Genomic DNA, 144,179 nt, shown 5'->3' on the forward strand with positions numbered 1-144,179 from the left:
TTCAATTATTTTTCTGCTCATTTTAACATCTTTGGCAGTTCTGGGTCAAGTTTAATTCAGTGAATTATTTTCTCTCTCTGAATTGTATTCTCCTGTCTCTTTGAAAGTCTAGTGATTTTTTATTTGATGATAGATACTGTGTGTTTTATCTTGCTGAGCACTGGATTTTTTTCCACCAGTCTCCAGCTGTTGGCCCATTTAGGGTCCACCTTAACTCAACAAAAATAGGAAGACTTTCAGCAATAAGGCACATTCACAAAGCTATTGACTTTGGAAAGAGAAGATTTCTTTAAAAAAGAGAAAAAAAAGGAAATGAAATTATGTATTTAATGAATGGACATCTACAATTTCACTTTCTGTTGGTTACTTTTTATTGGATAAGTCTATAAGTGAATTTCACTGATGGTCATATTCCATGTATGTATTTTTATTTCAGTCCCAGCCTTGTTTTCTTTTACTTTGGAGCTAATGCCAAGTTTTGCATGCAGGAAAATAGAATCAGCGCATCACACTTATTTTTCATGTTTTTCCTGTATTGTGTTTGTTTCTGTAGCAATGAAGTGAGGATGTCAACTCTTCCTATATATTGCCCTTTTGCTGGAAACTGTATGTTGAATCAGATTTTAAAAAAAAAATTAGAGTGAGAGAGTCACCTAACATAAAGGTACACCCACATGCCATGACTAATAAAGGTGGAGTTACAAAGATTGCTCATTCAACCCAGTTCAGCACAGTTACAGTGGATCACATTTGCTCCAAAGCTCCCATAGGTTGGCCAATGCTGGTGATGTGTCTGTACCACAAGTTTTTCCTCTATCAAATCCTTTTTGTTTTCTTTTTTTTCAAAGTGGTCTCCCTACCACCTTCCCTTTTGACCTAACCTCTTCCCCTACCTTTTTAACCTCAGAAATCTCACTGATTTATTAGTGTCCACTAGTTTTTCTAGGTATTTTGCTTTATGGATTCTCCATTATAATTCCTTGCTTTAGTTTATATATATTATATATATATAACTATAATTATAGTTATAATTATAGTTACATATACTTATATATATGTCAACATCCAATATTTTTCTTTGTTCTTCTGACTTTATTACACATGATTCCCTCTATTTCCTTCCATTTTGCTGTGATTAGTAACACGTTATTTTTTTTATAGTTGAATAGGATTCCACTGTGTATATATACCGCTACTTCTTAATGCAATCCTCCATGAGTGAGCACTAATATTGCTTCCATTTTCTAGCTATTGTAAATAATATTGTGAAAAATATTTTAAAGCATATAATTTTTTTTACTGAGGGTTTCATGTTCTTCAGATATATGTCCAAAAATGCAATTGTTGGGTGATAATAGGATTTCAGTTTTTGAAGGTTACTCCAGATCACTTTACAAAATGACTGTACCAGTTCACCTTCTACCAATTATGTATTAAGGAACCACTTTCTCCACATCTTCTTTCATACTTGTTGTTGGGTTTTTTCTTAAAATGTGCCCTTATGTGGGTGTGAAATGATATTTCATTGTAGTTTTGACCTACATCTCCTTATAAAAGAAGTATTGAACATATGTAATAACATATCCTCTTTGGTGAATTGTCCATTCAGATCTGGTGCTGATTTATTAATTGGGTTTCTGGCTCTTTGTCATTAAATTGAATAAAATTTTTGTATATGTTCAATATTAACCCTTTGTCAATTACATAATGTGAACATTTTCTCCCAAAATCATAGGATGCCTTTTTAACAAACTTAATTTTTCTTTTACTATATAGGAGCTTTTTAATTTGAGGTAATCCCAATTGTTTGTTTTTTATTTTATTTCCCTTGCTGTAGATCATTTCTCTAAAAACAACATTATTACTGACATCATGAAACATACCACCAGTGTTTTCTTTCATGTATTTTATTGCTGTGGGTCTAATATCTAAGACTTTAATTCATTTTGAGGTTTGTTTTTTTGTGCATGGAATTAGAGTGATCCAACTTTATTCTCATATACAGAGCAGTCCAGCACCATTTGTTAAAGGTACTCTGCTCTCTCCATTGTGTGACTGTGGTCATTTATCATAAGTATTGATACATGCATAGATATATTTCTGGGATTTTGATTTTGTTCTTTTGACTTATATGTCATTTTTCTTCCAGTACCATATTGTTTTCATTACTGTTGTTTTATAGTAATAAGTCTGGTAAAATGATGACTTTTCTTTGTTCTCAGAATTGCTTTACCTATTTAGAACCTGTTATGGTTCCATATAAATTCTAATATTTTTCTTCAATTTGTAATGTTTTTGTTCTAAATTTGTTCTGTTTCCTTAAAGAATATCATTGGGATTTTAATGGCAATTGCAAATGCTCATATTTGATTCTTCCTTCCATGAGCATAGAATAGCTTTCTATCCCTTTCTGTCTTGTTCTAATTCTAGGCATTTGATTCTTCTTAGCTGTTGTAAATGGCATTATCTTTGAAATTTCTTTTTCCTCTCATTCATTATTTACATATAAAAGTTCAACTGATTTTTGTATGTTGATTTTGTAACCTGCCACTTTGCTATATTCATTTATTTTTTTCAAATACCTTTTTGGTAGAGTATAGGGTTTTCTATATGGGTTATAATATCATTTGCAAATAATGATAGTCTTACTTCTTTTCCAATCTGGATTCCTTTTATCTCTTCTTGTTATCTGATTGCTCTAGCTAAAACCCCTAATATTAACTTAAACAGAAGTTGTGACAGTGGGCATTCATTTTTTATTCTTGATCTTAAAATGAAAGCTTTCAGTTTTTCAACATTAAGTATTCTATTAACCGTAGGTTTTTGCCATATGGACTTTATTGTGCTGAGGTAGGGTCCTTTCATTCCCATTTTGTTAAGTTTTTATCATAAATGGGTGCTGTATTTTGTCTACTTCTTTCTCTGCCTCTAGTGACGTTATCATATGATTTTAGCCTTTCTTTTTTTCATAGAATGTGTTATATTAATTGACATGTATGTTAAGCCATCATTGAATCCCTGAGATAAATCCCACTTGGTCATGATGTAAGATCCTTATAATATGTTAAATTATATACATATATATACACATTATATATATATAAGTATAGTGTATGTGTGTATATATATATACACACATATATATATTTCACATCAAATACACACACACACGAACACTTGGTGTATAGTTTCTTTTCTTGTACCTTCCTTGTCTTATAGCCTCAGACTCTCTGCTCAAGTGTGCCCACTTACACATGCCCACACACCAAACTCCAGGTGTCCACAGTCAGGCATGCATATCCCAAGCCCACACTCCCAAGCGTAAAAGCCTTACCATCTATTTACTCTACAGCATATTATTCCTCTTTAAATTGTTCTAACGAGCTCTTACAAATTTTTATTCTTTTTCTTTTTGTTGTTGTATTTATGTGTTGTCCACCATTGTGCATTCAAGTTCACTGATTCTAACCATTACTTCTGATTGCCTACTGTCAAGACCCTCATCATATTTTTAATTCAGTTATAGTATTTTTAGTTCCATTAATTCTATTTGTAGCAAACCTCATATTTTATCTTTATTGTGTTCCTGCTTTTTATCATCCATTATTTTAAAGAATGGCTATAACTGTTACTTTAAACTCTTCCTCAGGTGTCATCTACAGTTCTGTTGGACTGAAACTTCCCTCAGGTTTTTGTTTATTTTTGCTTCAGCACTTCAGTATGTTCTTCATTCTCTTAATTTTGGTTTTTATGGGCTGTGATAAGCTTCCCTTTTTTGCTTAATACATTGGCTTTATACTTGGTCTTTATGTTACTGGGTATAACCCTACATTTTTTTTATTCAGGATCTTTATGTGTCTATTACTTCATGGACTGGAGCCTCTGCACTTGTTCAAATGGCCAGGGCAGATGCTGGTAGAGGATAATATGGAGGGGGCATAAGTGGACTGAAAGTTCCCTCCAGTGAGCACGTAGAGTTCATATTTCTGGAAGTGCTGTGGGTACCCAAGCTTGGTGGTGGGGCGCCACATGACCCTCTCCCTTAGGCCAACTCCTCCGCCTAAGTGTCTGGAACAAATTCATGCCAGCGTCAGCCTCTAAGTTGTGGTTGAATAATAGTTGTAGTACCAGGAGGGGAGCGGATTATAGTTGAAGACAATGTCTCAGACCAGGATTTGGTGTCTTTGCCTTTCTAGTTATAGAGACTTACCCTCCCCTGCTTGCTTAGATTAAGATCCAGGTGCTTTAAACTCTAGTTAATGATAATATGCCATTTGTTTGTTATCTTGGCTTTGGCCTTGTGTTGGGATAGACAGATGTTTTGCATAACACAGCCTCAGGCTGCAATAACCTTTTTTTGTAAGGAAACACAGGTTATCTAATGTAGCCCTTCCCCACCAAGTCAGACTCCAATTGTTGCTAGTTGGGAGCCACAGGCTTAAGCCAACAGTCACAACTCTGCACCCTTACCCCTGTAGTTTTCTGGTGGTTCACTGTCCATCCTGCACACCAACTCTGTGCACTCCCTTTTACATTAGTCCCCTGGTTTTGAAGGCCCCAATGTGAGAGCCATTGAGTTAACAACAGTGAAAAGGCTCTGCATTGCAGTAGCCCCTCTCTCTCATGGGTTATACTGCCCCAATATTACTCCAAATACAGTTTAATTAAAGTTTTCCCTACCCCTTCACACCATGCCATTGCTCTTGTTGTATACGATTGTCATCCATTTGTCATTCAGAGGACGTCATTTTTGTTTAGGTACAATTTGGTTATAAATATATGGAGGAGGCAAACCCAGCATCTTCACTCTGCTGCTGCCTTGCCAGACTCCCTCGATATTTTTTATTTACATACATATTATTGAATTTTGTCCTGGTACGAAGTTAACTGAAAATAGTTTGATGCGCTTTGGTACTGCTTTTTAAATATGTTAGCTAGGATTAGAACAGTGTTCAGCCTAAAGCTAATTATTCTCCACAACTGCTGCAAGATCTTTCTATGCACTCTACCTAATGCTCTGTGAACATTGAGAGTTTTTAGTTTGTCTGGTAGGAAGAGTCATTTTTTCCTGACCCTTTTTGTTTGTTTGTTTTTTAATTTTTTTTAATTTTTATTTATTTATACAAGCACTGGGTACAGTCAGAAGCATGGGAGGGTGAAAGAACTCACCAGAGCCAGAGCAGAGAGCAGAACAGGCAGACCAACAAAGTACACTGCTGAGGGGAGCAGCGGGCTGGCGGCAGGAGAGGTCTGCACGCCATTTGGGACCCCTGCCAAAGGCCAGGGATTGAACTGGCACTGCAGAGGCTGTGGGCAGCTTCACAACCCAGCACTCAACCACTGTGCCACCAGGGGAGGCCCTGACCCTTTTTTTTGGAAACTCCAAGTGCTGTTACCTCTCACCTTTTTAGGTGGCTTTGTCCCTATCCTCATGCAGTTTCCTTATACTCATTTACTAACCGGTACACAGTCCCCTTTTAGAGGGCAGTACATAATCAAAGTATTTATAAACCATTCATACATTTATCACATACTCCTTAATATAGTTACTTGAGTACTCAAAACCGTTGGGTGTGGTTCCCAAATAAGATAGCCTCATGACAAGTCATCACATGTTTCTGAGATAAAAACAGTCACACAGGAATTTTGAAACTTAACTGCTGCTCTGAACTAAAAATATAGGTTAATGATTGTAAAACATGCCCAAAAGAATGCTAAATTACATCATTTAGACTTTATGCATGTGTGATTTTTCAGAGACACTTTTCAATTCAAAATTAAACCAAAAGGAATTCCTTTGGGAACCAAAAGAAGACCTACGACTGGCAGAATTCCATTATTTAAAGCAGGTACTGTAAAGTACCTGTACAGTACCTGCTTTAAATAATGTTACTCTGCTTTAAGCCACATCCAAGTCCTCTTCTCCAGAAAGAAGTGGTATTTTGTATGAGGGAGAAGATAAGAAAATCTTATGACAATTAGTTCATTTCCACAAGGGGTAGGCATAAGTCAAATGGGTCAATATATATTTACATTGTATATGGAAATAAATCTTAACAATTCTACTTCATAATGGAGAATATATCAATAATTGCTTACTAAATAAATTAATGAGTTTCAATTCAATTTTTTTTCACTTAAGTTTGGTCAGGTCTAAACCATCCACTGGGCATTGTGGACATTTTGAAAAATCATGAGTTTACTCAAAATTCAATATTTAACCAATTTCTAAGACTTTGCTTTTTTAAAAAAGACACCAAATATGATCCATGGCTACAAAAAAAAAAATTTCATTTGCCCAAACCGCAATATATTTATTATTTCTATTTTAGTTTTAGTTTTCCTATTTTAGTTTTCTGTGATTTGAAAAAGTCTTATGACCCACGTGTCTACAGCAATCATTGAGTTAGAACATAAGACAACTCATTTGAGATGCAAATTGCCCATTTCAAGGTACTGATGCATTTGAAAACATATTTAGCACCACATGGAACCCAGAATGGAGCCATGGCTCATGTATATGAACTAGGTAAAATTAGACTGTATTTTCAGGAAGGTTAATCCATTAATTCAATGGCAATCATTGTTAATGAACTCTTCTGCTTAATAATCTATATATTTAAATAAATACGCATTTTATATCAGGAACCAAATGAAAATCCTGAAGTAAGAATAGCAAAATTTAACCATCTTGCATATAAATATGACAGATGGAAGAAACAAGCATATGTATAGGTACCCTGGATACAACACAAAATTTAAAGTTGTTTCTTTGAAGCATATCATCGAAAGAAATATTTCGATTTCTAATTGTGTGCCCACTTACCAAAAAGTCATTCATAACGCAATTTTATCTAGAGATGGCACATGAGTCCCTGGGTAAATGACAACATCATGGAAATGTTCTACCCTTAGGTTTTATCCATCCCAGTACAGTCAGTGAATCTTCTGAAGGATGGAGAGTTTCTTATCTCATCAATATGCCCTAGTGCTTTAGTTCAATTAGTACTCATTTCTTATGGCAAATTTATGACCATAAAACTCTCTGGAGAAATTCTGTAAATGATTTGTCACATTTGGTCAGTAATATTCTGTAACATGCACCTAAACATGTCTGCCCTTTAAATGTGTGATAGGGAGAGAATACCCAAGAAAGTTGGAAGTCATACTACCACTATAACTGGAAAACAAAATCAAAGCAAGTCACGTGAAACCCAGAAGCTGAATAACCACAGATTTGTAATTCTGGTGAAAACAAAATGAAAAGTTTTATTCCTCTAATCAAGAAGTATAATTTCATTTGTCTGGTTTTAGGACTATACTCACATGCACATTTATATTTCAATGAGGTAGGATCTATGGGAAATTGGTGTTTTCCAAAGTTTCCTTAATTATTTTCTTAGCTTCTCCAAGTTTTGAGACCCTTAAAATAACTCATAAATCTCGACAAATTCTCAGAATTCCATTGCCTTTTGTCGTAGCTCTTCTCAAGGAGGGAAAATTGGGCTAGTCGCTATTCTCATTTTCAAAGGAAACTTATTTACCACCAAGAAAGATCTCATCTACTGAAAGAACCTCTATTATAAAATTTGAGGACACTTTTTAAATTGCGATCCTACTTAAAACAACAAAATTTAATGGGGCTGCTTCTAACTGAATTCTTAGATATTAATATAAATTGAATACATAGCTGTAAATAGATTAAATTCATGGGAAATTGCCAACATTGACCTAATTGCCTTAAATGTGGGAATACCCATGCTACAGTATCTTAAGCAGGTACTGCATGTTTATATAATCATTGGCATAAAACCCAGCCCAGTATTTAAGTAACAAGATCAGAATATATCCATATTTTTCTCTAATATGTCTTCATATTGTCCCATGTGGCATAGCAATTGTTCAAACATTTTGTTGAAAGAATGAAGTCAATATTTTAAATATTGTTATAGTTTCACCTTTTATTACCCTATATTTCTTCATTGCTATTATATTGTGGATTTCCCTGTGACATAAGGTAAATGTGAGAGGGAAAGTTAGAGTGATATTGACAAAAATTAATGGTGTCACCTCCTCTGGATAGAAACCAAGAATAAACATGAGCACGCTGACTCAGTAAGTGCGGGGCAAAGAGCTGGACTGACTCAAAGACTGGTTCTGCCTATCACCAAGAACCAGTGCCCCTCCACACTGGGCAGGATTCTCAAGACTTCTGTCAGCCTATCCACCAGCACTTCTGACAGCCGCAGGCACAGGAATGGCCATCCAGGAAACAGCAAAAGGAAAGAGGAGCCCAAATTCTCCAAGCACAAATTCTCTTCTGACACATTTAGAACACCAGAGGCTAGAGCTCTCATCCTGTGCACTTCACCTTAGCTATAGGGCCCTCATAGTCTGCACTGGACATATTTTATGTCCCACAGGCACCAATCCCCTCCTATTACAGTGTTCATGATATACCCAAATGTCTGTTTGTTTAAACTCTGTGTGTGCCATCCACACAATAATATGATGAAAGGAGGGAGAGTGAGGCAAAGAAAAATAGGAATAGATGGAGGGAAAGAAAGAGGGGATTTGGTCAACACTAGAATAAAGAGACATTTGGAGTATCACTTCCTTCTGAAAAGGCAGTTATAATTTTAATATTTTCACAAACTAGGAAAAGCCCTTTCTTATTAGTCAGAAACAGAAATCTCAACAAACCTGTCATTTACCAGCCCTGTACATATGCATACACTAGAAGCCAGAGGCAACAGCCAGGTGGAGCTTGCAGAATGTTTTGCAACATCCCACAAAATGGTTAGGGAAAAGCCTGCATTAGTGCTTTTAAAAATAATTTTTCCAAACTGGGCCATGAACATTGTAGATAATGCCCTTCCCCACTTGGAGGATGGCAGAACCAGTTGTTCAGCTCCAAATGTCCCCTTTACACTTTTTAACTCCTTAGTTCCTGGTATTAAGTGTTCCTAGCTAAGCCCACTAATAAAAATGGGAATCATTTTTAAACCGCAAACATAATTAGAGGGATCCTCAAAAGGGAACAGGAAAAAGAGCCAGAGCCAGTTACACGCACAGCTTGCCAAGAGCTATTGAGATATTTGGTATGCTTACAAATTCTTTTAATTAAAATTAAGCTTCAAAGATGTTTTGCTAAGATATAAGCTGAAATAATGAGAAGTCTAAGTAAGATTTTTTTCTTTTGCTATTAATCTAAATAGCAAAGGAACTTCTCGATGTTTTATATGCCGCCTTCGTGGTCATCACAATAACCATCCAGCCTCCAAGCAGATGTCTGTCAACCTGACAACTGCTACAGAAGCATGAAGAAGAAAATACATTCAGAAAATAATTTCACTTTCTTCTCAAAGAATATTATAGAAGCTCTTTCTTTTTCTACATGTCTCTCCCTTGGTAAAGAAAAGTGACCTTCAAAAATTCTTGTAGACTTAAGGGGGCAATCCCCAAGGCTCACTGAACATAAAATGTAGAAATCACACTCCAAGCCACTGTTTGTACCTTTTTTTACCATATCTGACCCAGCCACTCTACAAAACTGAACCCAGGGTTGTGGGCTATATACTAAAGGAGGTAGTCAGAGTTTATTGTTATATATCTGGCCCCATTCCACTTTTAACAATAAAGTGTTGGTTTTAAAATGTGAAATGGCCATGGATACATATGGGTATTATATGGTGTATATAACATACATACACAACATAATCTTGCAAGGGGCTTGGTGGCTAACATCTTTCTAATTCATATGGCAGCTTACCTCACCCCCTCCATTTCATTTTTTTTTTCTACAAGTGACCACAGACAGTAAATCCAAAGTTGGCACATTTGAAGGTCAAGTGATGCAGCAAACAGAATTTGACCTCAAATTATATACTTTTGTCCATTTACCCATCCACGAAAATATGCACATACACCATGTTTTGCTGGCTGCAAGTCCATAAATCTTTATCCCAAAAGATTACTTCCTTTTTTATCTCATACTGAAAAGAAAGGACATTGAGATGTATTGTTCCTCCTTCTCCATCCCCCACAACCCCTTATCCCCCCAACACACACGCAACAGCTGTAAGAGTGGAGAGCATGTTTTTAAAATTCCATTGGTTCATGTAGGCACATAATCTGAAGCAGCTCCAAAATGGACATGAAGTAAAAAATACCAGTTTTCAAAAGTCTGTAATTATGTATTTACACAAATTACATGATCCTGTATGTATTTACATACAATTACAGATTATCAAGTAAATAAAACAATGTTGTAGTGTTAACGAGATGAAATAGAATAAAAACAACCATAAACTGAAGCCAGTCATTTATCTACAAAACAGGACCTGGCAGGGACAGGTTCCCCAACACTGACCTGGCGTGTCCATAGACACGGCCTGGGGACATTCACATGATGATGGGAAGGTGGTTCAGTCCATGCCTGTTAAGTCTTTGACCAAGGTGCAAGTGAGTGGTTTGGCTGTCGAGCATCTGTCATTCCATGGTGGCTCAGGGTCGCCATCCAATGGGCTTTGGGTCTCTTATGGCAAAAATCAGATTCATACCAATGAGTTGGGGACAATCGCTCTACTGCCCAATAGGACAATGCCCACACTGAAACCCTGAGCCATCTACTTTCCCAGGACACTTATTTACATAAATTGCATAAGTCAATTATTTATTTACAGACCATTACAATTTATTGTATCAGTTGCCAAAAACATATAACATTCTGTTTTTTGCTTTTTCAAATAAAAGTTACCGGAACAAAGTAACTCCAAAAGTAGATGTTAAAGTAGCATTTCCTAGAAATGAATGGAGAATCTTTTTCACAAATTGTTTGCTTTCTTTTAGGCTGATCATTTAGCATCTCGCTACTTTAAGATTACTTTTGGCTAGCTCCTAAAATCAGTTTCTTCAGTGCTAAATATTGTACCTATGACATCCTAGAAAATTGATTCTTCCCTGTGGTTTAGATGTTTAATATTTTTCAGCCAAAATTATTAAATGCCTTTTGGAAAAACTAAAGCCTGAATATGTGCACATTTTAGCAGCAGCAAAGGGTTAAATAATAAATAAGAATAGTACATCTTGGAATTAAATGTAGTTTCTGTTTAGAAAGCTTTTTAAAATCCAAGAAAATAAATGAAGAGGACGTTCTGACCTTTATCATAAATCAACTATTTTACATTGCTTCTGTCCCCTCCCCCCCAAGTATTTCTTAATTCGAAATGCTAAACTTATTTTTTCCATAATGCACATCAGCAGGAAGATTCTGCTACATTCTCCAAGTTGGACCATAGAAGGGCCACGTGTGCTCACAGCAAGAAGTCATGCACTTCCACTTCAAACGTTTTAACTCACCAGTGACATACTTTTATTTTTCATAGAGAATGTGCATCAGAGCAAAACAAAGTTGGAGTATTAAATTTTAAAATTAGTTACATAAATCCCAACACATTTTTTAACTGTCACTTTCAATTTCCCAACATAACTGGCTAGAGTTATATGTGGTATGAGAATTTGTTATAAATTCCTTTTTTTAAATATTGCTTTAAGAATTTGGCTCTTTTCTCCTTAATATATAATAAGAAATAGTCTCCCTTGCCCAAGGGCAAGTTCCAAAATTATTGCTACTAAAGAAATAAGTATTCTGCTTGTCCGCATAAAATATTATAAAAGCTTTGTAAAAGATATTCTATATAGTAACCCCCCCTAAAAAAATTGAGCTCTTGAGAAGACCATTTTAAAAAACAAAACACAGTCAACAAATATAATGCTTTCCCCCTCATTGTCATTGTTGATGAAGATTTACTGGTTTCACTTTGCAAGTTTTTCTTGAAGGGTGCTAATACCATGTATTATGACAATTCACACCAAAAGCAATTTTCTATAAAAAATGTTGTAGTGACCCTTATGGTACTTGTATAACTTCATATTTGATAGACAAGGGCACAAAAAGTTTTCCAGAATGATCCTATTAATCTGATTCTTGTCCTTTAAAAAAAAAAAAAAATCTGTGCTTATGTAAGTTTCTTTCTTCCTTTTTGAGAATTCTAAATCAGTACAATGTTTGATGTTAGTCCTATTGTTCTGGCGATCAGCTAAAATAAAAGCACAGTTATTTTTGAGCTTTGGTATATTCTGCAGTGAATTTAAACAAGTAGGATATATACCAACCCTTATACTTTCCAACAGTGAAGTTACAATGATGGAGTAAGTCACTATGAGAGAGGAAATATAACAGACACAGAATAAAAGTTTGAGACCCAGTTTATCTTTAATCCTCTGGGATAAGCTATGAAACAAGCAGTCTGAAGAGTGAATACTCAGTGTCATGAATGATGTGCATAAGTTTACAATAATACGGGCACAAAAGAGATTGTCACCTTTAGTACATTAGGGTCATTAGAATTTCTCATATCCATGCACCGTTATATTTTCTTGCATGAATTTACCACAGGTTCATAGCAGACTTTGCCATTTAATGCTTACAGAGCCTAAAGCTTCCAAAATGCCTATCTGGCCTGTACATATTTCATTAAAAATAAACTCTATATAATAAATAAATATATAAAATAAATAAAATGTTGCCTTTGGAATTTCTATAAATAAATTTAACTTTTTCTTTTACTAAGAGGTCTTTGCTTTAAATTCACTGGGATGACACCAGCAAGAATTAACTGAAAAAGTCTTTTAAGTAAGACTGCACCCTCCATGCCGTTGAAAATGCAGCGTGCCCTTGAGCAGGCCACCAGCCAGATCCTGATGAGTCGAAGTATGGCAGCTGTGCTGTATAGGATGAAGTACAACTGATCAAAAATGTAAAAGCGTGTCTATTTCCCAGCATGCATCAGGCCGTAGTCCTCTCTGCTTTTGCTGCTCTCCACTCTCCCCTGCTACCCATCCACTCGCACACTCACACGCTCTCGGTCTCCCCCTGCTCTTCTCACAATTAATCAAGCCTGTGGGCCTCAGCAGGCCTCCAGGAGGTCAAGCCTCTAAGTGCAGAACAAAATCAGCATGTTCCCATTCAAGCCTCCATCTCGTACATTATGCATGCGACAAAGTTTGGCAACAGTGGAGCTGATGTGATGACACTGCTAATCAATAAGAACCCACCGCATGAAACCTTTATAGTGGTTACTTTTTTAAGGGCTCAAGTGAAGAAATTGTCTTTGTCAACTTTGGCTTAGAATATCCTTATATAGTTCGGGTACTTTGTCGGGGTCCACCGGTCTAGGTAAAAAATGTGTGAATTTCTGGTGCCGTTTAGTCCTCGTTCCTTCTCTTGGGGTCCCGTCTTTATTTAAGGCTACATAGTATCGCCTTCCAGTGTCCACGTGTTTGTATAGATTGGATGAGTAGGTATTATACCAGTTTTCTTCAAACTGTTCTCTGAATACACACTCTTGGGTTAGTTTTTCCTGTTAAAAAAAAATAAAGCAAGTAAGTATTTTTTACAAAATTACCCTTTTTCTGTGTTTAAAGCAATATTTAATATCTACACAATATAGCTGGTGAGAAAATACCTATTTTAACTCATGTTGACCCATTTTGTAAAAACTGCTTAACTCTATAAAGTTAACTACATTCTGATTTTTTATTCATAATGATCAGAGCATAAAAGATTCTAAATGTTCTCCACTTGATCTTTTCCACATGCCAATTATTTGAATGAGTCACACAGGCGAAGGAGAACTAATAGAATGAGTTGTTCTCATTTTTACTACAGCAATTAGGATAGTGCCCTTCCTGAGAGGGACAGTCTTTGCAGAAGCTGAAGGTTCAACTAATCACTTCATCTTTAACCTAATTTTTATAAAGTGCTTCTGTGTTGGGTACTATCTGCCCTTTTAAGCTGGGGGGAGGGGTTATTTTTCTGTAAAATATGCTCAAATTTAGGTGTGCAGAAGACTCACGTAGGAAACTTTTTTTAATGTGGATTTGCAGTCTCCAACCCTTTAAAATCCTGATCCAGAATGTCTGGAAATGTTTTGTTTTTTTTTGTTTTTTTAACAGACCTGGGGGGGTGGGGAAGGTTTGCATGAATATAATTCTCAATCCTCATTTTAAGATGAAATGCTTGTATGAAGCCTGAGTGAGTCTTCCTGAGAACAAAGATGTAAAAACAAATAGTCTAGCGCTCCTAATGCCTTGTATCTAAATAGAAGAAACATCCCTCTCCAATTTAAAATGCAACATTCTCAGGCACACAGCCACAAGAGAGCAGCAGTATTTATTACCATATTCCCAAGGCAACAAAGGTCCACATTTCCATACATGTGCTCCACTTCTCCCTCCACCTGAGCCTCAGGAACCTGGGTTCCATGCTAACCCCACACCCTGGGGCTCCTAGAGATGTATGTCTCTAAGCAGTAATGACCAGGAACAAGGTCCACATCACATCTGAAAATCACAAACACACTCTAAGCCCCAGCACATGCTTCTAAGTGGCCCCTGGAGAGACAGGACAACGGGATTTAATGGCCTTTCCACTCTGTGAAACTTTTCAAATCATTACCTTCCTGGATAGCACTTGTAAAAAAAAAAATAAATAAACACTTAAATGATTTTAAAATATTCCCTTTTCTTGCCCACCTGATACTTCACATAAATAAGCACACACTAATACATTTCCATGCATTGTGTTAAAGCAGGAGAATAGCTTAAGGGCATCTGGTGTTCCACCATTCTGCCACTCAAACCCAGGGGACAGACAACTAACTACACATCACCAAAATAGAGGCGTCCTTTTTACATGCACACACTTGAGAACACAAGGTAACACACTGAATTCATACATATCAACTGGCAGAATCCATCATCTCCAAATGCTGTGGAATAAGTCAGGAGAGCAGAGGAGGAGAGACGGGAGAGAATTTGACAAAATCAATAGTCCAATGAAAGCCAGCTCCTCTACATCTCTTCTTTAATGAACTGAAGGCTCAATCCCACTCAACAGAGCACAAAGGTGCTCACTTCCTAAAAGGTACTCTTCAGGGTGATCAAGAAACACTGTAATAAAATATTATCTCATTGAACAACTTTTTGCTAAATGGGTTGAACGAAAGAAAAGCCAATGCAATTCAGCCATGATGGGCAAACTCAAAACTGCTCATGCAGATTTTATAGGACACAATGAAATGCAGGAAGCAAGATGTTATCCATGGCTTCCCACTCAACTACACTGCTCCCATTTGGGGTGCTCTCCCTTGAAGAAGGAAGTGAAGAGTCATCCCTTCACCCCTTCACCTCCCTCTACATGTAAACCTAGAGGTCCATTCTTCTGAGGAAACACAACCCCTACATTTCTTTGCACTGGGAGATGAGGCTGATGCAATTTTGCTTTTGCTTTCATCTCTATTAAAACTGACCAAATGGAAAGTGTGTGTTGAAGACATTAATGGCTATTTTAGTCATTACTTCTATCTGTATAATAAATACATTCCTCTCAGATTAGATAATTTCTAGCTAAAAATGTCTAGTTGGGTCTGCTGTTATTAAATAAGTTTTCTCAACAAATTACATTAATTTCTTTTTAATAAAATGGACCAAGCTAAAGAATTGTATTGTATACTGAGTCCTTTATCCTTTAGTTATACAAGAGACATGGAAAATTAACTCAGATTAAGCTTTCTTTTTCTCAGCAGGAAATCATATCACCAGACATACTTTAAAACAAGAATATTTCCTCCTTCTTTTGGATCTATGAGTTATCCACCAGTTTATATTTGCTTTGTATACAAATCGTATATATAGCCTAGTGGCCTTTTTTGGATTGAAAATGTATACAAGGGAGTCTCAGCAGAAAATAGCCCTTTTACGTGGGGTGAAAATCATGCTTTGGAGGAAAAGGCCAGTACACACTCTAGCTTTGCTCCTCATTCCATGGAAATCATTTACAATTACTTATATAATTTCTCCAAGTCTGTTAAACACAGGTAGTAATAAATATCTTGAGACAGGACTATTACAAATATGCAATGAGAGAATAGAGCGCAGCATAGAGGAAGCCCTCAATAAACAGGGGTGGCTATTGACATTAGGTCAACATCATAACCTCACAGAATGGGAACAAATCGAGTGCCACCTTTCCTAGGATAGTGAGGCCCAGATGTGAAATGATCTGCCCCTAGTCTATGCCACAGGACCTTATTATTACCATAATGAAGCCACTAGAGCAAGAGGTTTCCTACTGGAGACACAGCACCCCCGAGACTGGCCTATTCCGTTTTTTTTTCACTTTTCACTAAGCAGTGTGAGTCCTCCAGACCATCTTATCCAATGAGACTTTAATGATGTCCTTTCTAAAGGGCCAGGTACTTGGGAGGGTCACACCAGGAAAGGGCTAGGACTTACACCCTATGTCCAGGAATTCAGGGCAGTCACTCTTTTCCTTGAAGTCCTTTGTGCTTCCTTTCTTCTTTACCTCTAAATGATTTTTTTTTTTAAACACACTATTCATTTTGTAGGAGTGGGTGAACAGGAAAAGAAAACAGCATGAACAAAATAATACAGGGGGGGCCTCCCTGGTGGCGCAGGTGGTTGAATGCCACACTGTGAAGCTGTCCGCAGTCTCTGCAGCGTGGGTTTGATCCCGGCCAGCCTGTGAGAATCCCACATGGTGCAGCAGACCTCTCCTGTCTCGCCCACTGCTCCCTCAGCAGTGTATTTCATCAGTCTGCCTGTTCTGTTCCCTGCTCTGTCTCTGGTGAATCCTCTCACCCTCCTGCACATCTGGCCTGTACCCCAGTTCTTGTATAAATGAATAAATCTTTAAAAAAATAATAATACAGGGGTAGGGATATTACACCCTAAAAATGGAAGACTAATTTATTTTCAGTATTTAAGAGGAGAATCTCATTTTACATGCTTTGGATTAGGGTTTGTTTTTGTTATATAAAATAAAAAAAAAACTTTTAAAATATTGAATAAACTACTGAACTGGCCTTTTCACTGCCAAGTGAACATCGTTCACTCCCCTGGCAGGCTGTTAGGGCTCTGCATATACACACATAACACAACTTTCTAGGCAACCCAGAAAATAAAGTGAATTATTCCATTAAAAACAGTATAACTGGGCCTCCCCAGGTTGAGCACAGCACTGCGAAGCTGTCTGCAGACTCTGCAGCACAGGTTTGATTCCTGGCCGGCCAGGGATTCCCACATGGCACAGCAGACCTCTCCTCTCTTGCCCGCTGCCCCCCTCAGCAGTGCTTTTTGTCTGTCTGCCTGTTCTGCTCCCCACTCTGTCTCTGGTGAATCCTCTCACCCTCCCAGGCCTCTGGGCTGTACCCCAGCTATTGCGTAAATAAAAAATAAATATTAAAAAAATGATGATAAAAATTCACTTTAAAAATCAATAAATAAAATAAAAACAGTATAACCTACAGCCAGGCTTCTTTTTGATGGTTAAGCATTTAATTGTCCCATACATAGGAGAGTTGTACAACTTGAGGGAACAAGTTAAATGAGATTGTGAAGACACACAGGGCAGTCACTGGTATATTTTAGCTTCTGTAATTATTACACAGTTGGTAAAACAAAGCTCTCATAAACTACATGCTTTAAAAATTAAAGACCCTATTAATTATCTCTACCATGCTTTCAGATAATGTCTTCCTCTTATATGGGATTATGCTAATGTGTGATTTTTATTTTAGAGATAAAGTAGCAAGATTTATAGAATTAATAACTATGTTCATACTTTTGTACTTAATGATTAAACTATTTACTTGAGTATACTTGCTATGTATTTGTGCTCTAAGTTGATTTTACTAAATCAAAAATAAGTAAATGAATGCAAATTGGGACTGTAAAAAATACACTAGCCAGTATTCTCACATATATGCAGAGGAAGGAAAAAAATGTTTCTACTTTCATAAACTATACACTTAAGAATTATAGAACTCAGACATTTTAAAACTTACCACATGTTTCCAATGCAGACAGTTTATAGAGTATTCCACTATAAAGTGATCAATTCTTATTTTATTGTATTTCCATGTTTTAATTTTTTTTTAGATTATTTAACTATAGCTGTTTATGGCATACCTATCTTTGAACTGTTGGATTATATCACTAGGCTTGGATGGAGAATGTGGATTTAATTCAAAAGTCTACTAAAGCCTATGCTTTGGAACAAAATCTGGTGAATGTTAGCAACTATGGAAACCTCTTTTCATTTTATATCATCAAATTCTGAGCAGTGGGAAAAACTGAAATTAAAACTTCAAAACGTTTACTAATCCTATTAAGCCAAAGAATGAGATAACAATGTGAAAATTATAGTACACCCCAGAGAATGTTTAGAAATATTATAAGACATAAATTTATAGAGACAGTAATTTAAAATATTTGACAGTTGGAAAATGTATAATCCACATGGGCATTATTATATCCAATTTGTACCTATACCCATTTAAAAACTGAAATCAGAATTTTCCAAAATTCCAGATGCAACAATTTTCATTGAAAACACATACTTATGTCATCCTGCTATTCTCAAACTTTATTTCCATGTTTATATGTATATAAACATATACAGTATAGCTTTAACTACACTACCAAAATGATTGTATTTATTTAGTTTAATGGGTTGCTCAAGCTACTTACATAAACTACCACAACACAGAGAGTGAAGGTCAGTGACTATACAGAAACTGACTTGAGTGTAGAGTTCCGAAACATTTTATAAGTTAATGATTTGATGCAATCACTCATTCTCAAATCTACTGTTTATTATAGTCATGGTATTTAAAACCTCCCCTAACCACAATTACTCATACAGATGTACTCTTCCTCATTAATAATCTAGCAGTAAAGTCTTAATGGGAGTTGTTGCAAGGATTGGGGTGATTAAATATAATGACTAAAGGACCATTAATAAGAAGCCAGTTCTTTTAACTCTTCTCTCCTGGGAGAAGTCCCCAAATAGATAGAAAGCAACAAACACAGAGAGAACCAGAATGAGGACACTACTTATTTTATTAGAAGTCCAATTCAGACTCAAACCTCTCAGTATGCCACACCTTAGGTCTATTTCTCAAAATTTTTAAAGCCTCCCCACCCTTGTTCCAGATGGGTCTGCTTTTATACCTATGATTCTGATCATCAAAATTGCCACTCGAATTGAGAAAACAATTGAATCAATGGTGTCTAGTCAATGTAAATAAAATGAAGCAAAAGGGCACCGTTTCAAATTAAGCATGCCTACAATTTCTCCGCTTCTGCTGCTCCAAAAACAAAAAACAGAAGACACCTTCTCTCCACAAGCTATTTACTCGGGTATTCAGAGACACATAGGTGAGAGTCCCAGTCCTAATGTAGGGGCACAAATAGACATCTCCCATCCTGCGTGCTCTTCCAAAATGTGGCACCAACCATACTCCCAAGGACAGCAGCACTTGCCAAATGTACTACAGGAAATATTAGACAATGTAGATGTCTACGGATATGGACATTTGTACATTAGCTCATAAACTCTCAATATATTTTCAGAGACACAGTGCCACAGGGAAAGAAAATCTTGCTCAAGGAATAACAGAATTCAAATTTGGGAAATTCAAAATTGATTATGAGAACTATTTTCATTTGTGTAAATGTGTGGCCAATGAACATTTAATTCTTTCATAAAGAACCCTACAGGAAGAATTCACAAAATGTCTTTTAGGGTCTTAGAACACAAAATTAAAAAGAAATCAAATGTGACATTTCTTACCATAGACAATTATCTGATAAGAGTAGTATATCCTTAGAAGACCACTTAAAATGCACATTAAAGATATGCAAAGAAGGATGAAACTTCAAACTAAATTTTATTCTCTGTATAAAGTGAGAATAGAATGCCCCTGAAGAATGCAGACTGATAATGGAAAAAAGTGTAGAAAGCTAAGAGGCTGGGAGGTGAAATTAAGGAAATAAGGGATTCAGAAATGATAGCACACAAAAACAACTGCATCCAGCTGCTTTGTTTTATAATCATTGGATATACTACAGGGAAAGAACAGAAAAAGAAAGATGTACCAAAAATTTTCTATGGTAAAGAAAACAGGTTAAATTCAGTACTTGCTTAATAGAAATAAAATTAGAAAAACTGAAAGATTAACAAATCTAGTAAGTCCAAAGACAATTTTTGAAGAACTAAGAGATTCACAGAATTTCTTTTGGTACATGAATGCCAGCCTTCCACAAATAGACGCAACAAAAGGTGGCAACTGTGGGTGGATTGACTGACCACTTGGGCCTCGATTTCCATATATTATGGGGAGTTGAGTCACCTTAGAATTCTAATGAGTCAGACTTGGGACATGAAAATATGGAGAGCAGAACTATCCATAACAACTCTGGAAGGACATACTGATCAGACAACGGAAAAAGAAAGCAGCAGGATTGGGAAATAGGAAAGAAAATCAAGTAAAATGTACTATATCAGATGCCACTGGAGAGGGGGCAGGGCCACAGAAATGCAGCCAGAAATAATGCTCAGAAGCAGCCAAGGAAATGAGGTTGCTCTTTCAAGGAGACAGAACTGGGGAGAAGACAGCCACTTCGGCACAAGGATCCACTTCTTTCCCTTTCCTGATAAAGGACAGGGACAATGCCCTCTTAAGTGTGACTTACCCATAATTCCTTGCACTTGGGGACTGGCACCATTCTCTTCCCAATGTTGGCCTCAATAAGCATGGCTCATTATCAAATGTCTGCCTGACCAACAAACCCAACACCATAATCTGCCCTAGGAGAAAACTTCCCGATATGTGACACCAAATTTCATAAGAAAACAAAATGTTAACAATGTCATTGTGCTCAAACCTGAAGGGAAAACCAGACTTGCACACAAGGAAAATAAAAAACAACTCTAAAATGAAATAGTAACAGCCTCTTGGACTTCTCAAACACCACCCTCCCCCAGCCAAAGATCATGTCTCCTCTGCAGCCCCATCCCCACCCACAGAGAAGTGTCAAGCGCATCACAAGGCAGAGGAAGCTTGTGTCTGCATCCTCCCCATTCCTTGGGTTCCCACTTCTTAGCTCCAGATGGTATACCAATGTCAGCCCTGATTTCTCTAAAATCAAAATCTCTCAGTCCCCAGATTGTGTATAGAAATGCCCTTGCTCTCTTAGAAGGAGGCAGTTGCTACCATCCCTCTGTCTCTGTAACACTTACATGATACAAGACTGTGCTTGATTCTCTCAGGACCCCTCTCTGCTAGAGCACTGACAGCCCACTCCAGTACTGAGAGGGCTCATGACAACACTTAATTAGTCATTCCCCCAAGACACCAAATTCATATGCTGACATGGACCTTTTCTCAAAGGAGCACCCAAACCTTGAAAAGGCAGATCTGACTGCAGACATTCTGGTGCTGTGACATCCCAGTGAGTTCATGGATATGTGAACATTAAAAATCAGCAGCAGCAGCAGCAGCAGCGGCATCATCATCACCATGAAAGAAACTAAATCCCTGATAAATTCTATTAACATGGTGGATAAAATAACGAGTAAATGAAACTAGTTTGATAAGTTTACAAAGCTTAAGGCTTATAGTTAATAGTTTAAAGAAGAATTCGAGGGATGCCATATTTTGATCTGAAGATTTTTATTTCCTTTCATAGTCGATGTTATCAATCTTAATTTCAGATTTCAAACTTGCAGGTAACACAATTTCCATGCATCTCCCATTCAACCTTTCCACATTGCCATGCTCATCCACGAAGACTGCTAAGAGAATAAGCCGAACTAAGCAGCCAGCGTAAACCAAGCATTGTGCTGATTGCTTTATAGGCATCATCTCCTCAAATCCTCCCGGCAATGCTATGCTGCGGCTTTCGATAGCCTTGTGTCAGAATTACAGCGCAGTAAGTTTCAGAATCCACAGAGCTGTGTTCCCTGTGTCCCCACCACTCCATGCTTCTTCTCCAAGTTCAAACTATTCAGAATTGCAAGTCTTGAATATTCCATCAAAATATAGATACTGAAAATCAACTTGAAAGATAGACATAGTGCCGGAGCTGTGAGTTCATGTTAATGAATCAACAGTATTTTCACACACAAGGAGGAAACAGTATTTTCACTCACAAGGAGGAAAGAATGAGAGAGGAAGGCAGAGAGGAGAACAGAAAGATATAGAAAGCCGAGAGTAGACCATAATTATGTGAGAAGGTAGAATGCCGTGTGGCAGTTAAAGAGGCAAAAATCATTCCATGCTTCAGCAAAGGAAACACATTATGCACCTTAGGGAAAGAGACGTCTTTGGCCTGACCTTGGCAGATCTATTCTTAGAATACTGCATTGAGCTTTAGGCACTTCATTGCAAAGGAAAAGCAAACCACAACAGATTTCAATGAAGAATTATAAGAACAACAACAACCAAAAAAAAAAGATTAAGAAGGGAAGGCGCCAGCTTATGTCAGGATGTTAAGCATTTATACCAAGGATGAAGGAAGACAGCTCTCTGTCTCTACACTTAACGCTATAACCTTTCAATCCTTAGGGGGAGCCCTCTGCAGCAGGGGTGTTGAGAATGCAGACATTTTTTCTCAGCTGCCTATCAGGATGCTGCTGAGGTGCACCAGGTCAACAGCCTGATAAATGATGTCTTTGCACCTACAAGTCAGTCCTAGGCATGGGAGGAGGCAGGAGGAAAGAGGCAGCCAGACCACTGCTGGCGTACTCCCCAGGGCAGTGGCTTCTACCCGGCTCCAGCGATGCTGGCATTCTTTGTGAGGCTCAAGTAATACCAAACCACTCTGCAGCAACATCTCTTAGTAGCTAATGATGCTGACAGGGGAGGACCCTCCAAATGTCAACAATATATCAATACTTCTGGCATCAGCTGGGAGAAACCTAAGCAGAGACAGGGCTTCCACAAGGGTGGAAATAAAAATAACAACATGGGGATACATCCAGCAGCCTCAGTGTTTCCAAACCCTGTAGCAAAGTTGCCTTCACAAGATAGTTGGCTGAGATCACCTGCCTATTTTTCTCCATCTCCTCTGTGAATTATCCTGACATTCTCTCCTACCCCTGCAATTAAGTTCCCTCCTCCAAACTCTCTGAGCCTTTTTTTGTACATAATTCTATTATAACATTAATCACAGCAAATTATAATTCTTGGTTTGCAGGTCTCACTCCGCCAACAAAGTTGCAAGTTCTTCTTGAATAGTTCTAAGATTACCCAGGAAAGGAAGTACTATTTGCATTTGTGTGAACTGTCCATTCTCAGTAGTTCTGTTCTACCTATAGAGTAGCTGTGAACATTGAATTAGCAATACTGAACCACTGCTCCTCAGGGACAAGCAGGGTTAGGTTCCTATGAGGCTCTCCTTCTAGTATTTTTGTCAAATGATCACAATATAACCTGTTTGGGTGTATTTCTTTGTGTGTGTGTGAAAATACTGTTGATTCATTAACGTGAACTCACAGCCTCCAGCACTATAACTCACACCTGAACAAAGCTCGCCCTAACACATGTACTTTTCTCCTTAAGGCACATCACAGCTTTCTTTGCATTGAGAAATACCAGCACTGTGGTTGGGGTTTAAACAGCAAAATCACCAATAATAATATGACACTGAATAGATCCCCAAAAGAACATCTGTTTACACTGCGAGCCGAGACCTGAAGAGCGGTGTTGTCTGTTGGGCCTCTTTCGGGAACATGCCCACCAGGTAACTGACATTTTTTGCTTCTCTATGCACATCTGCAAATGACCACAAGAGTGCCATGAGGAATGGTTCTGAGGTTAAAAGCAAATTTTAGCCAGTAGGCCAACTTCACGAGTACACAATCTGCAAATAATGAGGACTGCCTGGATTTTCATCATGTACTACACACAGATCAGTTGTAGATGGCACCAATAATGTTTGTTCACTTTGTAAAGGCAAAACTGTGTGTGAGTGAACAGAGAGTGAGTGAGTGTGCCAGTAGTAGTAGGTGGAAGACCAAAGAAGGGAGCAAGCAAGGGAAAGAGGGGAAGGCGTGAGCAGCAGACCAACAGAATACTCCCTAATTCTACATATTCTGAACTGGGCGGCCACAGACATTAACTGAAGGAACTCAGGGAGACTGATATTCTTCAAAGAGAAGCAGGAAGCTTGGAAACTCAAAAATAAATTAAGAAAGAGACATCAGCTGGAGGAGCTCAGGTTGTACAGGACTAACAATATATTCTGAAAAAAAAAAAGAGGCAACACTGGAAAGGGGGGAATAAAGGACAGGAGGGAGGAAGAGAGAGCCCAAGAGCCCAGGGGCTTGGAATGGAGAGCGAATAAGAGCCTGGACAGCTCGGAGGCATAGTGTGTTTGTGCGTTCGCTGTCACTCAGGTTGCCTCCTGCTGGCTGTCCTCACAACCCCCAACTTACAAGCTAATGTGTCTAGCAAGGCTCAGAACTAGGAACCAGCATTGTCAGTTAACTTCACAAATGAAATATTCACCACAAAGACATGCTGCTCTTTTCAAATGTACATATGAACAGATCCATCCTAAATTCTCAATAAAATCCAGGACTTTTTGTCATAATGTATTTTTTCATTCAAAAGAAACAAATGTGATTACTATCATGTGGGCTTTATAAGTTTTTACCAAAAAGGTAGCTTTATATTCAAAATGAGCAAGAACAACTCTGGTCTAAATGTCAACTCTCTAAATGTCAATTCCTACTTATAAATTAGAAGCTCATAAGCCAGGATCTGCATGGTCTTCTTTTTTTTTGGTGGGGGGGGGCAGGAGGGAAAGGGAGAAGAAGGGGAGGAGAAGGAGAAGAAGAAGAGAAAGAGAATGAAAGGGAGAAGAGAAGGTAAAAAGGAAGGAAAAGACAAAGAGAAGAAAGGAAGAAATAGGTGACTAGGTGATCTGGGATGTCACTGACAATGCTTCACACACAATACTTACCTAGCACAGTGCACTAGGACACCTTCTAAGGACTGGCAGTACTAAGGGAAACTAAGTCACTAGTCCCTGCCTTCATAGAACTGACCCTTAAGAAAGGGAATTCCATTCAAGACACTGAAGAACAAGGTGCAAGGGGAGGGTCTACCACAGACACGGCTTTATTAAGCCCCTGACTTGTGACTTCCCAAAACCATCTCTCAAGCTTTCATCATACTACTGCCATAAGGAGATTTCAGAAAGTGCAGCAATGCAGACCAGGGAAACAGGAAAACCCAGGGTAGGAAAGAAGAGCTGGCATGGCGTGTAAAAGCTGCACCTGTCATGAGGAAGATTCTTGAGCCTAAAGAAACACCATCCCTGAGCCTGTTACCAGTAGCTGGAGTCATCTTCCTTCCTCCTCTCATCCCAGATGAGAGGGAATGTGGTTACTGAGCAGTTAATGATTAAAACTAAATCCCTTCCAAAACTGTAGATTCTCCATGCCTGTGTTCTGGGGTGTTTTAAACATGCCTCAGACAATTAGTAAATGTAGCTACCCTTCCAAACAACATAAATTAATGATAAATAAAAAGATGAAGTTTTTTTTTCCTATGGATACACGACCTAATTCAGAAAAAAATCCCAACTTCTACCCATGTCATTGAGATGCATTTCTAATAAAATTTATGTTTTATTTTAAAAAAAGATGGAGTTTTTAAAGATGATTTACCACTCAAAAATGAATAGCAGTATAGATGCTAAGGAACCAAATGAATCACTAAACAAAAACTAGGCTACTAGAAAGAAATGTTCAAAAGTATGTTCCAAAATCGTATCATTGAAAAATATGCTAAAATTCTGGTCTAATATCTGGTTAACTCCGATTAGAAGGTATATGTATATTTCTTATTCATAAAAATAGATGGTCATTCTTATGTATAGTATCAGCAAGATTTATTAATTCCTCTACATTTAAATTGGATTTGTCATTTACTATCTATATGACCTTAGGTAAGTCATTAAGCCACTAAAATATCACTCTTCTGTCTCTAAAACAAGGATGAAGTAAGTCAAATAATATAGAAGATTCTCTTCTAAGACACTGCCCTCTCCACCACCAAAGAATTATTACTTGAGTCTTTGAAAATTGGCACACATGTACACATGCTATAGAAGGCAATGCTCTATCCCCAAATATCTGTTTAAAACCATCCACTTGTAGATCGTGCCTGCTATCAAGTAGATAACTAAATAAATGACCATGTTCATTCCTTTTATATGAATTATTCTTTGGAGATTCGATATATAGAAAATGTCTGAATGTCTACCATCAAAGTAACCTGAGCTGACACATCACAATTACAAAACACTAAGTTTAGCAGTTCCTGCTATTTGGTATGGTATTTTGTTCCACAATCACACAAGTTCATGCTACTCACAAGTCAAAAGTTCCTCACAATTGCCATTAAAAAATGCCCAATGGAGAGAAGGAGGCCTCTAATATACTGCCAGGACCAAAGTACCTCTCCAATGCAGCCTGACCCTCCTGGCCAGGACTTCACACTGACCATGATATTTTCAAAACTGGTAACTGGGTATGCCTGGAAAACAAAGAAGCTGGGGGGTGGGGGGGAGCAGGGGGCAGGCAATAAAAACATTTTTACTTTGTCTTTTTGTGAAAATGTAAAGGAATCCTTTTAAGGCTAATCTAGATCCTCTGGATGACCATCTATAACCAAGAATACATTTGTGCATAAAACACTTTCAGGGCTAACAGGAAAACAAAAAAAAAAAAGATGTACCTGGAACACCAGTGAAGACCAGATAACATCATCTGGTTTCCCAATAATTAGGAAAGGAAGATGGGGAACTGTTTCCCAAGCTGCTCTGAAGAGCAAGTGTGCTGAGCAAAGCTGAGCCACAGTCTTGGGGCCACACTCACAGAGAAGCAGTATTTTTGCCTCTGAGGAGCACTTCATTCATGATGTTACATCGATCATGCCAATTTGGATGTTATTTGTCTTATAGTTGAGTGTTAATTTTAATATAGTAGGGTTTGAATTGCAGTTGCCAAGAAGTATAGTGTGTTTATACATATCCACATAACACAATAAAAATAATTTATGTTAATATGGTGTTCCAAGAATCTGAGTTACTTTATTTTCTTTTTATTTTTTTTTATTGTATGTGTATTTTTAGGGAGTAATACACTATGGATAATTTTAAAATCCCTTTATCTTTTATTTTTTACATCATTTTTCATTTTTAAATAATATTTGCTTCCCCCCACCCCCTCAGGTGTAATCCCCATAGAGTTTCCTTCACCAATGCACCCGTGCACCATCATGCACCATCACCTTAGTCCCCTGTCCTCCTCCCTCCCTCCCTCTGATCCCTCTCCCTCCTCCTCCCCTGCAGTATGTCTCTGATTTATAATTGTCTGTTTTTGCTTTGTTTTCTTTTTAAAGAAACATTTAAAGAAAACATTTTTAAAGAAAACTTGTCTGTTTTCTTTTTAAAGAGGTTGATATATTGATTCTGGGACAGGTGATCTACAAGACCTCCCCCACGTAGCCCAGGCAAGGATATGCTCTGGCTCACTCAGCACAGCTCTACCTAGCAGGGACAACCCAACCAATGTGTTTAATCTTAAGTTTATTAAAAATATAATCAAAATCCATCCTATCTTGGTTATTGACTACACTGATACACACAAAGCATTCATATGCCTGCTGCCCTATATACCCTGCTGGGCCCTTAAGAGCAGAAAGAAATTAAGACAGAGACTCTATTTCAAAAAAGAAAAAAACTAATGGGAAAGATCAACAGAAATTAAAGTTCTGGGCAAAATAAAGTACTAAAAGAAAGAGTACAGACCAAACACTGTGTAATCCTTTCATGTCATTTTTGCAGATTCCATGAACTACTTTCCTGTATCATTATAATTTTAGTAATTCTACCTTTTTTAATGAAAAGGTCAAGTATCTTTAGTTAAATGCAAGCTTCTTATAAAGGAGATTATTTTTTCATGGCATTCTTTTTTAATGAGATGAATATAATCATCAATTATACTTGGTATTCTAAAGTATTTTAATTATATTCAAATAATTTAGATTAACAATCAAAAAGGAAATGAGTCTTACCTCTACACTCTTCGATAAGAACAAAAATGACAAATGTAAACTAATACTCAAATTCTCTAGCCAAGTGTGTATGTGGGCGGGTGCAGGAAGAAGGAAGGGAGGAGGGGAGGGAGAGAGACCTGACATACTCTATATTTCACCCAGGCAGTATATTCCAATCTTTACATTTAAAGTTTTATGTGTCCTAACTTATCTGTCCTTCCTTTTCTGAGCTCCTGCTCATCCCTCAAGACACAGTTTAAATTTTACCACCCAATTTTGTCAACAGTCATTAAACCAGTTTTCTGGGCCTCCAAGATATTTCTGTGTTCTTCTAAAATACTGCATTTCACACTGCATTGGATAACTGTATTTCTCCTACCAGATTTTTAAATATGTGTGCATTGTAATGCGCTGAACATGGTGCTAGGCACATAGTAGGTATAAATGTTTGTGAATAAGCAAATGAATGAATGTATGCATAGATGAATTAACACATGAATACAATAAGCATACTCTACTCCAGAGTCAGAATAATTCAGGCTTTCCTTAAATTAAATCATGATACACATTATCAATATAGTGTTTTCTATATTCTAATAGGTATCAGAATCATATTTTTTTCTAAAGAAATAATACCACATTTAGCCCCAACCTTTTAGATCTACTCCCAAGATAAACTTAGAAACAAAAAATCTGCATAGATGAAAAGCCAAAAGTAATGCCAAAATAGCAATACACACTTTAAATTAATTTTCCTACATTTACACACTCATTTATCTTGTGATTACTATGCCCGAATCTTCTATTTACTTTCTTTCATGATGAGATGTCTTTTCAATACTCCCCTTGAATATATTAAATTTTCCCAATATTTTGAAATAAAACCACCACTTTCTTTTCTTAGGACTTTATTTTTATTACTCAAGAGAACAGACTGACATTAGGGTCAAGGGAAAGACTTGAAGCTTATATGAGGATTTCTCATTTTTCAACCTACGTGACCAAAGTGTAGGAGGTAGTTTACTGAGTTTTACACAATTTCACACAGATAAAAGTTCTTTAAGTTACAATTTGTCACATGTTGAATAATAGATTCATTAACTTTTTCTTTTCTTTCCTTTTCTCAGTCTCCTTACAACAAAAATGTCCTATTTCTGTCACTCCTTATTCCTGTTGCCATGCCAAGTCTGAGAACCATAACCCCAATGGAAAATGAGATTCCTAGACAGCGGGGGTCACAGATCCCACCCTCACCTTCTTTCCAGCTGTGTGAGGTGAGGACCAAAGAGAAAACAATCTGTCTAGTTAGTTTCTTTCTATTTCACTAAACAAGAAGCAAAGAGATCTCGCTGCATATACATTTTGTGTGCACATAGAGAATATCATGGATTGGGCAGACAAGACTCAAGAGTAAAGCCTAAAAAACCCAAACCATAAATTCTCGCAATCCAGAATAGGAAGAGAACTTCCAGATATCTAAGTTCAAGCTCTTGATTTTGTAGATAAATAGAAGAGCCTGGCTCCTCACTGATAGCAGAGGCATAAGCAGAGTTCTAGTCTCCTGACCCCTGACCTTGCTCTTGTCATTATACAGTCTTGTTCTCCAGTCACAGCCACATGCCTCTGGGACTGGATACACAGAGCAACACATCATACACAGTTCAATTCAACATGGGAATGTAAGATAAAAATTCTCTCCAGTAGATTCCTAAGTATATACTGATCGCACCAGCAGTAGTTTCACACTGATATGATCAATGAGCATAAAAATAAATGTTTCATTCATTTCAGTTCATCAAGCATTCATTGAGCACTTACATTGTGCAAGGACCACTGCTATGTGTTAGGCATCATTAAATAGACATACGCAGTTCATACCCTTTAATGCAATAATGAATACAGAAATACAATTAACTGTACTATAAATTGCATGGTTATTTGTATAATGGTGGATATATAAACAAAGCATTACCAGGATGCAGAGGAAAACACAAGTAATATGAATCAGAATAACCAGGGTTCAAGTTAGGAGTGCAGTGAAGGTTTTGCAGAAGAGGCAATACTGTCTCTCATTGAATCACTGAATTCATTGAAGAAAGAACACTGCTTCACCAGATAGAGAGGGATAGAACAGCATGCCAGACAGAGGGACTAACTTGCCCACATAGATAAGTCGGACTGCACGTTTAGAGAACACAAGTAGATGAACTAGAATTACACAGGAAAGAAGCCATAGATGATACTGACTAACCAGATCCAAGCAAAGTGGTCTATAAAAAGTATCAAATGCTCTGCTAAAGAATGCAGGAATTAGCCTTCAAAGGCACGCATTTGAAGGGATCTTAGCTGAGATGGGACACTCATATCTGGGTTTTGAAAGGTAATTCTCCCATCAGTGTGGAGAATGGATTGGAGACGGGAGAAGCAGGATGCAGAGAAGCCGCTTGAGATATTTTCCCACAAAGGAACTCACAATATGGAAACGCATTCCTTGTCCTACTTTCTTCCAAGTAGTTTACAAGTCAGAGAATACTCTTCACTGGAGCAGGTATACATTTCTCAAGCACAGAAGGTAGAAGAGTTTTGAAGAGCTATTTTTGCCTTTTCTCATATTTTTTCCTTGTGTCTGGCTAGGGTTCTGTGACTGGAATGTCAGTTAGCTGTGGACCAGTGCAAGGGAGATGTCTGCTCTTAGTCATAAGAGTGTGTATGTGTGTGTATTCAAAAAGCCCTGAAAGAGGCAAACAGGATTCATAGAAAACATCCCAAAATTGTCTGGCTTTCCAAAAAACATACCAAGATGGGTTTCTCTGACACTCAGCTGCTCTGGCTACCAATTCAGGCAGTACTGTCCCTGGTGCTCCCTGGGTCTACATTTAGGGCCCCTCCTGAGCCACCATGCTGCCCCCAGTCTGTGTTACAGACCAGGGAAGATAAAGGCTGGAAGGCATCCGGAGTAGAGGAGTGGTAAGGAAGCACTGAAAGAATCCAAATGGAAAGACAAGGCTCAGCTGGAACAATAAAAGTAAAGCCACTTTGCTGAACACAAAATTCCACCTGCTCTCCCTGTCAGCCAGTAAACCTGAGGAAGCTGCCATTCAGGGACTTCATCTGAAGGTCTGGCCATAGCTCCACCAGGAGGGCACTTGGAAGGTCAAGGAGCAAGGAACAAACAGCATAGGCTCTACTTGTATTTACTCATTCATCAAATCCTTTCAGAATTTTAACTTTAATACATATCTCAAAAAATAAAATAACAAACTATATTTTGGATATACAATTAAAATAATTTAATATGTATAGTTGATATCCACATTCAAAAAATGTTTTGCTTTGGTGGTGGTATGTGCTTAAAAAAAGCTTGAAGATGACTGCAATAAACAATGACCATTCTAGGTCACACGCTGCCCTGCACACAAGATACATTTTATTTAGTTAAACTGCAATCAATTTAATTAAATCCATAATACAGAACTGAAAGTGAAAAAAAGTTGAAAACCTGATAAAAAAAGAAAATCACTTTATATTTGTAAATTTAAATGCATCCTTACATCTTGGATCTTTGTACATTAAGGAGTTGACAAAAATAATTTCAGAAGAAAGTAACTTCACCTAAATCAAGAACTGTGCTTAAAATACTAAGCTCAATTCCATGGTTAAAAACTTTTCTCAAGGAGGGACTTTTTAAAAAAGACTTAAATATCTAACCAAGTCACCCAATCTAGAGCAAGTTTTACCAAGACATAATTATGTAAGAAATATATATATAAAAATAAAATAAAATAAAAAATGGTGTGTGTGTACCATATTCAAATTTCATGGGCTGTAAGCAATTGTCACCTGGAATTCTAAGTAAAACATTGATACTACTTCCAGCCCTTGTATATGTGTATGTGCATGTATTTACTAGTACAAAAATAGCAGAGGTGTACAGTTAGAAAAAATTCTCTCCTGATTCTATACGAAGGTAACCTTCACTCTAGATTCTAACCAAACTTATGATTTACAAATTACAATTAACATAGATAAATTCTTGTTGGAGCCCACTATTTGCAATGAAAAACTAAATGTTAACTTCACTCCAAGTTTTTTGTGGGAAACTCAAGTTAGTATATAGCAATTACTGACCTATTATTCATTCTCAAATTTCTAGCAAAAATGTGTGAGGTTCTTACTGTGTCTTAGAAACTGCTCGCACTGATGAGTGATACAAAAATATTAAGTCAGTCCCCACCTCCCAAAGCAGAAGCAAGGACTTTGTCTCATTCATTGCTGTTCCTGAGCACCAAAAACAATGCCTGGCACCTAGCAGACAGCAATAAACATTTCTTCCCTGCCTCCCCCTAGAAGCTTACAATCCAGTGGAGAAGGGAAGTGAGACAAGGAAAAAGGAGAAACTCATAGTACTTACAAATAATTATACGAATTCACATATAAAACTATCTGACAATAATTTCCATCTCCCTTATTTCTGTGCACAAAGAAAACCTTATGTAGTGCAGAGAAAGGATTTATACTCACTGGATGGTCTATTTCTAGTTTTAATTACAATGCTTGGCAAAGCTTAAGAGAAGATAATTTCATTTCAAAAATAACTCCCATTCAATACAAGATAGAATTTTTCACACTTGTGAATTTATTTACTTGATAATGAAAATGGTTTGGCATATAAATAAAGCATGTTCTTAGTCACTGTGGGCTAGTATCCAGGGCTAGTATCTATTAATAAAAAGGAAATGATTTTCCTCAAAAAAGTAAAAACTTACACTTTCCTTCCAAATAGACTCAGCTCATGCTGAGCTATTTATAATCTAGAGAAAATGCAGTTGGAATCAGAGATGAAACAGAAAGATTGGCACAGGTGCTCATGGCACTTACTGATCCATACAGCTCCCCCTTCTCATTCATCCCGAGGTAGAGTCCACTGTCCACGCCTCGAATGCTGACCAGGCCCACTGCTATACTGATAAATTCCAGAATGCCTGTGAGACAAAGGAAGAAGGCAAGGACAGGTTAGACAGCAGAGTATTCACTAGAGCTCAGCATCCCTAGGAGCTTTGGAGAGGATGCTCAGTCCCAAGTCGGATAATTTCACATTAAAGAAGTATCTTCTCTTTTAAAGCTACTGCCTAAAAGAAGTGATCTTGCACCTATCTTGTAATAGCATAAAAATACTTATGAACATAATACAAAACAAACATTTTTGAAATGGCTAGTATTTACCCCAATATGCTAAAAAGTGACATAAACTAATATACATATTCTCATTAACCTAAAAGAGTTTAACTTAAGGGAAATCTTTTTTTTTTTTTTTAAGATTTATGCATACAAGAGCTGGGGATACAGGCCAGAGGTGCAGGGGGGTGAGAGGATTCACCAGAGACAGAGTGGGGAGCAGAACAGGCAGACTAACTCAAATACACTGCTGAGGGGTGCAGCAGGCCGAGTCAGGAGAGGTCTGCTGCACCATGTGGGTTGCTCCCTGGCCGGGATCGAACTCATGCTTCAACCAGGGAATCAGACTCCTGCTGCAGAGGCTGCGGATTGCTTCATAGTGCTGTGCTTAACCCCTTGTACCACCAGGGAGGACCTAACTTAAGGGAAATCTTAATTCTACTTTATAAATGAAAAATTAAGTATTCACGTGTATGGGCAGGTCAGAAAAAAGATCCATGCAGAGAATAATCTTATGTCCTTCAAAATAAGAGTAGGCGGTGCTAACCAAAGTCCTTGATTGGTTTATACAGATAATTATCCAGATCTCTATTATATAACTTTATTGTGCTCCATCTGGAAAACTAAAATAGCCTACACACATCCCAAATATTTCTGCTTAAGCAAAATGTTGATTTTTGCTGTACCTATCTAAGCCTCAAAGAAATGTTAAGCAATAACGGTAAGATCATATTCTGGAGGACAAATGTTGATTCTAAAAATGTCCTTTATTTAAAACAAACATGGAATATTATATCCCAAAATCAAATCAAAATGATCCTCTTTTATTTTCTTCTTTACCATAACTTACCTCACAAAGAATAACAATACCTAAACTGGGAATAATCCAGAATTTTATGGCCACACAGAAGCAACTTCAATTTCTCGAACTACTGTTGTTTTAAAATGATAATCAAATAATATGTTTGGGACAATACTAATATTATTGTGCTCAGTTATTTTCTCATTATGTTATACACTTTGTGTAGGCTTTGTATTAGCACATAGCAAATATTGAGCTTCTTTTTAAATATCTTCAAAAATTAAGAGTTTAGAACAAAACTAAGGCTAATAGAGTGCTATACAAGTCTCACGTAACTAATCCAAAAACAGCTACATGGATTTTTAAACAATTAATTTTCCAACTCTCACGAAGCAGACTGTGCTGCAATTAAAAGAAGACAAGAGCTATATACATCTAATAAAACAAAAGCTTCATAAAAGGGGTATTCCTAACTCTTTTGTAAGCATAAAATGTAACAAATATCTCATGTTCAGGGGTTACAAAATATCTATTTGGAACAACAACTCTATTTATTTTAGTAGAATGTGAATTGGTGAATGGAAAAAATAGAAAAGAAATTACAACTTATATTATGAATCTGATCATCTGTGACTCCACAATAATACAGCTAAGATAAGCCAATTTATTACTGGCCTTTCCCACCTCACAAAGCACATGGAAAGATAAACAAGCAATATTTCCATGAGCTTCATTTCACAGGCGATGCACTCCCTTATTGATGTAATCTCTTCATTTCATTACATTATTCCTAATTCTTACAATTAAAAATAATCAAACTTCTAGCATTTTATTACTATTAGGAGGTATATGCATGTATATCTCTTTTAGTTACCTGGAAACACACTATAATAGAGGTCATTTCTTAGAATTAGTGTAAGGAATTCATTAGTCCAATTTTCACTATAAAATGAGACAGTAAAATTTCATCTTCTCTGAGGTCTGAATAATCTAATTTACCATGATATAGATGGGTTTAATCATGAAACTAAAAGATACTTGCATCTACTTGCCCTTAAGAGGGCCTCTGACGATCTATTTTCCCTAAACATGGCAGCTCTGAAAACCAATAATGAGTATTAGCCAATATTGTCCACCAAGCCCAACAAAAAATGGGTAATTTGTGAGGTCACAAAGTCATTTGACTGGTCTGCAGAATAGAGTCCTTGAAGATTTCATCCATGCCAAATGAGAGGCCTTCATTCATGTAATCCTCAGAATAATTCTAGGCATTACATTATTTCATTTATTTTTTTCATTACTGAAGTACCCTCATTTTATGTCTTTGTAAATTTTTTGCATTACAATATTTTAATCACCAGTTTATAAGTGGGGAAACTGAGGCTTACGGATGTTAAATAATTTGCCCCAAACAGACTCCAAAACCTACATCATAACTATTATGCACATCTTACCATTGATTTTACCTCTTTTCATAAAACCATGAGTTCTGTACTGTTTTTATATAGTTATGCCCTTACTGGTAACTAGAAAATGTCATATAAATTAGACCCCACAGATCCAGTGGGTAGGACTAGAGGCAGCAGAGGAAATGAAAACCAGGGTGAGCTTGGTGAGTTCACATTATGTGGGACTTAGAAAGGTGGGCATCTCCTCTACATATAGACATACTTGCTGATAACAAATATAGCTTTGTAAATCCCTTTTAGTTACCTGGAAACACACTATAATAGAGGTTATATTCTAGAATTAGTGTAAGGAATTCATTAGTGTGCACATATGAATAACATATAGCTGTGTGGAGAGCCCTCAAACTGCTAAAAATGGAGCTACCATATGACCCAACAATTCCACTCCTAGTAATCTACCTACAGGACACAAAAGCATTAATTCAAAAGGAAACCTGAATGCCTATGTTTATTGCACCACTACTTCTAATAGCTAGATATGGAAACAACATAAATGCCCCAAAACAGATAACTAGATCAAGAAGATGTGGCATACATACACAATAAAATATTATTCACCAATCAAAAAAGATAAACTCATGCCATTTGCAGCCACATGGATGGAACTGGAAGGGATTAGGCCCAGTGAAATAAGTCAGAAGAAAAGAGAAAAATATCAGATGGTTTCACTTATAGGAGGAATAAAGGGGATCCAAACAAGGGATCAGGAAAGAAAAAAATGTCTAGCAGGCAGACTATCAACTTGAAACATTCATCACCGGAGGGGAAGGGAGAGGGATCAAAACAGAGGAGGGAAGAGCACGAGAGACTATGATGACAGTTCATGGGTGACTTGGTGGTGGGAATTTTGTGGAGATTACACCTAAGAGGAGAAATCAAACATTGTACAAAAATGAACAACACAGAAATATATATACATATATATGTATGTATTTAAAAAACACACACATAGTTTTTTCTGTTAAAAGTTTGAGTTAAGAGTTTGACTTAAAAGTTGAAAATGATTATCATATGTTTTGGAAATAGAAGTATTAAGATATGTATCTTGCTTCTTTTTCTGGCATCAAAAAATTAGCTCTAACTCACATGCCTTGACTAATTAAATCAATAGATGATTGCTGAGTGACTATTATAACCTAAGTACCATGTGCCGAATATATAAAGTTAAAATACAACCTAAGCCCTATAACCTCAAAGAGTTCAATGAAAGAGAAACATTCAATGAAAGAGTAGAATGAAAGAGAAACAAACAGATAAAGTATGTAGTGAATACTGTGAGTGGGAGATGTTCAGGGTATCGTGATTGTTCAAAGATTGGTGGGGGGTGGTCACTCAGGTCTGGGAAGAGAAGTGAGAGCAGGTTTCCTGAATGAAAATAATTATGTAGTGACCCAGGTGGAAAAATTTTCTCATCTCAAACCATCATCCATATCTCTGCGACCCTTTGAAGAGGAGTACCTCAAAACAATCACCATACCTTTTATAAGGTTACATCAATGATCTGAGGGCAAATAGAACCTCCAAAAGTTTAAGTCAGAGCTATTCCCCCAAGTGCAGAGGATGTCAATATTGTAGGGCCAGAAAAACATGACAACCTGCCAACAAGATGCCACCCCACCCAAGTTAGAATCCATATCATTCCTGGTACCATCCTGCCAACAATGAACTCTAACTTCAACCAGGTCAACTAACTTCTTTCTGTACCAGAGTTGGCACCAACAAGGGCTTCCAACTGTACTCACTTGAGTCTGGCCCACTACTTTTGTCTTCTATCCATTTCCATGTGTGTGCAGCACAGAAGGGTGCTGGATCAGTAATAGCCCAGGAAAAGGCTTCTGTGTATACAAACATTTAAATGTTTAATAATCAATGGGAAAAGAGAAAGAAGGAAAAAACAAGGAAGGAAGGAAGGAAGGAAGGAAGGAAATGAAAAGCAGAGAGGGAATGTTGGGTTGTAAATTAAAACTGTGGCCTCACATGTGTGTCATGGTAGCCGGTCTCTCTTCTTGAACAGACACACCCTGAGCATCCTCAATCAGGAAGGCCCACAGTAATTCAGTAACATGGGTGTCCTGGAGTCAGTGACTAGTATCATTGGGCTTTGCACTTTCACAGCAACCTACAGTTTCTAACAAGAATGTGTTTCCTGGGGCCTGCAGCATATGATAAATTTCAGGGTCTTCCCTGGTTCACTAGAGGCCAGGTCAGTTCCTGGGACCACTTCAGGAAAATGTTCCAAACTCACCAGGTATGAGTGTTCAGCCCTAGAGCTCTGTTCAAATGAACCACTCACCCAAAGCTGGTCAATCTCTTAAGAGCCCTTCTGTATTAGGCCTCATGTCCAATACCATAACAAGGTCAGCCATGGAAAGTAGGAGGGCAAAGCTGTGCTACTCCTATCCATGTTAAACAACCCTTTAGCTTAAAAGCCCCCAACACTTAACAGAGCTGCATTCTTCAGAAGACAAGGATGTGTGCAGACTGTGGAGTGAGGCATGTCATGAGACATTCTAAAATAGATTAACCGCCCCCCCAACAGAGGGCCCTGCTTACCCAAAGGATCCCACCCCAGGGATGACAAATCAATCATCTCAGAGTCTGCATCTGAGTTAAATGCCAGTCTAGAGCAACTCAAGCAAATCTGCGTTCACTTAGGAAATGACTAACTAAATGAGAGTTATAAGCCCAGCGATTTTTCAAGAATCTGAACCAATTTTAAAAACAGCTCCTTACACAGCTCCTTTCCCTTAGTGAGATATTGAAAAGCCAGATACACACAACAGATTATTTTGTGGAAAAAAAGACTTCTGAACTTCCATTTAAAAAAATCATATTATCTATCAAATTTCTCCCCTCTAGTACAACTTCCCCCTAACATCTAGCCCCGATGAATGGACACCCAGTCTGGGTGCAAATCTGGGATCCCGTTGAAGTCCTGCCCTTCAGATACACGACCCCAGGCCTAAAGGCACGCCAGCGGAGAAGTACTTCATCTTCCACCAAGCCCAGAGCCAATCCCTTAGTTTTCCCCATGCCAAGTTAAACAGCAGATCAGGCCCAATGTTCACTTTTTTACTATTCTATATTACCATTTCCTCAATTGATCTTCTGTTCTATTTTCCCATGTAGCTAGTGCTTCAAAGAGAAAAAAATATGAACGAAACATCTCGCTTCTCCAGTCTATTATCCAGAGACACTACTCCCAGTTCCATACTGAATCTTACCTCCACACTACCACCCCCAAAGGGAAAAACAAAGGGCTCCCTGAAGGTCCCACCGAAGTTGCCATCACTGCAGCTCCTGCTGGAACGCTGAGGCTCCCCCACCCCCCAGGTCCCCTGCACTGCCGCTGCTTTGTCACCGCCAAGCTTGCCAGCAGCTGCAGTCACCTGCGGCTGCATGGGGGCGGCAAGAATCATTTTTCCAGCACATTTCCTTGTGCCCTTTCATGTCAGGTAGAAATTTCACCTTCATTTTGCATCAAGGTGTAAACCCCTCCCACCCCCTACCCACAGCTACTCTTTTCTAGAGACTCGGAAGAGAACCCAAGGATGTACTCGGAATCTCCAGAGAGGAGCCGGGGCAATGGCAGGGACGCCGCGGTTCTGAAAGGCCAGGGACTGAAGGAGAAGGGGCCGGAGCCGGCGCGCCAGGTGCGAGGAGCAGCCGCAGCCCCAGCCCCTCCGCCTGCGACCTGAGCCCGCCCTCCCCCGCCTCCCCCAGCGCCGCCGGGTCCTAGCGCCGCCGATGCCTCCTTTCGGGCGGGGCTGCGAAAGCCGAAAGCCGGGGAGGAGGCGCCCCGCACTCACTCGCGCTGCAGAGGTTGCTAATATTGGGACCTGCGGCAGCGGGAACAGCGGGAGACCGTGGCACTGCTGTCACCCCGGGGGCCGCTTCTCACTGCAACTGGATGAAAGACTTAAATAACCCCTCCTGCCTCACCCTCCTTCCCCACCCCCACTGCGCACAAGCCACCCACTCAGCCCCAGCCGGGGGAGGGCGAGCGGCTCAGCGGAGCGCCAGGCGCGCCCTTCCCCCGTGCCCCGTGACCGACTCCCGGGCGACCCTCAAGCTCAAAGCTGGGTGCTCCCAAACCTCAGCCTGGCCGAGGCTTTCGCCCTCCTCCCCTAGATCGCCTCCCACCCAGCACTTAACCTACCGACCCGGGCGACAGTGCCTAGCGAGCCCAAGGAGCAGAGGTGTCACTTCCTTGGCGACACCTTTCTCCACCCCGCAGGTTGGGGGGGTAGGAGAGGGAGCGAGGTCTAGATTTTGTTTCGTGGTCTCTAACGGGGGGCTGTACCAGAAGCCCCCCTCTGCAGACCCAAGCACGCGCCCCTTGGGCCCACCCTCGTGGTCCCCACCATCCCTCCCTGCATCATCGTCCGCTCTGGTGGCAGAGTTACTGGATTTTTACTGACTCGATTGCGGGTAGCAAACGTCCTATCCTAAAGGTGACTGCGTTACAAAAAAAAAAAAAAAAAAAAAACACAGTCCAAGGGGGGCGGGGGCGCGTGGAGGAGCCCGGACTGGAACATCCCATCATCTCCTTGAGCTCGGTCGTGCCGCGCCGGGGGTTTTGAGGTGCTCTCTCAAAGACGGGGCTCGGCTCATTCACACAATGAAGCCGCCCCTGACCCTTGAGCGTTGAGTCCCCACCGCGCACCGGCGCGCACCCCGGAGAGGCCGGCGCGGTTTACTCCGCTCTGGAAAGCGAGACCTCAGGCCTCGAGCTCCGCGAGCGGAGGCAGCTAACAATAGCACGGCTCCCCCCGCCCGCCTCCCCCGCGCCCGCCTCCGCGGCCCTTTGTCCCCCACCCCTTCCCCGCGGCTCCGGCCTCGCCGGGTCGGGGTCTGCCACGCACCTCCCGGGCGGAGCAGAGCCCATCGGATTCCCGAGCCCCGGCTGCCTGCTTCAGAGAGAGGGAGAAGGTGCAAGACTGAGCGGGAAAGTCAGGGGTCCGACCTGCAGCCCGTCCCGGGTGCCCGCTGCCGACTCTGCCTCCCGGGCGCGCGCCCCCAGCGGCTCCCACACCCCAAAAGACCGCGCTGCCCCGGGCGTCGGCTGTCACCTCGGCCGGAGCCACACACACACACACACACACACACACACACACACACACACAAAGAGAAAGCAAGGGGGCTAAAGTTGGGCCAAAAAAAAAAAAAGAAAGAAAGAAAGAAAGAAAAGAAGAAAAAGAAAAAGGATTCCTTAATTGGTCCAACAGGTCAGCCACCGCCCTCCCTCCCCCTCCCCCCACGCCCCCCGACTCCTGCGGCGCCCTCGGCACCGTAGTGAACACCCGAGCCGGGCGGGCCGAGGGAGACAGACACGGAGCCCTTTAGGACCGCGCGGAGGTGACCGGGCGGCAGCCGAGGGTGCCGTGGCGCTGGGGCGCCGAGCCGGCACCTGCCGGCCGCGGGAAGATTGGGGTTCTGGCCGCGAGGTGCACGTAGGCCGCCCGCCCACGCCGCCGCCTTCGGAAGGCGCGGCCGCGAGGCCCAGCTGGCGGCCGCCGGGGGCCCGAGACGCGGCCGCTCTCCCACCCACGACCGCCCACCGCCTGTTGTTCTGGAGCTGAACGCTAGGCACGGCGGCGGCCCTTAAAGCGGCCGGAAAGAGCAGCACTTCAGCAAAGTTTAGTCTTCGCTTTGCACAACCGACTGCATCTACTTCTGCGGGGAAGGGCGAGTTAGATTCCCACTGAATAATTGCAAAGCAAAGAACTAGAACTTTAAAAAAAAAAAAAAAAAAAGACGGCGAAAACAACCGGAAAATTTTTCAGTACTAAATTTCAACTTGGGTCATGTGAGCAATGGGAGAAAATCCTGGGCCTCGAGTTTCTGGGACCATCCCCATCCCTGGCCTGAATCCTCCTCACCTTCTGGTATCATCTGAAGCCCCACGAAGTTACACTGATAGTTTAGGTTGTGTTTAACATCTGGCATGAAAGTATGAGGAAGAAAAATCACCACAGGACTTTGGTTTTTACGACCTAGTTTAAGTGTTGTCAGGTGGATTCACTGAGAAGTTAACTCCTTCCAACAGTCTGGTTACCCAAACTGGCGCTTTTACTTTACTTATTTATTTGGTAAGTTAAAAAAAAAAAAAAAACACATTTAAACACAAAGTACCCCCCATTGGGACGGTGCTCCTCTGACTTTGTGCTGTGGGCTCAGGGTGGCCCAGCAGGCTTGTGTGTGCGGCATTAAAGTGGACGGAGTCACCACCCTCAGGTTTGCAGCCCTCGGTGCTGAGTCACAAATACCCTCTTCGGGAAATGAAATCCTCGGAATGCCCTTTAAAATTAGCCCGCAGCTTTTGCACGCGCACACGCTCAAACGGTCACACTAGAGAGCCATCCAGGAAACCCGCACAGAACTGAATGCTACAGAAATTACAGCGCACAGGTTTAAAAAAAAAAAAAAAACTTAATAACTGAGAAGACAAACGCCCCTAATGAGTCCTCTGCCCCTTCTCAAGTAATTTCCTCCGCCACCACCAACCCCCCGGTCCTGCTGCTTAAGGAGTCTAAAATATGACTTTAGCCCTCCTCCTACCAGAACAGTCAGTCAGCAACCTTTACTGCTGGACTTTCGGACCCTTAAGGTGGAAATAAACAATACGCTTAATTTACAAGGCAAGCAATATACTTACTAGGGAGAAAGGAAGGACAAAAACTTCATTTGGGCACCAGATGATAACCACTGCCTTCAGGAAACGAGATGATAACCATTGCTTCAGGAAAATGCATTTGTAAGTTCTCAGTAGTTAATGATTAAAGCTTTAAAATCTCGCAATCAGTTCATTCAAAAGAAACTTCCAAAACCTGATCTTCCCGTGTATCTGATGCAAAAGAACTAGGAAATTGTGTTATATTTATAAGCCATGCCCTCCTTTTAAAAAATAAAAAGCCTTTCAATATAGACTTACATCAGTGCCAGAGCAGATCTGCAATTCCGGAGGCTTTTTTTTTTTTTTTTTTCCAAGCTGGCAAGACACAGAGACACAGACACAGAAAGAAGAAGCGATCCCTTCCCGCATTCCCCGCCCAGCCACCACCTCCTTGATAGTTATAATCCGAATATGTCACTACATGGACACTAAAGGGTTAATGATATACCTACCAAATCTGCTGTGGTCTTTCCTGGTTCCCTGGATAGTACCATTGGGGAAGATTTCTAAGTGAAATCCAGTCCTGCAGTATAGCTGTCTCCGCCTGAGAATCCCCTTTAAATGATCCAAGTCCGTGACTGCGGGTCCCCTGGGAAGGCCCCCTGCTTCGGACTGACCCAGGTGGTCACTTAACAAAACCGGGCTGTCCACCGGCAACACCGGCACATTCCCAAATGGTACCGCATCCTGCACACCGAAATAGTTCCCAACTTCACCTAAGGGAGCCATTGGAGGACTTGGCTTTTGGAGCACAAGAATAAACAATAATGATGGTGTCAACCCAGGAGATATTAGGCGAGGTATATCCAACTCCCCTCCCTTACTGCAGTTGCAGAGAGAGAAAAAAAAAAAAAAGGTTCCTTTCTTCAATCCATTAAATGTATAAATAAAAGTAATCTGCTGCTTCACTGGCGCAGGTTCAAGGTCAAACCACTGATAGTCTAAGAAACCACCACTTTATACTCACACACTGACATATTGATAAACATATCTATGTATCTCTATGCATAGATCCCCAGCTCTTAGCAGGCAGGAAGGTCTTCATCCCATCCGACCGTAATAAGGAAAAAAAATCCGTAGTTTCTCCATTTGGTTTGAGATCAGAATGACCATAGCAACTTAAATGCCTAGGCGTTATTATAGGGATTTTAAGATGCACGGGCTACGTCAGAATTTACGGATCCTGACTCCAGGAAGGCATGCGCTGTTTTTACTCTAACCGACTCTGCAGACATCAGCATGAATCCTTCAAGGGGGAAAAAACCTCACGATGGTGGCAGCGACAAATCTCGCCTCCCGATCCCCCCTCCAAAAAGAAATAATAATAACAATAATAAAACAAAAAGAAGAAAAAACTTTAGGCGTCCAAAGCTAGTATCCAGATTTCTCCAGAGGCTCCGCAGATGTCCATTGGCTTAGCACGACGGCGAGCGGCGAGCGAGGAGAGCCGCGTCCCGGAGCTCGCGTGCCTCCCGGGCTGCCGCGAACAGGTGTTGCCGCGCCGGCCCGCGGAGCGTTGTAGCCGGCGGAGCGCTCCTCCTGCGCAGCCCCCGCCGGCGCGCAGAGTGGCGCAGGCAGCGGCATTGGGCTGGGTTTAAGGTAGCGCCGGGCCGCCCGCGCTCCCCGCGGTCCTAGCGCCCGCCCTCGGGGAGACGCGCTGCGGCAGACCGGGCGCCGCGTGCCAGAGCGCGGGACCTCCCGGGGAGCAGCCCGGGCGCCGCTTCTCCACAAAGAAAGGTGCCCCGCGAGAGGCAGGAGGTACAAGCCCACATTCTCCCGAGACTCGGAGTTCTGCGAAATGGTAGCTGGGAACCTAGAATCTTGTTGGATGCACTGATGGAGGTGCAAACTGAAATTGGCATCTAGTTTTCACAGAGCTCTGGGATGCTGCGTTGCGAAATAAACTTAGTTGAGACTTGGAGGAGGGTTGCCGAAAGCGTGTACCGGACGTGGCACTTTCTCTTTCCTTTTGCCCGACACAGACGCCCAGACTGTGCTGCAGGTAGAACGGGTGGATGTACAGATGTGAACGCTCATTCTCCCTCCCCCCTCCCCCTCCCCCTCCCCCCTCGCGCCTGTCCCCCCCCCCAACTCTCCCGTCCCCCCCCCCCATATTCGCGCGCGGACGCTGAAACGGATGCGGCCACCTTTCGGGTTCCGTCCTGGCCTTACTGATGGGTATCTTTGGGTTGTGGCTGTGCTTAGGTCCCGCCCCGAAGTCGGGGTTCGGCCAGCCGCTGTGCGGATGCCGGTGCTGGGGGAGGGGTGGGGACAGGCCGGGGAACAGCTGCGGACTCTGAGTTCTGCTCGCGCGCGCGTCCGGGAAGAACCAGAGTGACGGCGACCACCCCAGTGGGCTCCCGCTATGCAGAGCGATCCGTGCCAACCCTCGTTCTCTTTCGGCTTGACGAACAAAAGGCGAGTGCCGGCGTCTCCTTCCACAGCCCGAAGTCTGCCGCGGAGCCCGGGGAGCCCCACGCCAGGCGCGGGGGTGGGGGACGTCCCAGGGTAGCGGCCACTTCTTTCTGCTCCGCCGGGGGCGGCCACGCGTGGACGCCTGAGCTCCAGCACCTGGGCTCGGGTTTCTGTTCCCTGCCGGTGGCCTTCGGTCCCAGCCAGAGGCCGGGACAAATAAACCCGCCGCCCCACACGGCGAAAGGCCGCAGGGCCAGTTCTGCCCGGGAGTCCGGCGGCGGCTAGTTCCACGCCCGGGACCTGCCGCCCGCACCAGGACCCCGGGTCCCCTGCGGCGCCGGGCACCGAGCGCCGCGGCCCCTGCACACCCGCTAGCCCCGCAGCCCGCCGGCGGGCCCTCTCTCCCCGGCGTCTCTTTGTTCACATTGTCTTAGAAGTGGCCTGACTCTCGGGTCAAGATGGAGAAAGTTGCCGAGACTTGAGCACAGCTCCGTACTGCAGGACGTGCGAGTGAAAAGCGAAGTCGGAAGCCGAGACTGTACCTCTGCGGTGGAAAAGGGAATCATAGCTTTTTGGGGAGGAGGGAGGGTTAAGTCTGATCTACTTTAGTAGTCAGCTGGAGACCGGAGGCGAAGAACTGGGGCTGGACCTACTCGGGACGGGAGGGTTTGGCTGCAAGGTGAAAAGGAGCAATGAATTTGCAGATTTCTTGGGCGCAGGGGGTGCTGGCGACCTGGAGCGACCTTCCCCAGCCACCCCCACCCCCACTCCGCCCTCGGTGGAAGGCGAGCTCGGGCTGGAGGCTGGGGGGAGAGGGACGAGGTGAACCTCCTTTCTTTCCCTTCCCACACCCCTTTGCCGCAGTCCCAGGTCATTGGGTGTCCGAGGGCTGACTCCGTGCGTCCTGCTCACGTGTTTATGAAGCTCCAGAGCCCTGCCCTGTGGAATCTGCAGCGGTCCCATCACCCACAGGGTACGTTAATATTAAGGGCTCAGTGGGAGACACTAGAAGGGGAAGAAGACCACTAGAACTACCGGAGTGGTTCGCATTCACCAAGGACACGGTCAGAAGGGTTAAGCAGGGGCGTTCCTGGACCACTTGGGTACATTGCGGCGGGTTGGGTTACTTCTTTATAAAACCTGAAGGAGAAACTGGCGGGGGAGGGAGGCGAGAAAAAGAGACGAGCAGCACGTGGACATTTCCACTGAAGACCGGATTGGGACAATTTCCACCCGCTGTCTCCAACCACATTCTTTTGGTCTGAATTTAGACTGTCAGCCAATGAGCAAAGACCATTTCCGCTTCCGAATCCTGCAGCCCCGTGACTGTCACTTTAAAAAGCTCTGCGGCTGTGGGAGAGAGGGCTCAGTAGCTGATAGAGCACTTTACCGATTAAAAGCAGCCTCCTCCTGGACATCTCTTTTCCGCTGCAGTTGCCTTAGTCCATCTCTTTTCATCTGCATCCCTAACTGTAGCTGTGGGAAGCTTTGGCGATTTTCCTGCCCCCTTTAATTTAATCAGGATTCGCTCCCTGCTTCTGTTTAATCATGGTTGTTTTTTGTTTTTTTTTTTTAATTACTCAAATAGAAACACTGTCCTTTTAAACATTGTCACTGATCACATCACAATTCTCTGGAACCCACCCCCTGGCTATGAGTGTTGTCCTCAAGATTGCCTCATAACTCAACCATGATCATGAAAGCCTATGTCCAGGGTATGTTTTCCTAGTACTCTTCAATTAATAGATTATATAGATGTGAAGCTCCAAGAGGAGTGAGACCTTGATTCTAGAGACAGGTGGTGTAATTGGCTCAAAACACCTACCTTGGGAGATTGTTGAGAAAAAAGGAAAAATGCATATAAAATAGGCAACATACAATGGCCACAAGACATAGAAGCTATTATAGTTGTCCTAATATTGTTCCCCAGGGATTTCTACCCATGGGCCTTCAGCAAATACTATTACTGATTTCAGTCCCAAATTTCTCTTTGGCTATCTCGTCTCAAAGTGTTTTATTCTCTCTCTTTCTCTCTCTTTTTTTTTTTTTCCTTCTTCCAGCTTGTCATCTGTCTTTTGTACTGACAATTTGGTGCTTAGACCCAGACGGAAATAAATGACTAGGGAAGTAGAAAGAAAGATGAAGAGGAATTAGTACTACAACAGAAGTCAGCAGACCTGGACCCACCTTCCCAATCCCCCCACCTATACCTTGTGATTGCAGGTCCTTCCCTCGTGGGCTATGGTGAATTGATGTGAAAGAGGTTTGTGATACATGTATGTAAAAATGACCTGTAAGCTATAATTTCTCCCCAAATTTAAGGTGGACATTTGAAAAAGGTACCCTGTTTACCTCCCTAGATTTGTTTATTAACATATGTCTCCTCTTCAGTTTCCTAGGATCACCAAATGCAAATCCCCACAGAATTCTTTCTGCCCTTTCTTCCAACAGTAAAGATACAACCAGGCCTCTATCCCTCCATCTCCAGTGTCCGCATTAACCCCACCCAAACTTACAACCCTTCCATTTACTTATTGGCTTTCATTTGGAAACTGTACACAGTGTAGGAGAGAGGATAGTGGTTTGGGAAGGTTGAAGTTTGTTCTGGCCCCATGGACTAAATTTGAACTCCACTTATAAGTGGATAGAAATATTGTACCTGAAATTTATTGACTGCTTACTTTTTCCTAGATGCTGTACTAAGTGGTTTTGTGTTTTATCTTTTTTTGAAAGATTTATTTATTTATGCATACAAGAACTGGGGTACAGGACAGAGATTTTGGGGGGTGAGAGGATTCACCAGAGACAGAGTGGGGAACAGAACAGGCAGATTGACTGAAATACACTGCTGAGGGGAACAGTGGGCGAGTCAGAAGAGGTCTGCCATGACATGTTTGTCACCTCTCTGCGGGGATCAAACTTGTGCTGCAGTGGCTGCAGGTAGCTTCATAGTGCTGAGTCTTAACCCCTTGTGCCACGAGGAAGGCCCAGTGTTTTATCTTTTTAATCCTCAAAATTACCTTATGAGGTAGGTGCTATTATTATCCCATTTTACACATGAGAAAACCGGCTTATAGCGTTGAGGCAACATGCCTGATGCCACAGTGCTTAAAATAGTGGAGCCAAGTTCAGAGATCACAGACCCACATTGGGCAAAAGCCCTCTATTTTGATAGGCATATACTTTTTTTAAAAGTTAATAGCATGTTTTCATAAAATAAATGTGTAGAAGTAAATAACTGATACATATTTTAAAAACAACCAGTTAAAAGACATAAGGAAAAATGACTCCAGCTACACCAGTTAAAAACTAAGAGAAAGATCTCTGGGCATAAAATGAAAAAAAAGTACAAGTTCATATGAAGAAATATTTTTAAAACTCTCTAGGGACACAATTGAAAACTTGAACAAATGGAAATTCATACAATATTCCTAGATAATAAATTCAATTTCATAAAGTTGCAATAATTCCTAAGTTAATATAAAAATTTACCATGATCATAAAAAAATGCCAAGTGTTTTTGTTAGAAACACTAATGCTAGAGTTAATATAGGAAATTTAAATTGACAAAAAAAGTTTGAAATTGACAAGAAAAATTAAAGGGCAACTATCCATACAACATGTTTAAATATTTCAAAGCTATAATATTTAAGACTATCATCATGTGAATTATCATATTAGCATATGAATAATTAAAGATGGAAATTATAGAAATAGACCCAAAAACATATTAAGATTTAATACATGAAAGTGATAGTGAATCAATGAGAAAAAAATGAATATTGAGTTAATGGTTTTGAAACAACTAATTAGACAACTAGAAGGATAAACCTAGATGGATAGAGGCTAAACCTACATAGAGCAAATGTTTGAATATAAAAAATAAAACCATGATATGCACTGAAAGAAACAATGATCATTCTGATCAACATGATTACCTAAGTTTTGAAAGCCTTATTAATGTATCACATAACTCAAATGCCTAAAAAATAGTTGTCCTAAATTCAACTACATTCTAAACATTATTTTAACTCTAATGGGAGAAAAAAACAAATTCAAAAGATAAACAACAAAATAGCAAAAATGTGCATATACCAATATAAAAGACTAAATTCCTCTAATATATAAAGAGTTTCTATAAATAAATAAGAAAATATCATTTCTGTTTTCCAGTGTGATTCATAAAGCACTGGGAAATCTTCACCCTTGTCCACACCATGTGAAAAATGATGAACAAACTGAACATTAGCAACTCTTCTTAGATCCATCAAAGATTTAAGGAACAAATTGCTGCCTTCAAAATTGGAAAGACAGACAGATATTGAGAATCATAGCTTACAGAACAAAAGCCCAGAAGCAGAAGCCCACAGCTAGAAATAGCATTATTCCACTATAACTATAATTGATGAATTGCTGGGGCAATACAATCTTGAGAGTTAAAAGTTCAGAAGAGGTCCATCTTTTATTCTTTTTATAATGAAGTAACATTGCATTACAATATTATATTAGTTTCATGTGTGCATTATTGAAAAATCAACGTGTATATCCTACATTAAGTTCACCGCTAAAAGTCCAATTCTTCACCATACAATTGACCTCTTTGTCCTCATTTACCTACTCCACTTCCCCCTTCCCCTCTGGTAACCACTAATTGGTCTTATAATTCAAAAATTTATTTTTATTTTATTTAGGTCATCTGTTTGTTTTCTCTATATGGCATATATGAGTGAAATCATGCAGTATTTGTCTTTGTCTAACTTGTTTTACTAAGCATGCTACCCTCCAGGTTCAACCATGTTGGTGCAGATGGCAGAATTTCATCTTTTTATAGGTGAGTAGTATTCTATTGTATACAGATACCATATTTTCATCCACCCATCAGTTGATGGGCACTAAAGTTGTTTCCAATTCTTGGCTATTATAAACAATGCTGCAATAAAGATTACCTTTTCTCTGTGTCCTCTCCAACACTTGTTTCTTGTCTTTTGGATTACAATAGCCATTCTCACCATAGTCCCCTGCTCCCTGAAAATGGCTATTTTAATCCACGGGTGAATCAGTGAAGGAAATTCTATGGGGACTGCACCTGAGGGTGGGGGAGGGGGAAGCAAGCATTACTTAAAAAGGAACAAAGATGTAAAATATATATAGATTTAATTTAAAAATAAATAAAAGTGGCATCCCCAGCCTAATAAGGAAGGAAGAACTCTGAAGGCTAAACCAAAAATAAAAAGCTTTTTTCTTCAAAAAAAAAGGCCGTTCTCACAGGTGTGAGGTGATATCTCATTGTTGTTTTGATTTGTGTTCCCCAAATAACAAGAGATGTGGAACATCTTTTCATGTGCCAATTGGCCATTTACGTATCTTCTTTGGAGAAATGTCTGTTCAAAATCTCTGCCCATTTTTAATTTTTTTGTTCTAAGATTTTTTTTTATTTATACAAGAATGGGGTACAGGCCAGATGTGTGGGAGGGTGAGAGGATACAGCAGAGACAGAGCGGGGAACAGAACAGGCAGACTGATGAAATACACTGCTGAGGGGAGCAGAGGTGGTTGGGGGAAAGTTGAAAGTTTCACCGGAAACAGAGTGGGGACCAGAACAGGCAGATCTACTGAAATACACTGCTGAGGGAAGCAGCAGGTGAGACAGGAGAGGCCGGCTGTGCCATATGGTCTGCTCAGGCCTGATCAAACTCAGGTCTGATCAAACTCAGGCCATAGCAGTGATAGCACTGATAAACCCTAGGCCAGCAAGAAGACCAGAAAATATATAAATATTTGAAGTGATAAAAGTTGAACATTTTCCAAAATTAAAGCAGTCTCTAAATCATAAATCTAAAAAGCTTAGAGAATAGAAAAAAGGCCACATACCAACAAATCTGCACTGTATATTCAAGATACCATATTCCATGTGTATAGTATAGATCATCATCAAAGACAAAGAGAAAATCTTGACAAAGGCCAGAGAGGGAGGAAATCCTCCCTGTAGAGGAAGAGGGTAAGAATGGCCTTGGACTTGTCTTCAAAAATCATGCAAGCAAAAATAGAACAGAATGGAATACTTAGAGTGTTGAAAGATACCAATAGTCGAGTAAGAGTGAGTGACAGAAAGGAAAGTGCAAATGTTCCTTAAACATTAGTAAATATGTTCTATTCCAGTCACAATAAAAGAAATGCAAAATAAGATTGTGATAAGTCATTTTTTATTGAAAATTTGACAAATATTAGGAAGTAATATTTGTTAGGAGTTAGGGGAGTCAGGCACTCTCATACATTATTGTGTAGATGAAATTGGCACAATATGAAGAGCACTGGGGTAATATCTACTAAAATTACAAATACACACATCCTTTGGCTAGCAATCTTTCCTCTAGGGATTTACCTTAAATAATCTATGCACACAAGCAAAATCAAGTGCAGAGGATTCTTCACTAAAGCACCCTTTGTAGAAGCCAAAGATTGGAAACAATCCAGGTGTCCATCAAGAATGACTGGTTAATGAGAAACCATCTTACACCAGTGAGAATGGCACATACTAAAAAAACTAGCAACAACAAATGTTGGCGAGGATGTGTAGAAAAAGGAACTCTCCTGCACTGTTGGTGGGAGTGCAAACTGGTCCAACCACTATGGAGAGCTGTGTGGAGATTTCTGGACCTACTAAACATAGAGCTTCCATATGATCCAGCAATTCCACTCCTAGGTATTTACCCAAAGGACACAGAAACATCAATTCCAAAGAACACCTGCACCCCTATGTTTATAGCAGCACTGTTTACAATAGCTAAGCTTTGGAAACAACCCAAATGCCCAAAAATAGATGACTGGATCAAGAAGATGTGGTACATATACACCATGCAATATTACTCAGCATTCAAAAAAGATAAACACATGCAATTTGCAGCAACATGGATGGAGCTGGAAGGGATCATGCTCAGCAAAATAAGCCAGAAAGAAAAAGAAAAATACTGGATGGTCTCACTCATAGCAGGAATCTAGAAAACTTAAATAAGGGACCAGGAAAATGAATAACTATAAGAAAGTGAAAATCAAAATCAACAAAAAACTAGGAACCAGAGACACTCTATGGGGGGTGGGGGACGGGGAGGGGAGGGATTGGGGTCAAAATCAGGGGGTTGCAATTGTATGGGGAATATAAAAATAAAATTTATTTTAAAAAAAAGAATGACTGTTTAAATGAATTATAGTAAATCAGTGAAATAGAGAAGCGTTTTGTATACTGCTATGGACTAATCCATCTATACTAGTATGTATTTGTGTCCTAAGGGGAAAAAATTGTGTCCTAAGAGGAAAAAATTGCAATTATAAATATGAGTAAAATATCTCAAGAAACAAGTGCAATAGCATTGATGGCTTTTAAGAAAAGATATTGTATAGCTGGGGGACAAATGGTAGGAGACAATTTTCATTATAATGCTTTCTTATCCTTTTGAACCACTTGAATGTAGTAATTATTTACAAAAAACATAAACATGGGTTATTTTTTAAATAGTTACTTATTCCCCCTTCATTGGAAATACTGAACTAAGCCTGATGCAAAAAGCTGGGGAAAACTGCAGCAATGGTGGTAATTAGAGACTGCTTTCCCCACATAAGCTCAGGTGCATGAATTGACACATCTCTAAAGAGGTGTGATCAAGTCAAACTCATCAGGTCTCTGGGAAGCTCTCAGAACTTCTCCTTTCTAGTTTATCTAGCACTCATTTCTTCCACAGCTCTCTAGTGCCTTTAAAAATAGCATTTTTGTAATTTCTCCAGGTTTTCCTATTTGTGCAGTTGAACTAATTACTATCCTGCCTCAACCAACTACATCATATCCAAAAGCAGTTATTTCATATTAATTCTTGAAAATAAGAAAATTATTGTCAAGAATTCTACCTCTCCTTCATAATGTTTTATATTTTTCAAAGGTCTTATACATCTAACTATCTCAATTGGACCTTTTACAAAGTCTGTGCCCAACTCAGAAGGAAATCTCACAACACTGGGGCACAACTGTTTATGTAAGAGAAAAGGAGGACTTTTCCAAGTTCTTCCGAGCCCGCCCTATTTTGTGTCTAATTTAAGGACATAAAAATAAATGGGAGATTATTCACCAGGTTAAACAACATAGTCTTCAACCACTGACTTGCACTTTTTAGTCTTTATTTATAAGACTACATGGATGAAGACAGATCCAAGAGGAGATTAAAATTATTAGTGAAGTGCCTTCTCAGATCTTCATAAAACTAGGCTTACAATATTTAGGAAACAATCAACTCAGATAGCATTTCCCCATGGTTACTGACTGGAGGAAACACAGAATCAAAAAAATTGCAAATTTTTCTAAGGAGATTTTATATATATTGGTAAAATTGTACTCTATATGAACCTCCTTACATGTCACTTCTCTGAATTATGCTGAGATATAAACTCACCTTTGATAACTATATGGGTTTCTCAGTACTATAGAACTGCAAGAATATGTTTCTCCTTACTATCTCTCTACATAGCTTCACCAAAGTGGCCCTTCAAAGAAGTGGAATGTAGACAGTATTTTTAAGTATCTTCTAGATAGTTTTTGCTATTCATCGAAGACCACCTCGGAAGAGTAGCCCTTACTCTGCTGAGCTGGTCATGGCATTGTGGTCAGCAATATTGATATGGTATCCTCAGAAGAAAATGTTGATTAATTTTTCTTAAATATAATTCAATTATGTATCAGAGGACCCTCCTTCCCACATTAAACATTTCCTTGTAATGGACTGCCAGGTAAAGACATTGCTACTGAACCATTTCTGTGTACCAAGGATTCCAAAATTTTTCCTGAAAATCACTTGGAATCCTTGTTTAAAATACATATCCCTGAGATCAACCTATAGAGACTCCAATTCACTATGTCTGGAGGAGAGCCAAAATATCCACATTTTTAATAAATATCCCAGGTAACTCTGGGTGGGAAACCAAACTTGGAGGAACTATGCTGCAATATCTTATAGCCACTGACTTATTTTGCCTTTTGTGATTTTCTCTGGATTATTGTCATTCCTTACCTACCTCAGTGGTTCTCAAGCTTGGCAAAGCATTGGAATCAACTGGGAGCCAGCCCCACCTGGCTCTCAGCCTCAGAGATCCTGAGTAAATTAGTCCAGATGGAACCCGACTGGGTGCACTTTTGCAGAGTTCCCAGGCAATGGTCCAGCTTTAAGGTATGGTCTCAAACCAACTCTCTGGCCCATTCAACCAGTCTCACTACCCCGTTGTGAACACCTGGGAAAACTGCCTGCTATAGTCCCCATGGTCAGGACCCCAACATATGAGTATTTGTTACATACACACATGCACTTGTGACAGAGATTGTGTGTGCATGTATATATAAAGTACCTAGAAGTAACAAACCAGTCTCCTACATGATATACTACCCTTACCCCATATGGATGAAAATGTTCCTTCTGTATAAACCTACTCCTCTGACTACAAATTAGATACATTGCATATTTGTTCTCTAAAAGTACAGAATTATAGATAGCTGACTATTGTGTATTTATCTAGGAGGGTTCATTATTTATTTATGGTAAACAAATTTATAGATGTTTCAAGTTTTAAAGATAGAATAAATAAAACCTAAAGATAGAGCATGAGCAGATTCAGGGAAGACTTCCTGAAATTTATCTCACTGTTGTTCCTTCCATTAGCTTTGAGTTTCAGTTCTCATTATTCATATCTCATATTCACATCTTCGAATTTAGATTTCTTTCCTGCAGTTGGCTTGGCTCCTGTTGTACTCTCCTCAATGGAGATGGTCACTGTCATCCACAAAATAACAATTCTGCATTTATTTGTATACCATCAGTAAGTCTCATTGGAACTGTCTTCCTGGTTAAATAACATTGATCTTACCCCATTTTCATTTTGCTCACCCTCCAAACTTACCCTATATTTTTGCAACTTCTCTGCACTTTTTATATAGTAGGATATATCCCCTCAAAACACCCAAGTATAAGCTCCACAAAGTCAGGGTTCATTGTCCTGTTCAGCAGTGTGTCTCAATCCCAAGAAAGGGTGTGTCTGGGGTGCTAGTCCATCTTAGGTGTTTAATGAAGATTTGCTGATTGAAAGAATGAATGTTCCTATCTTGCACTTGTATGTCCCAGGTCTGATTATATCTGATAAGAAGATTATGGGCCTCCCTGGTGGTGCAAGAGGTTAAGTCTCAGCACTATGAAGCTATGGGTAGCCACTGCAGCAAGGCACAGAGTTTGATCCTTAGCCAGGGAGCTAACCTACATATGGCGCAGCAGACCTCTCCTGTCTTTCCCGCTGCTCCCTTCAGCAGTGCATTTCAGTAGATGCGGCTGTTCTGCTCCCCACTCTGTCTCTGGTGAATCCTCTCACACACACCCCTCTGGCCTACACCCCAGCTCTTGTATGCATAAATAAATCTTTTTTAAAAAAAAATTACATGCCAAAAAATTAAATTCTTCTCTGATGATCACAATTCTACTGGCTGTCGGGATGTTTAATTACACTTTACAGCCATCTGCTTGAATGCAAGGGGAAAAGTTTTAAAGTTCTATAAAACATTACTTGGGGCTACTTTCCAAACCTTTCTTCATTCACTCAAGACATTCATTCAAGCATTAGCCCTGATGTTACAGCATTAGCTTTGCCTGCAACCAATATTTCATTTCTCATGTGTCTGTGCCAAACCCCAGCTTTGCCATTATTGATAAGCAAACACAGAATCTGGCATTATAGGTCAATGAATGTTGACACTTGGATCAAAAACCAATTTTTGAGCAAAAGGCTAGTGCTAACATTTTTCTTTTCCTTTGTGAGTGATTATCTTCTGCTCAATTTTTGTTATAGAGCACAGTAATTTCTGTGATTCAGAAGAATGTCTTTGGCTTGAAAAGGCAGGGGTAGATTGACCCTAAGAGAAAATAAAAGTTGCCTCCTTCTCTTTCTCTTTACTCTAAGTAGGCTTAGCTGTTGTTCCTTAGATTATGCAGAATGGAGCGAAAACCCTAAAAGAGGAATCTGAAAACTATGAAGGCTCCATTAGACCTTGGCAGAGGCCCAAAGAGACCACCAAGCTTGCCCATAAATGTGCAGTGTCTAATAAAAATGTGATGATTATTATTATACATTTACTGAGTAGCAAAAATGTGCTAAATTTTAAATATATGCACTCAGTTATTTATGTCTCCTGATGGGTACACAGAAACTGCTGGCTATTTGTTTTTCCCAGTAATTGGCATGTTGTTTTCACCACCTGATGGGTGCCACAGGTCACTGTTCTGCACTCTTGCCTAAGGTTTTCTGTGGGCCCAGGATGTACCCCATCTTCTCGCTTGATTATGGAGCAAGTTCCACTCCACGAGTTGAGTCACTGTGGGGTAAGGAGAGTAACCAAATTCATTGGATTTTTTTTTTTTTCTGTTACTCCAAAGGAAAGCATTCAGTTGAGTTTTCAAAGTGAGGAATTTGCTTCTTAACCCAAAGAGCACAGACGAAAATGACTTCGTATCCTAAACCTACTGTGGTAAATCACTACACACTTAGGGCAAACTCCCAAGTATTTGGACAATAACAACAACAACAAAATTAGTTCCTCGGCATATTTTAGAACTCCCCCAACAACCATTGCTTTACAAGCACTTTATCAACTCTTAGGCAAAGTGTACTTTTAATATCACAAATGTTTAACACGTGGGAAACCACAACTTGAATTTCAAACCAGAAATAGGTACTTTGTGAACTGCCGGCTTTCTCTAGACTCTGCAATGAAAAGAATCAAATCAGTCAATAGAAAATTCTTGTTTTAAGTTATGTTAAGTCTGCAATTTTTCATTGTGCCGCATACTCTTTAAAGCTACAAGTCACTGAAATGATTCAAGCCAAAGCAGAAATTGAATATACAGGACCCAACTTGACCTAGCTTTACTACCCCAGCACACCTGAGGCCAGTTGCTTAAAAGGTCCCCTCCCTTTTTGCACCTGCAATTATTTTCATGAACGAATAATGTAAGCTAAATTGGTCGTTTGTGAGATGAATTCAGCATTCGCTCCTCATTTTGACTGAATAAGGGATCATCTTCTAGTGAAATTACATTTTACAAGCAATTTTTGTGTCTGCACACTATGACTGAAAGAAATACTTAACTGGGATAATGACAAGAACGCTTTCTAAAACTCAAAACACTAAAATGTACTTGTTATTTTGTCACCCCTAATTTTACTAAGTTTATAAATCAACAGCTATCATACACACAAATTAAAGAGCCAAAAAATTCAATTTTTTTCAATTTCATATTCCAACCAAGTGTCCAGATGTGAGTCAAATGATTATGCTCAAGAAAAATTATGATGATGAAAAAGTCCCAGTTTATCCTTATATCTACCTATTGAACATACTGTCTTTAGTTTTTTTCTTATATAGTTTTTATATTAAAAATTTTGTGAGCCTCTCTAGCAGCCTAGGGTTAAGTATCAACGCTACCATGCGAAGGCCCATGGCAGTGACATGAGTTCAATTCCCTGCCAGGGAACTAACCCACATGTGGCACAGCAGACCTCTTCTCTTTCGCCCGCTGCTCCACTCTGTCTCTGGTGACTCCCTCCGCCAACTCCGCACATCTGGCCTACACCCCAGTTCTTGTACACAAAAATAAATCTTAAAAAAAAAATGTTTTGCAACTCATCCAACACCCAAGTTTTCTACACAGAAGTTTTAGTATATATGTCCACATGCTGACAAGTTAACCAAGGTCTTAAATCAGTAGACTAAATTGAGTCATTTAGAGAAAGAGTGTTTGTGACTAAAATTGAAGTGATTTGTCTCAGCCCAAGCTGAGGAGAGTGAGGCCTCTGTGATATGAACTTTCAGACTCTCATCTCCAAGATATACCCTTACTGAGGGGGCTTGAGAGGGAACACCTCCTTAACCACTTCCCCTGTGTTCAGCTCCTTCTAGGGTCAAGTCAATTCTGAGACAAGCAAGGCTTGTCAAAGGCAAGCCAAGTGCCATTAAATGTGGTGGCTCTCTGTAGAGGCAGGAAGGGCCAGAGCAGGTTTTCTGATTCGAGCAGACGGGTGAAGAAGAGAGTTCTATAGCCCCCAGCTGCTTTTTCAAGCTTTTATTGGGATTTACCAGGTACACGGCAGACAGGACACATACCAACAAATCTGCATTGTTTTCTACACAGGCCTCCCAGCCCCCAGCAAGTCTTCACTCTTGCTGGGCTCTCCAGCATTCTCTGGTGATCTCTGCTTCTCTGTTCTTCTGTTCGTTCTGCTAGCGTCCCCATGACGCTGCCCTTATAAGCCCAGTCTCTCAGCCCAGGTGAATCCCATTTACATATGTCCACACCCTACTCCAGGTGCCCACCATCAGGCATGCATTCAGGATCGCAGGGATCCGTCATCAATCCTAATGGCAGGAGGGCAGAAAAGCCTGATATCATTTATTTACCCTACACTCTCCCAGACAGGCCTAGAGGTGCCAGGTTTGTCACACTTGTGGCATTAAAACCTGTGAAGGCAAACTGGTTAAATTATTATAAATAACATTGAACAGCTCTTGCAGCTAGGATGACTCCACGGTCTTTGTACATTCTCATCACAAGTACTCTCTCCTATCTTTTGTCCCTCCATTTTTCCTTCCAAAAGGTTACAGGTCAATCTGAAGGCAGAGACTGGGGGAGATATCTGCTCTGTACTTGTCAAATGGACAGTGTTAAATACCAAGTGGCTGCCTGTGCAGATGCTGGATCTGGAGAGAAGGCAGGCTTCTTTTGTCACTTGCTATTCCAGTGTGTTTTTGTGCAGGGGAATAGGTTAGTGTGCCATTATATCTATTTTGGCTTTCTCAGGAGACCTAAAAACCACTTCTAGTCAGAAACTCTGAAACACTAGTCCCTGAATGGACGTTGTCACAGGCCGTTGTTGCTCAATGAGATTAGTTTCCAGCTGATGCACACAGGTCTCATTGAAAAGGCTATTCTGTAATTGTTGCCATTAGCAAGGCTACCATGAGGCAGTTGCCTGAAACTTCCTGGAGGGACTCCCTGGCGGCTCGGCAGCCAAGGCTCACTCAGAAGGAACAGCAGGAGCCCCACTAATTTCCAGGCCCCCATCCATTAGAGGAGAGAGGCAGCTCATTAGAGGTCCTACCCTCTCAAGTCCAATTACCCTGAGATAATGACAAAACATGGAGTGCACTGGAAACTTTCAGAGCTCCCCCATTACCTCTCTCATTCCTGACTTCTGTTGATTATATTCACAGAATTAAACTCCTCAGATCTTCTCACAGCCAGGCGTGTCTCCATAATCGACTAGGAGAATACCAGGTCATGTTAATATAAGGCCCAGGAGTTCTCATCTACTTTCAAGACTTCTAGAGAAAATGCTGAACATAAGAGTTTAGAAAGTTTGTTTTCATTTTTTCCAGTTCCTCTCAAAAGGAAAGAAAATCTCACAGCAATATGAGCAAGACCAATAGTCTCAGAAGTCTTTGAAATCTCTTATCTTGGCAGAAAACTGCATAGAACCTAAAGCCTTCCTGGATATCTGTACTCCAGTGTTACAATAATTTTAGAGCAACAAGGAAGGTACAGAGGAGGGCGAGAGGGAGAGAGAGAGAGAGACACAGAGAGACAGAGACAGAGAGACACAGAGAGAGACAGAGAGACAGAGAGAGAGAGAAAGAGAACATGGTTTCCCAGAAAAGCAGGAAATTATTACATCTGTCTGCTCTAAACATAGCCTCTTCCTCATGTGCCAGTGTTATATCACTAGGCATAGCAGAGGCCCTAGCCCCCGGACTGCTTTCCTGTACTTTTTCTAGGGTCATTAAAACAACTTCTGTTTCTTGCTATTTTATCTGCGTATTTCATCTATGTTGCAATGCCATGTTAAGTTCAAAAACTACATTTGTGACTGTCAGATATCTCCACGCACCCTTTCAGTTCATGTGAAGGAGTTTGTGTGTTTGTTTACCTGTGTCCTCCTCACGCATCACCACTGGGACAGATAGCTCCTTTCTTATTCCTTGGTACCATCTGAACAATTTCATCTTACTCATATCTGAACTTATTAATGGCAATGTCTCCATTGTGTCTCATAACTGTTTGAATAATAAAGAAATGTAATGCACTAGTTGCACTAGTTCAAATGAATCAGCCACTTGTTTTTGTGTTTTGTAAATATTCTTTCAAATTTGCAGAAGTATATCTTTGACGCTCTTATTTTATGGACACATATTGTGTGAAGGCACTAATTAAGAAAATGTTGTTGACAGATAATCCAGAGTCTATATATTATAAGGATGCCATGATGAAAGACATCTCCATGTTTTTCTCATGTGCTAACCTACTATCCCAAAGTCCAGATAGAGAAAATATATAAATATAACTGTTTTGAATTTGTAGAAGTATCAAAATGACATGAAATCACCTCTGCAACAAATCATAAGTCACTATTGTTAATTCTGTGCCAGTATGAAAATATAAATTGTTGCTTCCAGATAGAAAATACAAAGAATATAGCCGCCCTCTTGTGGGGAGATCTGACATTACCACTTCAAAATTGCTTGCATTCTCCAAATCAGACTAGATCCCAAATCACACATACCTTTTGAAAAATGTTGCCCTTCCTAATTATCACTCGAGAGAACATGTTTGTGACTAGGCAATAGCATCAGAGCTTCATTTTCTGTGCAAAGATCTTGCCTCCCAAATTCTACTTAGCGACCCAATTGTGCACTATCATAACCCCATTAACTCCCTGAGGGATTATACTTAGTGTGTCCTCTAGGAATTTCAGACAAGACCTTATAGAGACTCCTGCTGGTCTCACTGCTGGCCCTGCCTTTTGGGGACATGCTGAACCCGTCTTAGCCTTGTTTCTACTACAATCTAATGAAAATGATCTTTCTCCTTAACAAATTGTATTAATTTTAACTTAGTTATTTGAATAAACCTTATGATCATGGTCCTCAGAGAAACAATAATGCTGTCCTTATATTTGGAAAACATGTGAGGGTGGGAGCTTGCTGCTAGCACTTATTACAGCAAATTTTAATTGCCTAGCTGCTTGGTGGGCTCTGCTTCCACTCTAAGTGCTGAGGGCAGAGACCAGCTCCTCCGTTGGCTATGGCACTCAGGATCTTCTGGTATATTGTGGGCACTGAATAATATAGGTGTTGCATAATTAAATTCCATGTTGATGCCCAAATGTGGTTTGCTAAACAAAGCAACCAAGAGTCATATAGGTAGCACATGCACATGGGAGTAGGAAATACACAAAGAATTATGTCTGAGACTGCAAAAAGCTCCCCTTTGCCAGCCATGAGGGCAGAAATAAAAGGAGGGAAAGGCCCTGTGCAGCTAAGCCTCTGAGCTCAAGTTTGGCAGGTTCACCTAACACTGCCATGCCCTAACACAAGCATGAGTGGGCATCAGGTTCACCTGGAGGCCTTGTTAAATGCAGATGGCTGCTCCTCATGTTAGAGTCTCTGATTCAGTCAGTCTGGTGGGGCCCAAGAATGTGCGTCTCTAACAAGTTTCCAGGTGATGCTGATATTATTGCTCCAAGAACCACCCTTTGAGAGCCACTGATAAAACATGCATTACAACCACCTGGAGACTTCTGAAACTTGAGTTGCCCAGACCACCCCCAGGACGACTGAAACCAGAATCTGTGGGTGGGACCAAGGCAAAAGTTTTATTAAAAGCTTTCCCAGAAAGAATACGTTATAGATAGAAAACTTTGACCAAGTCCAGGCCCTGTGCCTGCATAGCTGATATGACATAAACTTCAGTGACATAAAGATAAAATAATAATGCATTTCTTCACCATAAAGGCTTTTCCTAAGCTTCAAACAATCCTAGTAGAAACATTTTAACTCATCTTCAGAGAAAAGTCAAGTGGTAAGTGGCAGTTCTTAAATTCAAATTGGATGCTTGTTTGGTTTTGAATCACTTCAGAGTCAAAGTTGGAACAGGGGTGTTACAGAGGCCATGGAAAAGCTTTGTGAAGGACTCTGGGTACTAAAAACAACAGGCAAGGTGTAGGGTAAGGAAAAAGTATCAGGCTTTTCTGCCCTCCCGCCATTAGGATAGATGAGGGAACCCTGTGGTCCTGAATGCATGCCTGATGGCGGGCACCTGAAGTGGGTACACCTGGGCTGAGAGACTGAGTTTATAAGAGCAGTGTCACCGGGACGCCAGCAGAAGCCAAGAACGAACAGAAGCCAAGAGAAGAAGAGATGCAGAGAGGACGCCAGAGAGCCCAGATAGAGTGAGGATTTGCTGGGGGCTGGGAGGACTGCCAGCCTCCCGGCCCCCCAGCACCCCTGCTGGCCATATGCCTGGTAAATCTAAATAAAAGACCTGAAAAAACCACTGAGGACTCTGACTCCTCCATTACCCGGTCTTCTGGATCAGAAAACCTGCACTGTGTCTGTCCTGCCTCTACACAAGGTCACCAACCCTGAACTAAAGGACAAAGGTGGTGCTCTTGGAACCCAACATCACTCAGTGAAAGATGGACACATGCAGAGAAGGAAAGGGAAAAATACCCTGGTGTCTCCCTACCATGTTCCTACTGTAACCTAATTTTAGCCTCACAATGTGGAAGCCACCTAATATAGGAGATTGGGAAATGCACCCTGCAAGTCTGCAGAACAGTGAAAATCTCTGCAAACTCAGACCTAATCACATGGACTTGAATCCAGGTCTGCTCATGTGAAGCTGGGCAACCTCAGTCCAATTATCTGGCCTCTTGATAACAGAATTTTCCACTCCAGAAAATGGAGATCATACATAGTATTAGCAGGATGGGACAGAGCATGATCGCCTGGAGCCCTCAGTGGCTTTTATTGGATTTACCAGGTACATAGCAGGTGGCGGGGGGCGGGGTGGGGGGGAGGGGTGGGGAGGTGGGCAGGAGACTGGCAGGCTTCCCAGCCCCGGGCAAGTCTTCACTATCCCTGGGCTCTCTGGTGTTCTCTTGTGGCTTTTGCTTCTCTGTTCCTTTTGCTCTACTGGCGTCCCCATGATGCCACCCTTATAAGCCCACTCTCTCAGCCCAGGTGTATCCATGTACATATGCCCACACCCTACTCCTGGTGCCCACCATCAGGCATGCAGTCAGGTCCATCATTAATTCTAATGCAGGAAGGCAGAAATGCCTGACACTTTACTTACCCTACATACATCTAGATTGAATGATGGAATGGAGTAATACATATAGTTCCTAATACAACCAGCACTGAGTAGGCATCTCGTAATTATTGGTTTATCTCTCTTCGCCCTCATCCCCTGCTATCAAAGTTCCTGGTCTTCCCCCATCCCACAATTCCAGAACCACTGGAAATGATGAGTCCACACATTAGTAATGTCGATATAGTTTCTGTGATCTGAGTTGGACTTTTTCCCATGGTCGGTATTATTATTGCTGTCATTACTATACACATGTTCACATCTCAAGGTTGCTGTTCCTGGCACACGTTAGTTAAAACAGTACAGGAGAAATTTAAGTATCATGGGGTCTAGCAGGCAGTGGCTGAAGACAAGTCAGTGGTAGTTCGAGAAGCTGCTTATAGTACAGCCACTACTGAATAGATTGACATAGCAGTGTGATATAGAGGGTTGATGTAGATGACCCCATAGCATCATGTTGGTGACTAAAAGTTATGAAATTCCATCAGTCTTCTAACAGGATATCCATGAAGCAAAACATTTGCTAAAGACATTTTCAGATACATGTAGAGCATTTATTTTTATGTCACTATTTTTTATTGTCAGTCAAAAACAGAAAACTCATCTTTGGTTAACCTTCCCTTTAGAGAAATTGGATGCACATCATATACAAATTAATTGATAAAACAGGTAAGAAAGGAAGAGTCGAAGGTAGGAACTGTAACATCGTGATTATTTAGTAATGAAAAAGGCTTTGATCATGAATAGTGCAACATAGAGGGTTTTATTTTTGCTATTCTATATTTAGAGTGCTAGATTATAAAAGCCTAAAAAAACAAGATGCTGCTGATCAAGGGCTTGGTGCCTAACATGCATACAAGCCAATCCTATGGCACACTGAATTGAGAGATGAAAGAACTTTATTGCAAGATCAACCAGCAAGGAAACAGCAGACAAGGCTCTAATCTGCCCCCCTGACCTGAGGCTACAATTAGCATTTAGGGGTTATGGGAGGTGGAAAAGATGAAGAATGACTTGGCAATGTTTGATTGGTTACACATGAATTAGATCTTCCTGGTTGATAGAAGGAAAGCACACCTACACTTTCACAAGGTGTTACCGAAACAGGAGCATCTTGTGGATCCTGGTTCAGTGTGCTTGGACAAGCCCCTGAGCTCCAACAGCAGCAGCTTGCCCACATCAGAGCAGCCCATGCTCCAGCTGTTCAGGCAACATCTGGCCCCACTAAAGCCTGCTCCTGTAACATAACACTGCTACAGAGCCCACCACCAACAGACCAACTGACTCTAGCATAGGTCAAGTCTGGACTCACCAGCCAGAGTTTCATTTTTGAATACCATACAGGAGTTGTAAATGGACCAGTCAGGTTCAAGCTCCCAATGGACTGATCAGGTTTGAGCTTCCACCAGTGCCATTCAAGGTTTTTGAAACTATTCAAGGTTGTAAATGGGCCAATAAGATTAAAGCTTGACTGACACGAAACAGCTGGAATTGTGAAATAGACCTATCAGGCTTGAAAAGCAGGAAACTTGAAGGGGATATTCACCAGGGCAAAGCCAACTTGAGTCCATTCATCAGACACCCGTTCACCAGATGCCCATCCATAAGACATCAGACACACTCATGTGAACACTTTGAGATTTTTCAGAACTTTGCAGTCCTCCATAGACCTCCAAGGCCTTCACATCTGATCTCTGCTTCAAACCGTAACCTGATCACTGCTCCTGCCACCAGCCCCGCCTCTGACAACACCTGTTGACCAGTGCTGACTGGCATCTGGTCCCTTGGTAACATCTCTAAAAGAACCGAGTGCAAACTGGCCCAATCCACTATGGAAAGCTGTCTGGAATTTCCTCAGTCTACTAAAAATGGAGCTACTATATGACCCAGCAATTCCACTCCCAGGGATCTACCCAAAGGACACAAAAACATTGATTCAAAAGAACACCTGTACCCCTATGTTTATTGCAGCACTATTTACAATAGGTAGGACCTGGAAACAACCAAAATGCCCAAAAATAGATGACTGGGTCAAGAAGATGTGGTATATATACACACTGGAATATTACTCAGCAATCAAAAAGATCAATTCATGCCATTCACAGCAATGTGGATGGAGCTAGAAGGAATTATGCTCAGTGAAATAAGTCAGAAGGAAAAAGAAAAAGATCAGCTGGTTTTGCTTATAGCAGGAGTACAGGGGAACCAAATAAGACATCATTGTAAAAAAAATAATATAAAACAACAGAATAAAAATAGACAATTATAAATCAGAGACATCTTCAGGAGAAGAGGGGGAGAGTTCAGAGGGAGGGAAGGAAGAGCACAGGGGACTGTGATGATGGTGCACAGGTGCATTGGTGAAGGAAATTCTATGGGGACTACACCTAAGGAGGGGGGGCAAATATTGTTTAAAAATAAATGATGTTGTAAAATAAATAAATGGGGAGAATTTAAAAAATAAAATATATTGAGATTGAAAAAATAAAAGTACTGTCTGCTGCTGGCTTGTGTGCAGCATCTCTAAAAGCTGTAACACTGGTAACTGGTGCCTCTGACACAGCCACCTGCTGACTGGTGCTGACCAACACTGCTGACCTGTATCCAGCCATCTCTAAGAACCATCCACCATTTCTGACAATCTGGCACCACCTCCTGGTGGTGTTTGCCTCCAGCGCTGTGCAGTCCCATGTCCAGTGCTGCCCTGCCCAGCTTCCATTAGCTATTGCTGTCTGCTGCAGTGCCACCTAATCAGTGCTACCTGTAATCACCTCCAGCCACCATTGTGAGTTGGCTCCTGAACTATCGCTTACCAGTGTGCCACCAGCTCTAGGTTCTCCTCGAAGGGAAAGCAACATCTTTCACAAGCAGACTTTTCTTTGGACTGCTGGACACTGCAGACAATTTCTGGGTTAGGACAGTTGGCTACTGAAGCTTTAGAGACTCCTTTCTCCCAATTTCCTTGTCTCTCTCACCCTTTGTTAATAAACACTATTGTTTTGTACCCTGAATCTGAGTTGTGCCTTGCAGTTGTGAGCTCAGGGGTGTGGACACACCAACTGTGATATTTTACCCCCACAATTGTAGTTTTATGACCTATTAGTGTATGCTTATGTTGCAGTTTTGCTTAATCAGACCTGTAGAGAGCATGTGGTTTAGGCACATCTATGGCAACGAGCCTTGACAGGGAAGTTAAATAAGTTGAATTATAATAGTTGTGTAGTCGAACAGTCTGAGGCAAACTGACCTCAATTTCAGTCCCTGCTTGAGTTTGTACATTGTTCACATTATTCAATCTTGAGAAATGGATCAACAACCATTCTGGAACTATAAGAAGAGGGGCGGATCAACATGGCGGCAAGGAAACGCTGCGAGTAAGGTCTCCCATTAAAAAAATGTTAATAGGGAGGAAAAGCGGCAGGTCCCAGGAGAACTGGGACACGGAAGATGAACGGACGACTCCAGCAAACTACCCAAAGAAGAAAGTTGCCGTAAAAGAGAACTAGAAGGGAGGAAAGCTCAGAACCCTGCTACCCTCCCCCACCCACGAAGTTGGCACTCTCCGAACAACAGGAAGGAGGAAAAAAACAAACAAAAAAAACTAAAACAACCAACAAGAACAAACTACGTATCAAGCAGGACTGTGAGTGGAAAGGAACTATTTCAGCCACCACATCCCGTGAACTGGAGCTGTGGAGAACCCTGGAGGATTCACCGTGGAGGTGAGCGAACGGTTCCAGGCGCCATAAGAGAAAAACAAAGACACCAGGAGACCTACAAACCACCCCAGGCCAGCCAGTAAGCTTGTGCGGAAAAGCGGCACACTTGAAAAGCAAACGCGGATCACGGCTGCCCAGGTCCCCACGCCTGTGACCTAGGCTTGCGGGGAGATGCATGGGGGCCCTCACTGAGGTGAATGCCATTCACAGAGTAATCAGAAACCAGGCGCCCAGACACAGGAGCAGGGTGCAAAAGGCTCCATTTCTGCGGACACTGAACTGGGCTACAGCCAGCATCCTGGACCTGAGGGCTTTGGAACTGAGACCCCGGGGAACGAAATACAGGGTGCGGGTACCCCACGACGGTGGGGAACAAGGCAGACACAGCACACTAAAGCCGTTGAGGCTTTCCCCAACACTCCCACTCTGTTCCCCTTCCCACGGGGTGAAAAAAATAGCTCCCCAAGGACACTAGGAGAGATCTCTGACACCACCTAGCGACCAGAAAAAAAAAATCACCAACACCCCATAGAACAGTGACCTTTTTTCAGTAAAGACTGCTTGAAACCAGCAGAAGGTTCCCGGGGGAGCCAGTGGTGAGCTGGGAACTTCGCCCACGCCAGGCCCCTTCTGGCCTGCAGTCCCAGCCCAGAGGGGGAGCGGGAACCCACCGCCCAGGCAGACCGGGAGTGCAGGGAGTGCGTCCCGCATCGCCATTGTAGAACAGGGACATTTCTCCAGTAAAGACTGCCTGAAACCAGCAGAAGGCTCCCAGAGGAGCCAGAGGTGAGCTGGGAAGTTCGCCCAAGATGCCGGCCAGTACTACCAACACAGTGTCCCAAGGAATACGGCAAATTAGAAAACAGGCAGTAGGAAGTAGAAAAACCACATGCAACCCAGCAAATCCTCAGGAAAAAAGCACACCACAAAAAGAAAACCACCTACCAGATTGAAAGGACAGTAACTTAGAAGAACATCTGAGCCTTCCAGAAAGAGAATTTAAAATTGCCATGATTAAAAAACTGAGAGAAATCATAAAGGAAAACGGTGATAAAGGAAAAATAATCAATGATCAGAAGAATGAAATTGAGTCCCTAAAGAGGGAAGGAAAAGAAATGCAGGAGATCAAAGAATTAATGGAGGTGCTAAAGAACTCTGGGAAAAGCAATGAAAGCAGAATAGAAGAAATGTAAGAACAAATAAGTACTCTTAAAGACACAGAAATAAAAAGAACCAAAACAGAAAAAGAAAGAGAAGTATGAAGGAAAAGACCGAAGAAAGACTTCAGGAACTATCTGAATCCATGAGGAAAGGAAATATAAGAGTTATAGGAATACCAGAAGGAGAGGAGAGAGATGTAGGAACAGAGAAAATATTCAAGGAGATAATTGAAAAGAACTTCCCAAACGTGAAGGAGCTGAAAATTGATATACAAGAAGCAAGAAGAACACCAAACTTCCATGATGAAAGGGAAAATACAGCAAGACACATAATAGTAAAGCTCCCAAGAATCCAGGACAAGGAAAAAATAATGAAGCTGACAAGAGGGAAGAAACAGATAACATTCAAAGGAAAACCAATCAGGCTGACATCAGACTTCTCGGAAGAAACACTACGGGCAAGGAGAGAGTGGAGGGACATAGTCAACAGACTCCAAAAAAACAGATGCCAACCAAGAATACTCTATCCCGCAAAGCTCTCCTTCCTCTATGAAGAAAGAATAAGGACCTTCCCACACAATCAGAAACTCTGGAAATTCATTATGACTAAACCCCCACTCCAGAAAATACTACAAGGAGTCCTAAAAAAGCCAGAACCTCAAGGGACGAATAACAACGAAAGAAGGCCAAAAAAAAAAGTTATTAAAAGAATAAATAAAATCAAAGGAAAGACAAACACAATACAGATGCTAACATATCAATATTAACTCTAAATGTAAATGGACTAAACTCTTCAATAAAAAGACACGGAGTCACAGGCTGCATTAAGAAACAAAACCCAACCTTTTGCTGTCTCCAGAAAACACATTTAGCTACAAAACATAAAAATAGACTCAAAGTTAAAGGATGGAAAACAGTCCTACAAGCAAATGGACCAAAAAAGAAAGCAAGAACAGCTATACTTATATCGATAAAACAGATTTCAAACTCAAAAAGATAAAAAGAGACCCCAACGGTCACTACATTATGATCAAGGGGACAATACTTCAAGAAGAAATAACACTTATTAACATATATTCACCAAACGAAGGAGCACCAAAATATATCAGACAACTGTTGTCATCTCTGAAAACAGACATCAGAGAAAACACATACATAGTGGGAGACTTCAACACACCACTATCAAAAATGGATAGATCAACAAGACAAAAAATAAGTAAAGACACTAAAGCTCTAAATAAGGACCTAGAGCACTTGGGCTTAACAGACATCTATAGAACAGACATCTATAGCACTCCCAAAAAACGGAGTACACATTTTTCTCAAGCGCAACACGGATCATTCTCCAGGATTGATCACATACTGGGACACAAGACAAACATCAACATATACACCAAGATTGAAATCATACCAACCATCTTTTCTGATCATGAAGGCATCAAACTAGAAATAAACCATAAAAGAAGGCAAGGAACTCTCCTACCTCATGGAGATTGAAAACCACACTACTGGAAGACCACTGGACTAATGAGGAGATCAAAGAAGAAATTAAAAAAATCTTTGAAATGAATGACAAGGAGGACACCAATTTCCTAAATGTATGGGATGCAGCAAAAGCAGTAATAAGAGGAAAATATATAGCAATAGAGGCTCACATCAAGAAACAAGAAAGAACTCAAAGAAACAACCTAATCTCGAAGCTCAAAGATCTAGAAAAAGAACAACACACAAAAAAACAAAAACAGTAGAATAAAATAAATAATAATAACCAAAGCAGAAATAAATGAAATTGAAACTAAAAAAACAATCCAAAAAATCAATGAAACCAAGAGCTGGTTCTTTGAAAAAATCAATAAAAGAGGCAAACCCCTAGCCAGGCTCACAAAGGAAAAAGGGAGAAAGCACAAACAAACAGGATCATAAATGAAAGAGGAAAAATCACAATGGACAGAGCAGAAATCAAAAGAATAATCAGTAACTACTATGAACAGTTATATGGAAACAAGTTCAACAATCTAGAGGAGATGGACAAATTCCTACAACTCTACAATCACCCAAAGCTAGATAAAGAAGAAATAAAACACCTAAACAGACCAATTACAAGCAGCGAAATTGAAATGGTAATCAAAAACCTCCCCAAAAACAAAAGCCCAGGACCTGATGGATTTACAAATGAATTCTACCAAACCTTCAGAGACGAATTAGTGTTTATTCTTCACAAAATCTTCCAAAAAATTGAGAAGGAAGGACAATACCAAACACATTCTATGAAGCCAACATTACACTAATACCAAAACCAAACAAGGATAACACAAAAAAGGAAAATTACAGGCCAATCTCCCTTATGAACACTGATGCAAAACTCCTCAATAAAATTTTAGCTATCAGAATCCAACAATGTATCCATAAGATAATTCACCACGACCAAGTAGGATTCATGCCAGGGACATAAGGATGGTTCAACATCCGAAAATCAATCAACATTATCCAACATATCAACCAAAAGAAATATAAAAACTATATGATAATATCAATAGATGCTGAGAAAGCTTTCAACAAAGTGCAACACCCATTCATGATAAAAGCCCTTGAAATTCTTGGGATATAAGGAACATACCTCAACATCATAAAGGCCATATATAACAAGCCAACAGCCAGTATCATTCTCAATGGTGAAAAGCTGAAAGCATTTCCATTAAGATCTGGAACAAGACAAGGATGTCCACTATCACCACTGCTTTTCAATATAATACTGGAAGTCCTAGCCAGAGCAATAAGACAAGAGAAAGACATCCAAGGAATCCAAATAGGAAAAGAAGAAGTCAAACTATCACTATTTGCAGATGATATGATAATGTACATAGAGAACCCCAAAAACTCCACAGAAAAACTAATTCAACTAATCAATCAGTTCAGTAAAGTGGCAGGATACAAAATCAACATGCAAAAGTCAGTAGCCTTCCTATACACAAACAATAAATCTGAAGACGGAGAAATCAAAATAACCATCCCCTTTATTATCAAAACAAAAAAAATCAAATACTTGGGAACAAATCTAACAAAAGAGGTAAAGGACCTATACAAAGAAAACTATAAAACACTGTTAAAAGAAATAGAAGAAGACACAAAGAAATGGAAAGACATCCCCTGCTCATGGATTAGAAGAATTAACACCATCAAAATGGCCATCCTACCAAAAGCAATATACAGAGTCAATGCTATTCCAATCAAATTATCAATGTCATTCTTCAAAGAAATAGAACAATTATTGATGAAATTCATATGGAATCACAAAAAACCCCGAATAGCCAAAGCTCTCCTGAAAAAAAAAGAAGGGAATGGAGGCATCACACTGCCAGACTTCAAACTATACTACAAAGCCATAATCATCAAAACTGCATGGTATTGGAACAAGAACAGACACAAAGACCAATGGAATCGAATAGAAAATCCAGAAATAAACCCACAGATTTATGGTCAACTAATCTTTGACAAAGGAGCAAAGACATGGGAGCAAAGAAAGTTTGTTCAATAAATGGTGCTGGGAAAACTGGGTCGCTACATGCAAAAGAATGAAGCTTGACCACTACCTCACACCATTCACAAAAACCAACTCAAAATGGATTAAAGAACTGGACATAAGACCTGAAACCATAAAATACATAGAAGAAAATATAGGCAAAACACTACATGATATGCACATCAAAGACATCTTTACAGACACATCACCCAAAGCAGTGATAGTGAAGGCAGAGATAAACTGGGACTACATCAAATTAAAGAGCTTCTGCAGAGCAAAAGAGACAATAACAAAAACAAAGAGAAATCCCACCGACTGGGAGAACATTTTTGCACACAACACTAATGATAAAGGACTGATCACAAAAATCTACAAAGAGCTGATGAGACGCAACAAAAACAAAGAAAATAATCCTGTCGAAAAATGGGCAAAAGAGCTAAAAAGAAACTTTTCTGAAGAGGAAATGCAAATGGCCAACAGGCATATGAAAAAAATGTTCAACATCACTTGTAATCAGGGAAATGCAAATCAAACCACCATGAGATACCATCTTACACCAGAAAGAGAATGGCACATATTAAAAAAACTAGCAACAACAAATGTTGGCGAGGGTGTGGAGAAAAAGGAACTCTTCTGCACTGTTGGTGGGAGTGCAAACTGGTCCAACCACTATGGAGAGCTGTGTGGAGATTTCTGGACCTACTAAACATAGAGCTTCCATATGATCCAGCAATTCCACTCCTAGGTATTTACCCAAAGGACACAGAAACATCAGTTGCAAAGAGCCCTGTACCCCTATATTTCTAGCAGCACTGTTTACAATAGCTAAGCTTTGGAAACAACCCAAATGCCCAAAAATAGATGACTGGATCAAGAAGATGTGGTCCATATACACCATGGAATATTACTCAGCATTCAGAAAAGATAAACACATGCAATTTGCAGCAACATGGATGGTGCTGGAAGGGATCATGCTCAGCAAAATAAGCCAGAAAGAAAAAGAAAAATACCGGATGGTCTCACTCATAGCAGTAATCTAGAAAACTTGAATAGGGGACCAGGAAAATGAATAGCTATAAGAAATTGAAAATCATAATCAGCAAAAAACTATGAACCAGAGACACTCTATGGGGGTTGGGGGCGGGAGGGGAGGGATTGGGGTCAAAATAAGGGGGTTACATTTGTATGGGGAATATAAAAATAAAGTTTATTAAAAAAAAAGTGTAACTATAAGAAAGAAAAAATGAAAATCAACAAACAACTATGAACCGGAGACACATATGCGGGGGGGGAAGGAGGAAATGGGGTCAAAATAAGGGGGTTGCAGTTGTGTGGGGAATGTAAAAATAAAATGAAAAAAAAATAAAATGAAAAAAATAAAAAACAACCATTCTGTCTTGTTCCTGATGGATAGGGGGCAGATATGAGTGTGAGGAATGATATTCACAGGTTATGTGTTGAATACATACATGTTGGGTTATCATCATGTGAGAAGAGATGGATGGAGGCATGTATTGAAACAAATTAGGATAACTTTAAGTAACAACCAGATGCTTAGCCTTAGAACCAAAAAAATAAATAAAATTATTAACTGTAGCCTGATATAATTATATTACCTATTCCTGAAGAGGGCCAGCTAAAGAGATTGCTTAATGTTCCTGTCCCTGACCAAGTTTCAGTATTTTGTGTTTTACAGTACTTTTTTTCTTTAAAATGTCAATACTTATAATCTCCAGAAAAAATACATGGTGGAGCAAGCTGCCAAAAAAAATATCTCCCTAAGTACATTCAGAACAGTTTAACATTTCATACATCTCATTTCACCAGAAGATGCCTAATTATGCACACACACCTACATTAATGAAGATGGGCAACCAAAAAGCCCCTGGGTTAGCCAACTCCACAGAGAGGTGGTAGAGCAGGAAACATAACAGTGATGAGTACACAGCAGCTGCAGTTGCTGTTGGCCATGAACTGGGAACTGTAGAGGAGAACCCAGATTTAGGGGGTACATATCTCTCAACAACTACTGCACAAAGGTGAGGAGGATCCACACCCTTCCTTCCAACCCCAAGCTAGAGCTGGTGGTTAGTCTTTGAATACCTATGGGTTTTCACTGCCTAGGCCCCTCCCTGACCTCTAGGCTTGGCCTCTGGGAACAAACAGCATGTTCCCAGTGGCCAAACCTCTACGGGCTACAAAACCAGCCCCAATTCTCCTCAGCTCTTAGCTCACTAGAGCTGGACACAGCCTGATTCATGTCAGCAATAGTGACAGCTAGGGAAGAGTGGGGCAAAATGGGGGGATTTAACTAATCTTGGGCTGCTAACAGCTAGCTGGGCATCTCAAAAAGCACTGGTCCCTCCCTGAACTTGACTCTCAGGGCATACCTAGTCCCTCAAAGGCAGGCAAATGTCCCCTACGAAAAAGAATGTTGATGACTGGGCAGGAATTGAGGCACACCTCATGGTGCTGGCAGCTAGCTCAACAGTCCCAAAAGATACTTACCCCTTCGCATCTGGACTCCCTAGACTTTTCCTCAACTTCTGAACTATCACAGACCTGTGAGGTCTACTTCCCTACCTCCCAAAAAATACACTGACTTCTAGGCAGGTTTGTAGTTTATACACTGGGGCTGTGGGCAGTGAGTTTGGTGGTCAAAAAAAAAAAAACACACAAAACAAAACACCCTCTCCTCCACCACCTAGACTCCCTGAGGCTTCCCCAAGTTCCTAGCCCAACACCGTCAGGAAAGGACCTCTTACCATTTAAAAAAGAAACTCTCCTACACTGCTGGTGGGACTGAAAACTGGTCGCATCACTATAGAAAGCTGTGTGGAGATTCCTCAGTCTACTAAAAATGGAGCTACTATATGACCCAGCAATTCCACTCCCAGAAATCGACCCAAAGGACACAAAAACATTAATTCAAAAGGATACCTGCACCCCTATGTTTTTTTTTTCCAACACTATTTACATTAGGTAAGATATGGAAACAACCCAAATGCCCAAAAATAGATGACTGGATCAAGAAGATGTGGTATATATACACAGTGGAATATTACTCAACAATCAAAAATATAAGCTCATGCCATTTGCAGCAACATAAATGGAGCTGGAAGGGATTATGCTCAGTGAAATAAGCCAGAAAGAAAAAGAAAAATATCAGACAGTTTCACTGATAGCAGGAATGTAGGGTGACCAAATAAGGAATCAGAAAAAAAAATAATTATAATAAATTAAAAAACAAAATTAACAGGCAATTATGAATCAGAGACATTCTTCAGGGGAAATAAAGGGAGAGGTATAAAAACAGGGGAGGGAAGAGCGCAAGAGACTATGGTGATGGCGCAAGGAATAAATTGGTAGAGGGAATTTTACAGGGACTATACCTAAGAGAAGAAAGCATACATTGTACAAAAAGGAAGAATGATATAAAATATATACACCAAAAACCCCGAATAGCCAAAGCTCTACTGAAAAAAAAAGAAGGAAATGGAGGCATCACACTCCCAGACTTCAAACTATACTACAAAGCCATAATCATCAAAACTGCATGGTATTGGAACAAGAACAGACATACAGACCAATGGAATCGAATAGAAAATCCAGAAATAAACCCACAGATTTATGGTCAACTAATCTTTGACAAAGGAGCAAAGACTATGCATTGGAGCAAAGAAAGTTTGTTCAATAAATGGTGCTGGGAAAACTGGGTCGCTACATGCAAAAGAATGAAGCTTGACCACTACCTCACACCATACACAAAATCAACTCAAAATGGATTAAAGAACTAGACATAAGACCTGAAACCATAAAATACATAGAAGGAAATATAGGCGAAACACTACGGGATTTGCACATCAAAGACATCTTTACAGACACATCACCCAAAGCAGTGATAGTGAAGACAAAGATAAACAGCTGGGACTACATCAAATTAAAGAGCTTCTGCACAGCAAAAGAGACAATAACAAAAACAAAGAGAAATCCCACCGACTGGGAGAACATTTTTGCACACAACACTAATGATAAAGGACTGATCACAAAAATCTGCAAAGAGCTGATGAGACTCAGCAACAACAAAGAAAATAATCCAGTCAAAAAATGGGCAGAAGAGCTAAAAAGAAACTTCTCTGAAGAGGAAATGCAAATGGCCAACAGGCATATGAAAAAATGTTCAACATCACTTGTAATCAGGGAAATGCAAATCAAAACTACCATGAGATACCATCTCACACCAGTGAGAATGGCACATATTAAAAAAACTAGCAACAACAAATGTTGGCGAGGGTGTGGAGAAAAAGGAACTCTTCTGCACTGTTGGTGGGAGTGCAAACTGGTCCAACCACTATGGAGAGCTGTGTGGAGATTTCTGGACCTACTAAACATAGAGCTTCCATATGATCCAGCAATTCCACTCCTAGGTATTTACCCAAAGGACACAGAAACATCAGTTGCAAAGAGCCCTGTACCCCTATATTTCTAGCAGCACTGTTTACAATAGCTAAGCTTTGGAAACAACCCAAATGCCCAAAAATAGATGACTGGATCAAGAAGATGTGGTCCATATACACCATGGAATATTACTCAGCATTCAGAAAAGATAAACACATGCAATTTGCAGCAACATGGATGGTGCTGGAAGGGATCATGCTAAAATAAAAAAAAATAAAATGAAAAAAATAAAAAACAACCATTCTGTCTTGTTCCTGATGGATAGGGGGCAGATATGAGTGTGAGGAATGATATTCACAGGTTATGTGTTGAATACATACATGTTGGGTTATCATCATGTGAGAAGAGATGGATGGAGGCATGTATTGAAACAAATTAGGATAACTTTAAGTAACAACCAGATGCTTAGCCTTAGAACCAAAAAAATAAATAAAATTATTAACTGTAGCCTGATATAATTATATTACCTATTCCTGAAGAGGGCCAGCTAAAGAGATTGCTTAATGTTCCTGTCCCTGACCAAGTTTCAGTATTTTGTGTTTTACAGTACTTTTTTTCTTTAAAATGTCAATACTTATAATCTCCAGAAAAAATACATGGTGGAGCAAGCTGCCAAAAAAATATCTCCCTAAGTACATTCAGAACAGTTTAACATTTCATACATCTCATTTCACCAGAAGATGCCTAATTATGCACACACACCTACATTAATGAAGATGGGCAACAAAAAGCCCCTGGGTTAGCCAACTCCACAGAGAGGTGGTAGAGCAGGAAACATAACAGTGATGAGTACACAGCAGCTGCAGTTGCTGTTGGCCATGAACTGGGAACTGTAGAGGAGAACCCAGATTTAGGGGGTACATATCTCTCAACAACTACTGCACAAAGGTGAGGAGGATCCACACCCTTCCTTCCAACCCCAAGCTAGAGCTGGTGGTTAGTCTTTGAATACCTATGGGTTTTCACTGCCTAGGCCCCTCCCTGACCTCTAGGCTTGGCCTCTGGGAACAAACAGCATGTTCCCAGTGGCCAAACCTCTACGGGCTACAAAACCAGCCCCAATTCTCCTCAGCTCTTAGCTCACTAGAGCTGGACACAGCCTGATTCATGTCAGCAATAGTGACAGCTAGGGAAGAGTGGGGCAAAATGGGGGGATTTAACTAATCTTGGGCTGCTAACAGCTAGCTGGGCATCTCAAAAAGCACTGGTCCCTCCCTGAACTTGACTCTCAGGGCATACCTAGTCCCTCAAAGGCAGGCAAATGTCCCCTACGAAAAAGAATGTTGATGACTGGGCAGGAATTGAGGCACACCTCATGGTGCTGGCAGCTAGCTCAACAGTCCCAAAAGATACTTACCCCTTCGCATCTGGACTCCCTAGACTTTTCCTCAACTTCTGAACTATCACAGACCTGTGAGGTCTACTTCCCTACCTCCCAAAAATACACTGACTTCTAGGCAGGTTTGTAGTTTATACACTGGGGCTGTGGGCAGTGAGTTTGGTGGTCAAAAAAAAAAAACACACAAAACAAAACACCCTCTCCTCCACCACCTAGACTCCCTGAGGCTTCCCCAAGTTCCTAGCCCAACACCGTCAGGAAAGGACCTCTTACCATTTAAAAAAGAAACTCTCCTACACTGCTGGTGGGACTGAAAACTGGTCGCATCACTATAGAAAGCTGTGTGGAGATTCCTCAGTCTACTAAAAATGGAGCTACTATATGACCCAGCAATTCCACTCCCAGAAATCGACCCAAAGGACACAAAAACATTAATTCAAAAGGATACCTGCACCCCTATGTTTTTTTTTCCAACACTATTTACATTAGGTAAGATATGGAAACAACCCAAATGCCCAAAAATAGATGACTGGATCAAGAAGATGTGGTATATATACACAGTGGAATATTACTCAACAATCAAAAATATAAGCTCATGCCATTTGCAGCAACATAAATGGAGCTGGAAGGGATTATGCTCAGTGAAATAAGCCAGAAAGAAAAAGAAAAATATCAGACAGTTTCACTGATAGCAGGAATGTAGGGTGACCAAATAAGGAATCAGAAAAAAAAATAATTATAATAAATTAAAAAACAAAATTAACAGGCAATTATGAATCAGAGACATTCTTCAGGGGAAATAAAGGGAGAGGTATAAAAACAGGGGAGGGAAGAGCGCAAGAGACTATGGTGATGGCGCAAGGAATAAATTGGTAGAGGGAATTTTACAGGGACTATACCTAAGAGAAGAAAGCATACATTGTACAAAAAGGAAGAATGATATAAAATATATACACCAAAAACCCCGAATAGCCAAAGCTCTACTGAAAAAAAAAGAAGGAAATGGAGGCATCACACTCCCAGACTTCAAACTATACTACAAAGCCATAATCATCAAAACTGCATGGTATTGGAACAAGAACAGACATACAGACCAATGGAATCGAATAGAAAATCCAGAAATAAACCCACAGATTTATGGTCAACTAATCTTTGACAAAGGAGCAAAGACTATGCATTGGAGCAAAGAAAGTTTGTTCAATAAATGGTGCTGGGAAAACTGGGTCGCTACATGCAAAAGAATGAAGCTTGACCACTACCTCACACCATACACAAAAATCAACTCAAAATGGATTAAAGAACTAGACATAAGACCTGAAACCATAAAATACATAGAAGGAAATATAGGCGAAACACTACGGGATTTGCACATCAAAGACATCTTTACAGACACATCACCCAAAGCAGTGATAGTGAAGACAAAGATAAACAGCTGGGACTACATCAAATTAAAGAGCTTCTGCACAGCAAAAGAGACAATAACAAAAACAAAGAGAAATCCCACCGACTGGGAGAACATTTTTGCACACAACACTAATGATAAAGGACTGATCACAAAAATCTGCAAAGAGCTGATGAGACTCAGCAACAACAAAGAAAATAATCCAGTCAAAAAATGGGCAGAAGAGCTAAAAAGAAACTTCTCTGAAGAGGAAATGCAAATGGCCAACAGGCATATGAAAAAATGTTCAACATCACTTGTAATCAGGGAAATGCAAATCAAAACTACCATGAGATACCATCTCACACCAGTGAGAATGGCACATATTAAAAAAACTAGCAACAACAAATGTTGGCGAGGGTGTGGAGAAAAAGGAACTCTTCTGCACTGTTGGTGGGACTGCAAACTGGTCCAACCACTATGGAGAGCTGTGTGGAGATTTCTGGACCTACTAAACATAGAGCTTCCATATGATCCAGCAATTCCACTCCTAGGTATTTACCCAAAGGACACAGAAACATCAATTCCAAAGAACACCTGCACCCCTATGTTTATAGCAGCACTGTTTACAATAGCTAAGCTTTGGAAACAACCCAAATGCCCAAAAATAGATGACTGGATCAAGAAGATGTGGTACATATATACCATGGAATATTACTCAGCATTCAAAAAAGATAAACACATGCAATTTGCAGCAACATGGATGGCGCTGGAAGGGATCATGCTCAGCGAAATAAGCCAAAAAGAAAAAGAAAAATACCGGATGGTCTCACTCATAGCAGGAATCTAGAAAACTTAAATAAGGGACCAGGAAAATGAATATAAGAAAGTGAAAATCAAAATCAACAAAAAACTATGAACCAGAGACACTTTTTGGGGGGTGGGGGCGGGAGGGGAAGGATTGGGGTCAGAATGGGGCGTTTGCAATTGTATGGGGGAATATAAAAATAAAATTTAATATTAAAAAAAAATAAATAAAAAAAAAAAATAAAATAAAATATATACACAATCAAAAAGAAAAATGAATGTACTGATCAATAAAGACAAAAAAATTAAATAAATAAATAAATAAATAAATAAATAAATAAATAAATGAATGAATGAATAAGCACTGCTGGGAAAGTACTGAGCTAACAGCACCTGTGCTGCAGGCAGAAAGCTTGATGGCCGCCAAGAAGCACCACTCCCAGTTTGAATGTGGCAAGTATTTGGACAGCCTATTTTTCAAACTGCAGCTTTTCACAGTACCTGCCTCTGGCCCAAATACAGTTTGCTGGCCAGAATGCTTATGCCAGAGCCTCAGGGAAACAATACTGCCAGCAAAACCTGATGAGATCAGAACTAGGCTGCAATTAAAAGTTAAGTTGAAGTTTGGGTCTCCTGGAATGGAATAACACCACCAATAATATCTTTGATAAGCCTTGACTAGATGGTTATTACAGAGCCATCTCTCGGATCAAGCAACTGCAACCCTAAAGAAAGATTTTGTCCCTGGCAATGTGCAACAGCAATCCTCATATCACACACTTATTTAATCTGTAAATTGGGTTAGTAGGCCACTGTCCTGCTCTGGCTCTTGAAATATAGTCACTTGATTCACTAATCAACAAGGTTTCAACCAATACAACAACAGAAAGCACAGTATCCAAGACCAACACCTTTGTCCTACAAATCTAAAACAAGACCATACAGTAGGACAGAGAAGGAAAGCAGTAGATTAAGCCATCCAAATAATCACAGAGCATCAAACAGAATGAGAAGGCAAAAGAATTCATGCCAATCAATGGATCATGACAAAAATCTTGGGGGAAATCTCTAATATTACAGAATTAATCAACTACTAGGAGAAGACTTCAGAGCAACAGTCTTTTTTTTTACTTTATTTTATATATTTTTACATCATTTTTTATTTTTGCACAATGTATGCATCAAGGTTATAGTCCCCATACAATTCCGACCCCTTATTTTGACCGTAATCCCTCCTACCCCCCCATAGTGTCTCTCTGGTTTATAGTTGCTTGTTGATTTTGATTTTTACTTTATTATAATTAGTCTTTTTCCTGGTCCCTTCTTTAAGTTTTCTAAAATCCTGTTATGGGTGAGACCATCTGGTATTTTTCTTTTTCTTACTGACTTATTTCGCTGAGCATGATCCCTTCCAGCTCCATCCATGTTCAGATCAACAGTCTTAATGATGTTTACTGAAATTAGGAGAACAATGGGTAAAAAAATGAGAAATACAACAATAACAAAGATATGAAAAACTTTCACAGAGAAATCACAGAAATAATGAAATCAACAGTTGAAATTAAGAATACAATACAATAGTCTGAATTCACCAATGTAAAACATAAGCTAACAATGTAGGTGCAAAATTTCAGTTATCAATATTTTGTTTAGGAAAGACCCTTTTAAAACACACATCAGGGCCTCCACTGTGGCGCAGAGGTTGAGCACTGGGCTGCGAAGCAGTCTCTGCAGCTCTGGGTCGATCCCTGGCTTCCGGGCAAGGGTCCCACATGGCATACAGACCTCTCCTGCTGCCCTCGGCCTGCTCTGCTCCCTGCTCAGGCTCTGGTGAATTCTCACACCCTTCCGTGCTTCTGACTGTACTCAGTGCTTGTATAAATAAATAAAAAAAATTTCAAAAAAAAAATCTTTAAAAACAAATAAATAAAACACACATCAGCAAAAATGTAATCATTGTTGGAGATTTTGACACACCACTGACACAAAGGGCTAGATCATCCAGGCAGGAAATTAACAAAGAAATAAAAGCCTTAAATGAGGCATTAGATGTTATGGATTTACTGGATATTTACTGGATATTTATTTAATTTTATATAATTTAAAATTAATTAATACGTTTTCTTTTCCAGTACACTTGGAGCATTCTCAATAATAGATTATATACTGAGACATAAATAAAGTCTCAGAGATTTTTTTTTTTTAGAATAGGAATCATTGCATCCACAGAGACTCCTTGGAACTGGGAAAGGGCTGCCCCCACAGCCAGAGTTGAGCTGAAAAGCCCCCATAGGCCAGGCCCCATCTGGCCATCAGGCAAAGCCCAGAGGGGGATTTGGCTGCAGCCTGGGCAGACCGTGGGCACAGGGAAGTTCCCTTCCAACTTGCCATTTTAGAATAGGGATCTTTGCTTCCACCAAGACTGCTAGAAACTGGGAAAGGGCTGCCCCCACAGCTAGAGGCGAGCTGAAAAGCCCACACACACCAGGCCCCATTTGGCAGGGAGTTGGAGCCCAGAGGGAGATCCAGTGATTGGAGCCCAGCAAGCAATCTAGCTACACCACCTCCAGGGCAGTCTGTGAGACCTAAAGAAACACCACTGGAATTAAACAAAAACAGAAGGAGGAGATATTCTGAGACCACAGCCATTAACATATTCATAGTACCACTGCCCTACTGGACTTCTGGCATAACAGCATTTGACACGACTGGACTACCAGTTTCCGACATCCCAGAAAGAGCACACCAAAAAGATGCCGACCAGTACCAGTGACACAGTGTCCCAACACATAGGACAAATTAGAAAACAAGCAGCAGGGAGAAGAAAAACTACAAGCAACCAAGCAAGTCCTCAGGGAAAAGACATACCACAAAAAGAAAATCACCCACCAGATTGCAATGACAGTGACTTGGAAGAACTTCTGAGCCTTCCAGAAAGAGAATTTAAAATTGCCATGATTAAAAAACTGACAGAAGTCATAAAGAAAAACAATGATAAGGGAAAAATAATCAACAATCAGAATGAAATTGAGTCCCTAAAGAGGGAAGTGAAAGAAATACAGAAGATCAAAGGATTAATAGAGGAGCTAAAGAACTCTGGATAAAGCAGTGAAAGCAGAATAGATGAAATTGAAGAATGAATAAATACTCTCGAAGACACAGAAATAAAAAGAAACAAAACAGAAAAGGAAAAAGAAGTACAAAGGAAAAAGAATGATGAAAGACTTCAGGAACTATCTGACTCCATGAAAAAAGGAAAGGAGTTATAGGAATCCCAGCATGAGAGGACAGAGACATAGGAACAGAGATAATATTCAAGGAAATAATTGAAGAGAACTTCCCAAAAGTGAAGAAGGAGCTAAAAATAGACATACAAAAAGCAAGAAAAACACCAAACTTCCATGATGAAAGGAAAAATACAGCAAGACCATAATATTAAAGCTCCCAAGAATCTAAAACAAGGAAAAAATAATGAAGGTGACAAGAGGGAAGAAACAGATAACATATAAGGGAAACCAAGCAGGCTGACATGAGATTTCTCTGAAGAAACACTACGGGCAAGGAGAGAGCAGAGAGACATAGTCAACAGACTCAATGACAACAAATGCCATCCAAGAATACTCTATCCCACAAAGCTTTCCTCCTCTATGAAAAAAGAATAAGGACCTTCCAAGGCAAACAGAAAATCCAGAACTTCATTACGACTAAACCCCCACTCCAAAAAACACTACAAGGAGTCCTAAAGCCAGAACCAACAGAGGGATGAATAAGAAAGAAACAAGACAAAAAAATAAAAATTTAAAAAACTAAATAAATAAAACCAGAGAAAAGACAAACAAAATGGCAAATACAGATGCTAACATATCAATAGTAACTCTAAATGTAAACAGACTAAACTCTTCAATAAAAAGACACAGATTGCAGGCTGGATTAAGAAACAAAACCCAACCACTTGATGTCTTCAGGAAACTCGTTTAACTACACAAGATAAAAATAGACTGAGAGTAAAGGATGGAAAACAATCCTACAAGCAAATGGACCAAAAAAGAAGGCAGAAACAGCAATACTTATATCAGATAAAACAGATTTCAAATTCAAAAAGGTAAAAAGAGACAGATGGTCACTACATTATGATCAAGGGGACAATACTTCAAGAAGAAATAACATTCATTAACATACACTCACCCAATGAAGGGGTATCAAAATATCAGACAACTATTATCATCTCTGAAAACAGACATCACAGAAAACACATATGTAGTAGGAGACTTCAACACACCGCTATCAACAATGGACAGATTAACAAGACAAAAAGTAAGTAAGGACATTAAAGCTCTAAATACGGATCTAGACTTCATGGGCTTAACAGACATCTATAGATCACTACACCCAAAAAAATATGAGTACACATTTTTCTCAAGCACACACGGATCATTCTCCAGGATCTCTCACATACTGGGACACAAGACAAACATGAACAGATACACCAAGATTGGAATTATACCAAACATCTCTGACCATGAAGGCATCAAACTAAAAATAAAATAAATCATAAAAAGAAGACAAGGAACCGTCCCACCTTAGAGATTGAAACCCACACTACTGGAAGGCTACTGGACTAGTGAGGAGATCAAAGAAGAAATTAAAAAAATACTTTGAGTTGAATGACAAGGAGGACACCAATTTCCTAAATATATGGGATGCAGCAAAAGCAGTAATAAGGGGAGTGCATCTCCACATCGCCATTTTAGAACAGGGACCTTTTTTCAATAAAGACTGCTTGAAACCGACTGAAGGCTCCCAGCGGAGCCAGAGGTGCACTGGGAACTTCGCCCACGCAAGGCCCCTTCTGGCCAGCAGTCCGAGCCCAGAGGGGGAGAAGGCACCCATGGCCTGGGCAGACTGGGCATGCAAGGGAGTGCCTCTCTGCATCGCCATTTTAGAAAAGGGACCTTTCTTCAATAAGGACTGCTTGAAACTGGCAGAAGTCTCCCCGTAGAGTCAGAGGGAGAAGGTCCCCTGCGTAGTCAGAGGTGAGCTGAAGGCCCCCACAAGCCTGGTCCAGCCTGGCAGGAAGTTGGAGCCCAGAGGGAGATCCAGATTTTTTGGGACCCAGAGTGCAATCCAGCTGCCCCACCTCCAGGGAAGTTTGTGGGACTTCAAGACACACATTTGTAATTAAACACAGAAGGAGGAAATATTCTGTGACAGCGACCATTAACATACTCAAAGTACCACTGCCTCACTAGACTTTTGGCATACAGTATTTGACTCGTTTGGACCACCAGTTTCCGAAACCCCACAAAAAGCAAACCAAAAAGATGCCGGCCAGTACCAGTGGCACAGTGTCCCGATGCATACACCAATTTAGAAGACAGGCAGCAGGGAGAAGAAAAACTACATGCAACCTAGCAACTCCTCAGGAGAAAGACACACCACAAAAGAAAACCACCCACCAGATGGCAACGACAGTTACTTGGAAGAACTTCTGAGCCTTTCAAAAAGAGAATTTAAAATTGCCATGATTAAAAAACTGACAGAAGTCATAAAGGAAAACAATGATAAGGAAAAATAATCAATGATCAGAAGAATGAAATTGAGTCCCTAAAGAGGGAAGTAAAAGAAATGCAGGAGATCAAAGAATTAATGGAGGTGCTAAAGAACTCTGGGAAAAGCAATGAAAGCAGAATAGAAGAAATGGAAGAACAACTAAGTACTCTTAAAGACACAGAAATAAAAAGAACCAAAACAGAAAAAGAAAGAGAAGTATGAAGGAAAAAGACCGAAGAAAGACTTCAGGTACTATATGACTGCATGAGGAAAGGAAATATAAGAGTTATAGGAATGCCAGAAGGAGAGGAGAGAGACCTAGGGAAAGAGAAAATATTCAAGGAAATAATAGAAGAGAACTTCCCAAACATGAAGGAGCTGAAAATAGACATACAAGAAGCAAGAGGAACAACAAACTTCCATGAGGAAAGGAAAAATACAGCAAGACACATAATAGTAAAGCTCCTAAGAATCCAAGGTAAGGAAAAAATAATGAAGCTGACAAGAGGGAAGAAACAGATAGCATTCAAAGGAAAACCAATCAGACTGATATCAGACTTCTCTGAAGAAACACTATGGGCAAGGAGAGAGTGGAGGGACATAGTCAACAGACTCCAAACAACAAATGCCAACCAAATACTCTATCCCGCAAAGCTCTCCTTCCTCTATGAAGAAAGAATAAGGACCTTCCCAGACAAACAGAAACTCTGGAATTTCATTACGACTAAACCCCCACTACAAAAAATTCTACAAGGAGTCCTAAAGCCAGAACCAACAGAGGGATGAATAAAATGAAACAAGGCCTAAAAAATAGTTATTAAAAGAATAAATAAAATCAAAGGAAAGACAAACACAATGGCAAATACAGATGCTAACATATCAATATTAACTCTAAATGTAAATGGACTAAACTCTTCAATAAAAAGACACAGAGTTGCAGCCTGGATTAAGAAACAAAAACCAACCTTTTGCTGTCTCCAGGAAACACATTTAACTACAAAAGATAAAAATAGACTCAAAGTTAAAGGATGGAAAACAATCCTACAAGCAAATGGACCAAAAAAAGAAAGCAGGAACAGCAATACTTTTATCAGATAAAACAGATTTCAAACTCAAAAAGGTAAAAAGAGATCCAAACAGTAACTGCATTATGATCAAGGGGACAATACTTCAAGAAGAAATAACACTCATTAACATATATTCACCAAACGAAGGAGCACCAAAATATATCAGACAACTATTATCATCTTTGAAAACAGACATCAGAGAATACACATATTTAGTAGGAGACTTCAACACACCACTATCAACAATGGATAGATCAATGATAGAAAAAATAAGTAAAGACATGAAAGCTCTAAATAAGGATCTAGAGCACTTGGGTTTAACATACATCTACAGAACACTAAACCCAAAAATATCTGAGTATACATTTTTCTCAAGCACGCACAGATCATTCTCTGGGATTGATCACATACTGGGACACAAGACAAACATCAACAGATACAACAAGATCAAAATCATACCAAACTTCTACTCTGACCATGAAGGTACAAAACTAGAAATAAACCATAAAAAGAAGGCAAGGAACTCTCCTACCTTATGGAGATTAAAAACCACACTACTGGAAGACCACTGGACTAATAAGGAGATCAAAGAAGAAATTAAAAAATTCTTTGAGTTGAATGACAAGGAGGACACCAATTTCCTAAATGTATGGGATGCAGCAAAAGCAGTAATAAGAGGAAAATATATAGCAATAGAGGCTCACATCAAGAAACAGGAAAGGGGGCCTCCCTGGTGGCGCAGCAGTTGAGCGCTGGGATGCGAAGCTGCTTGCAGCCTCTGCAGCGCCGGTTCACCGGTTCAATCCCTGGCCGCCAGGCGAGGGTCCCACATGGCGCGCAGACCTCTCCTGCCGCCCGCTGCTCCCCTCAGCAGTGCACTCCATCCGTCTGCCTGTTCTGTTCCCCGCTCTGGCTCTGGTGAATTCTCTCACCCTCCCGCGCTTCTGACTGTACCCAGTGCTTGTGTAAATAAATAAATAAATCTTTAAAAAAAAAAAAAGAAACAGGAAAGAACTCAAAGAAACAACCTAATCTCAAAGCTCAAAGAAGTAGAAAAAGAACAACAACCAAAAAAAACTAAAACCAGTAGAAGAAAAGAAATAATAAAAACTGAAGCAGAAATAAATGAAATCGAAACTAAAAATACAATCCAAAAGATCAATGAAACCAAAAGCAGGCTCTTCGAAAAAATAAATAAAATAGACAAAACCATAGCCAGGCTCACAAAGGAAAAATGGGAGAAAAAACAAATAAACAGGATCACAAATGAAAGAGAAGAAATCACAACAGACACGGCAGAAATCAAAAGAATAATCAGAAACTGCTATGAACAGTTATATGCAAACAAGCTCAACAATCTAAAGAGATGGACAAATTCCTACAACTCTACAATCACCCAAAGCTAGATAAAGAAGAAATAGAACACCTAAATAGACCAATTACATGCAGTGAAATTGAAATGGTAATCAAAAACCTCCCCAAAAACAAAAGCCCAGTACCTGATGGATTTACAAATGAATTCTACCAAACATTCAGAGGCGAATTAGTACCTATTCTTCACAAACTCTTCCAAAAAATTGAGAAGGAAGGACAATACCAAACATGTTCTATGAAGCCAACATTACACTAATACCAAAACCGAACAGGAACAACACAAAAAAGGAAAACTACAGGCCAATCTCCCTTATGAACACTGATGCAAAAATCCCCAATAAATTTTAGCTATCAGAAACCAAAAAGTATCCATGAGATAATTCGCCACAACCAAGTAGGATTCAGTCCAGGGACACAAGGATGATTCAACATCCGAAAATCAATCAACGTCATCCAACACATCAACAAAAAGAAATATAAAAACCGTATAATAATATTAATAGATGCTGAGAAAGCTTTCGACAAAGTACAACACCCATTCATGATAAAAGCCCTTGAAATTCTTGGGATACAAGGAACATACCTCAACATCATAAAGGTCATATATGACAAACCATCAGCCAGTGTCATTCTCAATGGTGAAGAGCTGAAAGCAATTCCATTAAGATCTGGAACAAGACAAGGATGTCCACTCTCACCACTGCATTTCAATATAATACTGGAAGTCCTAGCCAGAGCAATAAGACATGCAAGGAATCCAAATTGGAAAAGAAGATTAAACTATCACTATTTGCAGATAATATGATAATATACATAGAGAATCCCAAAAACTCCACAGAAAAACTAATTCAACTCATCAATCAGTTCAGTAAAGTGGCAGGATACAAAATCAACACGCAAAAATCAGTAGCCTTCCTATACACAAACAATAATTATGAAGAAGAAGAAATTTTAAAAAACCGTCCCTTTTATTTTCAAAAGAAAAAAAATCAAATACTTGGGAATAAATCTAACAAAAGAGGTACAGGACCTATACAAAGAAAACTATAAAACACTGATAAAGAAATACAAGAAGACACAAAGAAATGGAAAGACATCCCCTGCTCATGGATTGGAAGAATAAACATCATCAAAATGGCCATCCTACCAAAAGCAATATACAGAGTCAATGCTATTCCAATCAAAATTTCAATGTCATTCTTCAAAGAAATAGAACAATTATTGATGAAATTCATATGGAATCAACAAAAACTCTGAATAGCCAAAGCTCTCCTGAAAAAAAAGAAGGGAATGGAGGCATCACACTCCCAGACTTCAAACTGTACTATAAAGCCATAATCATCAAAACTGCATGGTATTTGAACAAGAACAGACACACAGACCAATGGAACCAAATAGAAAATCCAGAAATAAACCCACAGATTTATGGTCAACTAATCTTTGACAAAGGAGCAAAGAATATGCACTGGAGCAAAGAAAGTTTGTTCAATAAACAGTGCTGGGAAAATTCGGTCGCTACATGCAAAAGAATGAAGCTTGACTACTACCTCACACCATACACAAAAACCAACTCAAAATGGATTAAAGAACTAGACATAAGACCTGAAACCATAAAACACATAGAAGAAAATATAGGAGAAACACTACATGGCATGCATCTCAAAGACATCTTTACAGACACATCACCCAAAGCAGTGATAGTGAAGGCAAAGATAAACAGCTGGGACTACATCAAATTAAAGAGCTTCTGCACAGCAAAAAGAGAAACCTCACCGACTGGGAGAACATTTTTGCACACAACACTAACAATAAAGGACTGATCACAAAAATCTACAAAGAGCTCATGAGACTCAACAAAAACAAAGAAAATGATCCAGTCAAAAAATGGGCAGAAGAGCTAAAAAGAAACTTCTCTGAAGAAGAAATGCAAATGGCCAACAGGCATATGAAAAAATGTTCAACATCACTTGTAATCAGGGAAATGCAAATCAAAAATATAATGAGATAACAGGGCCTCCCTGGTGGCGCAGCGGTTGAGCGCTGGGTTGTGAAGCTGCTCGCAGCCTCTGCAGCGCCAGTTCGATCCCCGGCTGCTCCCCGGCCACCTGAGGAGGGTCCCACATGGCGCGCAGACCTCTCCTGTCGCCCGCTGCTCCCCTCAGCAGTGTACTTCGGCCCTTCTGCCTGCTCTGCTCCACGCTCTGGCTCTGGTGAATTCTCTCACCCTCCCGCGCTTCTGACTGTACCCAGTGCATGTATAAACAAACAAACAAACAAACAAATAAATAAAAATACATGCCTCTTTAAAAAAAAAAAAATATAATGAGATAACATCTCACACCAGTGAGAATGGCACATATTAAAAAAACTAGCAACAACAAGGTTGTGGAGAACAAGGAACTCTCCTGCACTGCTGGTGGGAATGGGAACTGGTCCAACCACTATGGAGAGCTGTGTGAAGATTTCTTGACCTATTAAACATAGAGCTTCCATATGATCCAGCAATTCCACTCCTAGATATTTACCCAAATGACACAGAAACAGTAATTCCAAAGGGCACCTGCACCCCTATGTTTATAGCAGCACTATATACAATAGCTAAGCTATGGAAGCAACCCAAATGCCCAAAAATAGATGACTGGATCAAGAAGATGTGGTACATATACACAATGGAATATTACTCAGCAATCAAAAAAGATAAACACATGCAATTTGCAGCAACATGGATGGAGCTAGAAGGGAACATGCTCAGCGAAATAAGGCAGAAAGAATCCCTGGTGGAGTCAGACAGGCTTTGGTTTTTACACTTGCTCGGCATTTATCCACCATATGATTTCAGCCATTTACTAAATATCCCTGAGCCATTACCTGTGAAATGAAAGAAATAACAGCGCTTTCCTCTGGGTAGATGTGAAAGTTAAATGAGTTTCTGTATATAAATGTCGGCATGTAATATAGGGACCTGTCACAAAATAAAGACATGATAATATCAGCTATAGAATTAAAATAAAGTATTAGTATTATTATTACCTTGTTGATATTCCCTGCTACCACTCCCTAAGTATGGATGAGGAAAAGACAACTATTTTATTATGTCCATATTGCAGAGGAAATAAAAATGAAAATTCTATTAAAAAAAAAAAAAAAGGCAGAAAGAAAAAGAAAAATACCAGATGGTCTCACTTATGAGGAATTTAGAAAACCTAAATAAGAGACCAGGAGAAAAAACATATCAATACAAAGTAAAAATCAAAGTCAATAAGCAACTATATACCGGAGACACACTACAGAAGGGGGGGATAGGGAGGGGCAGGGAAAGGAAGGACTAGAGTCAAAATAAGGGGGGAGGTGCAATTGATGGGGAATATAACCAAAACAAAAATGCATACATTGTGCAAAGATGAAAAAAGATGTAAGAATTATATAAAATAAAATACTTAAATAAATAAATAAATAAATCTAGTAATGTTTACCTATAAAAAAAAAAAACAGTAATAAGGGGAAAATACATAGCAATACAGGCTCACATCAAGAAACAAGAAAGAACTCAAAGAAACAACCTAATCTCACATCTTAAAGAACAATAAAAAAAACCCTAAAACCAGTAGAAGAAAGGAAATAATAAAAATCAAAGCAGAAATAAATGAAATCAAAAATAAAAAATAAAAAAATCCAAAAGATAAATGAAGCCAAAAGTTGGTTCTTTGAAAAAATAAATAAAATAGACAAACCCCTAGCCAGGCTTACAAAGGAAAAATGGGAGAAAGCACAAATAAATAGGATCACAAATGAAAGAGGAGAAATCACAACAGACACGGCAGAAATCAAAAGAATAATCAGAAACTACTATGAATAGTTATATGCAAACAAGCTACACAATCTAGAAGAGATGGACAAATTCCTACAACTTTACAATCACCCAAAGCTAAATAAAGAAGAAATAGAACACCTAAACAGACCAATTACAAGCAGTGAAATTGAAATGGTAATCAAAACCCTACCCAAAAACAAAAATCCAGGACCATATGGATTTACAAATGAATTATATCAAACATTCAGAAGCAAATTAGTGCCTATCCTTCATAAAATCTTCCCAAAAATTGAGAAGGAAGGGATAATACCAAACACTTTCTACAAAGCCAACATTACACTAACACCAAAACCGAACAAGGACAACACCAAAAAAGAAAACTACAGGCCAATCTCTCTAATGAACACTGATGCAAAAATTCTAAATAAAATTTTAGCTATCAGAATCCACAATGTATCTATAAGATAATTCACCATGACCAAATAGGATTTATTCCAGGGACACAAGGATGGTTCAACATCCGAAAATCAATGAGTGTAATCCAAAACATCAGCAAAAAGAAATATAAAAGCCGTATGATAATATTAATAGATGCTGAAAAAGCTTTCGACAAAGCACAGCACCCATTTATGATAAAGGCCCTTGAAATTCTTGGGATACAAGGAACATACCTCAAAATCATAAAGGCCATACAGGACAAACCCATAGCCAATATCATTCTCAATGGTGAAAAGCTGAAAGCATTTCCATTAAGATCTGGAACAAGACAAGGATGTCCACTCTCACCACTCTTTTCAATATAATACTGGAAGTCCTAGCCAGAACATTAAGACAAGAGAAAGATATATAAGAAATCCAAATAGGGAAGGAAGAAATCAAACTATACTATTTGCAAATGATATGATAATATACATAGAAAACCCCAAAAACTCCACAGGAAAATTAATCAAACTAATCAATCAGTTTAATAAAATAGCAGGATACAAAATCAACACACAAAAATCAGTAGCCCTCCTATACACAAACAATAAATCTGAAGAAGACGAAATCAAGAAAACCATTCCTTTTATGATTGAAACAAAATAAAATCAAATACTTGGGAATAAACCTAACTAAAGAGGTAAGGGACCTCTGCAAAGAAAACTATAAAAACACTGTTAAAAGAAATAGAAGAAGACACAAAGAAATGGAAAGACATCCCCTGCTCATGGATTGGAAGAATTAACATTATCAAAATGGCCATCCTACCAAAAGCAATTTACAGATTCAGTGCTATTCCAATAAAAATTTCAACAACATTCTTCAAAGAAATAGAACGAATATTGATGAAATTCATATGGAATCACCAAAAACCTTGAATAGCCAAAGCTCTCCTGAAAAAAAAAGAGAAGAGAATGGAAGCATCACACTTCCAGACTTCAAACTGTACTAGAAAGACATAGTAATCAATACTACATGGTGCTGGAACAAGAACAGACACACTGACAAATGGAACTGAATAGAAAATCCAGAAATAAACCTACAGACTTACAGTCAACTAATCTTTGACAAAGGAGCAAAGAATACACAATGGAACAAAGAAAGTCTGTTCAATAAGTGGTGCTGGGAAAACTGGGTCACTACATGCAAAAGAATGAAGCATGACTACTACCTCACACCATGCACAAAAACCAACTCAAAATGGATTAAAGAACTCGATATAAGACCCGAAACCATAAAATATATATAAGGAAATATAGGCTAAACGCTACATTACATACACCTCAGTAGCATCTTTGAAGACTCATCACCCAAAGCAGTGATAGTGAAGGCAAAGAAAACAGCTGGGACTACATCAAATTAAAGAGCTTCTGTACAGCAAAAGAGACAGTAACCAAAACAGACAGACACCCCACCAACTGGAAGAAAATTTTTTCACACAACACTAACGATAAAGGACTGATCACAAAAATCTACAAAGAACTGAAGAGTCTCAAGAAAAACTAAGTAAACAATCCAGTCAAAAAATGGGCAGAAGAGCTAAAAAGGAACTTATCCAAAGAGGAAATGCAAATGGCCAACAGGCATATGAAAAAATTTTCAGCATCACTTGTAATCAGGGAAATGCAAATCAAAACTACAATGAGATACTATCTTACACCAGTGAGAATGGCACATATTAAAAAAACTAGCAACAACAAATGTTGGCAAGGATGGGGAGAAAAAGGAACTGTCCTGCTCTGCTTATGGGAGTGCAAACTGGTCCAAACACTATGGAAAACTGTGTGGAGATTCTTCAACCTACTAAAGATGAAGCTTCCATATCACCCGGCAATTCCACTCCTAGGTATTTACTCAAAGGACACAGAATCATTAATTCAAAAGGGCCCCTGTATCCCTGTGTTTATAGCAGCACTATTTACAATAGCTAAGCTATGTAAATGCCCAAATGCCCAACCCAAATGCCCAAAAAATAGATGACTGGATCAAGAAGATGTGGTACATAGACACAATGGAATACTACTCAGCAATCAAAAAGATAAACTCATGCAATTTGCAGCAACATGGATGGAGCTGGAAGGGATCATGCTTAGTGAAATAACTCAGAAAGAAAAAGAGAAATACTGGATGGTCACTTATGAGGAATTTAGAAAACCTAAATAAGGGACCAGAAAAAATACTAATTATAAGAAAGTAAAAATCAAAATCAACAAGCAACTATAAGCCAGAAACACACTACAGGGCAGGGAGGTTGGGGTAGGAGGAATTACGGTCAAAATAAAGAGAGTGGGAATTGTATGGGGACTATAACCAAGATGAAAAAGCATGCATTGTGCAAAAATGAAAAATGATGTAAAGAATATATAAAATAAAATAAAAGTCTCAGAAAATTGGGCCTCCCTGGTGGCACAAGGGGTTAAGATATAATCTTTGAAGCTGTCTGCTGCCTCTGCAGCATGAGTTCAATCCCCTGGCCAGCTAGAGAGCAACCCACATGGCATATCAGATCTCTCCTGACTCGCCCACTGCTCCCCTCAGCAGTGTACTTCTGTCACTCTGCCTGTTCCATTCCCCACTATGTCTCTGGTGAATCCTCTCAGTCCCCAAACTCTGGCCTGTACCCCAGTTCTTGTATGCATAAATAAATAAATCTTTTTAAAAAGTCTCAGAAAATATATAAAAATAGAAATTATATCAAGCATCATCACAGAACACAATGCAGTAAAGCTAGAAAATAAATATAAAAGGAATTCTGGAACAAACCAAAATATTTGGAGACTAAACAAAATGTTTCTGAAAAACTCTTGGGTCAATGAAAAATTCAAAGAAGAGATAAAAAAAAATCTAAGACTAATGAAAATGGAGATACAAGTTATCAGACTTTATGGGATGCTTTAAAAGCTGTACTATGTGATAAGTTTATAGCAACACAGGCCCACATTAAAACTAATAATAATAACAAGAAACTCTCAATTTAACATCTAACTCTGCAGTTAGATGAAGAAAATAGGAAAAGAACAAGAAAAGCACACAGAAGCCAATGGTATGGAATTGAAAGCCCAGAGAAAATCTGTACAAATATGGACAGTCTTCAACAAAGGACCTATGAAAACTCTAGTAATTTATTAAGTCCTTGCACAATTCAACAACAAAGAAACAAACATCCCAATTTAAAAAATGGTCAAAGGACCTCAACAGACACTTCTCTAAAGAAGACATTCAGATGACCCAGTATCTTTTAGATATTTAGACATTTATAGTGATACAGGCCCACATTTAGCTACACCTTACTGTTGAATTGTATAAGAACTTAATAAATGATTAGAGTTTTCATAGGTCCTTTGTTGAAGATTGTCAATAAATATGAAAACTCTAATATGAAGAGATTTATCTACACCTATACACACAGCAGCACTGCTCATAATTGCCAAACCACAGAATCAACCCAAATGTCCTTCAACAGATGAATGAATGAGAAACTGTGGAACATAAAAACAATGGAATAATATATAATTGTGAAGAAAGAATCAATTATGTTGAGCAAAAATCACTCGAGATACAAAAAGATAAATATCAGATGGTTTCACTTATCTGTGGAATATAAATATCCCCAAAAAAGTTATATGTAAAAAAATAGAAGGAATAAAATTTGAACTCTGCAAAAATAGAGATAATGGTTACCAGAGGGAGTAGAGGGAATGCTGTAGGGGATGGAGGCAGCAGGCAGAAAAAATCGAATACAATAAAATAAGTCACCAATAGACTTAATTAGGTTGAAGGGGGAATCAGCAAAATGGAAGACAGGGTGTTGGAAATAAACCAAAAAAGATAAATAGAAAGAAAAAAAATAAGAAAAATGAAGACAACTTTAGAGGCCTAAGGGACAGAAACAAGAGGAATAACATTAGAGGGGTAGCAGAAGGAGAGAGAGAGAAAAGGGCAGAAATTCTATTTGGATAAATTATAGCTGATAACTTCTCCCAAACTGAGGAAAAAAACAGATATCAAGATCTAGGAAGCTTGAAGATTTCCAAACAAAATAAACTCAAGCAGAAGCACACCAAGACACATTATAAATAAGGCACAAAAGTTTTTAAAAATGAATCCTTAAAACATTCAGATAGAAGAAGAGTCATATATAAGAGACTTACATGTAAGGCATATATAAAAGCTAACCTTCTCAAACTTTTCTGATAATTGGAGAAGAGGGAACGTATCTAAAAATGTTTTATGAGGCCAACACTACTCTGATATCAAATGCTGACAACAATATCACACAAAAAGAGTACTACAGACCAATATCCCTGATGAATATACATTCAAAAATCCTCAACAAAATCTTAGCAAATCAAATTCAACAAACATTAATAATACACGAAATCAGGTTTGATTTATTCCATGGATGCAAGAATGACTCAATGAATGCAAATCAATTGCTTTCATTCAAAACATCAATAAAAGGAAATATAAAAATCACATGATCATCTCAACTGATGTAGAGAAAAGTTTGACAATATCCAACATCTTCTTATGATAAAAACTCTCATATTGGACAAATCTACCACTAACATTATACTCAAAGGTGCAAATCTGAAATCTTTTCCTCTAAGATTAGCTATAAGGATGCCTGCTTTCACCACTACTATTAAACATAATATTGGAAGCCCCAGCTGGAACAATTTGGGAAAAGACAGGAATTTAAGGAATCTATCACTAATTGCAGATGACATAGAAATATATACAGATAATTCTAAAGAATTCACTAAAAAATAGAAATAGTAAATTAGTATAGTGACATGGCAGGTTACAAAATCAATATACCAAAGTCTATTGCACTCCTACAGGCAAACAACAAACTAGAACAGAAAAAAAAATCAGTAACATAATCCCATTTACTATTGCATCATAAAGAATTAAGTGCCCAGGTATAAGCTTAATGAGATAGGTGAAAAAACTGTACAAACAAACTGTAAGACACCGTTAAATGAAATAAAAGAAAACAAAAAGAAATGGAGAGATATTCCAAGTTCATAGATTGGAAGAACTAACATTGTTAAAGGGACCAAATTTATCTAAAGCAATAATCAGATTAATACAATCCTTATCAATATTTCAAACGGTTTCTTCAAGGAAATAGAAAAATCATTACTGAAATGTGTATGGGATCACAAAACACTCCAAATAGCCAGAGTATTCTAAGAAAATAGAAGAATGGAGATAATAAAATTTCAGTCTTCCAATTATACTACACAGGGTATAATCAATCAATTACAAAAAGAAAACAAGGAAATACAAGTCCTAGCTAGAGCAATTAGACAAAATAAGGATAAAAAAGGACTCCAAATTGGAGAAGTAGCAAAGCTATCTTTTTTGCAGACGACTTGATAATATGCATAGAAAATCCTAGACAAGCCACTAATAAACTAATTTAGACAATAAAGGAGTTCAGCAAAGTGTCAGGTTACAAAATGAGTATACAAAAATCAATTGCCTCCCTATAAGCAAATCATGAGCTAGAAGAAGTCAAGAAAAAAATCCCACTTACCTTTGCATCAAAAAGAACTAATTACCTAACAGTAAATTAAACAAAGGAGGTAAAGGACCAATGCAAGGAACACTATATGACATTTTTTTTAACATTTTCATAAATTTTTATTGATGAGTTCAAAATATAAGAATAGTCATTGAATGTACTATTTTGTCCTATTGGTCTGTTAATGAGAAGAATGGAGTTCTTTTTTATAAACTTATGTGGGGTTCAAAGATTGCATGCCCTACCCTCAAGTCAGTGGTGAAAAGTTTATCTGTAAAATCTATTCTTGTGTCCCAAACCAGACAGTGAGCCTGTTTGGCCTGTGGGCCACAGCTTTGCTGACCCCAGGGCTATGCCACCATTGCCCAAACTAGTGTAAACTCCTCCCCGATACAGCCCTGAACATCTCTCCAACTTGGATTGTTGCTGCTCCCCAATAAATATTTTTTCCCAGCCAGATTACTGACATTCCTTGGACATTCTTGGGCTTCTCCCAAGAGACCTCGTATCCAGCAGAAGGAACAACTGACCAGGAGATTTGAGGTCAGTTACTCCACAGCTCTAAGACTCTGAGCAAGTGACAACCTCTCCATGCCTCAGTTCCCCCATCTGCATGTGACCTGGTTTTCATTCTGTGGGCACAGTGGAGCCATTGTTCCTTGGCCCGGCCCCCTTCTCATCTAGGGCCCGGGTCTCCGTTACTCCTTAGTCACTCCCACCACGTAAATCAAGATGGCTGCTGCCACACTGCCCAGACAGGCACCACTGACTCTGCTGGTGTGACTGTGGCTCCATCAGTGCTGCCCCCATGCCCCGAGTCCAGAATCCACCCCATTTTAAAAGAAATAAGAAGCAGACACAAAGAAATGGTAAGATATTCTCTGATGCTGGGCTGTAAGAATTAACATTGTCAAAATGGCCATCTTACCCACAGCAATATACACATTCAATACAATACCTATAAAAGTTTCAATGGCATTTATTTATTTATTTATTTTTTATAGAAGCATGTTTTATTTATTTGTTTGTTTGTTTATACATGCACTGGGTACAGTCAGAAGCGCGGGAGGGTGAGAGAATTCACCAGAGCCAGAGCGGGGAGCAGAGCAGGCAGAAGGACCGAAGTACACTGCTGAGGGGAGCAGCGGGCGGCAGGAGAGGTCTGCGCGCCATGTGGGACCCTCCTCTGGTGGCCAGGGAGCAGCCGGGGATCGAACCGGCACTGCAGAGGCCATGGACAGCTTTGCAACCCAGCGCTCAACCGCTGTGCCACCGGGGAGGCCCTCAATGGCATTTATTTAAAGATATAGAACAAACATTACTGAAATTAACCCGAAAGTACAAAACCATGAATAGCCAAAGCTATCCTGATTTAAAAAAAGGGGTAGGGGAGAATGGTTGTATCACATTCCCAATCTTCAAACTAGACTAAAAAGCTATACTAAACAAAATAGTTTGATACTGGAACAAAAACAGACATGCAGACCAATGGAATAGAATTTAGAACCTAGAAATAAACCCACACTTGTATGGACAGTTAATCCACGACGATGGAGCTTAGAATATACATTAGAGAAAGGAAACCTCTTCAATAAGTAGCACTGAGAAAACTGGGCAGCCAGCTGCAAAAGAATGAAACTGGAATACTCTCTCACACCAAACACAAAAATTAACTTAAAATGAATAGAAGACTTGGATATGAGACCAGAAACCATAAAATACATAGCAGAAAACATAGGCAAAACACTCCACAACACAGGCTTCAGAGATGTCTTTGTGGCTTCATCTCCAACAGGAAAAACAGCAAAAACAGATACCTCAGATCTATGGTCAACTTTCAAGGGTCATTTCAAAGTCTGTCTTTGTCTTACCCTTTGTTTGGTTTCTTTATATTGCACTATAAATGAAACCATCCCATATTTATCTTTCTCCTTCTGGCTCACTTCACTTAGGACAATCCCTTCCTGTTCCATCCATATTGCTGCGAATGGCATGAGTTTATCTTTTCTGATTGTTGAGTAGTATTCCATTGCATATACATACCACATATTCTTGATGCACTCATCTGTTCTGGGGCATTTAGATTTTTTACCATACCTGGGCTATTGTAAATAGTGCTGTAATAGTGTAGGTTTCCTTTCAAATTAGTGTCTTTATGTTCTTTAGGTCTATTCCTAGGAGTGGAATTGCTGGGTCATGTGGCAGTTCCATTTTTAGTCTTTTGGAGAATCTCCACACTTCTTTCATAGAGATGGATGAGTCTACATTACCACCAACAGTGTAAGAGTTTTTCTCTTTCTCCACACCCTCACCAGCAGTTGTCTTTTCTGTTTGTGCATATGTGTGTGTGAGCATGTGTGTGTGTGTTAATATGGGCCATTCTAACAAGTGAGAAGTGGTATCTTATCGTGGTATTGATTTGCAATTCCCTGATGATAAGTGATGGTGAACACTTTATTCATCTCTCTGTTGGTACTCGGCACATATTCTGTGGAGAAGTGCCTAGTTCATTCTTCTGCCCATTTTTTAAGTGGGTTGTTTTGTTTTGTTTTGTCTTGAGTTATATGAGCTTTTTCTAGATCTTTGATATCAGCCGTTGGTCAGATGTATGTTATGCAAATATTTTCTCCCATTTGGTCTCTCTGTTTTGGTTACCATCTCTTTTACTGTGCAGAAGCTTTTTAGCTTTATGTGGTCCCAGTTGTTTATTTTTCCCTTTTTTTTCTTTGCTGCCACAGATTAGTCCCATAAGTTTCTGAAGTTTATGTCATGGAGTGTTTTGCCTGTTTTCTTCTAGGTATTTTATGGCTTCAGGTCTTACATTCAAGTCTTTTATCCTTTTTGTATTGATTTTCATGTATGGTATGAGATAATGGACTAAGTTTCATTCTTTTACACATGGCAATCCACTTTTCCCAATTCCACATATTGAAGAGGCTTCCCTTGATCCAGAGTATATACTTTACTCCTTTGTTTTAGAGTAGTTGTCCATAAATGTGTGGTTTTGTTTCTGGGCTCTCAATTCTATTCCATTGGTCTCTGTGTCTGTTTTTGTTCCAATATCATGCTGTTTTAATTATTATGGCTTTATAGTATACTTTGAAGTCCAAAATTGTGATATCTCCATTATTCCCCTTTTTAGTCAGGAGAACTCTGGCTATTCGGGGTTTTTGTTTTTGTTTTTGTGGTTCCATATGAATCTTAATAACCTTTGTTCTATCTCTTTGAAGAATGACATTGGAATTTTTATTGGGATTGCATTGAGTCTGTAAATTACTTTGGGTAGAATGGCCATGTTGACAATTTTGATTCTTCCTATCCATGATCAGGAAATAACTTTCCATTGCTTTGTGTCTTGTCCTATATAGTTTCCTTTGCATAAGTCCTCACCTCATTTGTTAGGTTTATTCCCAGGAATTTAGTATTTTTGGTGAGATTGTAAATGTGCTGGATTTCTTAATTTCTTTTTTTCTAGTTCATTATTTGTATATAGGAAGGCAATTGATTTTTGCATATTGATTTTGTATCCTGCCACTCTGTTGATCTGGTTTATTGTTTTAGTTTTTCCATGGCGTCTCTGGGGTTCTCTATATTATCACATCATCTACAAATAATAACTTTACTTCTTTCCTAATTTGGAATCTTTTTTTTATAACTTTCTCTTTTCTAATTGCTCTAGCTAGGACTTCTAATAAAATGCTAAATAACAGCAGTGAGAGTGGACATCCTTGCCTTGTGTTAGTCTTAGAGGAAAGCTTTCAGTTTTTCACCACTGAGAATACTAGCTGTGGGTTTGTCATATATGGCTTTTATTATGTTAAGATATGTTCCTTTTATCTTAAGTTTTTTGAGTAAGCAACAAGTTGTAAGGCCTTTCCATTGGGGTTACAGTTGATGATCTGTATGTTGGTTTTGCCAAGTCTTCAGGTGTACCCAGTCTCTAGGACTTACACAGTAAAGGGAAACACTATAGAAAATATAAGATGGTTATGTGCATATTGATTAATAGCAGATAAGGTAGTACTCAAAGATTACATACATTTTACTGTGTTCAATTTTTACAATATGATCCATTTTTAAGGTTGCGATGTTATATAGTCTTAAGAATGGGTCTCCTCTGTATCTTTTCATAGGGGCTCAATTGGAGCCTTCTTTTAGGGTCAACTCATATCCTAAGCAGGGCTTTATCCTGGGTTAAGTAGGTCTCTTGGAAGATTTTAAAAAGAGTTTTCTTCAGGATAGGATTTATTCTATTTTCAGTCTTTACAGCAGATTATGGTCCCCATGATGCATGCCATTTCCAAGGTACGCCAAGGATTCCTACTACCTCATGATTGATTTTAGCAAAAGACATTCCTCTATTACCACTTTGTATGATATAGGGCAACCTGAATAGGGACATAATTTCTCTTAATAAGGTGCTTAAGAGACTCTGTCAGCCTGGCAAGAGAAGGCTTCCACCCAGTAGAAGTGTCTATTAATACAAATAAGTATTTATGACTTCCTATAGCTTTTGGTGTAACTATAAAATCTATTTGCCCTCATGTCCCAATTCAATCCCTCTCATTTGTACTCCTTTTATTAGTGGAGGAGGACCATTTTGTTATTATCTATGGACAAATCAGCAGCTTTGAGCCATCTTTTGGATATTATTTTGCATATGTGAGTCAATAATAAATTCACAAAGTTGCTGGTAACAGTGAATATCTTCCATAATAGGTTTCTTGATGTAAAAGACAGCAAGTGCCAGGAATCATATTGAACAATTCTTATTAGTTTGCCTGAACATTCAAATGGGTGGTACTAATAGCTCCAATTAATAGATATGAACTACCTCCAATTACACAATAGAAATCCTTCAAAATAGTGATCTATGGGGGGGCTGCAATTGTATGGGGAATATAACAATAAAATTTATTATTAAAAAAAAAAAAAAAACAAAATAGTGATCTAATATTGATTGGTAAAGCCGAATCAGCTGATGGTTGAGTAAGGTGTCTGTCTATTAATGTTGCAGTGACTTCCCTGTCTTACCTTTTTTAGAGGATAGTGCTTTAAATTAGGAGCTTTCATGTTGGGGCAGAGTCTCAATTTGCTGGTTCAGCAATTCAAGCTCTCCCTGACACCCCCTTGGCAAATACTGCTTGTCTTAACCTTCAGCAGAATTTCATTAGGAATTTCTTTTTTTTTTCTTTTATCATTTAATTTTATTTTTTTCCAGATAGTTTGATCAACTATAAAGCCTATACTCTTTTCTTTCTTTATTTTTATTTTTTTAATAATAAATTTTATTTTTATATTCCCCATAAAATTGCAACCCCTCCATTCTGACCCCAATCCCTCCCCTCCAACCCCCTACCACCCATAGAGTGTCTCTGGTTCATAGTTTTTGTTGATTTTGATTTTCACTTTCTTATAGCTATTCATTTTCCTGGTCCCTTATTTAAGTTTTCTGGATTCCTGCTATGAGTGAGACCATCCGGTATTTTTCTTTTTCTTTCTGGCTTATTTCGCTGAGCATGATCCCTTCCAGCACCATCCATGTTGCTGCAAATTGCATGTGTTTATCTTTTTTGAATGCTGAGTAATATTCCATGGTGTATATGTACCACATCTTCTTGATCCACTCATCTATTTTTGGGCATTTGGGTTGTTTCCAAAGCTTAGCTATTGTAAACAGTGCTGCTTTAAACATAGGGGTGCAGGTGCTCTTTGGAATTGATGTTTCTGTGTCCTTTGGGTAAATACCTACTAGTGGAATTGCTGGATCATATGGAAGCTCTATGTTTAGTAGGTCAAGAAATCTCCACACAGCTCTCCATAGTGGTTGGACCAGTTTGCACTCCCACCAACAGTGCAGAAAAGTTCCTTTTTCTCCACACCCTCGCCAACATTTGCTGTTGCTAGTTTTTTTAATATGTGCCATTCTCACTGGTGTAAGATGGTATCTCATGGTAGTTTTGATTTGCATTTCCCTGATTGCAAGTGATGTTGAACATTTTTTCATATGCCATTGGCCATTTGCATTTCCTCTTCAGAGAAGTTTCTTTTTAGCTCTTCTGCCCATTTTTTTTTTTTTCATTTTTAGAGTTCTTTAATGATCTTTGCTAGGTTTTTTTTTTTTTTTTTTTCATATAAGGTCTTTATTTTGTTGTTTTTTTTTTTTAAATATTAAATTTTATTTTTATATTCCCCCATACAATTGCAAACGCCCCATTCTGACCCCAATCCTTCCCATCCCGCCCCCCACCCCCCAAAAAGTGTCTCTGGTTCATAGTTTTTTGTTGATTTTGATTTTCACTTTCTTATATTCATTTTCCTGGTCCCTTATTTAAGTTTTCTAGATTCCTGCTATGAGTGAGACCATCCGGTATTTTTCTTTTTCTTTTTGGCTTATTTCGCTGAGCATGATCCCTTCCAGTGCCATCCATGTTGCTGCAAATTGCATGTGTTTATCTTTTTTGAATGCTGAGTAATATTCCATGGTATATATGTACCACATCTTCTTGATCCAGTCATCTATTTTTGGGCATTTGGGTTGTTTCCAAAGCTTAGCTATTGTAAACAGTGCTGCTATAAACATAGGAGTGCAGGTGCTCTTTGGAATTGATGTTTCTGTGTCCTTTGGGTAAATACCTAGGAGTGGAATTGCTGGATCATATGGAAGCTCTTCTGCCCATTTTTTGACTGGATTATTTTCTTTGTTGTTGTTGAGTCTCATCAGCTCTTTGCAGATTCTTGTGATCAGTCCTTTATCATTAGTGTTGTGTGCAATGTGATGCCTCCATTCCCTTCTATTTTTTTCAGGAGAGCTTGGCTATTTGGGGTTTTTGGTGATTCCATATGAATTTCATGAATAATTGTTCTATTTCTTTGAAGAATAACATTGAAATTTTTATTGGAATAGCATTGAATCAGTATATTGCTTTTGGTAGGATGGCCATCTTAATAATGTTTATTCTTCCAATCAATGAGCAGGGGATGTCTTTCCATTTCTTTGTATCTTCTTCTATTTCTTTTAACAGTGTTTTATAATTTTCTTTGTAAAGGTCCTTTACCTCTTTTGTTAGATTTATTCCCAGGTATTTGATTTTTTTTGTTTCGATAATAAAGGGGATGGTTTTTTTCATTTCTTCTTCTTCAGATTTATTGTTAGTGTATAGGAAGGCTTCTGACTTTTGCATGTTTATTTTGTATCCTGCCACTTTGCTGAACTGATTGATGAGTTGAATTAGTTTTTCTGTGGAGTTTTTTGGGTTCTCTATTTATATTATCATATCATCTGCAAATAGTGATAGTTTGACTTCTTCTTTTCCTATTTGGATTCCTTGGATGTCTTTCTCTTGTCTTATTGCTCTGGCTAGGACTTCCAGTATTATATTGAAAAGCAGTGGTGAGAGTGGACATCCTTGTCTTGTTCCAGATCTTAATGGAATTGCTTTCAGCTTTTCACCATTGAGAATGATACTGGCTGTTGGCTTGTCATGGATGGCCTTTATGATGTTGAGGTATGTTCCTTGTATCCCAAGAATTTCTAGGGTTTTTTTCATGAATGGGTGTTGCACTTTGTCAAAAGCTTTCTCAGCATCTATTGATATTATCATATGGTTTTTATATTTCTTTTTGTTGATGTGTTGGATAACGTTGATTGATTTTCGGATGTTAAACCATCCTTGTGTCCCTGGAATGAATCCTATTTGGTTGTGGTGAATGATCTTATGGATACATTGTTGGATTCTGATAGCTAAAATTTTATTGAGGATTTTTGCATCGGTGTTCATTAGGGAGATTGGCCTGTAGTTTTCCTTTTTTGTGTTGTCCTTGTTTGGCTTTGGTATTAGTGTAATTTTGGCTTCATAGAACATGTTTGGTATTGTCCCTTCCTTCTCAATTTTTTGGAAGAGTTTGTGAAGGATAGGTACTAATTCGTCTCTGAATGTTTGGTAGAATTCATTTGTAAATCCATCAGGTCCTGAGCTTTTGTTTTTGGGGAGATTTTTGATTACCATTTCAATTTCACTGCTTGTAGTTCGTCTGTTTAGGTGTTCTATTTCTTCTTTATCTAGCTTTGGGTGATTGTAGAGTTGTAGGAATTTGTCCATCTCCTCTAGATTGTTGAACTTGTTTCCATATAACTGTTCATAGTAGTTACTGATTATTCTTTTGATCTGCTGTGTCCATTGTGATTTCTCCTCTTTCATTTATGATCCTGTTTATTTGTGCTTTCTCCCTTTTTTCCTTTGTGAGCCTGGCTAGGGGTTTGTCTATTTTATTTATTTTTTCAAAGAACCATCTCTTGGTTTCATTGATCTTTTGGATTGTTTTTTTAGTTTCAATTTCATTTATTTCTTCTTTGGTTTTTTTTATTTCTTTTCTTCTACTGGTTTTGGGGTTTTTTTGTTGTTCTTTTTCTAGATCTTGGAGCTTCGAGATTAGGTTGTTTCTTTGAGTTCTTTCTTGTTTCTTGATGTGAGCTTCTATTGCTATATATTTTCCTCTTATTACTGCTTTTGCTGCATCCCATACATTTAGGATATTGGTGTCCTCCTTGTCATTCAATTCAAAAAATTTTAAAATTTCTTCTTTGATCTCCTCATTAGTCCAGTGATATTCCAGTAGTGTGGTTTTTAATCTCCATGAGGTAGGAAAGTTCCTTGCCTTCTTTTTATGGTTTATTTCTAGTTTGATGCCTTCATGGTCAGAAAAGATGGTTGGTATGATTTCAATCTTGGTGTATATGTTGATGTTTTTCTTGTGCCCCAGTATGTGATCGATCCTGGAGAATGATCCGTGTGCGCTTGAGAAAAATGTGTACTCCGTTTTTTTTGGGTTTAGTGTTCTATAGATGTCTGTTAAGCCCAAATACTCTAGGTCCTTATTTAGAGCTTTAGTTTCTTTACTTATTTTTTGTCTTGTTTATTTATCCATTGTTGATAGTGGTGTGTTGAAATCTCCCACTACGTATGTGTTTTCTCTGATGTCTGTTTTCAGAGAGGACAACAGTTGTCTGATATATTTTGGTGCTCCTTCGTTTGGTGAGTATATGTTAATGAGTGTTATTTCTTCTTGAAGTATTGTCCCCTTGATCATAATGTAGTGACCATTGGGGTCTCTTTTTATTTTTTTGAGTTTGTAGTCTGTTTTATCTGATATAAGTATAGCTGTTCCTGCTTTCTTTTTTGGTCCATTTGCTTGTAGGATTGTTTTCCATCCTTTAACTTTGAGTCTATTTTTATCTTTTGTAGCTAAATGTGTTTCCTGGAGACAGCAAAAGGTTGGGTTTTGTTTCTTAATCCAGGCTGCAACTCTGTGTCTTTTTATTGAAGAGTTTTGTCCATTTACATTTAGAGTTAATATTGATGTGTTAGCATCTGTATTTGCCATTGTATTTGTCTTTCCTTTGATTTTATTTATTTATTCTTTTAATAACTTTTTTTTTTTGGTCTTCTTTTGTTGTTATTCGTCCATCTGAGGTTCTGGCTTTAGGATTCCTTGTAGTATTTTTTGGAGTGGGGGTTTAGTTGTAATGAAATTCCAGAGTTTCTGTTTGTCTGGGAAGGTCCATATTCTTTCTTCAAAGAGGAAGGAGAGCTTTGCTGGATAGAGTATTCTTGGTTGGCATCTGTTTTCTTGGAGTCTGTTGACTATGTCCCTCCACTCTCTCCTTGCCCGCAGTGTTTCTTCAGAGAAGTCTGATGTCAGCCTGATTGGTTTTCCTTTGAATGTTATCTGTTTCTTCCCTCTTGTCAGCTTCATTATTTTTTCCTTGTCCTGGATTCTTGGGAGCTTTACTGTTATGTGTCTTGCTGTATTTTTCCTTTCATCGTGGAAGTTTGGTGTTCTTCTTGCTTCTTATATATCAATTTTCAGCTCCTTCTTCACATTTGGGAAGTTCTCTTCAATTATCTCCTGGAATATTTTCTCTGTTCCTACATCTCTCTCCTCTCCTTCTGGAATTCCTATAACTCTTATATTTCCTTTCCTCATGGAGTCAGATAGTTCCCGAAGTCTTTCTTCGTTCTTTTTCCTTCGTCCTTCTCTTTCCTTTTCTGTTTTGGCTCTTTTTATTTCTGTGTCTTCAAGAGTACTTATTCGTTCTTTCATTTCATCAATTCTGCTTTCATTGCTTTTCCCAGAGTTCTTTAGTTCCTCCATTAATTCTTTGATCTCCTGCATTTCTTTTCCTTCCCTCTTTAGGGACTCAATTTCATTCTTCTGATCATTGATTATTTTTCTCATATCATTGTTTTCCTTTATGACTTCTGTCAGTTTTTTAATCATGGCAATTTTAAATTCTCTTTCTGGAAGGCTCAGAAGCTCTTCCAAGTTACTGTCGTTGTAATCTGGGGGCTGGTTGTCTTTTTGTGGTGTGCTTTTTTCCTGAGGAGTTGTTAGGTTGCGTGTGGTTCTTCTACTCCCTACTGTCTGTTTTCTAATTTGTTGTATGCATTGGGACACTGTGTTGCTGGGACTGGCCGGCATCTTGGGTGAGCTTCTCCGCTCCCCTCTGGCTCCTCCAGGAGCCATCTATTGGTTTCAAGCAGTCTTTACTGAAGAAAGGTCCCTGTTCTAAAATGCCAGTGTGGGGACACACTCCCCTATGCACCTGGTCTGCCCCAGCAGTGGGTTCCCGCTCTCCCTCCGGGCTTGGACTGCAGGCCAGAAGGGGCCTGGCGTGGGCAGACTTCCCCGCTCCCCTCTGGCCTCTGAGGGAGCTTTCTGCTGGTTTCAGGCAGTCTTTACTGAAGAAATGTCCCTGTTCTAAAATGGTTATGCGGGACGCACTCCCTGCGTGTTCGGTCTCAGGCACACTCTTCTGCGCGCCTGGTCTGTCCTGGCCGTGGATGCCTGCTCCCCCTGTGGGCTCAGACTGCTGATCAGAAGGGGCCTGGCGTGGGTTAACTTTCCAGCTGGCCACTGGCTCCTCCGGGGCCGTTTTCAAGCAGTCTTTTCTGAAGAAAGGTCCCTGTTCTATGGGGTGTTAGTGACTTTTTTCTGGTTGCTAGGTGGCGCCAGAGATCTCTCCTAATGTCCTTGGGGAGTTGTTTTTTTCACCCTGTGAGACAAGGAACAGAGCGGGAATGGTAGGATAAACCTCAACGGCTTTGGGGTGCTGTGTCTGCCTTGTGCCCCACCATCGTGGAGAACCCACACCCTGAATTTCATGCCCCAGGTCTCAGTTCAAAGCCATCAGGTCCAGGACGCGGGCTGTAGCCCAGTTCAATGACTGCAGAAATGGCGTCTTTTGCACCCCACTCCCGTGCCTGGGCACCTGGTTCCTGATTACTCAGTGAGGGACTTTCACCTCATTGAGGGCCCCCGCCCGTCTCCCCGCAAGCCTAGGTCGCAGGTGCTGGGACCTGGGCAGCCGCGATCCGCGTTTGCTTTTCAAGCGCGCCAAGCGAGCCGCTTTTCCACGCAAGCTTACCAGCTGGCCCGGGGCTGTGTGCAGATCTCCGGGGGTCTCTGTTGTTCTCTAATGGCACCCGGAGCCATTCGCTCACCTCCGCGGCGAATCCTGCATGGTTCTCCACAGCTCCAGTTCAAGGGTGTGGTGGCTGCAATAGTTCCTTTCCACTCACAGTCCCGCTTGATGTGTAGTTTGTTCTTGTTGGTCGTTTTAGTTTGTTTTTTTTCCTCCTTTCTGTTGGTCGGAGAGTGCCGACTTTGTGGTGGGGGAGGGTAGCAGGGTTCTGCACTTTCCTCCCTTCTAGTCCTCTTTTATGGCAACTTTCTTCTTCGGGTAGTTTGCTGGAGTCATCCGTTCATCTTCCGTGTCTCAGTTCTCACTGGGACCTGCCGCTTTTCCTCCCTATTAACTATTTTTTAATGGGAGATCTTACTCACAGCGTCTCCTCGCTGCCATGTTGATCCGCCCCTCTCCCTTCATTAGGAATTTCTAATTGATGATTGCTCCTGAGTTGTAGTAGGGTGACATGTAGAATACAGTTCTGGTCTGGGGGCATCTCTCTGTCTACTTTATCTGATGAGAAAGTGACTTGAGCTTTTAGTTTAGTGAGTAAGCCCCATCCCAGCAAAGGTATCAGTCACTCACGCACATAAAGAAAGCTATGATTCAAGGAAGTTTCTCCAATTTGACAGTCAAGAATTTATTTAAAACAAAAGTTTTTTGAGAATTTTTCCATACACTCCAGTTATTGCTACATTCGCAAGGGACTTTGTCTCATGTTTAAAACAAAGTGGCTTTGATGTCAACCAAAAAGTCTGTAAGTTTTTTCCCACTATCACTGCAGTTACTCACGGTTCCTTTTGGGAAATACTAATAAGATGTATTATCTTCAATGGAATCTTTGGGCCCTATCAATCTTGGTAACTGTCAGTAAACTGAGATATTTGGCAGGTTAGCTCATAAGAGGCCTCCTGTAGGGGCAGGATGGGCCACTGAGCAGGTTTTCTAATGCAGAGACCAGTAAAGGAGAGTCCTGGAGCCCTTGGTGGGTTTCTCAGGCTTTTATTGAGCTTCACGTATAGTGTGGCAAACAGGTACACAGCACACTGCAGGGGTGCCCGGGGGCCAGGAGGCCAGGAGGCCTCCAGGCCCCAGGCAAGTCTTCACTCTGGGTTTCTCTGGCTTCTTTCCCGCCTTCTCTCTCCTGCTTCTGCTTCTCTTGGTGACTATATCAATACCCTCCCAGGGCCCACAGAAGTAAATAAGACAGTTGGCAACAATGTAACAACTGTGGGTGCCCCATCAGGCAGGGCAATCCTAATGGTGGGAGAGCAGAAAAGCCTGAAAAACCATTTACCCTACACCTCCATTCAACATAGGATGACTGGAACACAGTTGCTTCCAGGGGCTTTCCTACTTGCAGTGAGCACATTGTAATGATCCTAGTGGTGGGATACTCTTCTGATTTGACAGTAGGAGCCCCAGGGGTCTTACCCATAGTTCTTTGATCCCATCCAGTGGCATCGACATTAGTCTTGGTCAGTCATGTTTCAATGTGGCTGCCAGCAATACAGCTTGTTGCTTCATCCTATTATTTTTGGTTTTTTCTTTATCTAGTCTCAGTTGTTAAACACTCTAAAGGTAATCTCAACCAATTGAGACATAGACATTGCCGATATTCCTTCCAATTTCTGTAACTTTCCCCATATATGGAAAGTAATTTGTCTAATAAATGTCTTTCGTAACCAATCTTGGCACAGTTACTGGGATGTCAGTACAGACAGGACTTAAACTGAGTTATTGGGTTGATTCTTCTGGTGCCGATCAGCCTTTTTGGGTAGACCATCTTCAAGCCCATGCTGCATTCCTCAGGCATGAAGAGGGTTTTCATGAAAGACTAGATTTACCACTCTTATTAGTGGTAAAAATGGAAGTAAAGAGATTCTCCATCCTCTTTAGATTACACAATATTATTTATCCAATTGAATAATTCACAAATAGAAAAAGGAGAGTATATAGATAAATATCCTCTGGGATTCCTAGATAATCCAATGCTGTGGGGACTTTTCTCAAGGGAAACAGCCTTGCCTATGGTAGAGCATTCCCTAGACTGAATTGTGTGACCTTGAATAACACACAAGGGAAAGATGATTCCCTTCTTGCTATTAGCAGGAAAATGGAATCAGAAGCTCAGACCTTGACTGTGAGTGAATGTAAACAACGTCTGAGCTACTTGCAGTAGCCTTCCTCCAAATAGTGGGGTAGTATATATAGTGTTGTAGGAGAGAACAAGTGAGACAGAACAAGGTCATCATCATCCTGTTTATAATCAGGTAGAGCAATCTATGACTTTTTATAAGGTTCCTTCCTTGAAACCATGATCCTACAGTGCATTTGCAAATACTTAGTTTAAAACAAGGACAGTGGGGACTCCCTGGTGGCACAAGGGCTTAAGACACAGCACTTTGAAGCTATCCCTGGCCAGGGAAGTGACCCATATGGTGCAGCAGACCTCTCTTGTCCACCCACTGTACCCCTCAGCAGTGTATGCTTATGCTTATTATTACAGTAGCCCTGCCTGTTCTGCTCTGGCCTACACACCAGCTCTTGTATGCATAAATAAATAAAATCCTAAAAAATAAGTAAATAAAAAATAAAAATAAACAAAGAGTGATTATACATAGGGGATCTTATCTGACTTCTCTGTTATGTAACAAATATAGCTGCAAAATAGCATTATCATTCAAGGAAACTTTTTTTGGCTATTTTGCCCCTAACTACAGTTGATATTGGAGCCAAACAGTGTTGTAAAGAAAAAAAAAACAAATTTTCATTTTCATGGGTTCAAAACTAAGAAAAGACCAATTCTGAAAGATAAATCCTAAAGCACTGCAGTCAGGTGTACTATTATTTCCCATATTCTTCATACTGAAAGCTTTCACAGTGAACCAAAGCAAGGATTCCCATTGTATGGATGTGTTTTCAGTCTGAAAATCTGGTGCTTGTGTGACTAGTTTCCCAGAGAGTTAACAATAGGCTGGCAATACCCTATTACCTGTCTCAGGGGGTCCTGAACACAAGGTGGTGATGTTGGACTGCCCAAAGTGCTAGGATGTTCAGTCCCTATGTGTACCTCCCAGACAAGTGATTATTAGTCCATTCTGACCAGAAATGGGGTGTATTCTTTGAGTATTTAAGTCTATGAGATCATAGCACATCACAGGTGTAAACTCTAACATTTCCGCCAGATCTCCAGTTTGCTGGAGACACTCAAGAGTGTGGAAGGAAAAATGTGTTTTATCTTTGGAGTCTAAGGATTCTCATGATCTGAGATGCAAATAGACATTTTTTTAGCCACCAGAGGAAATAAGCCTCAAACAGTCAAAATCAAATGAACACACAAAACAATTAAGCATGTACTCACAGGTTTACACTTCCAAAAACTATACCACAACTAAATGAAAATCAAACCAAGAATTTCATAAAGTAACTCTGCTGTTGTCCTTTTGTATTGTCCTTATTTCTTGGAATTCAAAACCAAATTTCCCCCTTGAACCTATTTTTCCTAGCCGAGGAGCAAGACTCTAACCTGTTGGAATTTCACTTTAGGGTGTGACTTAAACCCATAGTCCGTAGGAGACCAATAGAAAAAATAAGATATAAGCACATATCATAAGGTTACTCACTCAAGAAACATGTTTCCAGAATTTCCTCTTCTTTCAAAACAAAAGTAACACTGAGGACCTGGAGGGCTAAAACAGAACAGAAGGAATTCAGTCATCAAGTCTCTAGCCAAATAAGTCTAGGTGGCCACTTGGTATCAGTGATGAGAATCTGGGCTCAACTGGGGCTGCAGGTCCTCAGGCAAGCTGTCAAGAGACCTCGGTCCTAGATCATGGTCCCATCTGGGGTGCCAAGTTTGTTAACTACCAATGACTCATGCATAAAAGCAAATTCTATGACACATTTGACTTTTAAGAAAGGAAAGAGCTTTATTATTACAAGGTCAACTAGCAAGAAGACAGGAAACAAGGCTCAAATATAACTCTCCAATCTAAGGGGTAAGATTAGTATTATAAGGGTCATGGGAGGAAAAAGACTAGAAATAACTTGAAATGATTGGTTAAATAAGAATAGGTCTTCTGTATTGATGGGCTTTTTACTTTAATAAGGGATGACCTATTAGTATATGCTTATCTTTCAGTTTGGCTTAGTTGGATCTGTTGAGAACTTGTGGTTTAACTGCATCTATGGGGAAAAGCCTTAAAATGGAATTTATATAAGATGAATTACAATAGCTCTTACGTAGTCTAACAGTTTGAGAAAAGATTAATCTTGATTTCAATGGTGTTAGACAAAAAAGTAAAATATTTATCTAGAAGAAAGTACTTAACTATGAGTCAAAAGACATGCACGATAGTGCTAGATCCAGTAAAAAAAAATTTCAAATCTGTGGGTTAATTTTATGCCCTTTGTAAATCAGACACTTCAAAAATAATTCCAATCTAAAGTTATGTAATTCCTTTAGCAATTGAAAAATGAACTTTAAATTTCACCATTCATTTTTATTGGCTCTAGCTTTATTTATCTAATATGTCTTTTTTTAATTATGTGTATATAAGCCAACTGTTAATCTATTGAAAATTAGTTAGCAAAGGAGGGTTAGCTTTCAAAAGAGTAAAATGGCTGACCCTGTAACATGATTTGAGCTGCATAGATCACTTATACATGGATTTTCTTATAAACAAATGACATAAACCTATAGAATCAATAAATATAGTACAGAACTGTAAATGTAATTTCTCTTCCTTGTGCTTTTCTCAATAGCATTTTCTTTTCTCTAGCTTACTTTATTGTAAGAATACTGTGTATAATATACACAGATCATGCGAAATATATGTTAACTGTTTACATTATGTAAGACTTCCGGTCATCAACAGGCTATTAGTAGTTAAGTTTGGGGGTATCAAAAGTTCTACAAGAAGACTGGTGCCACCAACCCCTGCATTGTTCAAGGGTTAGTGGTGTATTAGTAACTTAGTTCAATGAATTTCTCTCCAAGTGATAGCACACACTAGAGTTAGGAAGGAAGACTGAATTAAGACTGTCCCTAGACAACTCTCTTAACCTCTCTGAGCTTCATCTCTTCAGCAGTCAGCATAGTGACTTACCTCCTTGGACTGCTTGGAATATTAAATGAGTTCTTACATGTTAAGCAACATGTAAGTGGCAGACACATGGTGTCATTTACATTGGCCATTTTTATAACACACTTAAATTCTAAGGAAAATATTTTTGTTATTAATCAACATATAAGAAATTCTCTGACTCCCATCATTTTGAAGAAAGAGAATTTTTAATTTTGAGAGCAATTAAACAGTCATTCAAAAATAAAATTAACTTTAGAAGATAAAAACATTCATATTTCAACCTGCATATAATTGGATACATGGGTCTTTTTCTTCTGTCATTAGTACAAATATTAGAATAATAATACTTTTTCCTCCATTCATGTAGCATCTATTTCCCCCAAAGAATTTGATGTTTTTCATAAGTATTTTAACTATCTTTACTACAAAATAATCCTAGTTAAAATATGATGTGTTTTATAGGAAACAATAATTATGATGTAGTTTTACAATCTTAAACTTTATTGAGGGAAAAATTATATACACTTTCTTATCTTCAGTATTATTTTTAAAAGCATCACATTTTAAGATAGAATTTACCATTAATTATTATTATTAACAATAATAATGCTAATTATAATGATTAGCCCTTGGCAGCTGCTCAAACAAAGAAACGAGAACCTTAATAAGCTTCTTTGAGTTTAGTATTTTCATGCATCATATAATTTTAAAATACTGAAAATAGATTTAAACACTAGTAATTCTATAATTGTTTCCTTTATAGTGTGGTGACATAATAGATTTCTTTCCTATTTAAGCTGTTCCTTCCAGCTGCACACATAGCAATTATTCAAAACTCTATAATTCATGTTAGACTTAGATACAGAGATTCTAATAAATCTTACTAGAGTTTAGAGTAAAATATATCAATTAACATTGTTAATCTTGACATGTTTTATTATGCTTCTTAATTCAGCTTATTTCAAGCCTAGAGATAAAAAAAAAAATCAAAACACCATGTTAAGAAGAAAACAATCAATAAAAATATCAAAAAATTATTAATTCAAATAAGAAATAAATTGAACCAGTTCTACTAATGTTACACATCCTAGATCTAATCATTTCACCTCCATACCAACTTCACATTTATCAAAGAAGAAACTTTAAATGCTCAATGATTTCAAAGGATAATGGTGAATGATGGCATTCATCTTATAAATTTTGCAAAAAAATTATATACCTTTCTCAATCCTGTTTGACCTGTATTTTTCATATAGCTTCATATGTACATATTTATACATATGTGTGTATATTTCTGTGCTGCTTCTATCCAGACTTATACCTACCATATTCTATTTCATTACATGGAAATAATACAAGTATTTGCTCTTGAATAAATACAATTACTCAATATCATGTTATTCCATGTACCTCATCAAAATTAGTCAATTGAATTTTTAAAAGTTCAAAGTAGGATTTGTGACATACAATGGCTCTCAAATCTTAGTGCCATAAGAATAACCCACACCTTCTAAACCAGCAGAATCATAAGCTAGAGAGACTAAAAGTCCCTTTCACTGTAGGACAAATAAAAATTCTGCATAAAATACAATTTTTGTTACATTGCTCAGCTTACAGGAATTAAGACATAGTAGTTATTTCTGGAGCTCACCAATATCTTCTTATCCTTTCTTTCCTCCACATATGGAAGATTGTATTTCCCAAGACCCGTGCAGATGAGGGAGTCACATAATTTGTTCTAGCCAATAAATAAGAGCTGGATGACAAGGGTCACTTTCCAGTTGATAGAGTAAAGGCTTCCTGTATAATTTTCTATGTTCTCTCTTCTTTTTATATCATGAAGGCAGAGACCTCACAATAAGACAGTGGAATCCTTAGAACAAAGTAACCTGAGTTACTGTCATTGAGGACAGACACCATAGAGATGCAAGTATTCCAATCTGCAGCAGACCTTGTGTAGGTGAGAAATCAACTTTTGCTGTTTTGAAACTTTTGCTGAGATTTTTAGACTTTTTCATTAACACATTGTAGCCTAGCCTATTCCAACTCATTCACTATAGAAAAGTACAATGAGAAAAAATAAGCAGTGACCTACAAACATAGATGAATTGTTGAATTACCCTGGAGATACATATTAATATTAACCTATCTGTCATGAAAGGAAAGGAACAAGTAAAAACATGAGGATTTGGCCAGGGACTCTACAATGGTTTAATGATCACTGATTTTTAGCAGAAACAAACATAATCTTATTTCTACTTATTAAGGTCAACCAAATCACAAAACCAAAAAAAGAAAAGATAAATCGCCATAAATGAGACTCAGTAGAAACAATAAATAATAGGATTGGACACTTAGGAACTTCAAATATCTAAATTATTACCCATAGACTATTAAATACATATATAATGTTCAAATAGAATCACAAAAATTAACAAATGTTAAAAGTACTAAAAATAAAATATATATAAATAAAAACTAATGGCTATTAAGACTAAAATACTTCAAAGAATTATTAGTTTATGTTTTGGGGCAGGAAAGGCACAAAGATCTTATTGTGCGACATCAAAAAGTGACAAAATTGAAGGCAGCAGAAACTTCTATTATACAATATTATTGAAGATGTCAATGCCTTAATCACAATGATCAATAGATGTTAAACAGAAGTTAAACAACATGATAAAACAACTAAATCTAACAGATATACAAAGCACTCTACCCAACAATAGAATGCATTTTTCTCAAGGGCATCTGGGACATTTTCCAGGATAGACCATATGTTGGACCACAAATTAAGTCTGAAAAGATTTTAAAAGAGAGAGTTCATACAAAGTATCTTCTTTTGGATGAAGTTAGAAATCAATAATTTTAAAAAACAGAAAAGCAGAAATTCCACAAATTTTAAAACCAACCCTTTCCCACAGAGCTGAAGCATGCAGTGGGGGAGGGGTGAGACAGTGCCCAGAGGATAATAGGCGCTTTGGTTGTGAGTGCTCCAAGGTGAGCACTTAGGAAGAGATCCTGTACTTCCAAAATACTAGCAACTATGTAAGCCAAAGGTACTTCAATAATAAGTTTCAATAATTTAAAACTTACGGAAATTAAACAGCACACTTTTAAGAATCAATGAATCAAAAAGGAAATCACAAGGAAAATTTGAAAATACTTAGAAATGAATGAAAATAAAAACACAACATACTAAAATTTCTGGGATTAAAAAAAACTTTGCTAAAGGAAATTTTTATAACAATAATTGCTAACATTTATCAAAAAAAAAAAACCCCAACATTTAATTGAGTAAATTTGAAATCTAAGTGATTTTATTAAATGTTTCATGAATGATTAGCATATCATCCAGTAAGGAGAGAGTTACTCTGTGGGGTTATACAACATAGAATGCATTTTTTAAAAAGGCAAGTAGAACCAGAAGTCATCTAAAAGAGAAAAATGACAGTTCATTGGAGGGAAGTAAAAGTTCATGTGAAAAAGGGGCTTCTCATTGAGTTGCAGGAGTTTCCATTAGCTAAGTTGGTGACTAGGCTAGAAGGAAATCTTCCTTCCTGTTTGGGCATTTGTAAGTGGGGTAATGAAGGTCTTCCTGTTTAAGATGAGCAGCGGTAGAACATGAGAGTTTCCTCTACAGGTCTTTCTGATTCATTTTAATATGAGGTTTCCTTCATAAATTTTCACACATTAATAAAAGAAGAATGAGGATCAGAGGAAACAGAGGAAGAAAACAGAATCCTGGCACTAGTGAAAATGGTGCTGCCACCCCTCCATGAAGCCTGAAGATCCCCAAGGTGAAGGCCCCACTGTACCACCACAGAGCTGGACCAGGGGCATTGGGGTGTGAGCAGTTATGAAAACTGCCAGCACTGCCTCAGCTGCCACCTGACAGTGTGGGCCCCTACTCAGAACAAAACAGCACCTCTGACAACCAGGCCCACAGAAGTAAATACTGCACGTGTTGGAATACCTACTGCAGTTGTTGCCCATAAGCCAGCCCAGATCCTTCTGTCCAAGATGCAATGAAAGAGCATTAGCTGGGGGAGTCTCCAGGGCTTCCTGCATTCCTGGTGGTAAGTGTTCTGAAGTTTATGCTGTGCAGTGCCTGATAGTAGAGAAGCACATGGCACTCCAATGAGGTCAAGGCCTTCCAGGACTATAGCATTGATGCTACCCTCATGCCTGTGACTGGGAGCATAGCTCCCAAGAACACAATGGCAGCCAGAACTATAGTACCAACCTTCTTCTAGACCCCCCCTTCATATACACCCCCTAAGTCCCAAAGCCCCCAAGATGGGGCCTTATATTAAGCCTTTTTGCCATCACAGTTGGGGTGGGGGCAGGGGACTGCTTATCCTAAAGATGCTAGGTCAGCTTCCTGTGGGCCTTCCCAGCTCCCAAACTCTCCTTCCTGGTGCCATGATTCCCCCCCACCAAACTCACGGTCATCTCCTCCCAATAAAAGGGTGACACCTACATGGATATGATCAACATTGGGCCTCAGAGCTGCAGAAGTAGCATGTGTACCACACACAGCTACTTCATGGACTCAGGCCTGCCCACCATGAATGTGTATGATTGTGGGTCAGTCCCAATGGCAATTCTATCCCCTAGTTCTCTTCCTCCTCCTCAGAACTACACAGGACTACCAAGAGATGGGCCTCTAACACTTGTCATGCCCAGCACTGGACACCCCATCAACTCCAACTTCACCACTCTGAAGCCAATCTGGCCAGGTGGTGGCAGGGATAGCTCTTAGCTTGCCTTGGCTGGAGAGACCCAAGACCAATCATAAAGATGGAGCCTCACCTTGTGAATGAATACCTGGGCTCAGGATATATAGGCCAGTTACTGAAGAACCACCCCAGAGCTATGACCAGCCTGAGCAACAACTCTTCAAAGAATGACAATGAGGTGGCAACAGCCTGAACCTTTCTGCACCAGTTCTTGAGGGAAAGCAATTTCCCAGGGATGCCCAGGAGCTTGTGGTAGGGCAGCATCTACTATCAGTCTCTGCTTCTGCCCAGGCCCTGTGGGGACCAAAGTTCAGGGCTCTGGTGGTCTGCAAGGTAAGAGTATGAGGTCACACCTCTAGCAACTGGATTTCTAGTCAGGCTTGAAAAGCTGGGGGACCCCTCATAAAGGACTTTTTCACTTTACCAAAAATGCAGGCACCTTGGAGACATTCTCCCTTGAATGGGTCCCTCCTGACATATCTATTTTTTTTAAAGATTTGTATTTATTTATACAAGCACTGGGTACAGTCAGAAGTGCGGGAGGGTGAGAGAATTCACCAGAGCCAGAGCGGGGAGCAGAACAGGCAGACAGACGAAGTACACTGCTGAGGGGAGCAGCAGGCGCTGCAGGAGAGGTCCACGAGCGAAGTGGGACCCTTGCCGGCAGCCGGGGATCAAACCGGTGCTGCAGAGGCTGTGGGCAGCTTCGCAGCCCAGCGCCCAACCGCTGTGCCACCAGGGAGGCCCCTGACATATCTATTTAAGGGAACTTCTCTCCCCCAGTCAGCAAAGGATGGACCCATCAATAAAGGGCCTCCATAATTTAGGGCCTCCCTGGTGACCCAGGGCTATCAAGCTATTGCCAGCCACTGCTGCACAAGTTTGATCCCCGGCCAGGGAGATAACCCCCATGGCGTAGCAGACCTCTCCTATCTCACCTGCTGCTCCTCTTGGCAGTGTATTTCAGTAGATCCACCTGTTCTGCTCCCCAGTCTGTTTCCGGTGAATCCTCTCACCCTCCGCACCTCTGGCCTACACCTCAGTTCCCATGTGCATAACTAAATTTTTAAAAATATTTAAAAAAAATAAAGGTAGGACCTCCCCTGGTGGCGCAGCGGTTGAGCGCTGGGCTGCGAGGCTGCCTGCAGCCTCTGCAGCGCCAGTTCAATTCCCGGCCACCAGGGAGGATCCCACATGGTGCGCAGACCTTTCCAGCCACCCACTGCTCCCCTCAGCAGTGTACTTTGGTCCTTCTGCCTGTTCTTCTCCCCGCTCTGGCGCTGGTGAATTCTCTCACCCTCCCGCGCTTCTGACTGTACCCAGTGCTTGTATGAATGAATAAATAAATAAATCTTTAAAAATAAATAAATAAATGTAATTTGGTTTTGGTTTCTGGTTTTAAAAAGAGGAAAGGATAAAAAAAGGTGCCAAATCAACAACCTAACTTTACAATATAAGAAACTGGAGAAAGAGCAAACTAAACCCAGAATTAGCAGAAGGAAGGAAATAAAAATTAGAGCAGAGATTAATTAAATAGAAAGGAGAAAAACAAAGGAAAATTAATGAAACAAAAAGTTTGTTCTTCAAATAAATCAACAATTTTGACAAACTTTTAGCAAGAAAATGAAAAAAGAGAGAGAAGACTCAAATTACTAAAATGAAAAATGAAAATGAGGACATTGCTACTAATCCTACAGAAATAAAAGGCTAAATAAGAGAGTATTATGAACAATTATACACCAACAAATTATATAACCTAGATGAAATGGAAAAACATCTAGAACACAAACTTTATGAAGACTAACATACAAAGAAATAGAAAATCTGAATAGACCTATAACTAGTAAGGATATTGAATAAAATAATCAAATATATTCCAACAAAGAAAAGCCCTAGATCTGATGTTTCACTGATGAATTCTACCAAACATTTAAAAAAGAACTAACAACAATCCCTTTTGAGATTTTTCAAAATATGAAAGAGGTAAAAATAACATTTCCTGATTCAATTTATGAGGCCAATATTTGACAAAGACACTACAAGAAAAGAAAACTACAGACCAATGTCTTAGGAATTTTGGTGTAAAAATCCTCAACAAAATTAGTAAACAGAATTCAACAGCCAGCGTAGTAAAAGAATTATCCACCATGACCACATAGGATTTATTCATGGAATGGAAGCATGGCTTAACATAAGAAAACTGATCAGTGTAATATGCCACATCACCAGAAGATGGAAAGAAGCCCAGGAGCAGGGAACAGATGCATTTCAACTGATGCAGAAAAATTATTCAACAGAATTCAATACTTTGTCATGATGAAAACACTGAGCAAACTAGGACTAGGAGGAAACTATCTCAACTTATTTAAAATATGAAAAAAAGCAAATATCAAACTCAATAAAGATGGAAAACTTTTTTTCTAAGATTAAGAACAAGGCAAGGATGCCCATTTTCACCACTTCTATTCAACCAAGTTAAAAGTTCTAGCCAGGGTGATTAGGCAAGAAAAAGAAATAAGATTAATCCAAATAGGAAAACTATATTTGTTCACAGATTATATCATCTTATATGTAGAAAACCATAAAGATTTCCACAAATAAACTGCTCAAAATAAGTGAATTCAACAAAGTAACTGTATATAAAATTAACACACAAAAGTTGGTTGCATTCATACATAAGAACATTGAACATTCTGAAACAGAAATTACAAAAACAATTCCATTCACAGTAGTTAATTCATTTAGAAATTAACTTGACCAAGCAATGAGAACTTGCACAAGGAAAACTACAATGCCTTGTTGAGAGAAATTAAAGACATAGATAAAAACATATTCCATGTTCAAGGATCGGAAGAATATTAATAATGTTAATACACCCAAAGCAATTTACAGATTCAACACAATCCTTATCAAAATCTCATTATGTATTTTGCAGAAATAGAAAAGCCCATCCTAAAATTCATAATGAAGCTCAAGAAATCTTTAAAACCTGAATTGTTTGAAAATAATCTTGAAAAAGAACGAAAGTGGAAGAATCACACTTCCTGATTTCAAAACTTACCACGAAGTTACAGTAATTATAATAGTGTGGAACTAACATAAAAACAAACATATATATCAATGAAATAGAATGAAGAGCCAGGAAATAAACCCTCACACATATGGTCAAATGATTTTTGACAAGGAAGCCAAAACCATAAAATGGGGAAGGGACCAACAAATGGTGCTGGGAAAACTGGATCTCCAATTGCAAAAGAATGAACGTGAACACCTAAACTAATAACATATACAAAAATTAACTCAAAATAGAATTAAGACCAAAATATAAGACCTAAAACAACAGAATTCTTCAAAAAAAGAACATGACAAAACCCATATGACATTGATTTGACAATGATTTCTTGGATATGACATCAAAGGCACAGGTGATAAGATTTAAAATGGACAAATTAGACTTCATGCAAATTTTTAAAATTTTATCCATCAAAATATACCATCAACAGAATAAAAAGCTAACACAGAGAATGGGAGAAAGTTTATGCAAATCATATATCAGATAAGGAGTTAATATCCAGATATTATTAATATCTAATAGAGAACTAATAAAACTCAAAATAGACAAAACAATTCCATTAAAAAGGGGGTAAAGGGCTTGAATAGACATTTCTCTAAAGAAGACATACAAATGGCCAACAAGCACATGAAAAAGGAGCTCTACATCATAAATCATTCAGGATATGCAAATCAAAACTATGATAAGATACCAAAAACTACAAACAAAATCTGACAAGGAATATGGAGAAATCAGAGCCCTCATACATTATTATTTTGGGGAATAAAAATGGTATAGCCACTCTGGAAAACGGTATGGTGTCTCCTCAAAAAAATAAAAAATACAATTACTATATAATTCAGCAATTCTAATTCTGGGTATATAGCCCCAAAAAAGAGAAAAAATTGATTGTAAGTTCTGAAAAGATTTCTGTCGACCCATGTTCATAGCAGCGCCAATAAGGAAAAGAAGACCCAGGGGTATTGAATGAATCCTAATTGCTGTGTTCTTATTTTGATGAAGAAAGATTTTCGTTTAAAAAAAAAAAACTTAATAGCAAACAGATTTTTATGTGCTGGTATAAAATTAAATTCCACTTACTTAGAGAATAGCCTTTGTTTCACAATATTGGCACCAATCTGGTGACAAACAGCCAAACTGCAGTGCTTCTTACCTGGAATTTAATAAAATAAAGTTTCACTTTTATGAAACTACTTATAACATGACTGCAAATAAAGTAAAGTTCTTGACCTTCATGGGTTTTTTTCCTCCCCATAAGAAATTTCTGAGAGATCTATGTAGTCATCATACTTGTATACTTTTTAGGAAGAAATAAGTAGAAAGTGCATTGCACCTGTTTTTGAAGTTTTCAAGACCTAGGCCATTCAAAAATCATCCTATTTCTAAGCATCTCTTTTTTTCCTTTCCCACACATTTCTACATCTTTTACCTCTACAATCCTTGGTTCCCTCCATTCCTTAGGATTTATTGTGAGAAGTTAGATTTTCTAGTTACATATTCTTCAAAAAAGCTCATTTTTATTGCTGTTCTTAACAAAAGACCAGGCTATTCTATGTTTAGGCACTTGTGCTCATGTTTTGAAGTATCCTTCTGCTCACAAACTACTGCTATGTCACATGACTGCTAATATGTCTTTGTTCATCAGAATTGAATTTCTGGACTTCAAGCACTTTAAATATCTTATAATTCCCTCCCACCTATAACATAGTCTGTTGAGTTTAATAACAATGAGATGCTTGTGTGCTAGTGCCACCTATCGTTGAAAAAATATATGTAAGTAGGACGTTTGCTAATGAGACGAAATTTGATATTGGCTTTAAGACTATCATATGATGGAACCACAATCTTATTTTTAATACTACAAAAACCTACTGTAATGGTAAAAAATACTAAGCAGCTATATGTTGTCTTCATTTTTATTTAAGATTTACAAAGACTTTTATTTTTACTATATTCAATTGGACTAATTTTATAGTAATAGTAACAATAAGCAACATATTCCAAGCAAGAGTTCAAGATTCAAGATGGAAAAACAAATAAGTTAAATAATGAAGTGAACCACTTCCATATAGGCAAATATTGTCAGCATTGATTTAATATTTTAAGGTGTTTTGTATTAATACTAGTCTTCAACTAAAATAATATAAACATACTTTGATAATTTTCCATATAAACTCCAAGAGTTGACTTGAAATAAATGTTTTAATGTATTTTGTATAATAAAGCTTCTCTTTGTGAATTCCTTTGAAATTCAAACAAAGCACATTCACTAAAACATTTCCATTCTTATTCTCCACGCCTAGAAAATGTTAAGAAAAATAAGAATCGTGAGCTAAAGGAAAGGAATTAAGGTTATTTACAATCTCCTTTGATCCTTTCCACTTGGGATTCTAAGAGAATCAATTAGAGGATTGTCTTTAGAATCAGACATCGATAACCAGCCTCGAATAATGTGATGCCTTATGCAATCTTTAGTTCCAAATTTTGCAAGCATCAAGAGCTCATACAGTCATGGTGTTTATTAAACAGATTTTCCTTCCCTCCTCAGTAGATGGTCAATCCAATTTTTCTTGAATATTTCTTGAGTAGAAAGCTGAAGATCTCCTACAGAAGACGGTATTATTGTTGAGCATTTATAACTGTTGAGAAACTCACCTTAAGTTAAATAAAACTAAAAATGCCTTCTAATCAACTAGAAGGACATGAGGATAAAAGTAAAATTATTGTCCATTTCACTAGCTGCCCACATGACCCTCTATTCTGACTGTCCATCCAAATAGTAACATTATAGATCTTTATGTAAGTATATTCTACATTTCAATGGCTCATTATAAAATATAAAATCACCAAGCAGGACTGCATTCAATCAACAAATAGTTACTCACATTAGACCTTTCCTAAATCAGATCTTTAGTTCCTGACTCCTGGACCATTTATTTTTTTTTTTATTTTTTTTTTTCTGTTTAGTGGGTCTATCTTTATTTTATTTTTTTTTAATAATAAATTTTATTGTTATAGACCCCATACAATTGCAGCCCCCCCATTCTGACCCCAATCCCTCCCCTCCCGCCCCCGCCCCCCAAAAAGTGTCTCTGGTTCATAGTTTTTTGTTGATTTTGATTTTCACCTTCTTATAATTCATTTTCCTGGTCCCTTATTTAAGTTTTCTAGATTCCTGCTATGAGTGAGACCATCCGGTATTTTTCTTTTTCTTTTTGGCTTATTTCGCTGAGCATGATCCCTTCCAGCGCCATCCATGTTGCTGCAAATTGCATGTGTTTATCTTTTTTGAATGCTGAGTAATATTCCATGGTATATATGTACCACATCTTCTTGATCCAGTCATCTATTTTTGGGCATTTGGGTTGTTTCCAAAGCTTAGCTATTGTAAACAGTGCTGCTTTAAACATAGGGGTGCAGGTGTTCTTTGGAATTGATGTTTCTGTGTCCTTTGGGTAAATACCTAGGAGTGGAATTGCTGGATCATATGGAAGCTCTATGTTTAGTAGGTCCAGAAATCTCCACACAACTTTCCACAGTGGTTGGACCAGTTTGCACTCCCACCAACAGTGCAGAAGAGTTCCTTTTTCTCCACACCCTCGCCAGCATTTGTTGTTGCTAGTTTTTTTAATATGTGCCATTCTCACTGGTGTAAGATGGTATCTCATGGTAGTTTTGATTTGCATTTCCCTGATGGCAAGTGATGTTGAACATTTTTTCATATGCCTGTTGGCCATTTGCATTTCCTCTTCAGAGAAATTTCTTTTTAGCTCTTCTGCCCATTTTTTGACTGGATTATTTTCTTTGTTGTTGCTGAGTCTCATCAGCTCTTTGCAGATTTTTGTGATCAGTCCTTTATCATTAGTGTTGGGTGCAAAAATGTTCTCCCAGTTGGTGGGGTTTCTCTTTGTTTTTGTTATTGTCTCTTTTGCTGTGCAGAAGCTCTTTAATTTGATGTAGTCCCAGCTGTTTATCTTTGCCTTCACTATCACTGCTTTGGGTGATGTGTCTGTAAAGATGTCTTTGATGTGCAAATCACGTAGTGTTTCGCCTATATTTCCTTCTATATATTTTATGGTTTCAGGTCTTATGTCTAGTTCTTTAATCCATTTTGAGTTGATTTTTGTGTATGGTGTGAGGTAGTGGTCAAGCTTCATTCTTTTGCATGTAGCGACCCAGTTTTCCCAGCACCATTTATTGAACAAACTTTCTTTGCTCCAATGCATAGTCTTTGCTCCTTTGTCAAAGATTAGTTGACCATAAATCTGTGGGTTTATTTCTGGATTTTCTATTCGATTCCATTGGTCTGTATGTCTGTTCTTGTTCCAATACCATGCAGTTTTGATGATTATGGCTTTGTAGTAGAGTTTGAAGTCTGGGAGTGTGATGCCTCCATTCCCTTCTTTTTTTTTCAGGAGAGCTTTGGCTATTCGGGGTTTTTTGTGATTCCATATGAATTTCATCAATAATTGTTCTATTTCTTTGAAGAATGACATTGAAATTTTGATTGGAATAGCATTGAATCTGTATATTGCTTTTGGAAGAATGGCCATTTTAATAATGTTTATTCTTCCAATCCACGAGCAGGGGATGTCTCTCCATTTCTTTGTGTCTTCTTCTATTTCTTTTAACAGTGTTTTATAGTTTTCTTTGTATAGGTCCTTTACCTCTTTTGTTAGATTTATTCCCAAATATTTGATTTTTTTTGTTTCAATAACAAAAGGGATGGTCTTTTTGATTTCTTCTTCTTCAGATTTATTGTTTGTGTATAGGAAGGCTACTGACTTTTGCGTGTTGATTTTGTATCCTGCCACTTTACTGAACTGATTGATGAGTTGAATTAGCTTTTCTGTGGAGTTTTTGGGGTTCTCTATGTATAATATCATATCGTCTGCAAATAGTGATAGTTTGACTTCTTCTTTTCCTATTTGGATTCCTTGGATGTCTTTCTCTTGTCTTATTGCCCTGGCTAGGACTTCCAGTATTATATTGAAAAGCAGTGGTGAGAGTGGACATCCTTGTCTTGTTCCAGATCTTAATGGAATTGCTTTCAGCTTTTCACCATTGAGAATGATACTGGCTGTTGGCTTGTCATAGATGGCCTTTATGATGTTGAGGTATGTTCCTTGTATCCCAAGAATTTCAAGGGCTTTTATCATGAATGGGTGTTGCACTTTGTTGAAAGCTTTCTCAGCATCTATTGATATTATCATATGGTTTTTATATTTCTTTTTGTTGATGTGTTGGATAACGTTGATTGATTTTCGGATGTTAAACCATCCTTGTGCCCCTGGAATGAATCCTACTTGGTCGTGGTGAATTATCTTATGGATACATTGTTGGATTCTGATGGCTAAAATTTTATTGAGAATTTTTGCATCAGTGTTCATTAGGGAGATTGGCCTGTAGTTTTCCTTTTTTGTGTTGTCCTTGTTCGGTTTTGGTATTAGTGTAATGTTGGCTTCATAGAACGTGTTTGGTATTGTCCCTTCCTTCTCAATTTTTTGGAAGAGTTTGTGAAGGATAGGCACTAATTTGTCTCTGAATGTTTGGTAGAATTCATTTGTAAATCCATCAGGTCCTGGGCTTTTGTTTTTGGGGAGGTTTTTGATTACCATTTCAATTTCGCTAATTGTAATTGGTCTGTTTAGGTGTTCTATTTCTTCTTTATCTAGCTTTGGGTGATTGTAGAGTTGTAGGAATTTGTCCATCTCCTCTAGATTGTTAAACTTGTTTCCATATAACTGTTCATAGTAGTTACTGATTATTCTTTTGATTTCTGCTGTGTCCGTTGTGATTTCTCCTCTTTCATTGATGATCCTGTTTATTTGTGCTTTCTCCCTTTTTTCCTTTGTGAGCCTGGCTAGGGGTTTGTCTATTTTATTGATTTTTTCAAAGAACCAGCTTTTGGTTTCATTGATCTTTTGGATTGTTTTTTTAGTTTCAATTTCATTTATTTCTGCTTTGGTTTTTATTATTTCTTTTCTTCCACTGGTTTTGGGGTTTTTTTGTTGTTCTTTTTCTAGATCTTTGAGCTTCGAGATTAGGTTGTTTCTTTGAGTTCTTTCTTGTTGATGTGAGCTTCTATTGCTATTTTCCTCTTATTACTGCTTTTGCTGCATCCCATACATTTAGGATATTGGTGTCCTCCTTGTCGTTCAATTCAAAAAATTTTTTAATTTCTTCTTTGATCTCCTCATTAGTCCAGTGGTCTTCCAGTAGTGTGGTTTTTAATCTCCATGAGGTAGGAAAGTTCCTTGCCTTCTTTTTATGGTTTATTTCTAGTTTGATGCCTTCATGGTCAGAAAAGATGGTTGATATGATTTCAATCTTGGTGTATCTGTTGATGTTTGTCTTGTGCCCCAGTATGTGATCGATCCTGGAGAATGATCCGTGTGCGCTTGAGAAAAATGTGTACTCCGTTTTTTTGGGGTTTAGTGTTCTATAGATGTCTGTTAATCCCAATTGCTCTAGGTCCTTATTTAGAGCTTTGGTTTCTTTACTTATTTTTTGTCTTGTTGATCTATCCATTGTTGATAGTGGTGTGTTGAAGTCTCCCACTACGTATGTGTTTTCTCTGATGTCTGTTTTCAGAGAGGACAACAGTTGTCTGATATATTTTGGTGCTCCTTCGTTTGGTGAGTATATGTTAATGAGTGTTATTTCTTCTTGAAGTATTGTCCCCTTGATCATAATGTAGTGACCATTGGGGTCTCTTTTTATCTTTTTGAGTTTGAAATCTGTTTTATCTGATATAAGTATAGCTGTTCCTGCTTTCTTTTTTGGTCCATTTGCTTGTAGGATTGTTTTCCATCCTTTAACTTTGAGCCTATTTTTATCTTTTGTAGCTAAATGTGTTTCCTGGAGACAGCAAAAGGTTGGGTTTTGTTTCTTAATCCAGGCTGCAACTCTGTGTCTTTTTATTGAAGAGTTTAGTCCATTTACATTTAGAGTTAATATTGATATGTTAACATCTGTATTTGCCATTGTGTTTGTCTTTCCTTTGATTTTATTTATTTATTCTTTTAATAACTTTTTTTTTTTTTTGGCCTTCTTTCATTGTTATTCGTCCCTCTGAGGTTCTGGCTTTAGGACTCCTTGTAGTATTTTTTGGAGTGGGGGTTTAGTTGCAATGAAATTCCGGAGTTTCTGTTTGTCTGGGAAGGTCCATATTCTTTCTTCAAAGAGGAAGGAGAGCTTTGCGGGATAGAGTATTCTTGGTTGGCATCTGTTTTCTTGGAGTCTGTTGACTATGTCCCTCCACTCTCTCCTTGCCCGTAGTGTTTCTTCGGAGAAGTCTGATGTCAGCCTGATTGGCTTTCCTTTGAATGTTATCTGTTTCTTCCCTCTTGCCAGCTTCATTATTTTTTCTTTGTCCTGGATTCTAGGGAGCTTTACTATTATGTGTCTTGCTGTATTTTTTCTTTCGTCGTGGAAGTTTGGTGTTCTTCTTGCTTCTTGTATATCAATTTTCAGCTCCTTCTTCACATTTGGGAAGTTCTCTTCAATTATCTCTTTGAATATTTTCTCTGTTCCTACTTCTCTCTCCTCTCCTTCTGGTATTCCTATAACTCTTATATTTCCTTTCCTCATGGAGTCAGATAGTTCCCGAAGTCTTTCTTCATTCTTTTTCCTTCGTACTTCTCTTTCCTTTTCTGTTTTGGTTCTTTTTATTTCTGTGTCTTCAAGAGCACTTATTCGTTCTTCCATTTCATCAATTCTGCTTTCATTGCTTTTCCCAGAATTCTTTAGTTCTTCCACTAATTCTTTGATCTCCTGCATTTCTTTTACTTCCCTCTTTAGGGACTCAATTTCATTCTTCTGATCGTTGATTATTTTTCCCTTATCATTGTTTTCCTTTATGACTTCTGTCAGTTTTTTAATCACGGCAATTTTAAATTCTCTTTCTGGAAGGCTCAGAAGTTCTTCCAAGTTACTGTCGTTGCAATCTGGGGGCTGGTTTTCTTTTTGTGGTGTGCTTTTTTTCTGGAGAGTTGCTAGGTTGCGTGTGGTTCTTCTCCTCCCTACTGTCTGTTTTCTAATTTGCCGTATGCGTTGGGACACTGTGTTGTTGGGACTGGCCGGCATCTTGGGTGGGCTTCTCTGCTCCCCTCTGGTTCCTCCAGGAGTCATCTGTCAGTTTCAAGCAGTCTTTATTGGAGAAAGGTCCCTGTCCTAAAATGCCGATGTGGGGACACACTCCCCTGTGCGCCTGGTCTGCCCCAGCGGTGGGTTCCTGTTCCCCCTCTGGGCTTGGACTGCAGGCCAGAGGGGGTCTGGCGTGGGCAAACTTCCCCTGCTCACCTCTGGCTCCTGAGGAGGCCTTGTGCAGGTAGTCTTTACTGAAGAAATGTCCCTGTTCTAAAATGGTGATGTGGGACACACTCCCTGCGCGTCCAGTCTCAGGCACACTCTTCTGTGTGCCTGGTCTGCCCCGGCTGTGGGTGCTCGCTCTCCCTGTGGGCTCAGACTACTTGTTCGGAAGGGGCCCGGTGTGGGCTAACTCCCCAGCTGGCCAGTAGCTCCTTCAGGAGCCTGTGCTGGCTTCAAGTCGCTAGGTGGCGCCAGAGATCTCTCCTAGAGCCCTTGGGGAGCTGATTTTCCACCCCGTGGGACAGGGAGCAGAGCGGGGATGGTAGGGTACACCTCAAAGGCTTTGGGGTGCTGTGTCTGCCTTGTGCCCCACCGTCGTGGGGAACCCACGCCCCTAATTTCGTGCCCCGGGTCTCAGTTCCAAAGCCCTCAGTTCCAGGACGCGGGCTGTAGCCCAGTTCAGTGGCGCGGGAATGGAGCCTTTTGCACGGCTCCCGTGCCTGGACGCCTGGTTCCTGCTCACTCAGGGAGGGACCTTCACCTCAGTGAGGACCTCCGCGCATCTCCCCGCAAGCCTAGGTCGTCTCCCAAGCCTAGGTCGCAGGCGCGGGGACCTGGGCAGCCGAGATCCCGGTCTGCACTTGCTTTTCAGGCGCGCCAAGCGCGCCGCTTTCCCGCGCAGGCTTACCTGCAGCCCGGGCTGTGTGCGCGTCTCCCGGGGTCTTTGTTCTTCTCTAATGGCGCCCGGAGCCGTTCGCTCACCGCTGAGGCGAATCCTGCAGGGTTCGCCTCAGCTCCCGTTCACAGGGTGTGGTGGCTGCAATAGTTCCTTTCCACTCACAGTCCCGCTTGCTGTGTCCTTTGTTCTTTCCTGGACCATTTAAATAGCTTTCTAAGTGATCTTCTAGTCTTCCAATCAGAAAGTTTGATAAATCTCTTTTATATATAGAATGTAACACAAACACTTCAGTGTAGGATTCAAAGAAAAATCCTTTACTTTTGGATCTTTAAACTTCTTGGCAACCCTTTTTCTCCACTTTATTTCCCCTGAACCATGCCTCACAATTACAACTTTTCTCTCAGAACATACCCTATTCTGTTCTACCTCAACACTTTTGCTCAAGTACCGTAAAAAATGGTACAGTCCTTCAAGAAAATTTTGCTAGTTGGCATTCTCTCCATTCTTGAATCCCAGTGCAAACCCCATTACCTTCTCTAAGAACATTCTCAGTCACAATTAAACCCTCTTTCTCCAGATACTCCCTACATACTTTGAACTTGTCTTGTAATATTTATCCCATAGCTTAGATCAGCTATGTATGAATGAGTCTTACCACCACTAAATTGCAAGAACTGTATCCTATTTATTTTGGTATCATCCACAATTCCTAGCAAAACCTTTTATTCATAGTGACTACTTTGTAATTATTTGTAGCAGGAATAAACAAAAGCTTCCTTAAAATCACTTTAGGAAATATTAAGAGAAGACATCCTTTCCGTTTTCTTAGTTTGTCTTTCAGTTTATATATTAATTAACCAGATGTAAAGTGCTTCTATGTGCTATGGAAATTAAGAAGACAGGATGGAGGATTTGAGAAAATTGGTTCAAGCAAAATTTGGTTGCCATCGATCAGAAAGAAAATTATGAACATTGCCCTGTGATCTGTTCTCAGGATGCTGAATTTAGAGTGTTTTGTTTATGAAAGATAAAATGCATAAAACACTTACAGCCTAATTGAGTAACATGCAAATGTCTTTTGGAAGTTCTTTGATCACATAATATAATTCTTTGCTTTGGGATTCAAAGGGGATTGCAGAGACACTGAATGAGAAATGGATGGGTATAGGGAGAGTAAAGAGGCAAGTGGAGGGTAGAGCAGTAGAACGACTGAAAAGCAAAAGAAACAACTTTAAAAGACCAGAAGTGATTTATAATCTGTTGGGTGTCCTGCATGCTCATCACTCTGCCCTCTGGTCCGGAGTTGTCTTTGATCTTCCTCACGGTTCATCCCATCTGCTCCCTGGAGGAGCTGAAAGGACCAAGGGTCAGAGTAATGTTATTCCTTCACCTGTTGAACCTCAAGCTTTCCCTGCAGTCCTGCTTCCTACCTACTTTTATTGGGGCTAAAAATCAATTACTTACATGTTTATGTACGTGTGTGTGTATTTAAAGGAATTGCTGTGGATGGAAGTCTACCATCCAAAAAAAATGTCCAAGTCACATCACCCAGGACTGGTAAAACTATCTTGAAACTATCTTTGCAGATGTAATTAAGTTAAAATGAGGTCATACTGGTTTAAAGTGGATCCCAATCCAGTGACTGTGTCTTTATAAGAGAAAGGAGGAGACTTGGACACAGAGACAATGACATACAGAAGGACAATCTTGTGATGACGGAGGTAGAGATTAGAGTGACACTGCTCTAAACCATAGAGCGCCAAGGATTACCAGTAGCACCAGCAGTTGGGCAGAAGCAAGAAAGAATTATTCCCTAGAGCCCTCACAAGATACACGGCCCTGCTGACACCTTGATTTCATATTTCTAGTCTGCAGAACTGTGAGAAAATATGCATCTGTTATTTTAAGCCACTCAATTTGTGGTAATTTGTTACAGCAACCCTAGGAAACTGATACAAGGACTAAGGATGTTGACTAATCAGAGGGGATCTTAGGCCAGAGAACAAAGTTATAAAAGTTCTCTGCTCCTGAGATAGAAGTTAATCCATTTGACCCAGATTACTAAACAATGTGGTTTGTTCTACTTAGGAAACATTTTGTAACATTAAGTTCTGGCTGGGTAATTTAATTTTATTAGTGTTTAAAATCTCAACCAGAAGAAAGAAGTTGTCACTAAAGAAGAGAAATAGAAGAGTCAAAAAAGCCAGACACTTAGTAGGTGTTTCATAAATACTTGTTCAATCAGTGAATGTATGAACACAGACTTAGCAGAAATGTCATGAGACAAAAAAGCAGAACCTCTGACCCAGATAGCTGAGCACCAGAGTAAAAACTTTTCACAAGCTCAACTGAGCAACACAAAAACACAAACCTGCCTCCAGGAAGGCCATGAGGAGCAGTTCACATAACATAAAATATGTATAAAGCATTAATACAATACCACTGCAGAAAGCACTACATGCTCTGGTAAATAAAATGTGTTTCCTTAAATGGAAACATAAAAATATATAAATAGTGACAGAATTATTTGTGATGTGAGCAACTGATTTTATCCTTTCCTCCTTCCCCCTAAAACTAAACCTGTTGCATTCCATTCTCCTTCTCCAGTTTAAATGCTATTATTAAGCAGTTACATCTAGTTACACATTTCTTCAATAACTTCGAGTTACCACTCAAACCAACTTTTTGTGCCCTTTTGCCCAGTGTCTAATAGAACTTTCTGTGATGAGGAAAATGTTCTGTATCTTCACTGTCATTCAATGCTACTGCCGGTGCAACTACAAAATTGAATTTGAATTTTTTATTTAATTTAATTAATTTTAAAAGCCACAAATGACCAGTGACCATTTTTTTTTAAGATTTATTTATTCATTTTATTTATTTATTTATACAAGCACTGGGTACAGTCAGAAGCGCGGGAGGGTGAGAGAATTCACCAGAGCCAGAGCGAGGAGCAGAGCAGGCAGAAGGACCGAAGTACACTGCTGAGGGGAGCAGCGGGCGGCAGGAGAGGTCTGCGCACCATGTGGGACCCTCCTCCGGGGGCCGGGGAGTAGCCGGGGATTGAACCAGCGCTTGCAGAGGCTGCGGGCAGCTTCGCAACCCAGCGCTCAACTGCTGCGCCACCGGGGAGGCCCACCAGTGACCATTTTTAAGGAAACTCCAGTCTTTTTCATTTCTTGCTTCCTCACCCTCAAATTTTGATCTAACCAGGAAACGGTTAATAGTCATCCATCAATATATACTCTATGCACTGGCTTTGCAATCTGCAGAATTTCCCATGAAAGAGATTGCTTGCCCTTCCACTGCCTGTGAAGTGGCAAGTGTTTGGGAAGTTAATTAATTTGCAAAGAAAACCACTTTCTATTCTGATAATCCATTACTGAAAGGAATTTTATCACAAGACTGAATGATCCAGTTCCACCTGGAATTTTCATCTGATATTTCTAGTGACCTGTGATAACGACAGTCAGTTGGCATTTTTTAACAGCTACTGTGTACAGAATGACTTTCTTTCTACATACTCTATAAAATGAATAAAAGAAACTGGCCAAAGAAATTTTCTTTTATTGGGGAAAAATCTAACATTAACAATGAAATAATAGATTTCTTTCTCAAATAAGATGTATTTATTTTTTTATTATAAATTTTATTTTTATATTCCCCATACAATTGCGACCCCCCTTATTTTGACCCCAATCCCTCCTCTCCCAGCCCCCCACCTCCCATAGAGTGTCTCTGGTTCATAGTTGTTGATTTTGATTTTTACTTTCTTATAGTTATTCTTTCAAATAAGATATATTTATTTTTTAAATAATATTTTTTCTTGTCTTTTCACTTTGTCTTTTGCTTATTTTTTTTTCACTTATTGCCTTGAGTTTGAACTATGTAAAGGCAGAAACCTTGCCTTTCCTGGGCCACTTAGGATTCTCCATTCTCAATCTAAACCCTCACTGTTGCATCAAAATCTCTTAGGAGCTTATTAGAAATGTAAGATGTACCTAGTTTCTCTAGAACCTGACTTACATTTTAACAAAAGGCTTGAGTCATTGGTTAGCACATCACAGTATCAAAAGGCACTCACCTAAACTACTCAGAATTCTTCACAATGATTCCAGTAAATATCTGTGCTTGTTGGATTTAAGAAGTTATATCTCTTGTCAAAATAGCACTCCACTGAGACTAGAAAATCTAAGTTTTCTATTTTTGAGCCTATCAGTATCTTGTGACATAATTTGAATTAGCCCTTAATTGTATTCCGTTTCAGCTATTTGGATTTTGGTTTTGTTTTCTCATTACCAGTCATTAAATATATAAAATGAGAGTTTTCTACTACTTCCTCCCAAACTCGAGCAGTTTTTTAGAATTTCACCAAAAAATCAATTAAATCTCAAATAATTATTTCCATATAAAAAGGCCTAGCATTAGACTCACATATTTCACCAATAATAAAGTTACCCAGAAATTTCTCTTTGGCTACCACATCTTCATTGTCTCCCAGATTAACATCAAGATTTAAGCTATCTCCAACATAGGAGAAATTGTCTCAGTTTAAAAAACTTCCGCAATTACTGTGGAACTGATATTTAAGTCTTCACTGTAAATGAACCTAAATCCTTCCATCCTTAAGCTGTAGTTTGAGCCTGATTCCTCTCAGCCTGTGGAGATTAGGGATAGAAGTCCCCTTTTTCTGAAAGGACTCTTTCACATATACTTTTTCCAGGGATTACTTGGCTGTTAGTTTGGGGCAAGGCCCCAGTGATGTTACTGAGGCTTGTTGAGGGGGGTGGTGTGGTTCGGAGGTAGGGTGAGTGAGGGGGTGTAATTGGAGGAGGAAGTGGAATAAGACAACAACAAAAGTGATCTGCTTCACCTTAGTGCCTAGGGTCAAAGGCCTTTCAAGTCAAGACAAAAAGATGGACCCAGTTCTTCTTTGCTCATGCTTTTATTTGACTTATTTCTTTCCTAAGCTTTAACTATAAATTTAAGACCTTTTATTGTGTTCAACTTCAGTGAATTCATACAGTGACTACTTTATAAAATCTAAAGCAGATTTGTCCCCAGTAGGGATACCTGAAAAGTTTCCAGTACCTCAATGTTTTAGGGACTTAGTAAAGGCTATATTTAGGTACTGCACTACATTTAAGAGAAAATGTGATTTTTTTCCTTGAAGGGCTTACTTAGAAAACCAAACATACTTACAAGTTAATAAAAGTTCTGTTGACAGTATCTACTAAGGTAGCAAATGTGCCTGTAATTAAAAGTGTGAAACAAAAAAAAAAATTCATTAAAGCAAAAATAGGAAAAAACATGAAAAATTATAGCAAGATATAATGTACACTCCTGTTTTTTAGTTACTAACCAAGATGTTTGAAGAAAAGTGTTTTAACTATTAACTTACTATATTCTAATGCCTTTTTTAATGTTTCACATAGTGACTGCAGTAGAGCCTGTAAAAATAACTTTAAATTCCAATGTCAAGTGGAGCATAAAGATTTGGTTTCATTTTCAGAACTGCTCAGTTGAGTTATACGCCCTAAAAAGTGATTCTCATTTTACTCCACTATAACTTCAACAGCTGCAGGACAAATTATAAAAATGTATTCAGCCCGATCTGAAATTTAGAATTTTGATCTCTGAGGAGAGTATTTTTGAAGAGTCTCACACATGCTAGAAAAAAAGATTTAGAACTTTGATAAGGCTTCACAAAGACAGAAGCACTGTGAAATTTCAACAAAAGGCTAACTTCCCCCTCTCCCAAGAATGCTTCAGATCTATACTATACTATTTGACCTATAATATACGGTTCTATATGTGAATAATTAATACTTTATTCCTAAATTTCACACCCTCTGGACACCTCATATTATCATATACAAAAAAGATAGTATATACAAATTCAAACAAACATTTGTTCAAAATTAGCAAATGTTACAACTACACAAAGTCAGACATATTTTTGTTTTCTGGAAATTCACCCATTAAAGCCATATTCTCAAACACAGTATATCTTTCTGACTCTGTAGACAACTATTTCAGGAATCCCCAGTTCATAGGGACTCAGATACTGTAATTTTTCCAGTTTGTCCCAGAAAATAGCACAGCCTACCAGACGGTGAGCGAATGCTCTACACCGCCCCCTGCTGTACTAGTGGATCTTTATTATCACGTAGCTATCTCCCCTCCTGACTCAGGCAGCTACCGTGACAGCCAGCACCTATCTTCACTCACGATGGCATGAAATTCATCATTACCATCATCTTTAGGGGAAAATAAATCACAATGCAGTGTTTCAGTGTCTGTTTCTAGTCAGCCATGAAAATTTAGATATTTACACTGGGGGGAAATAGATTTAATTCATATATTCATATAAAATACCTCATGTGCTGTTTCACTACTTTTCTCTTTTTATTTCATTAAAACAACTAATGAGGGCCTCCCTGGTGGCGCAGCGGTTGACCGCCGGGTTGCAAAGCTGCCCGCAGCCTCTGCAGCGCCAGTTCAATCCCCGGCTGCTCCCAGGCCACCAGAGGAGGGTCCCACATAGCGTGCAGACCTCTCCTGCCACCCGCTGCTCCTCTCAGCAGTGTACTTTGGTCCTTCTGTCTGCTCTGCTCCCCACTCTGGCTCTGGATGAATTCTCTCACCCTCCTGCACTTCTGCCTGTACCCAGTGCTTGTATAAATAAATAAATAAATAAATCTTTAAAAAAAAAAAGAAAAACTAATGAAAATCTGTAAACACATTTTCACAAATAATAAATTACTATGCTTCTTAATATTTACACATGAGTGTGAAGCGAAATATTCTTACAAAAAGATATACTGAGATCATTTTCAATGTAACATAGAAATTACATATAAATTACATTTGGGTTACATATAAACCCAAACGTGCACCATATAATTTTACGTATAGTTTGTGGCTGATGGCTAGTTGTTTAGTACTATAATGTCCCTCTTCCTAACTTCTGTTCCATTTGTCTCATCTAATTCTATTTAAAATTTAACACATGTACACAAATTTAACATGTATACTAACATCTTTATTAATCAATCAACCAAGAAATATTTATTAACTGTTATTGGAAGAGCTACAAAAAAATCTAGAGACACATTACAAATACTCAAGGAATATGTATACTAATTGAAAAATACAACAAGAGATTATAGTGAAAAGCTCTATATTTTTAAATATGTTCATATCAGTTTCTTTCATATCAATTCTTACCAAAACATATTTGAAGAACTTAAAAAAATTAAAACAGAGATTTCTTTTTATTTTTTAGCAAGAAAACATGGTGACACAGGAAAACAAAAGTAGGAAATAAGAATGGTGTATATCACAAATGTGAATAACGTATATAAGAATAGTGTATATTATCAGTTACTAGACAGATACCACATTGAAGAAAGCACGCTGTTATCAAACATGGTGTTCATGAGTAGACTAATGACATAGGTAAGGGATCTTTTATTATTAATAGAACTAAGAGAAATGTTTCCTTGAATTCTCATCAAGGAATACAATATGACTTAGTGGGCTACAGACTCAACAATAGACCTTTAATATAGTAATATAATAATGACCTTCATTTTGCCATACAACAGTCTTGACATAGTTGTCAATTAGTAAATAAAACAGTAATAATTGAAAGCTACAATGAAAAATTTAAATAGGGGATATCAACAACAGATAACCTGTGTATCAGGCAAGGTAACTCCTGACAGTAACTATAACAATCACAAGGGTCTAGGTTGCTTAACAAAAGAAAAGTCAAAGTCAAATGTAGATTGTGTGTTTCTCCTTGGCAGCTCTCCATCAGGGGGTTTCTTTCTTAGCTATACCTGCGGAATGCATGGCTTCCAAGATTACTACAGAAATGGACCCAAGCAGACAGAGTATAAAGAAAGACACCAACTCTTAACTACTTTGTATTTATACGGTCAACTATCCTTACATACTGCTGGTCACCTGTAATGACATTACCCATCTCACTGCAAGGGGGAAAGGGAAATGAGATTCAGTGTGTCCCTGGAAGAGTAAGTAAAATAGATGTGGTAGATTTATAACAGTGTCTTTGCCATGATACTAGGTTAGGAGATCAGATTTAGTCCAAAATGCACTAAACCTATAAATCTCCAATATGAGTGTATATACCATAGATGGTACAGGAGTAAATTAGTAAAAATTGTGCATATCATTTTATTTAAATCAAAAAAGGGGGAAAATGTATTCCCCATGAAGATGGTCTTACATTACAATATGTGAAGTATCTTAAAAGAATGAGGATTCTATAACCTAAAGTTGTCCTTCATTTATTATCAGCTCTCAGTACATCCTCAGGTAATGCCTGTGCATTTAAGAGGTGGATATACTGGTAACATTATCCGTCATTAATGAAAATAAGCCTGATGATAACGAATGACTGACTTTGAAAGACTACTGTAAAAATGCTATGAATAGAATACTGAAATATCAGTGAACAAGGAGGAAATAGAAGGGCTTGTGCTTGTGATATTGAGTGTATTTTTTTTCTAACTGGGCTATTGATGTTCAGTACATGGGAATTGAGAGATTAATGGATTTTGGTGGTTAAGAATTCCAATTTGTGCAAATGCTGACAAAGATGTGGAGAAAAAGTATCCCTCTTACACTGCTGATAAGAATTTAAATTGGTCCAGCCACTATGGAAAGCTGTGTGGAGGTTTCTCAAAACACTAAAAATGTTCCACTCCTAGGAATCCATCCAAAGAACACAAAATCACTAACTTGAAAGGAAACCAGCGTGCCTGTATTTATTGTAGCACCATTTACAATGGCTAAGATATGGGGGAAAATATAGCTGCCCCAAAATAGACAAATGGTTCCAAAAGTTGTGGTATATATACACAATGGAATATTACTCAACAATCAAAAAGATAAACTCATGTCATTTGTGGCAAAACGGATGTAGCTAGAAAGGATTATGCTAATGAAATAAGTCAGAATGAAAAAGATAAGTAATGGATGTTTTCATTTATATGTGGAATATACAAAAACTGGAGAAACCTTGCAAGCTGACCATAGATCTGAGGCATACAGGGTAGGAGAGGGAGAGGGTCAAAACAAGAAAGGGAAGAGCACAAGCAACTGTGGTAATGGTTCATGGGTGCTATAGTGGTGGGAGAACTACAAGGGCTACACCTCAAGGGAAAATCCAAATACTGTACAAAAATGAACAACAATGTAAATAAATAAATATAGGGGGAAAGAAGAGAATTCCAGCGTGAAATCAAATTAGGTTAATGCTGTCAGCCCTGTGCAGGTGAGTAGAGTAGAAACTTTGAGATCTTAAATTGTCACTGCTGGGTAATTAAATGGTGTTTTTCTCTAAGTCTTATGACAAAGCTTCCCAGAATCTTAATTCAATCTTTGTGGTATTTATCTGGTAAATTGAAACCTAATGAGAACCATTATCATTTGAGAGAAATGTTTAACCTTGGCATATACATGAATGTTAATACTGGTGTTCTAAAATGTATGTGAAACCTTTGAAGTGTCTGATAACTTTGATGTAATGTTGCTTGTCAATTTTGATAGTTGTTACGAAATGTTGTAAGTTATAATGTTGAACAAATTTCCTTGTCAATTATGTTACTATCAGATTCTTGATTTCAGTTATTTCAGAGTTATAATATTTGCAGAAATTATTTCTGGAGGCATTAACAGAAGAAAAAACTTAATATCTTGAGGAACATGCTAATTGATAGAACTAGAGAGTAGCATTTTCTACACAGAAATGAATATAATATTGGAGATAAGCATAATATTAATGTTTTTGTTTGAAATGATACAGCTTTGGGGGTTGTTTGGTTTTGATTTTGGTTTTTTTTTAATCAAGTAAACTTTATCTTTCAGCTGGCCATGCTGAAATGTTAAATGGCAATTTTGTGACCAAAACTATATTGTCTGAATAGTCTCTCTCCCTGCTGCCATCATAATATGGAAATATGGTAAAGATTCATATCACTTGTGACAATGTCTATCTTTGCATAATTTCAATAAGAAATTTTTTCTTTCCTTCAATTAGAGAATTGGAAACATGTTTTATTTTGAGGCTTTGATTGGAATGTCTTCTAGGAGTTGAAGTTGAGCAAAGCCAAGGATAGAGCCTGCCACTTCACCTTTAGGACTTCAGGGACCACCAAGGAGGGTGGGGAAGTTGCTTCCCGTGGCAGGCCTAGAGACACCAGATAGAAAATCCTTGGGAACCTTGAAAAGAGGAAATTTCAGGTGAATGAGATGTTTAATATATTGTAAAATCTTTACAATAATTTGAAATGAGATAGAATGTTTGAATGTTTCTATGAAACTATCTTGGACCACACAATGATTTGCTAGTCAACTCACAGGAAGATAATTTAAGTAATTGTCACATGCAAATGCAATTTACAACACTTTCTTTTACAAAATAGTAAGTGTTCTATATTTGTTCTCCAGTTCTGTGACAAGTGACTGCTAGTAATATACTTAACAACAACCACAAAAAAGTTAATTTGTTTCTTAAAGGCAAGGGTATGTTTCCAAAAATAACTGAGGAAACAACTCCTTTTTGGTCTTTGTTTTTTGCTTTTTTTTTTTTTTTAAGGGTTAAAGTAGAATTGTATCTTCAGAGGGAAACATGAAATTTTGAAAATTAAAGAATAGTATGATCCCCAGGTAGCCTCCCTCCATCTTCAATTATCATCCTCTGAATTATTCTGAAACAATCCCTGGCAATGTTATCTTTAAATATTTGTTTGTGTTACTGAAAGAAAATGATTGATTTTTTCCCCCATAGATTTACTTCCTCTCTCTTTTTCTTCTTAATCTGGTTTATTAAAGAGTAATCAGTTACATTGGTCTTTTCAAAAATTCCTTTCCATATTTATCATTTGAATGTATTATTTTTAATATAATTCACTTCTCTAAACTTTAACCACATTATTTCCCCTTTCTTATTATTTTTTTTTGCTTTTATCTCATGAATTTCTTAATTTAAATTGCTTCTTTAATATGCCAGAATTTGAGTCTATATAGTTTTCTCTGTGCATTGAGTTAGTTATGACTCATATATTTTTTACATTTTTTAAAATAGACTTTTAAATGGCAGTTTTATGTTCCAAGCAAAACTGAGCAGAAGGCACAGAAGTTTCACATACACTGCTGTCCCCACACATGCATATCTTCCCCATTATCATCCCCTCCCATAGTGGTACATTTATTACAGTTGCTAAATCTACATTAATATATTATTATTACCCAAAATCCATTGTTTATACGAGGGCTCACTCTTAGTTATGTCTTGTACATTTTCACAAGACCTTTTTTTCTATCTTGGTTCATTAATGTTAGTTTTTATTTCACCATTGATTCAAGGATTATCTAGAAGGAAGTCTCTTCATTAACAAGCAACTATGGATTTTAAATTCCATTTTCCTAATTTTTCCCCTTTTTTAAAAAATGAAATATAAGAATATAACCTGAAAAATATTAATTTTTTAATTTATTAAGGTTTTCTTTTTGTCAGCACATGAACAATTCAGACTATTTCATGGACAAACCAAAAAGCTAATTTCTTATACAATGAATAGAATTCATGTTTGTGTAATGTATAATATAAGCAAGTTTGTTTATTGATTTTTTTCAATTACTTTATGTTATTATGAGTTTATCCAACCTTCCAAAAGCAGAATACCTATTTGGTATAAACAGGTAGGACATTTTGGGAGTTTGGGAATACTGCTACCATTTATGTGGAAAAAAAATTTCAGGAGGAAAGTAACTCCCTATTGAAAGAAACTTGTACCTGGAGTATACATTCTGAAAACCAGTATTTGGAGATACTTGCATCACTATGTGATTTGTTGCCCCCAAAATGATGTGTGATCTAGACAGTCTTATATTTGCACACGTACAAACCTGAGCAAAAAATAAATTAAATGTTAAAACCTTTACAAAGGTTTTCAGTGAGTTTTGAACCCAATCAGTTTGAAAAGACAAGTGAATGACATTAAGAAAGTCAAATATTTCAGGAGCAAAATTGCAACAAAAATTTCCCCTAACTGACTACACCAGAGGGGAGAAATGAAATGTTGTGCAAAAAATAAATATGATGTAAGAAAATAAAAAAGTTTAGTTTAAAATTTTCCCCTAACTGTGACTATAAATATCACAGAGGTATTTTAGGCTGTGTGGCCAAAAGTGTCAGTCATGCAAGCTTTCGTCACCCCTGCCCAGGACATGGGATCACAGCTCATTCATACTGGAAGCTGTGTGTGAGCAGTAGAGAGCAGCCAACGACCAGTGGAAACCCGGTATCCAGTAGTTCTGCCATGACTGGGAAAGAAGCAGTGAAAACAGTACCTGCCCTGGCAGGAAGCTCCCACTCTCGCCATTACACAAAGCCTACTACAGACATGGTGCCCTCCCAACCTTCCAGGCACAAGTGCATCACTCAGCCTTTTTCCCAGTGCCTCTACTCACATGCCCTGCTGGTACTTGGTGTGGCTACACACTGGGCCCTTTTACTAAAGGGATGTAGCCTGCCCAGCCCATCCAGCTGGCCTGCATAACAGCTTAGCCTCCACAGGAGGTCAAGAAACATCCAAAGTATGACTACAAATTGGCCACTTGAGCTAGGTATCCAAGTTCAGAGGGCCAGGGGAACATGTGGAACTGCCAGTGCACCCTGTGACTGTATCCTTGAAGACATTCTGTGGTCTCTCTTTCTCCCAGGCAGCCCAGAAGCAGCCTCTCACTCCACCAGTGCTGCCTCTTCTACACACCAACACACCCACACTGAAGAATATCCTCAAACAAGATGCTGCTCTACATCTTGACTTCGCCGAATCTGATGTACTGGCTCAACTTTGAAAAAGTTAGATTTACGGTATATCAGGAACAGCTGGCCCTCAAATGCCAGTTTCTGCACAGTTCCTTTTGCTTCTGGTAACAATGTCCTAGCCCATAGATCTTTGCCCTCAACTAACGTTCTACCCTCCTCCCCCAAAGCCTGCAGCTGACAGCCCAATAACTGGAAGAGGTTCTGGCCAAATGGAGGTAGTAAGCCAGGCATAGTCTCTCAAGGCTGCTTGCCTTATCAACCTGTGAGCCAAGCAATATCACTGATACTGCTAGCAACTAGCCTGCTTGTACTCAAAGAACAGATACACCCACTTGTAAGTTACTGGAGGGTCATCTGTCATACCTTACCAGGTCTCCAACATTTCTCAACAACTTATAATCATTGTTTCTGGGAGAGGCCTTGAATGGTGGCCATTGTGGAATATATTCAGAATCCCTGAAGCACACAAGAAATTCAGGGCAATCCAGTCAATTGGAGAAAGAAGTTGCTGAAAGGAACTTAGATTTTCTTGTCTCAGTGACCAGCCTCTAGCCCTGCTGGCCTCCACTGGACAAATTACCTTGGGCTATTAGTGTTGCTTTCACATCTTCACATACTGTAGTAGCCTAAGAACAGAACCAACAGATCTACTCTTAGCCAAAAAGAAAGCTTAACAAAATAGATTGTTTTTGTTGTTGTATTTTAAGAAACAAAATAGTGAAGCTTTTGCACTAACTAGGCATAGTCTTTTATACAGTTGAAGAGAAACTCTGATATTCTGGATGTCTTGATGCATATGAATACATATCATGACTTGCAAATTTCTACTAAAATCTTGGGAGCAAGCTTTATTGGATTGTTTAATTCTTATTCTCTTCCTTTTATTCATCTGAACATGCCATTGTTCTTAACTCTTCTCCAGTCATCATCTTTGATTAGTGTGAAATGTATGGTTTGCGGTTGATAAAGAGCAAAGAAAAGAA

General features: G+C 39.0%; 1 protein-coding gene and 1 long non-coding RNA gene across 2 annotated transcripts; both read right to left on the bottom strand.

Moving 5' to 3' along the window:
* Window positions 1-10,176: 10,176 nt before the first annotated feature.
* On the bottom strand, window positions 10,177-43,690 carry FGF9 (fibroblast growth factor 9). The gene is made up of 3 exons (XM_037527341.2): window positions 42,576-43,690; window positions 32,880-32,983; window positions 10,177-13,424 (listed from the first exon to the last, which is right to left on the bottom strand). The coding sequence occupies exons 1-3, from the start codon at window positions 42,850-42,852 to the stop codon at window positions 13,179-13,181; spliced, it is 627 nt and encodes a 208-aa protein (XP_037383238.1). The 5' UTR covers window positions 42,853-43,690; the 3' UTR covers window positions 10,177-13,178.
* A 2,833-nt stretch (window positions 43,691-46,523) lies between these two features.
* On the bottom strand, window positions 46,524-115,329 carry LOC119258918 (uncharacterized). Its single transcript, XR_005128356.2, has 3 exons — window positions 115,173-115,329; window positions 112,058-112,123; window positions 46,524-46,657 (listed from the first exon to the last, which is right to left on the bottom strand). It is a non-coding gene; the product is annotated as an uncharacterized LOC119258918 (long non-coding RNA).
* Between the last annotated feature and the right edge of the window lie 28,850 nt (window positions 115,330-144,179).

The sequence above is a fragment of the Talpa occidentalis genome, unplaced genomic scaffold, assembly GCF_014898055.3.
Source record: "Talpa occidentalis isolate TD23 unplaced genomic scaffold, MPIMG_talOcc4v2.1 talOcc4.5, whole genome shotgun sequence".
NCBI lineage: Eukaryota > Metazoa > Chordata > Mammalia > Eulipotyphla > Talpidae > Talpa > Talpa occidentalis.

Bases quoted from the DNA above. Each gene is read 5' to 3' on its own strand.
- FGF9 (XM_037527341.2), bottom strand. From the start codon at position 42,852: ATGGCTCCCTTAGGTGAAGTTGGGAACTATTTCGGTGTGCAGGATGCG. The intron at 32,984-42,575 runs GTAGGTATATCA...TTTGTCTCACAG, and splicing joins GAAAGACCACAGCAGATTTG to GCATTCTGGAATTTATCAGT. The intron at 13,425-32,879 runs GTAAGTGCCATG...TTTTTTTAACAG, and splicing joins AGGGGGAGCTGTATGGATCA to GAAAAACTAACCCAAGAGTG.